The sequence below is a fragment of the Hordeum vulgare genome, chromosome 7H (assembly GCF_904849725.1).
Source record: "Hordeum vulgare subsp. vulgare chromosome 7H, MorexV3_pseudomolecules_assembly, whole genome shotgun sequence".
In the NCBI taxonomy this organism is placed as follows: Eukaryota; Viridiplantae; Streptophyta; class Magnoliopsida; order Poales; family Poaceae; genus Hordeum; species Hordeum vulgare.
In genome coordinates, this window is record NC_058524.1 from 3277052 (window position 1) to 3421230 (window position 144179).

A 144179-nucleotide genomic window follows, 5' to 3' on the forward strand; every position below is an offset into this window, starting at 1 on the left:
TCGAAGACCACGAGAGAATTGAGACGAGGAGCGCTAAGTTGAGGACTATACATGGTCACACATTTGTTATCCAAGTATTTAATTCAGTTTTTCAAACAGAATTTGGGTGCCCAAAGTGGGAAGATCTTTACAAGGCATATGGATTTCAGAAGGGAATGGAAATCACCTTCGATCTTCGTCATAAAGATAATATGCCAGACAACATCGACATTTGGGTAGTTGTCGATGATATGCTTCCTGTTTTACCTCCATGTGAGTTTCTCAACCATATTTTTCAAGTAATTTGCATTTATATTTATAAATAGTTGGTGTAGTCAATCTGTTTTCCTCTCGCAATTTACATGTCATGTGGTGTTCATCGTCTATTAAAACTTTGGCCACACGTTGCAGGTTCCTAGTTATTGGGCCATAGTTATAATTATATCATGTTACATGTTGTACAAACAACAACAACAACCCAAATTGTCCTTTGAATGATCGTAGCACATGTGGTCGTTTTGAATGGTTTATATAATGCCCACATCTTGTGGACAATTACAAATTTTCTAAGTATTTTTAAAACATTAAATTATTACAAAATTTGGGTGGTTGTCGATGATATGCTTCCTGTTTTACCTCCATGTGAAGTAATTTGCATTTATATTTAGAAATAGTTGGTGTTCATCTATATACTAAATTTGTTAAATTATAATATACAGCTTATTTCGTTGCTTCGACTGGATTATGAAAATTAATTGACACGACACACTACACGTATGGATCACATCTAACTTGGGAGGAGAAGGACCATCTTCTCCACTTTCTTGTTGCTGGTGTTCTGGCTTCTAGGGATACCTTCCCGTATCATTTTAGAATTGGACAAAATTATTCATTTTACATGCCACTAGTGCATAGGTTGTGTCCAGATGACATTCGTCGAAATGTCTTGGTAAGAGTTTCCTAATTAAGTACGCTCCACTATTACATAAATGGTGTTGATTACATTGCTAACTAGGTTATTATTATGTTCTTCAACAGCAACTGGCACATGATGTAGTGCCTCCGTTAATGGACCTAGAAAGTTAAATGAGAATTAGAAGCCCGCCGAGGGCTGAGTTCTATGCTCCATACTTTATTAACTTCAAATCAAGATAAAAAAGACTCCAAATTAAAGCATGGAGAGAAATAAAGAAGGTTCGCAAGCCACAAGCTGGAGACCGTTGGATCTCTGTGATTCATCGTGGAGCCATATGTGTTATTCTGTTTTATGACATTATATCTAAGAGCGAGGACTAGGTCTTATGAGAGACAAGTTATTCTAGTTTATATTATTACTTGACATGGTCGATTAATTAGGATGCATGATGCATATGGTGACTATATATATATTATGATGTTTCTCTGTTTTATTTTATGTGGATCATATGATAACTTGGTATATGATTAAGTTGATGATGAGTTGTTAGATGATCGATTAGAATACTATTGCCATTCGACGAAAATGATATGAAATGATATAGTGTAAAAAAATGCATATATGTGCATGTAACTCGTGTCTACATTTTATAAATATGTTCAACAAAGCACGACGGATGACCAAGCACGGAGATATATAAGAGAGGACACTTTTCTCTATTAGCTAGCTAATAACAACCTAAATTAACCCCTAAACCAGCCCCTTTAAAAAAACCTCAGCTCCAGCCAGGTGCTGACGCGTGGATGCCTTTTGATCCCGGTTGGTGTCATCAACCGGGACTAAAGGCTCCCTTGCCTGGCCTGGCCGCAGCGGCGATGTGGAGGCACATCTATCCCGGTTCGTGTAAGAACCGAGACTAAAGGCAAAGGACATTAGTAACGACCTTTCTGTCCCGGTTCCGAAACCGGGACAGAAGGTCCTTATGAACCGGGACAAAAGGCCATTTTTCTACTAGTGATAGCAGATAGGACAGGCCTAGAGTTTCAACCTGCAAACTATGAAACACATATATTTTCCGAATTTTGAAAGAAAAAAAATCAAAGGGGCTCAAGAAAATGCAAATGCAAACTCTTTTGGGCAGCAGAAGGATTTGAAAAATAAAATCAAAGGGAAATGTGTTTTGGAGATCCCTTAGTTGGGCCTGGCCTGGCGTCGGCCCGGTCCGGCGGGAAGCCACCAATACTCTCGCTCGCGCACCAGTTGGTGGCAGCCGTCGGCCCCCGTCGCCTCCTTCCCCTGAACCCTACTACTGCACCATGGCCGCCGCCCGCGCCGCCCTCCTCCGCCGCCACGGCCTCGCCGCCGCCGCCGCCAACCCCGTCCTCTTCTCCGCCCATGGCCTCCGCTACCGCAAGCTCGAGGTCATCCTCACCACGGTAAGCCACCCCCTCCCCTTCCCAAATCTCAACCCGCGACGCTCCGCTCGGTCCACCACTTCTGTAGGGACGCGCGCAAAGATGCATCCCACGATCTCGCTACCCTCTTGCGTTTCCGGTCAGTCCGAGTGGGATGCTTTCGACCCAGTGAGGCCGATAAATCTTCAGCATTTCTGAAACTTTTTTTAGCTACAGTAGTGTTCTTGATTCTGGCTGGGAGATAGTACGTTTCGTTTCAGCAATGTCCCTAGAGATTTTAGATTGCACGTGGAAGTGGAACTAACTAACTAACCTTTGCCTTCGTCGTCCGTCCACCGCTTTGTTCACCTCAGACGATCGACAAGCTGGGGAAGGCGGGGGAGACGGTGAAGGTGGCGCCGGGGCACTTCCGCAACTACCTCATGCCCAAGATGCTCGCCGTCCCCAACATCGACAAGTTCGCCATACTCATGCGCGAGCAGAGCAAGGTTCGATCCTTCCTTCTTCCCCGAAAGATATAAATGTGCTGCTGGCCGTGCTGTTTGGAATGCTCCGTCCGTCGCAGATCACAAGCATTGCTTACTAGCTTACTCTCGCTGGCTTCTGAAGCTCTGCTTTCCAGAGTTTCATATATCAGTTCCGCCTCTTTGTATTGTATGAATTGTACGAGTTCTCCAATAGTCGTTGCATTTTTGCTCTTTGGTACAACTCTGTACTACTAATGTTCAGTGAGGTAATTAGGATGAAGTATTGTGGTTCATTCTAGCTCATCACCACTGAAGTATGCTTCTTGTTATCTTGTAGAATTCAGTTATTGTAAGAATGCTTGCAGTGTAAACTGTTACTGTGCAGGCTTACAAGTCTCTATTTGTTTGGTCAGCTTTACAAGCATGAGGAGGAGGTGGTTGTCAAAGAAGTCTCAAAGGAGGAGGAGGATGCTCAGGTATGTCGTGCACTGATTAGTTCTTCCTTTTTCATGACTGCAGTGCAGATGAGTTCTTCCAGCCTGTTCCGTTTCTGAAACCCCGTATGCCATTTAACACAATTTCTGTCCAGATCTGTCTTTAGTTGGTTTGTACACAATTTCTGTCTAACTGACCTCTCTATTCATATTGTGAAACTGTATTTGCTATTTAACGCCATATCAGTCCAGAGCTGTCTTTGGTGGATTTGTTTTTTATTAATGCACTTCAAGCCCATTCGAAACTTCTGGTGTTGAAAACAGTGAATGTGTTGCCTTAGAAAAGTCTTCTTGTACCTCTTGGCTTCTAGATTTTTTGTTTAGAATTTAGTGCTTCGTATATTCATTTGTGACTGTAGCCAGCTACTCAACACTGTTCCAATACTGTTTTCCAGATACACAAGTATAGTAGCTGTCCTCTGAACTGTAGTGTCCATCTCATCCATTTCATACTGTACATAGAAAAGATCCCTTTGATGTTTACTTAAACCACATCTTTGTAACTGAATCCTGATATCAAGTTTACTATAGATCTTGTATGTGTTTTCCCTGTCATGCTTCATTTCGTTTTTAAATGTTACTCATTTACTTCTCAACTTAATCATTTGAACAGCAAGCGGAAGAGAAACTGAAGCAGTGTCAAGCAGCAGCAAAACGGCTCGATAATGCTCTATTGGTTAGTATGGTTCCAGCAAATTTGGGGGTCGTGGTGCAGCATACTTCTGTCCACATTCCAGATCGACAGTTTTGTCTAGCATTAGCAAGTGCTGATCAAAATATTTTTGTTTCACAAGGTGATGAGGCGGTTCATCTCCGAAGGCATCGAGTTGCGCAATCCTGTAACGAAGGATGAAATCATTTCAGAGGTTCCGTTCCATCTCTGTCATCCCCTATTTAGTATTCCCTCCGTCCCAAAATTCTTGTCTTAGGTTTGTCTAGAAATGAACGTATCAAAATACCAAAACGTGACTAGATACATTCATATCTAGACAAATCTAAGACAAGAATTTTAAGATGGAGGGAGTATTTATTTAAAAATATCAAACTGTAGGTAGTAACATCAAACTTTACCAACAGGTGGCAAGGCAACTCAATGTGAACATCCACCCAGACAATTTGCACGTGGTGTCACCACTATCATCCCTCGGAGAATTCGAGCTGCCCCTTCGCTTACCGAGAGATATACCACGTCCGGAAGGCAAGCTACAATGGACTCTCAAGGTCAAGATCAGGAGACCCTAAGTACTTTCAGTGGGTAACCTTGCTCCCCTTCCAAAGTGCTGAATGGTACCAAAAGACCATTGCATCCTTCAGATGAAGAGCATGCCGAAATAGATCTTCAAACCCAACCTTTTCCCTTTACAATTTGCTTGGGCCATTGTCTCTGATCCGGGTGATATGATCGGCCTTTTGTTCCTACAAACAAACGCTAAGAAATAGTGAATAATTTGCTTGGGGTAGGGAGCCTAGTATTTTTGTTGCTGTTTGACTTTATGATATTCTTGACTTGTTAGTGTGCCCAATCCTGGTGTGAAAGGGGAGATGGATGGATATAAAGAAAGAAAGGTTGTGTTTGCAAGGCATCCTTGAAAAGGAGAGGCAGGGAGCGAAAGCTTCCTCAGAAATGCTCATTTGGCGGCGTCATCATCATAGGGAAAAAATGGCCGTCACCATCGACGTTTTAATCGGCTTATATTGCTCTACGTGTCGTGTGACGGCCTCCTTTTGCTTTGATGTGGAAATGCTCTTTAATTCGCGCACGCATATTTTGTGCCTCCTCATCCTCCCCCATTTGACTGAGTGGTTATCAGTTGATCCATGGACCCCTGGCCATCATTGTCTTGGTCCTATTTTAAGATCTGAGCTTAATTACCTTGACACTGACTCGACAGTGGAGTCCCATTGGTGTCTGTGATCTCTGCTTAATCTTGTTTCCTTCCCATTTTTGCCAGCCATTACTTTAAAAAATTAGTGCAGTAATTACGTGTCGACAAGGGCTATCTTTGCATCCAAAGTAGTAATACAAAATGTTCAAAGAGAAGGGCACTGGTACAAAAAAAAAGAGTGAAAATCAGCACTTTGGCAGTCTGATGAACTTTCATGTGGAGCTGGGGTGCCCAGATCCTTCTTACTTTGCTTGAGCACTGCAAAATACCTTTCCTATGCAGCAAGAGAAAGCTGTAAAGCCCGTGATCTCACCTGCAAGGCATCAGGGTTGAGAAGCAACAGAGATGCCAATTAGTAATACTACTTCATTCATTGCTAAGGTGCTGTTCAAGCTTCTTATATGGATGAGATGGTGTGATTTGTGGTCCTATGAGATTTAGTTTGGGGGTCATAATCCCCAACCTCTTAACAAAATAATATCAAGTCCTGTCAGCTTACATCTATCTATCATCAGAAAAAAAAGTCAAACAAAAAGGGTGGTCCATGATGTGATCTCCTCTTTCTTTCTTTCCTCCAACTCCTGTCTGATTGATCTACTCTATGGATCAGTTGGGTTTGGAACAATGATTGATATATTTTTTTTCCAGAAATGTCACATTGCAAAAAAATAAAATAAAATGAAAAACATAAGCTTGAGGTCACCATTGCAAATAACAAAACATGTGCACCTCAGCTGCGTCATGTGATTAAGCTAACCTAATGCTGGTATGTGGAGCCAAATTAGGAGAAAAAAGAAAGTTCACCTAATGCATAGCCAGAGACATACAACCAAGTTCATAAAATAGGATGTGGAGGGGGCCAAAGTGAAATATAAGAAACTGAGTTGCACATGTGATGAGGGGCAAGCCCCATGTGACACCATATGATTCATCCAGGCCCTAAGCACACAATATACTCTACTGCTGCATCATAGGAAATAATTGGCACTGGTGCATTGGAGTGGACAAGAGATGACAGCCTGCTGAGCTATGAATCTATGATACATCCAAATTCAAGCTAGGTTAAAAATATCCCATCCAAGGCAGAACAAGAATGACATCTCAGGCCTCAGCTGTGCAGCCAATTGTGGTAGACCATTAGTGCTACTACTATTGTGAATGAGAGCTGAAAGTGAGTGATGAGGACAGCCAGCAAGACAAACCAAAGTGTCACAAGGAAGGATGACTTGGCTTGCAATGATCTTCAGCAAGGGCCCAAGAGAGAAAAACCCTCAACTTGATATAGAAATTGCTCAAAGGTTGAACTCGCGCTACATTTGAGCAGCAGCCGGATGCAAAAGGACGGCGCGTATTATCTTGATGCCGAAAGGTAATAGCGACGACTCCTGAACGGATTTCATACGGAGGCTGCTGGCTAGGACAGGCGAAATCAGCTTCGGACTCTGCTAAAATCCAGGATTTGCTTGAGAAACTAAAATTGTAACATTGGCTCATGATCCATAGGTAGCAACTGCAAATTGTGACGTAGCACCTACAACTCTGAAAGCAAAAGGTTTAGATGAATTGGGTGACAGAAACATCTCATGTCTCATTTGAAAAAAACAAGCATGTTAGTACTAACTATAAGCATGTACCTGTTTCCAGAATGTTCCTTAATTGGTTATCGAAACAGAGTTGCAAGATTAGCGCAACCCACATCGTCATCAAAGGCCGATGACGACGCCCCAACTGAAACTTTCCCTTGTTTAACAGTAGGTATGATGAGGAGGAGGATCATATATCATACATACATGTCACCCTAAAATTCAGTATTTGATTCAGTACAGTTGCATTTTTCCATGCCATCTCAACAACCCCACATAATTCAAATTTTGGCAATGTGTAGTAATTAAATTGCATTTTCCAAGCTGAGGAAAAACCCAGACGGTAATTCATGGAGGAAAAGGAAAACAAGTGTGGAGTATGCAAATCTTGATGTGTGAACTGAAAGGTACTGGTACAATGGACCTGACTTGTAAATAAAGGCACATCACATTCATATCCACAGTTCAGCTTTGATGTCCTACTCCAAAGAAAATAAAAATCTTACACAATTAGAGTTGTCACATCAATCATCATAAAACCTTAGTTGCAGGCTGATTGATACACACATACATGCACACTCTGGTTTAGTTAATTAGAATCAACCAGCAAAAATCAGTTGCATACATACATACATACTCTGCTACTACAAATCACAACAGGATTCAACTGATTTGCTACAAATTTGCTTGGAAAATCCCTGTTGATTTCCACTGGCAAAAGCTTAATAATTACAAAGAGCAGAGGAGAGGAACCAAAAGGACTTGAACTTGAATCAGTCTGGAAATATGACTGGCATAATACACAATGATCACACATGAGGATTACAGTATCAATCAACAATTAAAACGCAGGTTGGGGGGTTAACAGTTTTTCGGCATTTCGAATTTCCATTGTTCATGCCTCGAAGTTGCTAGTGAGTAGGAGTATATCACACAACAAGATTGGCTACTAGTACTTGAGAAAGGTTCAAGTTTTGGCAAGATGAACTACAACTGTACCGGGCTGCTCTGGCAAGGGGATGGATCAGCAGTTCAGCACCGCCATGCCGATACCGACACGAGCTCCGACCGCTGCCACCAGAGCGCCAGCGCCGACTGCTGCTTCTCGACGTGGAAGCCATGGTTGGCCGTGCGCCGGAGCAGGCACTCTGCCTGCGCCTCCGCGGCATTGCTGAGAGGCAGGGGCGTGAACCCGGTGGACGCGAACGTGGACCTCCATGGCGGCAGCTTGTCGCCGCCGGTGACCAGGCGCTCGGCCCTCGGCCGCAGGACGAACTGCTCCACCTTGGCCACCACGTCCAGCGACGCGCCGGGCGTGTCGAGCGACTCGACGAGCGCGGCGCAGGAGCGGAGGACGTTGAGCGCGTGGCTCCGGAGCGGCAGGTCGGCGCGGTCGCAGCCGTGGTCGACGCACACGACGATGGCGGGCCGGAGCTGCTTCACGACGCGGAGGGACGCTGGTGTCGGCCTGGAGGTCTCCGTGCCGACGGTGATGTGCACGGCGACGGCCTCGTCGGGCGCCGCGGACAGGCCAGGGGGCGGCGAGGGGCTGAAGGGGTCGAAGGCGACGGCGGCGAACTCGAAGGGGATGCCGAGCTCGGCGGCGAAGCGCGCCAGGCTCTCCTGCGTGAGGTGGAGCTCCAGGGGGTGCCTCGACCCCGGCGAGACCAATGCCGTGACCTTGAGGGTGGGCGGCGGCGTCGACGGCGCGGCGGTGCGGCGCCAGTGGTGCGCGAGCTCCTGCATGAGCGGCGGCCAGTGGCCCCCGAAGCCGACGTCGAAGTCGACGACGTGGACGCGGCGCGCGCCGGCGCCGAGCGCGTCGAGGAAGGCCTGCGTGGACGTGAACCCGGCGAACTGGACGGTGGGCGAGGCGTCCGCCAGCGCCTTGTGCGCGGCGAGCTTGAGCGCGACGTCGAGCGGCGAGAGGACGGAGCAGGGGCCGGCTGCGGGCGGGAGGAGGCGGTGCAGGAGCGCGTCCCGGAGGAGCGCGGCGGCGCGGAGCAGGGGAGGGTGGCCCGGCGGGGCGGGCGGCGAGGGGAGCCGGTGATTGAGCCGCGCCAATATCTCGCGCGCGCCAGCCGGGTCCCCGGCGTCGGCGCGGCGCGCCGCCTCGAGCAGCTCGTCCACCGTCGCCTGGGGCTCGAGATCTCCTCCTCCCCCTCCGGCGGCGCCCGGCGCGGAGGCCGGGACAGGGAAATGGACCTGCTGCTGCTGCTGCGGGAGGGAGAGCTGTGGAGGGAGCTGCGGGAGCGAGAAGGGCTCGTCCTCCTCGTCCTCCACCCCCCGGCGCTGTGCGGGTGCCGGCGGCGGGTGAAGAAGAAGAGGGGAGGGGTCGAAGGGGGCGGGGCCCTTGAAGCCGAAGGCGTCGCCGTCGCCGTCGGCGTAGCCGGCGTCCATGATCCAGCGCAGGAAGGAGGTGTCCTGGGTGGTGTGCGCGGCGGCGGCCATGTTGTCGCAGCCGCCGGAGGAGAGCAGCACGGCGTCCCAGTCCTCGGCGCTGATGGGCGGCGGCTCCGAGTGCGCGGACGAGGACGTGGGCGGGCTTGGGCTCCGGTTGTACAGCACCGACGTCGGCTCCGGCGACTTGACGATGCGCTTCGAGCTGGCCGCCGCGCCCGCGCCGCCGTCCAGGCCGCTGCGGGAGGAGGAGGACATGGTGGTGATCATAAGTGGAGAGGGGGGGAGCAGAGGAGGAGGAGGAGGAGGAGGTGTAGTATGTGCGTGCGGTGGTGTGGCGTTGCGTGTGCGCGTGTATGTGGTGGCTTTCCTTCTTCACCGCCATTTGTTTTTCTTTGCGTCTCTCTTTTATCTGGAGTATGTCCTCACCACCACCATGGATGGGTGGACGGAGCTCGGCTCTCGGCTGGAGATGGGGACCTCGGGCTAGTGTGACTGAGTGAAATCTGAAATGAATGGACCAATGAATGCCATCTTGGAAGGGGAATGTGAAGAAATAAATTATTGTTTTTCTTTCTTTCTTTTCTTCTTTCCTTTTCCTCCAATGGTGATTGTGCATGGTTGCAACACAACTTGCAACTCAACCCCAATAGCCTTTGCAATAAACCTTCAACTTGTATTAATCGGGCGGAACGAACCCTCAAATCAAAATCACGGTCGATTGTATCCTGAACGATGCAATTCCGGTCTAAATCGAATTCCGACATCGTGTCAACTGAGATCCGTATGGTAGGCCGGTCCATTTTAATTTTTTCATTAAAAAAATCGAAAAGGCGCACACTTTACTTCCGCTGGACCGGCCCAGTTAAGTTTTATTTTGTTAAAAAACAAAAAGTAGTGCACTGGGTCGCTCTGTTTTTCGTTTTTTATTAAATTCATTAATCTTTTTTGAAAATAATGTTTTTTTCAAATATTTCATGCAGTACGGCACACAATAAACTTTGTATAATATAAGAGAAAATAAATAGTAACAAGAAAAAATATACATTGCATTTGGAAAATGTTCACACATTTCAAAAAAGTGTTTGGGGCATTTTTTTTAAATGTATATGATGTATTAAAAAAATTAAATACATGTAAGGTGTGAAATTTGTTCAATTCGTCTTTTAAGGCGTGAAATTTTTTCAATTCATTTTTTCAAGGCGTGAATTTTTTCAATTCATTTTTTTTAAGACGTGAAATTTTTTCAATTCGTTTCTGTTCTTATTTCTTTTGTACTTTTTTTATTTAAGACCTGAAATTTTTTCAATTCGTTTTTAATTCGTGAACCTTTTTACTAAACTAGCGGACTTTTTCGAATACGTGAACTTTTTTCAAAAATTCAACCGTTACCTCTTTTTTCCTTTTGAAAATCTGGTACACGACATTCTTTTATTTCGGTTTCTATTTTTAAAATGAAAAACAAACATAAAAAAAGGAAAGACAGAAAAAAGAAAAAGAAGAAAACGGGAGCAAATCTACGCAACAGATGTGTTGTCATGGTGGTTGCTTGCGTTGGCCAACAAAACGAGGTTTCGGGTTCAAGTCATCCTGCATGCTTATTTTTTGCAGTTTTAAACAAGAAAAAATTACGTGTTTTAAAGAAGGAAAAAACAAAAGTGTGTCGGCCCAAATAGAAAGAGTACGAAATGGCATCAATCCCGGTCATCCTTTGACAATCCATGTTTGCCAAACGATGCCAGGGTTCAATTAGACCGACATTGCATAGTTCAGGGTGCAATTGACCAGGATTTCGACTTGAGGGTTCATTTCACCGGATCTCTATGAATTCAAGGTTTAAAATGGAGGGTGAATTCTCGCCCCCGCCCCCCTCTTCCTTGATAGGAGACCTGTCCACATGGGCCGGCACGACACGCCCAGCCATGCCGAGCCGACACTCGCATGGCGCTCCCTTGCCCAGGCATGACAAACGAGGTGGCTCTGGCACCTTTAGCCCATCAGACCGCTTGATTTTGGGTTGTTTTCGGGGCTGTCTGAAAAGATAGTTTAAGAAAAGGAAATCGATCGTGCCATGCCGACACTCATCCAACCTCACGACACATGCACGACCCTAGTCAGGCCACGTGTCAGCACCTCTCAATTATGAACGTGTCGAGATGGGCATGTGTACTATCAGGCCAGCACATCAGGACCAACCCATCTGGCCTCCTTTGCTTTAGAGTAGCCAAGTTCTCCTCTTGTCCGACGATCTCGTCGATCGGAATGGGAGTGTGTGTGGGAAGGGGGGAGGGGGATGTCGGTTCTTCCTTGTATATAGTTGGATGTGCCTCCATAGCGACTATCAATATGCGAATAGGAAAAAGGGTCCTGATGCAAAGCGAGCTACACCGGATCTGGATGCTAGTGATTCTTTTGGTCTCAGTAAGCTCGCAGGGTTTCTGGACCTAGAGCTTGGTTCACTTCCTCATCGTATCTTTCCTAGCCATCATGGTGGAGGAAGGATGGGACAGATTGATCGGCCGACGAACCAGTCGAGTTCATCCTTTGAAGGTTATCATTAGCAACCCCGTGTTCTGGAGTTACAACTACGACGTCTACTAAAATGCATTCTTCTCTTTTTTTGGCACGCACGCACGACACACATAGGCACACATACACACACACCCTATGAACCTGCATGCATGCCGGACTTGTATGAACGCCTTCGATAGACTACGCCGACAGGCATTAAGCTTGATAAAGTCATCATAAGCGCCTCACTATTGACAGGCACATCAGTTAATACCGAAAAAATAAAACCATTAAATCACCGTCTTCCTTTGAGAAGGGCTGGATTGCAACCTAGTTCTGTGATATGGGGTGTCGTTTGCGAAATGTTTTGGACGGGGTTGTAATTTCGCTTTCGCGGACGGCTTCCTTCTGTAGTTAGTGTTTTGCAAAGCTTATTATTTGACGTGACTGTGGGTTCTTCTTCAATGCCCTTCCCCGGTTCCAAAAGAGAAATATTGCAGCGGTCCGGCAATGTCACGTACAAATTGTGCAGTACACTACACTCATTGCTTGGCAGGTACGATAATGGTCACTTTCGTTGTATGTTTTGCCACGGGAGCACAAACCGCATGCTTGTTTGCAGGCACCACGCCAACGCCCTTTACGTTCGGTTTTTGCACACGTTTGTTTTGCGGTGTATATGTATTCTATGGCGTTGGTTTTTTAAAAAAGATAATAAAAAAAGAAAGCATATTTTGTCCTGTTCCTTTTTCTTTTGCGGCCAAAGACAAGGGGAAAAACTTTTTTTTTAGGGTGACAATGGGAAAATCTTAGTACTAGTACATGGGATCACAAGCTGGTCAATATATGTGGCCGGTCATCATGGGCCCACATGAAATGTGATTTTTTTTTGCGAATCACATGAAATATGATTTGACAACCAATCAAAAGTAAGAACAAACACAACTAGCTTTTATTTTATTTTATGTGGAGAAAAATAAAGGCCTTTTTTACTTGGTCGTTGTGCTTTGACGGTGTTGTCGGTTATTAGTTTTTGTTTTTGTTTTGCCACAATTAGATAGTGGTTCTTGGCTTTGAATGTTTTGAAGCAAATGAGCCATGAGGGTTCTCTGCCCGAAAACATTGCTCCAATGAGATCACATGAGGGAATGACGGTGTCCACAGGTCAGTGCCGGCATGAGGAGATGCACCCCCTCCCTTAGGGCATCTCCAATTATTTGTATGTAGTTTTGTTCATAAAATTATTCATGTCGACAACCAACAAGGAATCATAGAACTACTTCGATGATTGCATCTAAATTATCCAATAGGAGAAAAGGAATAAATGCAATTGCTTCCTATGTAACCTTGGAGCTTGTGCAAGAGTTGTTGGTTAATCTACATACAACTTTTCTCTCTCCTTATTTATTTATTGCCACATCATTATACATTTTAGGTGATAAAGTTTACCAACAACTATCTTACAATCATTGAAAATGCCCTTATGTACGCACAAACATCACGCAATGCGCCGTGAGACTAGTGCTCCATGCTAGCCAGCCGTCATCGAGGTGGCAAGATCCGAATCCTTGTAGGACGACACACCAAGGCCGAGGCCACTAGCACCGAAACTAAAACTAGGCTTGTCAACGATCGTATATGAATGTTGATTCATCCACTTGTGCCGACAACACCTGGAAGCTTGTCAACAATGTACAGGGATGCCGATTTATTCGTCTTCCTCGGACCACCACCCGCCACCCCTCATTACACCCAACCAAGGATACTTGTCTAACAGGTTCGATTCGGTAGAAAACAAAATGTGTTCGTACGAACAAGACATCCAAAATACTTTCTTCGTCTGAAATTACTTATCCTAAAAATAAATAAAAATAAATATATTTGAAATTAAAATACATCTAGATACATTAATTTTTATTTATGATAAGTAATTCGGGCCGAAGTGAGTATCACATATAAAAGGCTAGACCCTTCAAGTGAGGCGATTCACAAATCAACCTCACTGTCAAATCAACCTCCGGCCGGCGAGACAAGTATTAGCTACGGCCTCAGAATATCTTTTGTTTGGGATTTGCGCGTGCCCACTGTCAAATCAATCTCCATAAGCCAGCCATCCAACATTCTTAAATAAATATAATAACTTATGGTAATCACGCCTGTATAACATTGTTTACACATGACATGCAACATCATCATCTAAACAATGACAGCTATGTTACATCCCTGCACTGGTACTATTTTAGTTTTGTGTGACGACGATGATGCCAAAGTCTTGAGTTAATGGTTCTGTTTAGTCTACACTGCACACTCAATATAGAATGGTATGAGGTTTATTTTACGTAGCCCTCTTTCTATTTCACGTAGCCAATTATAATTGAGATTAGTTGGACATATACAAAACCTACACGAAGTTAAGGTGTTGTAAGACACCTCCACTAGTATCATTATCCCTCTCAATGCTTCACCTTGTACACATGTTAAGATTGTATCGAGACGCCCACCCACACGGCCCCACACAGACATGCACCACCGGTTACCCGCAACGCTTGAGCACCCGCACATCCACCGCAGCAAAGACACGCACCCACGCCGCCAGCACCCGTGCGCCTCACTGTCGCCGCGCCCCATGCCGAGCGCAACGCCCCCGCTAACCATCGTGTCCCGGAACACACGCCGCCAAATGAGGAGGAAGAATGGCCCCACCATCGCTGACACGGACCAGGCTTTGCCCGGCTGCGCCCTCCGACGATGGCGAGGGGAAAGGGAGGCGGGAGGTGGAGTAGGGCCGGCGGCGCCCTCCGACGATGGCGAGGGGAAAGGGAGGCGGGAGGTGGAGTAGGGCCGGCGGCGCCAAGGGCTTCGCATAGCCGCTCACAGGAGCGGTTGGGACACACTCCAATTAAATGAAGGAAGCCCATCAATACATGAACAACTTTAGTTGCTAAATCATTAAATGAAGTATGCTTAGCTACAACAAGTTAAGCACCGACGCATTGAGGGCTTTAGTTACTAACTCTATAATATGTTTAGCACCTTATCTTAGCGCCAATGCATTGGAAGTGGTCTTAAGAGAATAGAGCTCCATGTCTATGCTTGCGCCATTAGCATGGGATATCATGAACATATTGATTGAATGATTTATTAATGTACCTCCACCAATTGAGAGCTTCACCATAGTTTCCCATGCAACACAAGCCAAACGTTGATCCCACTAAAAGGAATATTCCTTGTGGGCACACGACCAATGAGGTGTTTTTTTTTACACAACCAATGAGGTGTTACCTAACTAGGTTCACTAGAAGTATCAAAATTAGTTTGTGGATCAATGCCCTAAATATGTCGGGCTGAACATAATTTGCAGATGATGGAGCGAAAATTTGTAATACCCCTGAATTTACAAACGTAAATTTTGAACTCATCTGAGAGATTTGATCAAAACTCAAGTTTTTTTTATCTATAAGTTGTATTGAAAATCCAAGACCATGGTTGTGTTTGACTCATCGAATCGATCGAAATAGGTTATAAATTTGTCCAAATCAGAGGTCGGATGCGTTTTTTGGATGAAACATTTATTTTGAGCTGTTGGATTATTTCGGGATCTATAATCCAGTTCGGACTGGATAAGTCTATTTTTTTGGGGAGTTCAGACTGGATAAGTGATGATATAAGAAAAAGGACTAATGGGCTAGGCTTAGCACACATCATGCACAAGAAGCTCGACGGCTGCTGCAACCATCCGAGGAGTTGTCAGGCCGGATCTGCGGCGAGGTCCAGCCGTCTCCCATAGCTCTACGTACTATTTTTTGTTTCATTGTACCCTACTAGTGAAGGTCAGCACCGCTCGAGGAGCAAACTCGTTTTGTTCTTCGGCCTTGGGGCAGTAGGATAGCAGTGCCCGGAAATGCCGAATGGAGGACGGGCTCCATGGAGCCCGTTTTAAAATCTCATTTTCCCACAGCCCAAAAAATCTGAAAACAATTGTATATATAGAAATACATGTATAACACGTAATATACTTCCATACATGGTGTATACATAAAAAACAAATACAAAAATGTAATGGGCCCTTATTTGTTGCTATTTGGCCGAAATTTTGTTATTTTTGTGCAGGTTGCAAAAAATATTTTTAACAAAATTTTACAGATCCAATGTAAATGTGTATAAGTTTTCACATATTTATTTTTGATTTTTTTTAAAACATAGAAATATCATTTTTGCATCTTTTGAAATAAAGTATTTCAAGTAGCCCGCACTCCAGAAAGTCGCACTCAGCAGTGCCCTGTTATTTCTACTGGGCAGCGCACATCAATTGCTAAGACTAGTTGTTACTCTGCTCACGGCTAGATGAGGCTACTGGTTTGATTTCCTTTCTCTGGTTGCTGACAGAAGTAGTTAGTTGCTAATCTAAGGCTAGTTTTATTCATGTACGTGAAGGCCACTTGTGTTTTGCTCACCCTTACATTACTTCTTACAGAGAAAGGGATATATAGCTGAAGCCATTCGTGGTTACTTTATGTTTTTTGTCCCTTAAGTTTTTTAAAAGTATAGACTTGATCCCTTAAGATTTTTTAATATTCATTTGGTCCTTCAAGTCTAAAATCAGATTTTAAGCACATTTACCGGGTTTGACCACATCGACTAGGTTTGACCGATGAACTGTAAATTAAAAAATAGCAAACAAATTGAGAAAAAACTGATATTTTATGGCAATCGAGATGCCTGGGTGCGCTAGGTCCTTGAAAAAATGTATGGTGTTTCGACATTTGAGGAGCTCGTGGTAAAAAAAATGACTCACAAAAAAAGTCAAAATTTAATTCTTTTTTTCCTGAGCTCCTCGGATGTTATTTCACCACAAAAATTTACACGCACCTAGCGCAGCCAAGCATGTTGGCTGTCACAAATGTGTTAAACGTGCTCAAACCCGGTCAACTTGTTCAAAATCTGGATTTGAACAAAACTTATCCTATTTTGAGACTTGAAGGACCAAATGTGTACCAAAAAATATTGAGGGACCAAAAACATATTTTCCTCAATAAATAAGCACGGAGAAATACTAATGTAGATTATGATAGACTATATATGGAAAATGATATAACTTGGATGATTGCTTGGTCCTCGGATGATCGACGGATAGCCTCAGTTTTATTCTAACAAGTGGTATCAGAGCCCAGGTGCCCGGAATAAATCTTGATGGACTCACGGGTGGTCGGTCTTGGTAGGTGGGCTGGAACGCTGGTGCTAGCGGGCCCATGGGTGACCGATGTGTGAGGGGAGATTGTTGGGTTTAATCCCACATCGGTTGTGGGAGGAGACACTACAAGGAATATGCTAGTACACGACGCTATATTTTCGTCGCTACATCGTCACGGTTTTTAGTTTACGACGATCTCACGACGAAAAACCAAGCGTCGAAAACGGAGCGTCACAAATGAACAGCAACGATGTTTTGACCAAAATCGTCGTAACCTTTACGACGATTCCTGGATCGTCGTAACCTTTATGACGATCCTAAATCGTCGTTGGCAATCCAACCCAGTCCTACGTGGTAGTCCTACGTGGCAATATTACGACGAAATCAAAACGTCATGGCTGAAATCAGCCCAACCCATTTCAATTGATCACATGGGCTCGTTTTATTTTTTTGGGCTTTTCTTATTGGGCTTCTTTTTGGGCATTGGCCTATTTTCAGCCACTTTAGTTTTTGTTTCGAATTTTTTTTATCATTCTAATTTGGGCTTCTTTTGGGCCTTGGCCTTTTCATACCCAAATATATTTGATCCATTTTTAGTTTTGGCCTTTTTTCATTTTTAAATTCAGCAACTTTTTTTTCTTTTATGTCCAAATAAATCTGAGCCCATACAGATTCGAAGCCCATAGACATAAATCTGAGCCCATGGAACTTTGAAGCCCATACACAGATTCTAAAACATCTCAGCCCACATCACAAAGTAAGCCCACATCACAAAGTATGAAGCACAACCAAAATCTGATATTATATAGCCCACATCACAAAGTATGTAGCACAACCAAAAATTTCAGCCCACACCAAAAATAGCATAGCACATACAGATCCTAAATCTGAGCCCATACAGATCCTAAATCTGTAGCACAAGAACTGCTACCAAAATCTAAGCACAACCAAAATAAATTTCAGCCCACACCATAGTTATCAACTCCACAAGAACTGCTATCAAAATCTAATTCTAAAACCAACTAGTTTCCTGTTTTGGCTCCAAGCAACACCATCAGCTGAGCATACTTCGCATCATTTTCTTCTGCATTCTTGAGCAACAGCTCATAGGACTTGTCGCGTTCAGCTTGTGCAGCTTCAGCTTCTGTTGCCTTCCTCTTCATAGCATCCATCTCTTCACGCATAACTTCACTTCTTTGACGCGACATCTTGAGCTGCTCTTGTAGATCCAGCACACGAGCATTGACAGTAGCATTTGACTTGCTGGACTTGTCAGTAGAGTTTGGCTGCAGACCAACATTCTTCAAAAATTTGCTTGATGGGCGATGCTTGGTCAGAACTTCCGCAACAACTCAAACAGAAGACTTTCGCTCTTCGCCTTCTTGTACAGAAGGAGTCATCTTCTCTTCCATCTCAGACTGAATGATAATGAATGCATTGAGAAACAGTTTAAATCCATGAGAAAGAAAGGAAAATAAGCGCCCAATAATGAGGAAAGCAGGCATAATGAAACCAGATTTCTGTTTCATGTTAATAAAACTAGTAGAGTTTGGTAGTACCATCTCCCAATAAGATAGGAATACATTTCTGGTTTCATGTTAATAGAACCAGGGAGAGGAAACTACTTATACAGAAATTACATACAGAAACTAATGAAACCAGAAACTACATAAAACCAGAAACTAATGAAATAATGAAACTACATACAGAAACTACATAGAGAAACTACTTATACAGAAATTAATGAAGAATAATGAAGAATACAGAAACTACTTATACAGAAACTACATACAGAAATTAATACAGAAACTACTTATAAAGAAACTACATACATAAACTACTATTTTACTGGTTGTTATTTTAGACTCAGCAAACTACATGTATAAGCATGTATCAGCACATAGCAGGATAATAATACAAAGGCAAACATGCATTTTACTGGTTGTTACAATAAAATGCTGGACACAAAAGGAGCTGATGCATATAAGGCGCGTTTGGTTCCTTGCGTCACACCTGGCTCGCATCCACGGTGCAATACTCTCAATGTTTGGCTGCCATCTACTTTTATTATTGTGGAATCAGATCTAGCACCAATCTATTCTTCCCCTATGGATTAGAGATGGCTGGGTAGTTTTGTATTACGCCAGGCTGGTCATTAGCATGGATATGTGCAGGCAATCCATGCCCAAAGACCGCACCCTACCGGCTGCTGTTTTGTTGGTTAGTAGGTAACAAGCAGCCATGGCCATGAACTAGAACACTTTGCTAGCTTCTGAAGATGCTCAGTAGGTAGACAAAATAGTTATGCAAATGGTGTAAATAGTATTAATAATCCGTGCATATATTTTTACCACCGGAGCATACTTGGACTGGGAATCCAGCCTCTGATGGTGTTATTGACATAGAAAATGATGTACTATGTTTGCCATTAGTGATGTAATAATAATATTCGAGACCACGGACAACGAATCAAGCAGTCACTCCGCGCGTCGTCGCCGTCGTCAGTAGCCGCCCCACGTCGTCTCCCCGCAAAGTCGCGAGCCGTCGCCGTCGTCAGTAGCCGCTCCGCGCGTCGTCGCCGTCGTCGGGCGTCGTCGAGAGCCGTTTGGGAAGTGGATAAGGGTTTGGCCGCGGGTAGAGAGGGAAATGGGGTTTGGCCGCGGGTTTGGCCGCGGTGATGGGGTCGGTCGGCCGGTTGCCGCGGCGGGGGAGGGGAGAGGGCGAGCGGTTGATACGGCAGTCTATGGGGGAGGGCTTGGAGGGAGGGCGAGGAGGCGGCCGGCGGCGGTGAGGTCCTCGTTGGCGGGGGAAACCCTAGGCTTTCGATTTGGGGGAGACGGGGGTGGGAGGGGGGAGAAGCAGACACCCGACCAAGATCCGATTTGGTGTTTTTTTCGGGTGCGGGGTTTGGCCGGGAGGGGTTTTGTCACGCCCAAGATGCGACCCTATCCTCAATTTGGCACGAAGGCCTCGTCAGGGATAGAAGCGCATCTCGTCGTGTTGCAAGAATGGATATCCTTACAAGTACATGTACTGAAAATAAGAGATATATAATAGAATTGGCTTACACTCGCCACAAGCTACATCAGAGTCACATCCGTACATTACATAAACATCAAGAGTAAGAGCAGGGTCCGACTACAGACGAAAACAAACGAGAAAAGAAGAACGACGTCCATCCTTGCTATCCCAGGCTGCCGGCCTGGAACCCATCCTAGATCGATGATGAAGAAGAAGAAGCAACACCAAATGAACAATCAACGCGCTCGCATCAAGTAACCTTTACCTGTACCTGCAACTGGTGTTGTAGTAATCTGTGAGCCACAGGGGACTCAGCAATCTCATTTCCAAAGGTATCAAGACTAGCAAAGCTTAATGGGTGAGGCATGGTTAAGTGGTGAGGTTGCAGCAGCGGCTAAGCATATATTTGGTGGCTAAACTTACGAGTACAAGAAATAAAGAGGGGAAGATCTACGCATAACGGACGTGAACTACTGTTGATCAAATGAATGATCCTGAACACCTACCTACGTTAGACATAACCCCACCGTGTCCTCGACCGGAGAAGGAACTCACGAAAGATACAATCACGGTTACGCACATAGTTGGCAAGTTTTAATTAAGTTAAGTTCAAGTTATCTAGAACCAGTGTTAAACAAAGTTTCCACGTTGCCACATAACCGCGGGCACGACTTTCTGAATGATTTAACCCTGCAGGGGTGCTCCAACTAGTCCATCACAAATTACCACAAGCCGCATAGAAATCCTCGATCACGACACTCGCGATCTCGTCGGATTCCTTAGTGGAAAACCTCAACTCTGAGATTACCCAAAGCATCACCGGAATCCCGATGCACAAGATATCTCGTCAAAGGTAAAACTAATCCAGCAAGGCCGCCCGGCGTGTCAACGATCCCGATAGGAGCCGCGTATCTCGTTCTCAGGACACGGCGGATAAGCGACGCGTACGAGTGCCAAACCTTGAGTTTCCTCGCGGTGGCCCCGCACAATGCTCTGTTTTGGACCAGCACCATCAGCACTGGCCCTCCCTGTATTATGTAGAATTACTCCTCGGGTAGCGCTAACTCCCTATGCATTTCAGTATTATCAAATTATTATGTTGGGCAAATAGTACCAATGTTGGGCCTTGTCAGACCAGCTTTAATCTAAAACGAATTATCAAGGGGGTCCCCATAACAACCCCGATCGTGTTAGGAGCGCTCAATTATGGAACATAACATCGATAGCCGAAACTAAGGGGGCAAAGGTGGAACAAAACACCAGGCTAGAAAGGCCGAGCCTTCCACCTTTTACCAAGTATATAGGTGCATTAAATTAAATAGCATTAATATGGTGATATAACAAGGAACCCATGTTTTCACATGGAAGCAATGCACCTGCAAATAGCAACGCTAACATAGGGTTAAGCAAGCAGTAAAATAGCCAATCAGTGGTTTGCTAGGTTGAACAGGTTGAAGGTTTACATGTCATTGTTGAGAGGCTGATATTTAACATGTGGTAGGCAACGAGACATAATCGATAGAAGCGGTAAAACTAGCATGGCAATGATAGTAATGGTATCTGGGGAAATGATCATCTTGCCTGAGATCCCGCTTGGAAGAAGAATGCCTCCGTGAAGCAGACGAACCGACGTAGTCGAACGGGTCCTCACATCCGACACGCTTGCGGAACTCTATCGAGACGGGGAAAACCAGAAACAAGCATCAACACACGAAATTCACCACACGATGCAACAACACAAATGATGCATGAGCAGCTGAAAACATGCAAGACATGGCATGACAATTCACGACAAACAAACACTACACATTAAGTGAAGTTCAATATGCAACGGGTTGCATATTGACGAAACTCCACGTTTAATTATTTAGTTCTATCCCGATTAGGTACACGATAATATTAAATGTGATTAAACATGTCAAGAGGTGAAGTGTAATTAAACTATCTATCTAGGCATTTTAAATGAGGTCGGAAATGACATATAGCATCTCCGAGACGACCTCGCATGTTAATTTACAATTCTGTCCAGATCTGAACTAATGCATTTAATTGGTTGTTAAGCAGCAAAACAAATAGGTTCACGTGATTCGACGTGTCGAGACAAGAAATTTACACATAGAGAACATCTCCAACGGAGCTAAGGGTCAAAAGTTACAAGCACCGCAAAATATGATGACATGAATGCAATATGAGTGCCACGGCGGTCACGAGCACTTCAAATCATACAACCAGCAAGATAAAATGAAACTACACGAGATTCTAAGCAAGTTTCATGTAGGACACGATCAAATCGGAGCTACGATTCAACATCTACGAGCAAAACGAGAAATCACTACAATCTGCCAAAATCAGCCACATAGCATAATCTACACCCCACAACTACGGGCTACACAACTCCGATATGCTCAAGCAAGGCATGGCACGAAAGAGGGCAAGAAGCACTACTACAAACAACTAACAACAACTAGCATGGCATCATGGATCACTAGGAGAAGAAGTCACAAAATGGCATCTCACACACTATTTCAGACTTAGTGAAAATTACACCTCGTGAAAGTGCAGTTTTCGATCTGAAGCAATATTGACAGCAGGAAAATCATAATCTACAGGACTCCAAATGGAATTAAAATTTACAGCATGCTAGAGGAACACAAGGGGTACAACTAACTCCATTGGGCTAACCTCAAAAGACCTACAGATCACAAGTTACAAGAAAGACAAGACAGCAACAAAATATAACAGATTCCAGACTTAGAAAATATTTCAGCACCTCCAAATCAGCACTATTTCTAGCAACTTGAGAGCAATCAAACCACACCTAAACATGCATTTCTATTGCAACTAAAAATACCGGAGGCTAGTCTAAACACCCAAGAACAACTCCCTAGTTGACAACTTAATCAAACGGAGCCCGGAATAAATCCTACGAATTAAACAAAAGGGCATCACGGCAAAATATCTCGCGAACTAACTTGCTCTAATGCTAAAACTAATTGCACAGAAAAACCCAATGGATTTTTCTACCCCGAAAACATATAAAATATGTGGGGTTGCGCAACAAAATAATGCCACACGAAAATGCGGGAAAAATAACCTATACACGGGAAAATAAACTACCGGCAATCCCTACACGTAAAAATACCAATGACCGCTCTGAAATGCATGGAAAACAGGTTCCTAAAACATGGGCATTTCTAATACGGCATTCGGGCTATACGGTCTTGCGCAAAAAATAATTACGGGCACTATTCTAATGGGACAGCACGTTACTCTAGGCAAACAGTGGGTCAAACCTCATCAAACATTTATGCAAGTTGCAAAAACGGATACTACGCGAAATTCTACACCAAAACCATATAAAATACGCCTCGATCCGATTTATGGTTTAAAAGATACGCGTGTTTTAACATCGTCGTATTTTCTGGAATTTAATTATATCACAAAAATAAGAAAAATTCTAACGGGCCGAATCTACACATGGGCCAGTGGGCAACACACTAAATATCGCTCGGGGCGAGGGATAGGTGCTGGAGCTCACCTTGGGGGGAGCCTCTTGGGCCGGTTGGGAGGCTCCAGCAAGATGGACCGGCGGGGGAGCAGTGGGCCGAGGCGGTAGGCCGAGCTGGCGCACGGGAGTAGCCACGCGCTGATGGGCCGGCTCAGGGACCTCCTGGCGAGGCCCAGCTGGGGGCCAAGCGACGCGCTCGGGAGGTCGTCGTCCTCCTCCTTCCAGAGAAGGAGCAGCGCCGGCGAGGTCCCTGGACCGGGCGGAGAGGCCGGGGAACGGAGGGAGAAGCCGGATCCACGTCGGGGATCGTCGGATCCGTCCCTTCCCGATGGCGGCCGGGGCACAAGGCGGCGCTGGGGCGCGCGGAACAAGGCGGCGACGTGCTCCTTCTCGGCTCCTGCGAGGTCAACAAGGGAGAGAGATAAGAGGGAGAGGAACCGCCGGGGAAGAGAGAGAGAGCATGCAGGGGCGCTGGCCTTCGGGAGCTGCTCGCCGGCGGCGACGCTCCGGCCAGATCCGGGCCCTGGCTGCGGTGGCTTCGACGGGGAGAGGCGAGGGGAGGCTCAGGAGGCTGCCTCGACGGGAGCAGGGAGGCTGCGGCGGTGGATGGGCTTTGGCGGGCCACGCGCGGGCTCGGGCGGGCCCGACGGCTGGTGGGAGGAGGTGCTGCGGGGAGAGAGAGAGCCTAGGGTTTGCACGCTTTTCGAGGCGAAGGAGGGGCTGTCTGAAAAATAAGCACGGGGGTCTATTTATAGGCAAAGGGGGAGCTAGGTTAACCGAAATCGCGTTCCGGATCCAACCGCGGGGTCGGATTCGAATGATTCCGCACGCGGGAACGGGTACGCGGCCGTGTAGAGGGGATAACCGGAGACGACAGGGAGAACGGGCGGCGCGGCAACGGATTTAAAACACCGACAGACGTCCGACGGTAGACCGAATACGGCGCCGCTACGGTCGACAGTTCGGGTACCAGACGGACTCCGATTGCGACGAAACTTGACAGGCGGCCTACCTATATTAAAATAACACCGCACGTCAAATCTCAACCCAATCATAAAAAGTTTTATGCACACTTTAAAAAACACAGGGTTACGACTATGCCGCAGGCGCGTGCGTGACCGGTCGGACTCGGAACGGACAACGACGCGAACCGGCAACTAACAACGGATGCAAGTTTTGAAAACTGGCGGCAACGGGGTGCCGATGCAATGCTGATGATGCGCATGATGCGATGATGATGCGACAAAAGAAAATAGACACACGACGAAAACGGAAAGAAAAAGGGGAATCTTCTGGAACGTCGGCATCAGGCTGTCACAGCTTTGGCGCGTGGAATGGGGTTTGGCGCGTGGGAAGAGAAATTTTCCCTTTTTTGACAAGAATTGGAGGGAATTTTTCCGTGTTATTTTTTAGATAGTTTTTATGTAAAATATTACAATCTTATATTGTGAAAAAAGGTTTATTGCTAGTTTGGTAATGTAGTATTTTCAAATCCATAGTAATTTAAAACCTTAGTAATTTAAATCCATAGTAATTTTAGACGTGGTATTTTTAAAATTGTGGTATTTATTCAAAGAAACCATTGTATTAAGAAATCTATAGTTTGCTATGAATGCCCAAGGTTACGAATGCTATGAATGATAGCCTGCTCGCTCCCTACTTAGAGAAAGATATCTCGGATGCCCTTTTTCAAATTGGACCGATGAAGTCCCCCCCGTGAAGGTGGTGCAACTGTTCTTTACAATGGGGTTGATGCCGGAAGGGGTTAATGACACCTCCATCGTGTTGATTCCCAAAGTCCAGCACCCCTCCTCCCTGAAGGATTTCCGACCTATCTCATTATGCAATGTTTGTGTGATCTGCTTGGGCCAGACACCAAACTCACTGGCATTTGGTCACTTACCAAGATCAAATATCATGGTGCCTGGCATCTGGCCATTTGCCACGTCAGCCGGTCACACGGGCCAGATGCTAGACGCCAGAGACCATGGCATTCAGCGTACGACTCATTGCCCGTAGGTGCTAATAAACGTCTCGATTCACGAGCAAGTTTCTCGCGGGGTTCGTTGCCTACTCGACACCACAGTTGAAGATTGATCTCTGATAATTCCATTATCGCCTTCGAGTGCATACATTATATTGAAACAGGGGCTGGAAGCAATGATTTTTGCATCTACAAGTTGTTGTTGTTGTTGTCGTCGTTGTTGTTGTTGTTGTTGTTGTTGTTGTTGTTGTTGTTGTTGTTGTTGTTGTTGTTGTTGTTGTTGTTGTTGTTGTTGTTGTTGTTGTTGTTGTCGTTTTTGTTGGTTGTCGTTGTCGTTGTCGTTGTCGTTGTCGTTGTCGTTGTCGTGGTCGTGGTCGTGGTCGTGGTCGTGGTCATGGTCGTGGTGGTTGTTGTTGTGGTTGTTGTTGTTGTGGTGGTGGTGGTGGTGGTTATTGTTGTGGTCGTGGTCGTTGTCGTGGTCATGGTCGTGGTCGTGTGGTTGTGGTTGTGGTCGTGGTCCTGGTCGTGGTCGTGGTTGTGGTTGTGGTTGTTGTTGTTGTTGTTGTTGTGGTTGTGGTTGTTGTGGTTTTTGTTGTTGTCGTTGTCGTTGTCATGGTCGTGGTTGTTGTTGTTGTTGTTGTTGTTGTTGTTGTTGTTGTGGTTGTGGTTGTGGTTGTGGTTGTGGTTGTGGTTGTCGTTGTCGTGGTCGTGGTCGTGGTTGTGGTGGTGGTGGTGGTCGTGGTCGTGGTTGTGGTTGTGGTTGTTGTTGTTATTATGGTTGTTGTTGTGGTGGTGGTTGTGGTTGTTGTGGTTGTTGTTGTTGTGGTTGTGGTGGTTGTTGTTGTTGTTGTTGTTGTTGTCGTTGTCGTTGTCGTTGTGGTTGTGATTGTTACCTGGATGACTAGGCCGTCGCAAGAGGCCGTGAGACGGAAGGACTCGTCAAGCCGGGCAATGGGTTGGATCTGGGCGTCCGCGACGGCCCGGTGATCGAAGGTGTGTATGTGATCGTATGCCCCCCTGGGGTATTTATGGCTGTTGACAATTCGAAGTGAGGGTTGGTGGGCGTTGTGGGCAAGGAGGAAGTCACGGGAGGTGGTGACGCGTCACCAGGCGCGGCAGACGGTGCGGCAGCGGAGGAGGGATTTCGGGGGCAGACGGATGAGGATCTCCCAGACGATGATCTCATGTGGAAGGCCACCGCCATGGTAGTGCAGATGCATCGCTCCTGTCCTTGCAGTCTTCGCCATGGTCACCGATTTGGGAGGAGATAAGTTGTGATGGTGTGGTCTACTCTTCACCGATTAAAAGACTCGTTTTTATCATTAGTGTTCATAATAGTGCTTCACGTTCTTGTTAGAGCATATTTCACACCAGAAATATAGGCCTGCTTGGTCATTTTTTGCATTGGCATGGCCGTTAAAATACGCAACGACGGCGAGCTTGGTCCCAGGATAGGTGTTATGAAAGAGTCTGAACAGGAGGATTGAGATGATAATTCTACGGTGAAACCAAAGAAGAGCATCATGCACATGGCCGCAATCCTGACGAACCAGGATAAGCTGAAGGAGGAGGACGAGGAGCCAGACTCCTCCCACACTTCTGGCACCGCGTCGTGGATATTTCCTACGGTGAAAATTAGGATAGTACGTAGTATGTATGATTGTCTTTTACATGTTTTGTATGGTTCTAGGGTTTAAATAATACGACTGAACGACGGACACCTCTGATAGTGTTGTACTGCAGCTTTATGATGCTTTTGAGCTGACCATAGAAGTCGATGTCAGCGCCTTCATGTTCTCCCTCGGTAAAAATTCCACTATTCTGTGACTTTCGATCTTTCTCGCGGTTAACAGTGTGGTACCGGACACCATCAACAATACACGCAGAATACAATCTCACTCTCTTATCCGGTTCACATGCCAAGGCAAAGAGATCATCACTAACATTGTTCTTCTCATGTAATTTTCCAATCTGCACAAATAAAACCAGGGTGAATAACACACATGGAAAATTATGTGTCAATTGATCAAATGCTAAATGTCTCACATGAGTCTTAAACCCTTGAGAAAATCCCTTCGCAAGCCATTTATCAACATTGATGATACCTTGCTGGTTCAGCTCTTCCTTGCACAAGCTGTAATGCCAACAAAATAACAAATTAAAGCATCAGGCCTAAATAATAAATTAAAGCATCAGGCCAACAAAATGATACAATTAAGTGCACAAGAGATGCCATACTCGATATAGGGTTGAACCTCAGGGCAACTTCTCATGACATACCAAACCATCTTGTCATAGTCATCACCAGCAGGCACGTAATCTGAAGCTCCAAGAAAGCTCACACCATGCTTGAAAACTGAGAGATCACCACCTTGCGAATCATCCCACTCTCTGTTTCTACCCGGTCGATTAAATCTCGTTTCCACATCGTCAAAGTACCTCGAGCAAAATTTCATGCACTCATCGACAATATATGCTTCGACAATGGATCCCTCCGGTCTAGCCGTTCGCACATACCGCTTCAGTGTAAGCAGCCTTCTTTCGATCGGGTACATCCAGCTGTATTGTACACGTCCTCTAAGCATTGCCTCTTCAGGTAAATGGATGGCCAAATGAACCATAACAGTGAAGAAAGATGGAGGGAAAATCTTCTCTAGCTTGCAAAGGATAATTGGGATTTCTTTTTCAAGTCTTTTCAGAACATCTAGCTTTAGTGTTTTGCAGCACAACTCTTTAAAGAAATTCCCTAGCTCAGCAACCGCTTCATATATTTCCTTATCCATCAAACCTCGGAGTCCTGCCGGTAAAATCCTTTGGAGCAGGATGTGACAATCATGTATTTTCAGGCCTTGAAGCTTGCATCCATCAGGAGAAACACATTTTGCTAGGTTCGCGGCGTACCCATCTGGAAATCTCACATTCATTATATATTCACAGAATGCAAGCTTTTCTTCTTTAGTCATGGTATACCATGCTTGTGGCATTTCGAATGACTCTCCGTCTTCAGAAGGTTGTAGGTGCAAATCTTCTCTTATGCCCATGTCTTCCAAATCTAGCCTGGAGTTAACCGTGTTCTTTGTCTTCCCTTCAATATTCAGAAATATCCCTAGCAGATTCTCACATATGTTTTTCTCGATGTGCATAACATCGAGATTATGCATGAGCTTCAGGTGTTTCCAGTACGGGAGGTCCCACAGAATAGACCTCCGGTCCCAACATTGACCCTGCTGACGCTTTCTTTTCTTTCCATGCTTTCCTGGTCTCACATCTTTGACCTTGTCAAGTTGTTGCTCAAGCTCTTCTTGAGTGAATTGTGTTGGCTTGTCGCGAGTTTCAGTCTCGCCGTTAAAATCCTTGTTTTTCCGCCAAGGATGGCTGCGACTAAGAAAACGGCGGTGCCCAGTAAAGCATATCTTGCTCCTTATTCTCTTTGAGCAAGGGTCCTTGTCACAACGAACGCATGCTTGATACCCCCTTGTGGTCCTCCCCGATAAAGTGTGCAGCGCCGGGTAATCATGAATGTTGGAATTATGCCCTAGAGGCAATAATAAATATAGTTATTATTATAATTCCTGTATCAAGATAATCGTTTATTATCCATGCTATAATTGTATTGAATGAAGACTCATTTACATGTGTGGATACATAGACAAAACACCGTCCCTAGCAAGCCTCTAGTTGGCTAGCCAGTTGATCAAAGATAGTCAGTGTCTTCTGATTATGAACAAGGTGTCGTTGCTTGATAACTGGATCACGTCATTAGGAGAATCACGTGATGGACTAGACCCAAACTAATAGACGTAGCATGTTGATCTGTCATTTTGTTGCTACTGTTTTCTGCGTGTCAAGTATTTATTCCTATGACCATGAGATCATATAACTCACTGACACCGGAGGAATGCTTTGTGTGTATCAAACGTCGCAACGTAACTGGGTGACTATAAAGATGCTCTATAGGTATCTCCGAAGGTGTTAGTTGAGTTAGTATGGATCAAGACTGGGATTTGTCACTCCGTGTGACGGAGAGGTATCTCGGGGCCCACTCGGTAATACAACATCACACACAAGCCTTGCAAGCAATGTGACTTAGTGTAAGTTGCGGGATCTTGTATTACGGAACGAGTAAAGAGACTTGCCAGTAAACGAGATTGAAATAGGTATACGGATATTGACGATCGAATCTCGGGCAAGTAACATACCGAAGGACAAAGGGAATGACATACGGGATTATATGAATCCTTGGCACTGAGGTTCAAACGATAAGATCTTCGTAGAATATGTAGGATCCAATATGGGCATCCAGGTCCCGCTATTGGATATTGACCGAGGAGTCTCTCGGGTCATGTCTACATAGTTCTCGAACCCGCAGGGTCTGCACACTTAAGGTTCGACGTTGTTTTATGCGTATTTGAGTTATATGGTTGGTTACCGAATGTTGTTCGGAGTCCCGGATGAGATCACGGACGTCACGAGGGTTTCCGGAATGGTCTGGAAACGAAGATTGATATATAGGATGACCTCATTTGATTACCGGAAGGTTTTCGGAGTTACCGGGAATGTACCGGGAATGACGAATGGGTTCCGGAAGTTCACCGGGGGGGGGGGCAACCCACCCCGGGGAAGCCCATAGGCCATGAGGGTGGTGCACCAGCCCTTAGTGGGCTGGTGGGACAGCCCAAAAGGGCCCTATGCGCCATACAAAAGAAAATCAAAGAGAAAGAAAAAAAGGGAGGTGGGAAGGAAGGGAAGGACTCCCACCCACCAAACCAAGTCCAACTAGGTTTGGGGGGGGGAGCCTTCCCCCCTTGGACTCGGCCGACCCCCTTGGGGCTCCTTGAGCCCCAAGGCAAGGTCCCCTCCCTCCCACCTATATATACGGAGGTATTGGGGCTGATTTGAGACGACTTTTCCACGGCAGCCCGACCACATACCTCCACCGTTTTTCCTCTAGATCGCGTTTCTGCGGAGCTCGGGCGGAGCCCTGCTGAGACAAGGTCATCACCAACCTCCGGAGCGCCATCACGCTGCCGGAGAACTCTTCTACCTCTCCGTCTCTCTTGCTGGATCAAGAAGGCCGAGATCATCGTCGAGCTGTACGTGTGCTGAACGCGGAGGTGCCGTCCGTTCGGTACTAGATCGTGGGACTGATCGCGGGATTGTTCGCGGGGCGGATCGAGGGACGTGAGGACGTTCCACTACATCAACCGCGTTCTCTAACGCTTCTGCTGTACGATCTACAAGGGTACGTAGATCACTCACCCCCTCTCGTAGATGGACATCACCATGATAGGTCTTCGTGCGCGTAGGAAAATTTTTGTTTCCCATGCGACGTTCCCCAACAATGAATGCACCATAAGATCGCAGCACGTAGATTGAACTTTTCGGGACTTCCGGCATCATATGTAAGTACACCCTTCCATAGCAGGAGCAGTTCATCTACGAGGGGCTCCATAAAGACATCAAAATCCTTGCCGGGAGAATTTGGACCCGGAATCAGCAACACCATCATGACGTTGGACTGATCCATACATGCCCATGGCGGAAGGTTGTATGGAATCACAAATATAGGCCACATACTATAGGATGTGCTCATTTTTCCAAATGGATTAAAACCATCACCAACAATGCCGAGTCTAAAGTTCCTTGGATCAACGGCAAATTCTTTATCTAATTTGTCCAACTCTTTCCATGCCTCCCCGTCAGCTGCATGGCTGAATTCACCCTCCACGGCTTTCCTATTTAGCTTGTGACATTGTACCTCCTCCGATTGTTTCTTCGAAATAAACATCCTCTGCAGCCTTGGAATCAAAGGAAAGTGCCTCAATACCTTCACCGGTATCCGCTTCTTCCCATCAGCATTTTTCCACCTAGAGGCATTACATTTTGGACACTCGTCGTAGTGGGCAAACTGCTTCCAAAACAAGACACAGTTATTCGGGCACGCATGGATTGAAACATAGCCAAGTCCCAATGTGCTGATTATACTCAATGCTTCATCATAAGATTTTGGAATTTCGCTATCTGGATATTGCAAGGTCATGATACGGAGAAATCCGTTGAATTGAACATTGGTCATCCGGTAGAATGACTTGGCGTGAAGTAACTTCACGGTGAAGGAAAATTTGGACAGTTTACCACCATCACTAGCTGGGCGCTTCGCCTCCTCTAACATCTCGGCAAAGATTGTCTTCTGTCGATCACCTTGCGGTTCTGAATTGTAGAAATCCTTTAACAACTCAGGAATTCTATCATCTTCATTTCCACCCTCCTCAAAACCAGCACCCGCTGGCGGATCATCTTGTACAAAATCATTGCCTTCATCAACATGGTGTGGGTCTGCATCAGGTTCAGGTTCAGCATGTAAAGGTTCTCCATGATAGACCCACCGATCATATTTGCTTGACATCCCATAAATCAACAGATGAGCCTCTACAGTTCCTAGAGGTTGTTGTGCACGGTTGAGACACATCCGACATGGGCAAAGAACATGAGCATCCTCGGCAGCACTTCTATGAACAAATTGCATAAATTCTTCGACTCCTTTTGTATGTTCAGCGGAAAGCCTTCTAACTCCTTTAATCCAGCTCCTGTCCATCTGCCAAAGACCAAGAAATGTTGCAACTTAGCATCAATCAAAGCTCAGAGACCAACAGTAGCTAGCAAAAAGCAAACCAAACCTAGATAAATCATCAGTGCATGCATTTCCCCTACACAGCCTATACCAATAATATTAAACATCCTGCATGCATGCATTTCCCCTACACAACCTAATAAAGTGATATATCATATACTCCAGCATCCTGCATGCATTTCCCCTACACAACCTATACCAATAATATTAAACATTCATCCATAAAATGATTAGAAGCAGATCCCCTATAATATACCAGCTCCCTCCAGCATGCATTTCCCCTATACCAATAATATTTTTGCATCATCCTGGGAAAAAGATGGATTTCCCCTATAATATACCAGCTCCCTCCAGCCTATACCAATAATATAGCAATAATATTTCCCCTATACCAATAATACTGGCAGAAGAAGCTAAATCAGCGAAAATAATATGGACCGGAGGGACTATGAATTTACTGGCAACAGAACCAACTTAAACCTGACTGCAAAAAACAGAGCGAAGCCCTGGAATAGCAAGAGCAGAAATGGGGCTAAATCTGCTGACATTTCACAATGCTTTCTTTCACTTGATTATATGATACAAGATGAAAGCAACTAAAGTACAAGCAACTACAAAGCCCTGATATAGAAGCTTCCTGGTGTACAAGTGATACTGAACCTACTGATTTGAACACAAGTGATACTGAACCTACTGATTTAACTTACACTAACTGTCGATGGTACGACTGCAACATGTATGTGCATCTATGAATTTACACAATGTCCGACATTCACATATTTAAAAATCCCCTGTAGGAGGAGGGAAGGATGTGGGATTTGAGGAAGCGGATGAAGAGCAAAACGAATGATGAAATCCATAAGGCAGGAATTGTTTTCTTGTTATCTTTCTCTTCTGAATAATTTTTTGATGCTTAGATTTGGTCCTTGTTCGTGCTTATACTTTTCAGTATGAGGGCTTCCAAGGATGAAGCTTCCAAGGACTACGAGGTGGATAAATTAAGTTGCTTTAGGTCCAAGGATTAAGTAGCCCATCACAACACGAATGATACATCAGAATTCCCGGGAGGTCATCAAGACTCACCTTTTGGAATTGTTCAATTGTCTGCATGCCGGCCAACCTGACCTATTCAAGCATAACTTTGGTGAGATCATTTTGTTTCTGAAAATTAAGAAAGCCGAGCGGATCTAGCAATATAGACCCATATGCCCCCTTAATATGAGCTTCAAGATTTTCATCAAAGTGGCCACTTAATAGGCTCAACACGGTTGCTGACCATGTCGTCCGATCATCTCAAACGACTTTCATGCAAGGTAGAGATATACTAGATGGAGTAGTAATCCTACATGAGACCGTTCACGAGATGCACGGGAAAAACATGACTGGAGTAGTTTTCAAATTTAAATTTGAAAAGGCCTATGGCAACGTCAACAAGTATTTCCTTAAAGAGGCCTTGATAATAAAAAGATTTTATGATAAAAGGCATCAGTGAATCCAAAATTTTATTACTGAAGGTAGTGTGGCTGTCAAATTCAATGATTACATAGGCCACTACTTTCACACAAAAAGAGGTCTACGTTAGGGTGATCCCATATCTCCAATGTTATTTAACATTGTTAATGAAGCAGGACGGTCTGATCGCAGGTGTAATGCCACATCTATTCTGCAGTACGCCAATGATATAATTCTTTTTATGGAACTTGACCTGATAAAGCTCGAAACTTGAAATTTTTGCTTTCGGCATTTGAGAAAATGTCGGGACTTAAAATTAATTTCCATAAAAGTGAATTGATCTGTTTTGGAGAAGCTAGTGAGGCAGCGACTGATTATGCTTGATCAATCCTGTTCTTACAAATATGGTTCTCTATATGCTTTTTTCAACTCACTAAAGGCGTCTTCCAAAGGTAGGATTATTTCTGATCCAAATTATTTTGGCAAGGTAACAGTGAAAAGAAAAAGTACAAGCTGCTCCAATGGAGTGTGGTTTGTAGGCCAAAAGACCAAGGTGGCCTTGCCATTCACGACCTGCAGATACATCATTGTAAGTATGTTCTTTAACTTTTTCAGTAGCTTTTAGAACCCTTGTCAGATACACCATTCTCTGTCTTCCATTGCAACAATTCCAGTATGGTACCCAGCTTCTTCTTGTCATCTTCGCAATTTGGGTACAACAATTTCTTGTGATTCTCTAACATGCGATGCAACTTCAACTTCTCCTTTTCACTTGCGCAGTTTCTCTTTGCATCAGCAATGGCCCGACCAAGATTATCAGCGGGCTCATCTGGTGCCTCTACTTCAGCTTCTTCCCCCCATTGTAGTACCATCGTATTCAGGGAACAAAGGATAACCGTCAACATCCTCTTCTTCTTCATTCTCTTCCATTTATTTCTACCTTCGCCACTGATGACACACCGATCATATGACCTTTTAGTGATTTTTTAGATTGCTTAGAAAGCAACACCTAACATCTAATTGATAGCATCACAAGCATTACTTATTTCCTTACCAATAGAGGTACCATGTAAGACACTATCTACAACTGCTGAGATATGATTGCATCCTGACGTTAGTCTCACTTATGTTCTCTTCTTTGAAATCCGAAGTTTGAGAACCTCATAACTCTAAGAGGTGATCTTTATCAAAACAAACAAACTAAAAAGGTTATAAATTGACTAAGTGTTGTATTATACTCCTTAGATATTTTTTTACTCTTTATGGTCCCCAAAGAGACCGATGTCGTATTTTGAAACACCACTGCGTAAAGGAGTGGATGGTGGTCAACTCTAGCATGGAAGAACACGGAGTATGAATGGCACAATGCAGTATAACATGCTTTTGGAATATCAGTGTAATGTTACTAGATGAAGCAGTGTAAAGCACTCAGACAACTATTGAGGCATTTTTTGTATCCTTTTCAGTGATATTGATTTAGGTTTTGCTCTGTTTCATAGTGTCTTGTTTTCTATTCTCACAATGTTAATTATATGTAAATCAGACAGTTTAAATTACATTGTATGTTGCTAGCATTTTAGATTTCTCAATTATTATTTGTTATTTCCTCAAGGCGGGCCTAAAGTTAACTGGGCAGGCTTCTCACACGTCCATGTTTTTACCAAGGTTATTGTGAGCATTATTCTGCCGTATGATGAAAATGAAGACATTGCGAACAATCATCTTACATTCATGTTCCGTGCCTATACTTTTGTGCAATTTCCTATCATTCAATTGGCAAAATTGACGGGCGCGACAACGCGTGCCATCAATGATATAGTAATCTAATATAAGTCTTAGGCTGGGGGCAGTCGCCCCCCTGCCCCAACATAGCTCTGCCACTGCTAGTGATGATCACCTCATGTCGTTGATCCGGGTAGCACGCCAGGTAGACGGCGCCGGCTAGGAGGGCTGCCGCGAGTGCAACATTGAGGATCACGAGGGGTGTATTCTTGAACTTCAAGTCGAAGCATACCTCGGGCAGCGACAGGTGCATGGTCCGTGGTGACGGCGTTGGCCGCGGCCGGATCAAATGATCTTGGCATGCATCAGCAACCAGCAGAAGGAGAAGTCGGATGACAAGGGGGCCTTAGCAGCCAATGCCATGGTGACCAGAGGCACGATAGAACAGAGGAGGTGGTGAATGTGAAGGCATTGGGGAGAGTAGCAGCCGACAGGTACTTACTCCATCATTTGCGGTTTATAGGGCTTAACTAAAAAATCTCGCCAACCAAGATGGATGATGGGTGATGGAATAATTTTGATAGTTTGTAAAAGTGCTTAGGCTGGTTATAGTGGGGAGTATCATATAGAGTATCATGCATATGATACTATTGTATGATACTACCTTCATAGTGCATAGTATCATAGATGACCTTATTTAATTATTGACATGCATGACACATAGTAGCATAGCATTTAACATGTTACGGTATCTACCTAGTATGTTACTCTAACCCTCTCTTTCTCTTCTTTAATTGTCCGCCACATCAGCATGTTTGCTAGTCCCAAGTACATGATACTACCTTAGTTACTCCCACTATGGTCAGCCTTAATTAGGCTGGTTGTAATGGGTGGTATCATATAGTAGTATCATGCATATGATACTAGTCCATGATACCATATCCGTAATGCATAGTATCATAGGATAGTTCTTTTATTGTCATGCAAGACACATAGTAGCACATCATTTAATATGATACAGTATCATGATATGATACTCAATCCTTTCTTTCTTTATTTAATTTCATGACAACTCATCAAAATTGTCTAGTTGACATGCATGATACTACCTATGATACTCCCATTACCGGCAGCCATACACTCGTTTTCCTTCAATAATTGTATTTATCAATGCATTAATTGCAAGACTTGCATGTATGACCAACAAATAATATAAAAAAAACATTTGCATACATTGGTGAATTTTATTTTAATTAATACAACAAAAGAATAAGTTGTTAATGTGTGAGACCAAGAGTAACTGAGAAAGAGATTGGCATACCTGCCTGAGAATTGCCAACAATCAGAGATTAAAGATTATGAGACGGCGGTGGCCGGCCGCCCGGCATCATCCTTGAAGATTAGGGATCGCCGCTGACAGTTGGCAAAGGAGATGCGACCAAGAGGCAACCTGACGATGGCGAAGAGACGAAGTTGCTCATATACATATACATGGGCCGTGTATTGGAGTTCAAACGTCAACATGTACAGATGTATATGGGCCTTGTGTGCTGGCGTTTTGTAAAGCTGTACACCACGATAGCCTTTTTATCTTTTAGAATTTACGTATGTTATGAACTGAGACTATGAATAATTGCACATTAGGTGCTGGACTGGTTTTAAATATTTTTTTTAACTAGGGTCAAACGACGTAGTTTTGCTAGACGTAGTTACCTTCAAATACTCAAAGGCATTAGGATCAATTGACCCAGCCACCATACTACAGCTTCGTTCATGCATTGTCCGGTCACAAAAAACAATCCAACCAGACCTCTTATACCCATCTTAAATGTCTGAACTAATCGGCATCCCTCATATCCATCGCAAATATGCAAACGATATGTGGGCTTGCGGACACGTCCGGATCCGTTTGGTCAGTCCGTCATGTAGGACGCGACCACATCATGAACCACCTTTTCTTTTTCTTTATTCTTTTTTTTCCACCAATCACGTGTAAGTAATCGGACATATGAGAAAAAATATGAAAAATACGACTGTCCACATAAAAAATAAAGACTTAAAACAAATACGTTCGATCATTAACCGACAAGTTCATGAACTTTAAGTGGCCGGATTTGCATGCTGCGGCTGTAAATGCTTCTAGTTAAAGATCAAATGAAGCCTCACATCACGTAGCAGCAAACATACTTCCAGAATCAATGCAGTAGTCTAAAGATTGCGTGGCCATGCCCTGCCACCCGTGAGCAGTGCATGGAGGGAGGCCAGCCACACCTAAGCAACTCTAGCACATCCTATATTCCTCTACTGTAAGGACATGTATAATAATTGATAAAATAGTTTTATCTTAAATTTTGTATATAATTTAGTTATAACAAAAAAAAGAGTCTATAATGGATCATTTCTTAGCCTTATCTTTTATAATTAATTATTTCTAAAAACATGATGAGACATATTGTGTTAAGAGATCACCTTTTGTCTTCTCTTAAATAAGAAAAGGTAAAACTTTTTTTTCGAGTTCTCTCTCTTTCAGCTCATCATTTATCCTATATAGCACTTCTAAGATAACATGATTGTACATGCCCAAACCCGGTTTATAGTTTGTGTAGGAGGGTCTAAACAGGATAAAAATTACAATGACAAAAAGGAACTTGTAAAAAAACTGAGTAATTTTAAAAAAGAAGTTTCACGCAAGAACTTTATACGCAAAAGCGGGCGGATTGTTCATACATAGGGACAGATCATTCGTACACAACATAGATATACTACATGAAAAGCTTGCTCGAGCTGGCCGGAGCTACCCTATCCTAGAAATAGCCAAAATCGTGCTCGTCGGAGCTCATATAGTGTGGTAGCTGACCTGCAGCTCGGTGGGTCCCAGCGACGGAGCTTAATCGGAGTCTACGTCGGAGGTGATGCTGACGAAGATCCGCTCCTGCTCAGCCTTTTCGCGGCGCCACGCCTCCTCCTTCTCGTCAAGAGTGATGATCTATGCGAGGCCCTGATCGAAGAGAACGGTGTAGATGCCCTCCTCCCTCTGATGCCACTGCCGCTCCTCTTTCTCCTCCCGTGCACTACACGCGAGCGTCACGAACAACTTGACCTATTAAGGAGGGAGGAAGTCCTCCGGCCCCATGATGGGACCGCTCCTTCGCTTCGGCCCCGCCTCGGCCTACGGACCCCTACCGCGCGGACCGGGGGGAGATCCTCTGGCTCCGTTTTCACCTTGGTGAGAGAGAAGCGCGAGCTGGACACCCTGGAGGAGCTTCCTGCGCCGGCGAAGAGACTCCGGCGCACGCGGTCGTACTCCTCCGTCTTACGGCGGAGGAGCGACGATGGCAACTTCAGCCCGCGGTACGTGTAGCGCAGGGCGTAATGCTTCCGCGTCGTGTCAGACGCGACGCGTGCGCTCGGGGTCGTCGTCGTCATGCCGGTCGGAGTTCCTCATCTCGTGGATCGGGGCGGGGCGGAGGATTTGAGATGCCGGCGACGATAAATATAGCGGAGCAGTGGGGAAAACATGCGGCGGAGGAATAGGGTTCCGACCTGTATCGTCCTTGCAGACCCGCAGATATACCACACGGTGAGGCGCGTAAGCGGGCCACCGTATAACTTTTACGGGCCGGGCCGAGTATACGCTTATACGGAGTCTGGTCTGAAAAAAAAAACAGCCTAAACCCATATACCAGCCGAAAATTTACGCTTCTGACGGTTTTACTGGGTCTGCCAGTGTTGCTGTCAACCTCTGCTCTGCGCGGGTAGCGGAAAAGGTGAATTTGATGTGCGGTTCAATGACCGGAATAGCTGGAAACAAGCTACCATTAGACTGGAACATGGTACTTTCTGGATCATAACGGCGGGAAGGTAGATTAGGACGTCTCCCAAGTCGTTCGGAAAGAAAGAAAGAAAGAAAATATCGGATCGGGAAGAAAGAAAAAACACATGATAGCATATATGCGTGTGGTTCTCCTGGAAGCTCTCCCGGCCGGCCCCTATAGCTACCATTAGCAATGCATGCATGCATGCATATAACGAGGGAAGGAATGCAGGAACGAGGAAAAGAAAAGGGAAAAGAAGAAGATATATCCATGGCGCTAGCTTCAAGGGAAAGGGGGGGTCGTGCTCGCCGTCGTCGTGAGCGGCCTCCTCATGATGATGATGTCGTGTCTTCCGGCGCCAGCGGGCGCGGACGAGTGCATGGACACATGCATTGGTGATTGCGTCGCCAAGGGGAAGGAGAAGAACATGACCCAGGAGCAATGCCAGTACGCATGCAATGTCGGCTGCCCCATTGGCGCCGCCCATAATGCAGTATCTAGTGCCCCCGTCAAGAATGGCGGGAATATCGTCCATGTCCTCGCGCATGTCCTCGCAGCAACGATGTGGGTCTAGCAGCTGCTTCCTTCGTCTCCCGCGAGCTCCATCATCATCGATGGCTATCCATCGACCTCCACGGCACCAATCTAGAGCTCCTCGATCGGCGTCAAAGACCATCAAAGCAAGCAAGGGTGGATATGTTATGAAGTGCATATGTACTGTACTATATATTGCATGCATGTATGTGCTTATATTAGGCGGGGCGGTGCATACTCATTTTATTTTTGGACTTCCACCGTGAGTAGTAATCACGCTTATGTGTAGACCTCAATTTATATAGAATATCATTTTAAAAATAATAACCAATGTGATGTAGATTTTGTAGTAATATAAAACATAGCCTATATTTTTTTACGGTAGATGACAATACTCCCTCCATCACGTTTTAGAAGGCGTGCATGAAATTTTTTTAGAACCTAGGTGATTATTGATTTCCTATGAGACGGGTTAAAAAATAGCATTCACACTACGCATGCATATAAAAATAGTAGCTAGGAGTACAACGGAGTATTAATTAGCTGCTAGGAGTAAATGCGATGCACCCTAGACCTTGTCTATTGTGAAAATGCACGTAAATTTAACCGTACCTTCTAAACTGTGATGGAGGTAGTATTACCTTTTGATATTTTGAGATTGTCACATCTAATATTAATATTTGGAAGACTACTTCGAAGATGGTTGACATGACAAGATGTAGATCTTACAATAGTGATGGATAATGTGCAAATGGTATAGTAGATGCCATCAGATCCTTGTGATTCACAATTAATTTTTGAGATAGCCATATTAAGTATGACACTTGTAATTGTCAAGATTTGCAACAACAAAATGTTTCTATTGCAAAAAATGTCTAAAATATTGCACACGTTCTGAAAAATGTGGGGGCCTGACACGTGTCATGCAATGGCCTTCTTTGAGAGCACGAGATGTTTCGAGGCCAACGGAGCAACCGGACCCGCACTTCCCTCACAAACCGGTCATGTTCTCTCTTCCACACAAACCGGACACGTTCTCTCTCGAAGTATAATAAATGACTCAAAATCTCGAAAACACAAAAGACTCGCGAGCACTGTGCCCATCAAGCTCCAGGACTTCAAAGCGCCGGTACCCATCAACACCTCCAAGTAGGAATGAGGAACGGTAGCCCCGACGCCCTCCAGGAAGGTGTCACCGCGGTTTTTCCCAGTCCCAACCTGCACCTCGGGCGCTGTGGAGCCTGCCACCAAGCCAACGTACACCATGCACCAACACGGTCTTGAAGATTCAAAGTCATAGTCCATCTTCTTAGCAGGAGTGTAATGAATATTGAAGCTTACTATATCTGGACTGCCCCACTATTTAAACATGTCATCTTGTTTGTCTCTCGACGAGGCGGGACTAAAGTTTGATGGGGCATTATCTATGCCGATAGCTACACTCGGCAAACGTTACATTTTCGATAGCCGCGTTCGGTAAAGGTATGCTTGAAAAACCTCGTTTGCCATCCATTCAGGGTGCTGTCCGCGGACGGAAACACATTTTTAGAACTTTTTTAATTCATTTTTTAATAAAACTTTTTTTAAAACACTTAATTTAAACTTTATTTAACAAGATACATTTAATTTTTTAAAGGAAATACTTAGTCAATTTCATTCAAACAAACTTTTAAAAATTAAAACGATTCATTTCATTTAACTTTTTAGGATATATTACATAACGATTGAATGAAATTGAAACTTAAAATTCTAAGTCCTAATCTAGTCGTCAACGACGCCGCCGAAGATCCTCCTCGTCGAAGCCAAACGCTTCGCCGCCGTCTTCGTCGCCGCTACTGCTGCTGCTGCTCAAGTTGACGATAGGCGCAATGGAGTTTGCGAGGGCAGCATTGTAGCCGGGGAAGTCGGGCGGGTCCTCAGGGTGACCGGCGATCGTCGGAATATTGATATAGTCCTAGATAAGCTGGGGTGGCACGACCATCTCCGACGCTTGGATGGCCGCCTGGAGCCCCGGCATGTCCTCCGTGCCGCCCTCCTACCCTGCAACCTACCGATACTCCGCCAAAAGGAGAGGCTTCGGCTCCGTCTCTGGTGGAGGCGCGCGACTCGATCCAGCGCTGCCCCCACCGCACAAGGGGCCACGATGCGGCGGTCACCGCTGCCAAGCAAGACCGACGCACGTCCGCTGGAGCCTCCATGGTCGAAGGCGCCGCAGGAGGGCCGCGCGGTAGCACGGCGGAAGGAGGCAAACCCGGCGTTGATGGGGGCTGGAATGGCGCCGGCGGCCGCCTGTGCGTGATGCGGGGCGATGACGACCTCCTCGAAGCTGCGGCCGTCCCACAACTGGTGCCGCCAGGCGCGGTTGTGCTTCACTAGCGGTCGCGGGCCGGAGAGTGCGTGGAGTCGCGCGTCCCGTTCAGCGGCGAGCATGTTCGGCCAGGCGAGGGTGTCGGGGGCGTACAAAGGGTCCGCAGCTCCTCCGGCGACAGCGGCGCCCGGTAGAGGCCGACGGCGCGGGCGAAAAGGTGGGTACCGGGCTCGGTCACCGGCACTCCGTCGAGGCTCAGGCGCTATCCCGACGGCATCCGCATGTCTGGCACCGTGGGGATGCCGAAGTGGGTGAGCTCCTCCGCCTCCTCGAGCATCAGGTTGGGGCGGGCCATCGCCGTAGATGAAAGGAGATGGGTGAGAGAGGGGCGAAAGAGGCGACGAGGACGAAGGAGAGAGGGGCGAGCGAGTGTGGGAGTTAGGCGCTGGGAGCGGGGCGTTTATATAGGGTGAGCGGGAGGAGGCAAACGACGGTGGTGGGTGAAGTATTGATGGCCGTCAGCGGCGCCCGAGGGCGGGCGGGCCGACGGCGAAGGCGGGCGGACCGATGGCGAAAGTCGGCGGATCGGGGCGAAGGCAGGTGGACCGAGGCGACGTGTGAATCGATGCAATGCGCAAAAGCACGCATCACCGCGGCAGTCGACGGGACGCTTCGGCAGTCAGCGCCGGAGTAATGGACACGACAGTCCGCCCTGAAGTAATGGCGGTTAATGGGGCGACCTTATCGGCCTTTTGCGCCGCTGTAACGCGGGTGGCTGTACGCGGCACGTATAGGCGGACCCACCTCGTGTAGGCACGTACGGCGCTAGGACGCGGTACGATGCGGACATTTTTATTCTATTCTATCCTTTTTTATGAAAGGGTATATGCTAATTTGATCTGTTTATGTGTCTATGGAGGTTGTACCAAAGCCGAAGCGATATGTAAGAGGTTGTACCAAAGCCGAAGCGATACGTAAATTATGAAACAAGTATACTTACACATTTTTTGTTTGAACCTAACACTTGATTGTAACGAGTCATCTTCTTTCTTTGCTTTGCCGAAATTTTGTTCTATATAACTAAGTAGTTTAGTATACTGTAAAAACATACCTTTGAATGCCCCGGATGAATTACTTATAGCCGTTTGTTAACATTTGAAGTAGGAGCTTCACTTCCTTTCATATCTTATACTCAGTATACAATACAGAGACTACATCCTAATTTTCTTGCATGTCTTTGTATTTCATATTATTTTTATATTTTTTATTCAGGTTATGCATGGCTACAGAACTATTCTTTTACCTTTTTTAAAGGAACATGACAATTCATGTGGATAGTGTAATTGGGTAGTTTTTGCATAATTTTTTCAACGATTGCTGCAGCCATACGGTTCATATACATGCGTAAATAACTACAGGCCGAATTTTGTGTACTATAATCTGCATCAGAGTATACTGTGCCCTTCAACCGCACACTAGTAGAAAACGGGCCTTTGGTCTGGACCATTTAGTCCCGGCCTGCCTCTGGGCCGGGACTAAAGGCCCGGCCACGTCGTCCCAATTCTCAATGCCTTCCTCGAGGCTTTAGTCCCGGTTCGTGTCCCAAACCGGGACTAAAGGGCTACGCGGCGGGCAGTGGTGGTGGCAACCGTTTGTATCCCCCTTTAGTCCCGGTTGGTGGCTCAACCCGGGACTAAAGGACTAACACGTGGCCTGCCGTGGTTGTGGCGACGGTTGGTATACCTCTTTAGTCCCGGTTGGTGGCTCAACCCGGGACTAAAAGCCTAACACGTGGCCTGCCGTAGTGGTGGCAACCGTTTGGTATACCTCTTTAGTCCCGGTTGGTGGCTCAACCCGGGATTAAAGGCCCAAACAGTTTGCATCCCGCGTCGTTTCGGGCGATGAAAAGCACGAACCGAAGCGTACAGTCACCATTTCTCTGTTCTTCTTCTCTCTCGCGTCGCCCTCTCTGTTCTTCTCCTCTCTTCTTCCCTTCTCTTCTTCCACCATGCCAACTAGCTTTCATTAGGTGGTCGCGCATGGCACGACGAAGCTCCGTGTCGTGTACACGAACCTGAGCAGGGAGGTACCGTTTTTCCTTCAACAGTTGAAGGAACGATGGTTTGACCACGCAGCGGATCATGAGAAGTTCTTCGGGCTTGATCTGGAGTACACGGCCGATCAACACGGTGTTGCCGTCATCCAAATATGCTTCGCAAGTCATGTCTTGATCTTCCAATGGGCGAGGTAAGTTTTGAGGCTTTCTTTGATCCAAGATAATGACATTGTATAAGTTTATTTGTTTCAATCATAGTTGGTTCCCTTCAAATAGTTGTAGTGAAACAATTTTGATTAGTTGAAGGGGAGCACAATCTAATTGGAATAGTGTTCCATAATCTGAAAAATCGTATTAGAATCAACTAGTGTTTAATATGTTCCATTGGAATCATAGTTGGTTCCCTTCAAATAGTTGTAGTGAAACAATTTTGATTACTTGAAGGGGAGCACAATCTAATTCGAATAGTTTTCCATAATCTGAAAAATCGTATTAGAATCAACTAGTGTTTAATATGTTCCATTGGAATCATAGTTGGTTCCCTTCAAATAGTTGTAGTGAAACAATTTTGATTAGTTGAAGGGGAACACAATCTGATTGGAATAGTGTTCCATAATCTGAAAAATCTGATTGGTTCAATATGTTCCATTGAAATCATAGTTGTAGTGATACAATTTTATGCGGTGTTCTTTGATCCAAGGTTATGAAAATTGAATATAGCTAGTGATCTCTCTAGGTTCCATTGGATAGCAATATGATATGCCATATTCACGAAAATTGCATATAGCTAGTGATCTCTCTAGGTTCCATTGGATAGCTATAGTGATCTCTCTAGGTTCCATTGCATATGTTCTATTTGAATCCTAAAGATAAGTTTCTCTTTAGTTGTAGTGAAACATGTTTCCTTATTGCAGCAGTATGTAACATTTGTTCCATTTTAATTTGTTTCTATTGCAGGAGTGACAAGCATTGTCCAGGACTCATGGAGTTCCTTCGCAGCGGCGTCACTTTTGCTTCCGTTGACATAAGGAACGACAAGCTGAAGATGAGGCACAGCTTCGGTATTGAGATACCAGCTGGTTGCCTCGTTGATCTCCAAACGATATTCAGGCTTCGACATGACAGGACTTCGATGGATCATATGGCAGTTGCCTTGATCGACGAGTCATATGGTGATATGAAGACCAGTTTCCCAAAGTATCAGCACAAACTTTGGGAGAAGGGCCCACTTGATGATATCAACATTGAGTATGCAGCAAAAGATGCATACGTTTCATACGAGTTGTACCGCAAGATTCGAGTCGTCAACTATGGCCAGCGTCACCTCGAGGAACGTGGACATTCTGATTTAGATGATTCAGACGAGTAGTGTTCTGAACGTCGAACACTTGTATATATATCTATGGTAGCTATTATTATGTACTGTTTGGGCTAGTATCATGTACTTCTTGGACCAATTTATATATGTCTAGTTTCTGTTTGTGCCATTATAGTTTCCAAATTTGAATGGTTTAGCCCTTTCTAACTTCATTTGCTACTTTTGAATAGTTTAGCCCTTTCTAACTTCATGGTATCATGCATTTTGACCACATATATATACAAAAAGTCTTCAGTTCAAATAAGTTCAAAAAATGAAATCCCTTTTGTAACAGATCTGTTTTTGATTAAAACAATCATTTAAAAATGAAAGACCATTAGTCCCACGTGGCGTGCAGCGGAACCACGTGGCGTGCCGCGGAACCACTTTTGTTGTGGGGGTCACTTCTCCTTCTTCTCCTTGTGCTAGATATTGGTTATGCACTAGGGGAAGTAGGAGTAGCGACCATCATCGACGGTTGAAAAATCAGGTGAGCTAGTGTCCACCATATATGAGAGAAGAAGAAATCCCTTTGTGATGTGCCTTTGAATGGTGCATTTTGAACACACAAAAAGTATGGAGTTCAAATCAGTTAAAAAAAATGAAATCCCTTTGTAAGAGATGAGTTCTCGTTCGAAACCCTGCTAATTCGAGAGAGATTGTCAGTTTTGTACACGAACTGCATCCAGTTTTTGTCGTAGCCCTCTCAACTTTTTAACACATGCTATGTGGGTGAAATGATGATAGCATGCCAACTTCCAACATTTTCAGAGTTCATTTGTAGTGCTTTTCAATTTCAGGGTCAACTAGCTCAAAAAAAAAAAGTAAATGCACGAAATATATCAAATGAAGTCAGAAATTGTTAAAATTTTGTGATGTGCCTTTGAATGGTGCACTTTGAACACACAAAAAGTATGGAGTTCAAATAAGTTCAAAAAAATGAAATCCCTTTGTAAGAGATGAGTTCTCGTTCGAAACCCTCCTACTTCGAGAAAGATTGTCAGTTTTGTACACGAACTGCATCCAGTTTTTGTCGTAGCCCTCTCAACTTTTTAACACATGCTATGTGGGTGAAATGATGATAGCATGCCAACTTTCAACATTTTCACAGTTCATTTGTAGTGCTTTTCAATTTCAGGGTCAACTAGCTCAAAAAAAATAAGTAAATGCACGAAATATACCAAATGAAGTCAGAAATTGTTGAAATTTTGTGATGTGCCTTTGAATGGTGCATTTTGAACACACGAAAATTATGGAGTTCAAATAAGTTCAAAAAAATGAAATCCCTTTGTAAGAGATGAGTTCTCGTTCGAAACCGTGCTACTTCGAGAGAGATTGTCAGTTTTGTACACGAACTGCATCCAGTTTTTCTCGTAGCCCTCTCAACTTTTTAACACATGCTATGTGGGTGAAATGATGATAGCATGCCAACTTTCAACATTTTCAGAGTTCATTTGTAGTGCTTTTCAATTTCAGGGTCAACTAGCTCAAAAAAAATAAGTAAATGCACGAAATATACCAGATGGAGTCAGAAATTGTTGAAATTTTGTGATTATCCTTTGAATGGTGCATTTTGAACACACAAAAAGTATGGAGTTGAAGTAAGTTCAAAAAAAATGAAATCCCTTTGTAAGAAATGAGTTCTCGTTCGAAACCGTGCTACTTCGAGAGAGATTGTCAGTTTTGTACACGAACTGCATCCAGTTTTTGTCGTAGCCCTCTCAACTTTTTAACACATGCTATGTGGGTGAAATGATGATAGCATGCCAACTTTCAACATTTTCAGAGTTCATTTGTAGTGCTTTTCAATTTCAGGGTCAACTAGCTCAAAAAAAATAAGTAAATGCACGAAATATACCAAATGAAGTCAGAAATTGTTGAAATTTTGTGATGTGCCTTTTAATGGTGCATTTTGAACACACGAAAAGTATGGAGTTCAAATAAGTTCAAAAAAAATGAAATCCCTTTGTAAGAGATGAGTTCTCGTTCGAAACCCTGCTACTTCGAGAGAGATTGTCAGTTTTGTACACGAACTGCATCCAGTTTTTGTCGTAGCCCTATCAAATTTTTAACACATGCTATGTGTGTGAAATGATGATAGCATGCCAACTTTCAACATTTTCAGAGTTCATTTATAGTGCTTTTCAATTTCAGGGTCAACTAGCTCAAAAAAATAAGTAAATGCATGAAATATACCAAATGAAGTCAGAAATTGTTGAAATTTTGTGATGTGCCTTTGAATGGTCCATTTTGAACACAAAAAAAGTATGGAGTTCAAATAAGTTCAAAAAAAATGAAATCCCTTTGTAAGAGATGAGTTCTCGTTCGAAACCGTGCTACTTCGAGAGAGATTGTTAGTTTTGTACACGAACTGCATCCAGTTTTTGTCATAGCCCTCTCAACTTTTTAACACATGCTATGTGGGTGAAATGATGATAGCATGCCAACTTTCAACATTTTCAGAGTTCATTTGTAGTGCTTTTCAATTTCAGGGTCACCTAGCTCAAAAAAATTAAGTAAATGCACGAAATATACCAAATGAAGTCAGAAATTGTTGAAATTTTGTGATGTGCCTTTGAATGGTGCACTTTGAACACACAAAAAGTAAGGAGTTCAAATAAGTTCAAAAAAAAATGAAATCCCTTTGTAAGAGATGAGTTCTCGTTCGAAACCCTGCTACTTCGAGAGAGATTGTCAGTTTTGTACACGAACTGCATCCAGTTTTTGTCGTAGCCCTCTCAGCTTTTTAACACATGCTATGTGGGTGAAATGATGATAGCATGCCAACTTTCAACATTTTCAGAGTTCATTTGTAGTGCTTTCCAATTTCAGGGTCAACTAGCTCAAAAAAAAATAAGTAAATGCACGAAATATACCAAATGGAGTCAGAAATTGTTTAAATTTTCTGATGTGCCTTTGAATGGTGCATTTTGAACACACAAAAAGTATGGCGTTCAAATAAGTTGAAAAAAAATGAAATCCCTTTGTAAGAGATGAGCTCTCGTTCGAAACCGTGCTACTTCGAGAGAGATTGTCAGTTTTATACACGAACTGCATCCAGTTTTTGTCGTAGCCCTCGAAATATTTGAACACATGCTATGTGGGTGAAATGATGATAGCACGCCAACTTTCAACATTTTCAGAGTTCATTTGTAGTGCTTTTCAATTTCAGGGTCAACTAGCTCAAAAACAAATAAGTAAATGCACGAAATATACCAAATGAAGTCAGAAATTGTTGAAATTTTGTGATGTGCCTTTGAATGGTGCATTTTGAACACACAAAAAGTATGGAGTTCAAATAAGTTCAAAAAAAATGAAATCCCTTTGTAAGAGATGAGTTCTCGTTCGAAACCGTGCTACTTCGAGAGAGATTGTCAGTTTTGTACACGAACTGCATCCAGTTTTTGTCGTAGCCATCTCAACTTTTTAACACATGCTATGTGGGTGAAATTATGATAGCATGCCAACTTTCAACATTTTCAGAGTTCATTTGTAGTGCTTTTCAATTTCAGGGTCAACTAGCTCAAAAAAAATAAGTAAATGCACGAAATATACCAAATGGAGTCAGAAATTGTTGAAATTTTGTGATGTGCCTTTGAATGGTGCATTTTGAACACACAAAAAGTATGGAGTTCAAATAAGTTCAAAAAAAAAATGAAATCCCTTTGTAAGAGATGAGTTCTCGTTCGAAACCGTGCTACTTCGAGAGAGATTGTCAGTTTTGTACACGAACTGCATCCAGTTTTTGTCGTAGCCCTCTCAACTTTTTAACACATGCTATGTGGGTGAAATGATTATAGCATGCCAACTTTCAACATTTTCAGAGTTCATTTGTAGTGCTTTTCAATTTCAGGGTCAACTAGCTCAAAAACAAATAAGTAAATGCATGAAATATACCAGATGGAGTCAGAAATTGTTGAAATTTTCTGATGTGCCTTTGAGTGGTGCATTTTGAACACACGAAAAGTATGGCGTTCAAATAAGTTCAAAAAAATGAAATCCCTTTGTAAGAGATGAGTTCTCGTTCGAAACCCTCCTACTTCGAGAGAGATTGTCAGTTTTGTACACGAACTGCATCCAGTTTTTGTCGTAGCCCTCTAAATTTTTTTAACACATGCTATGTGGGTGAAATGATGATAGCACGCCAACTTTCAACATTTTCAGAGTTCATTTGTAGTGCTTTTCAATTTCAGGGTCAACTAGCTCAAAAACAAATAAGTAAATGCACGAAATATAACAAATGAAGTCAGAAATTGTTGAAATTTTGTGATGTGCCTTTGAATGGTGCATTTTGAACACACAAAAAGTATGGAGTTCAAATAAGTTCAAAAAAATGAAATCCCTTTGTAAGAGATGAGTTCTCGTTCGAAACCCTCCTACTTCGAGAGAGATTGTCAGTTTTGTACACGAACTGCATCCAGTTTTTGTCGTAGCCCTCTCAACTTTTTAACACATGCTATGTGGGTGAAATGATGATAGCACGCCAACTTTCAACATTTTCAGAGTTCATTTGTAGTGCTTTTCAATTTCAGGGTCACCTAGCTAAAAAAAAATAAGTAAATGCACGAAATATACCAAATGGAGTCAGAAATTGTTGAAATTTTGTGATGTGCCTTTGAATGGTGCATTTTGAACACACGAAAAGTATGGAGTTCAAATAAGTTCAAAAAAATAAAATCCCTTTGTAAGAGATGAGTTCTCGTTCGAAACCCTCCTACTTCGAGAGAGATTGTCAGTTTTGTACACGAACTGCATCCAGTTTTTGTCATAGCCCTCTAAAAATTTTAACACATGCTATGTGGGTGAAATGATGATAGCACGCCAACTTTCAACATTTTCAGAGTTCATTTGTAGTGCTTTTCAATTTCAGGGTCACCTAGCTCAAAAACAAATAAGTAAATGCACGAAATATACCAAATGGAGTCAGAAATTGTTGAAATTTTGTGATGTGCCTTTTAATGGTGCATTTTGAACACACGAAAAGTATGGAGTTCAAATAAGTTCAAAAAAAATGAAATCCCTTTGTAAGAGATGAGTTCTCGTTCGAAACCCTGCTACTTCGAGAGAGATTGTCAGTTTTGTACACGAACTGCATCCAGTTTTTGTCGTAGCCCTATCAAATTTTTAACACATGCTATGTGTGTGAAATGATGATAGCATGCCAACTTTCAACATTTTCAGAGTTCATTTATAGTGCTTTTCAATTTCAGGGTCAACTAGCTCAAAAAAATAAGTAAATGCATGAAATATACCAAATGAAGTCAGAAATTGTTGAAATTTTGTGATGTGCCTTTGAATGGTCCATTTTGAACACAAAAAAAGTATGGAGTTCAAATAAGTTCAAAAAAAATGAAATCCCTTTGTAAGAGATGAGTTCTCGTTCGAAACCGTGCTACTTCGAGAGAGATTGTTAGTTTTGTACACGAACTGCATCCAGTTTTTGTCATAGCCCTCTCAACTTTTTAACACATGCTATGTGGGTGAAATGATGATAGCATGCCAACTTTCAACATTTTCAGAGTTCATTTGTAGTGCTTTTCAATTTCAGGGTCACCTAGCTCAAAAAAATTGAGTAAATGCACGAAATATACCAAATGAAGTCAGAAATTGTTGAAATTTTGTGATGTGCCTTTGAATGGTGCATTTTGAACACACGAAAAGTATGGAGTTCAAATAAGTTCAAAAAAAATGAAATCCCTTTGTAAGAGATGAGTTCTCGTTCGAAACCGTGCTACTTCGAGAGAGATTGTCAGTTTTGTACACGAACTGCATCCAGTTTTTGTCGTAGCCATCTCAACTTTTTAACACATGCTATGTGGGTGAAATGATGATAGCACGCCAACTTTCAACATTTTCAGAGTTCATTTGTAGTGCTTTTCAATTTCAGGGTCAACTAGCTCAAAAACAAATAAGTAAATGCATGAAATATACCAGATGGAGTCAGAAATTGTTGAAATTTTGTGATGTGCCTTTGAATGGTGCATTTTGAACACACAAAAAGTATGGAGTTCAAATAAGTTCAAAAAAAATGAAATCCCTTTGTAAGAGATGAGTTCTCGTTCGAAACCGTGCTACTTCGAGAGAGATTGTCAGTTTTGTACACGAACTGCATCCAGTTTTTGTCGTAGCCATCTCAACTTTTTAACACATGCTATGTGGGTGAAATGATGATAGCATGCCAACTTTCAACATTTTCAGAGTTCATTTGTAGTGCTTTTCAATTTCAGGGTCAACTAGCTCAAAAAAAATAAGTAAATGCACGAAATATACCAAATGAAGTCAAAAATTGTTGAAATTTTGTGATGTGCCTTTGAATGGTGCATTTTGAACACACAAAAAGTATGGAGTTCAAATAAGTTCAAAAAAATTGAAATCCCTTTGTAAGAGATGAGTTCTCGTTCGAAACCGTGCTACTTCGAGAGAGATTGTCAGTTTTGTACACGAACTACATCTAGTTTTTGTCGTAGCCCTCTCAGCTTTTTAACACATGCTATGTGGGTGAAATGATGATAGCATGCCAACTTTCAACATTTTCAGAGTTCATTTGTAGTGCTTTTCAATTTCAGGGTCAACTAGCTCAAAAAAAAATAAGTAAATGCACGAAATATACCAAATGGAGTCAGAAATTGTTTAAATTTTCTGATGTGACTTTGAATGGTGCATTTTGAACACACAAAAAGTATGGCGTTCAAATAAGTTCAAAAAAATGAAATCCCTTTGTAAGAGATGAGTTCTCGTTCGAAACCCTCCTACTTCGAGAGAGATTGTCAGTTTTGTACACGAACTGCATCCAGTTTTTGTCGTAGCCCTCTAAAATTTTTAACACATGCTATGTGGGTGAAATGATGATAGCACGCCAACTTTCAACATTTTCAGAGTTCATTTGTAGTGCTTTTCAATTTCAGGGTCAACTAGCTCAAAAACAAATAAGTAAATGCACGAAATATACCAAATGAAGTCAGAAATTGTTGAAATTTTGTGATGTGCCTTTGAATGGTGCATTTTGAACACACAAAAAGTATGGAGTTCAAATAAGTTCAAAAAAATGAAATCCCTTTGTAAGAGATGAGTTCTCGTTCGAAACCGTGCTACTTCGAGAGAGATTGTCAGTTTTGTACACGAACTGCATCCAGTTTTTGTCGTAGCCATCTCAACTTTTTAACACATGCTATGTGGGTGAAATGATGATAGCATGCCAACTTTCAACATTTTCAGAGTTCATTTGTAGTGCTTTTCAATTTCAGGGTCAACTAGCTCAAAAAAAATAAGTAAATGCACGAAATATACCAAATGAAGTCAGAAATTGTTGAAATTTTGTGATGTGCCTTTTAATGGTGCATTTTGAACACACAAAAAGTATGGAGTTCAAATAAGTTCAAAAAAAAATGAAATCCCTTTGTAAGAGATGAGTTCTCGTTCGAAACTGTGCTACTTCGAGAGAGATTGTCAGTTTTGTACACGAACTGCATCCAGTTTTTGTCGTAGCCATCTCAACTTTTTAACACATGCTATGTGGGTGAAATGATGATAGCATGCCAACTTTCAACATTTTCAGAGTTCATTTGTAGTGCTTTTCAATTTCAGGGTCAACTAGCTCAAAAAAAATAAGTAAATGCACGAAATATACCAAATGAAGTCAGAAATTGTTGAAATTTTGTGATGTGCCTTTTAATGGTGCATTTTGAACACACGAAAAGTATGGAGTTCAAATAAGTTCAAAAAAAATGAAATCCCTTTGTAAGAGATGAGTTCTCGTTCGAAACCCTGCTACTTCGAGAGAGATTGTCAGTTTTGTACACGAACTGCATCCAGTTTTTGTCGTAGCCCTCTCAAATTTTTAACAAATGCTATGTGGGTGAAATGATGATATCATGCCAACTTTCAACATTTTCAGAGTTCATTTATAGTGCTTTTCAATTTCAGGGTCAACTAGCTCAAAAACAAATAAGTAAATGCACGAAATATAACAAATGAAGTCAGAAATTGTTGAAATTTTGTGATGTGCCTTTGAATGGTCCATTTTGAACACAAAAAAAGTATGGAGTTCAAATAAGTTCAAAAAAAAATTGAAATCCCTTTGTAAGAGATGAGTTCTCGTTCGAAACCGTGCTACTTCGAGAGAGATTGTCAGTTTTGTACACGAACTGCATCCAGTTTTTGTCGTAGCCCTCTCAACTTTTTAACACATGCTATGTGGGTGAAATGATGATAGCATGCCAACTTTCAACATTTTCAGAGTTCATTTGTAGTGCTTTTCAATTTGAGGGTCACCTAGCTCAAAAAAAAATAAGTAAATGCACGAAATATACCAAATGAAGTCAGAAATTGTTGAAATTTTGTGATGTGCCTTTGAATGGTGCATTTTGAACACACAAAAAGTATGGAGTTCAAATAAGTTCAAAAAAAATGAAATCCCTTTGTAAGAGATGAGTTCTCGTTCGAAACCGTGCTACTTCGAGAGAGATTGTCAGTTTTGTACACGAACTGCATCCAGTTTTTGTTGTAGCCCTCTCAGCTTTTTAACACATGTTATGTGGGTGAAATGATGATAGCATGCCAACTTTCAACATTTTCAGAGTTCATTTGTAGTGCTTTTCAATTTCAGGGTCAACTAGCTCAAAAAAAATAAGTAAATGCACGAAATATACCAAATGGAGTCAGAAATTGTTTAAATTTTCTGATGTGCCTTTGAATGGTGCATTTTGAACACACAAAAAGTATGGCGTTCAAATAAGTTCAAAAAAATGAAATCCCTTTGTAAGAGATGAGTTCTCGTTCGAAACCCTCCTACTTCGAGAGAGATTGTCAGTTTTGTACACGAACTGCATCCAGTTTTTGTCGTAGCCCTCTAAAATTTTTAACACATGCTATGTGGGTGAAATGATGATAGCACGCCAACTTTCCACATTTCTAGAGTTCATTTGTAGTGCTTTTCAATTTCAGGGTCAACTAGCTCAAAAACAAATAAGTAAATGCACGAAATATACCAAATGAAGTCAGAAATTGTTGAAATTTTGTGATGTGCCTTTGAATGGTGCATTTTGAACACACAAAAAGTATGGAGTTCAAATAAGCTCAAAAAAATGAAATCCCTTTGTAAGAGATGAGTTCTCGTTCGAAACCGTGCTACTTCGAGAGAGATTGTCAGTTTTGTACACGAACTGCATCCAGTTTTTGTCGTAGCCCTCTAAATTTTTTAACACATGCTATGTGGGTGAAATGATGATAGCACGCCAACTTTCAACATTTTCAGAGTTCATTTGTAGTGCTTTTCAATTTCAGGGTCAACTAGCTCAAAAACAAATAAGTAAATGCACGAAATATAACAAATGAAGTCAGAAATTGTTGAAATTTTGTGATGTGCCTTTGAATGGTGCATTTTGAACACACAAAAAGTATGGAGTTCAAATAAGTTCAAAAAAAATGAAATCCCTTTGTAAGAGATGAGTTCTCGTTCGAAACCCTGCTACTTCGAGAGAGATTGTCAGTTTTGTACACGAACTGCATCCAGTTTTTGTCGTAGCCATCTCAACTTTTTAACACATGCTATGTGGGTGAAATGATGATAGCATGCCAACTTTCAACATTTTCAGAGTTCATTTGTAGTGCTTTTCAATTTCAGGGTCAACTAGCTCAAAAACAAATAAGTAAATGCACGAAATATACCAAATGAAGTCAGAAATTGTTGAAATTTTGTGATGTGCCTTTGAATGGTGCATTTTGAACACACGAAAAGTATGGAGTTCAAATAAGTTCAAAAAAAATGAAATCCCTTTGTAAGAGATGAGTTCTCGTTCGAAACCGTGCTACTTCGAGAGAGATTGTCAGTTTTGTACACGAACTGCATCCAGTTTCTGTCGTAGCCCTCTCAAATTTTTAACACATGCTATGTGGGTGAAATGATGATATCATGCCAACTTTCAACATTTTCAGAGTTCATTTGTAGTGCTTTTCAATTTCAGGGTCAACTAGCTCAAAAAAAATAAGTAAATGCACGAAATATACCACATGGAGTCAGAAATTGTTGAAATTTTGTGATTATCCTTTGAATGGTGCATTTTGAACACACAAAAAGTATGGAGTTGAAATAAGTTCAAAAAAAATGAAATCCCTTTGTAAGAGATGAGTTCTCGTTCGAAACCGTGCTACTTCGAGAGAGATTGTCAGTTTTGTACACGAACTGCATCCAGTTTTTGTCGTAGCCCTCTCAACTTTTTAACACATGCTATGTGGGTGAAATGATGATAGCATGCCAACTTTCAACATTTTCAGAGTTCATTTGTAGTGCTTTTCAATTTCAGGGTCAACTAGCTCAAAAAAAATAAGTAAATGCACGAAATATACCAAATGAAGTCAGAAATTGTTGAAATTTTGTGATGTGCCTTTTAATGGTGCATTTTGAACACACGAAAAGTATGGAGTTCAAATAAGTTCAAAAAAAATGAAATCCCTTTGTAAGAGATGAGTTCTCGTTCGAAACCCTGCTACTTCGAGAGAGATTGTCAGTTTTGTACACGAACTGCATCCAGTTTTTGTCGTAGCCCTCTCAAATTTTTAACACATGCTATGTGTCTGAAATGATGATAGCATGCCAACTTTCAACATTTTCAGAGTTCATTTATAGTGCTTTTCAATTTCAGGGTCAACTAGCTCAAAAAAATAAGTAAATGCATGAAATATACCAAATGAAGTCAGAAATTGTTGAAATTTTGTGATGTGCCTTTGAATGGTCCATTTTGAACACAAAAAAAGTATGGAGTTCAAATAAGTTCAAAAAAAATGAAATCCCTTTGTAAGAGATGAGTTCTCGTTCGAAACCGTGCTACTTCGAGAGAGATTGTTAGTTTTGTACACGAACTGCATCCAGTTTTTGTCATAGCCCTCTCAACTTTTTAACACATGCTATGTGGGTGAAATGATGATAGCATGCCAACTTTCAACATTTTCAGAGTTCATTTGTAGTGCTTTTCAATTTCAGGGTCACCTAGCTCAAAAAAATTAAGTAAATGCACGAAATATACCAAATGAAGTCAGAAATTGTTGAAATTTTGTGATGTGCCTTTGAATGGTGCACTTTAAACACACAAAAAGTAAGGAGTTCAAATAAGTTCAAAAAAAATGAAATCCCTTTGTAAGAGATGAGTTCTCGTTCGAAACCCTGCTACTTCGAGAGAGATTGTCAGTTTTGTACACGAACTGCATCCAGTTTTTGTCGTAGCCCTCTCAGCTTTTTAACACATGCTATGTGGGTGAAATGATGATAGCATTCCAACTTTCAACATTTTCAGAGTTCATTTGTAGTGCTTTTCAATTTCAGGGTCAACTAGCTCAAAAAAAATAAGTAAATGCACGAAATATACCAAATGAAGTCAGAAATTGTTGAAATTTTGTGAGGTGCCTTTTAATGGTGCATTTTGAACACACGAAAAGTATGGAGTTCAAATAAGTTCAAAAAAAATGAAATCCCTTTGTAAGAGATGAGTTCTCGTTCGAAACCGTGCTACTTCGAGAGAGATTGTCAGTTTTGTACACGAACTGCATCCAGTTTTTGTCGTAGCCCTCTCAAATTTTTAACACATGCTATGTGGGTGAAATGATGATATCATGCCAACTTTCAACATTTTCAGAGTTCATTTATAGTGCTTTTCAATTTCAGGGTCAACTAGCTCAAAAACAAATAAGTAAATGCACGAAATATACCAAATGAAGTCAGAAATTGTTAAATTTTGTGATGTGCCTTTGAATGGTCCATTTTGAACACAAAAAAAGTATGGAGTTCAAATAAGTTCAAAAAAAATGAAATCCCTTTGTAAGAGATGAATTCTCGTTCGAAACCGTGCTACTTCGAGAGAGATTGTCAGTTTTGTACACGAACTGCATCCAGTTTTTGTCGTAGCCCTCTCAACTTTTTAACACATGCTATGTGGGTGAAATGATGATAGCATGCCAACTTTCAACATTTTCAGAGTTCATTTGTAGTGCTTTTCAATTTCAGGGTCACCTAGCTCAAAAAAAATAAGTAAATGCACGAAATATACCAAATGAAGTCAGAAATTGTTGAAATTTTGTGATGTGCCTTTGAATGGTGCATTTTGAACACACAAAAATTATGGAGTTCAAATAAGTTCAAAAAAAAATGAAATCCCTTTGTAAGAGATGAGTTCTCGTTCGAAACCGTGCTACTTCGAGAGAGATTGTCAGTTTTGTACACGAACTGCATCCAGTTTTTGTCGTAGCCCTCTCAACTTCTTACCACATGCTATGTGGGTGAAATGATGATAGCATGCCAACTTTCAACATTTTCAGAGTTCATTTGTAGTGCTTTTCAATTTCAGGGTCAACTAGCTCAAAAAAATTAAGTAAATGCACGAAATATACCAAATGGAGTCAGAAATTGTTTAAATTTTCTGATGTGCCTTTGAATGGTGCATTTTGAGCACACAAAAAGTATGGCATTCAAATAAGTTCAAAAAAATGAAATCCCTTTGTAAGAGATGAGTTCTCGTTCGAAACCGTGCTACTTCGAGAGAGATTGTCAGTTTTGTACACGAACTGCATCCAGTTTTTGTCGTAGCCCTCTCAACTTTTTAACACATGCTATGTGGGTGAAATGATGATAGCACGCCAACTTTCAACATTTTCGGAGTTCATTTGTAGTGCTTTTCAATTTCAGGGTCAACTAGCTCAAAAATAAATAAGTAAATGCACGAAATATACCAAATGAAGTCAGAAATTGTTGAAATTTTGTGATGTGCCTTTGAATGGTGCATTTTGAACACACAAAAAGTATGGAGTTCAAATAAGCTCAAAAAAAATGAAATCCCTTTGTAAGAGATGAGTTCTCGTTCGAAACCGTGCTACTTCGAGAGAGATTGTCAGTTTTGTACACGAACTGCATCCAGTTTTTGTCGTAGCCATCTCAACTTTTTAACACATGCTATGTGGGTGAAATGATGATAGCATGCCAACTTTCAACATTTTCAGAGTTCATTTGTACTGCTTTTCAATTTCAGGGTCAACTAGCTCAAAAAAATAAGTAAATGCACGAAATATACCAAATGAAGTAAGAAATTGTTGAAATTTTGTGATGTGCCTTTGAATGGTGCATTTTGAACACACAAAAAGTATGGAGTTCAAATAAGTTCAAAAAAAATGAAATCCCTTTGTAAGAGATGAGTTCTCGTTCGAAACCGTGCTACTTCGAGAGAGATTGTCAGTTTTGTACACGAACTGCATCCAGTTTTTGTCGTAGCCCTCTCAGCTTTTTAACACATGCTATGTGGGTGAAATGATGATAGCATGCCAACTTTCAACATTTTCAGAGTTCATTTGTAGTGCTTTTCAATTTCAGGGTCAACTAGCTCAAAAAAAAAAAGTAAATGCACGAAATATACCAAATGAAGTCAGAAATTGTTGAAATTTTGTGATGTGCCTTTTAATGGTGCATTTTGAACACACGAAAAGTATGGAGTTCAAATAAGTTCAAAAAAAATGAAATCCCTTTGTAAGAGATGAGTTCTCGTTCGAAACCCTGCTACTTCGAGAGAGATTGTCAGTTTTGTACACGAACTGCATCCAGTTTTTGTCGTAGCCCTCTCAAATTTTTAACACATGCTATGTGGGTGAAATGATGATATCATGCCAACTTTCAACATTTTCAGAGTTCATTTATAGTGCTTTTCAATTTCAGGGTCAACTAGTTCAAAAACAAATAAGTAAATGCACGAAATATACCAAATGAAGTCAGAAATTGTTGAAATTTTGTGATGTGCCTTTGAATGGTCCATTTTGAACACAAAAAAAGTATGGAGTTCAAATAAGTTCAAAAAAAATGAAATCCCTTTGTAAGAGATGAGTTCTCGTTCGAAACCGTGCTACTTCGAGAGAGATTGTCAGTTTTGTGAACGAACTGCATCCAGTTTTTGTCGTAGCCCTCTCAACTTTTTAACACATGCTATGTGGGTGAAATGATGATAGCATGCCAACTTACAACATTTTCAGAATTCATTTGTAGTGCTTTTCAATTTCAGGGTCACCTAGCTCAAAAAAAAAAGTAAATGCACGAAATATACCAAATGAAGTCAGAAATTGTTGAAATTTTGTGATGTGCCTTTGAATGGTCCATTTTGAACACACAAAAAGTATGGAGTTCAAATAAGTTCAAAAAAAATGAAATCCCTTTGTAAGAGATGAGTTCTCGTTCGAAACCGTGCTACTTCGAGAGAGATTGTCAGTGTTGTACACGAACTGCATCCAGTTTTTGTCGTAGCCCTCTCAACTTTTTAACACATGCTATGTGGGTGAAATGATGATAGCATCCCAACTTTCAACATTTTCAGAGTTCATTTGTAGTGCTTTTCAATTTCAGGGTCAACTAGCTCAAAAAAAATAAGTAAATGCACGAAATATACCAAATGGAGTCAGAAATTGTTTAAATTTTCTGATGTGCCTTTGAATGGTGCATTTTGAACACACAAAAAGTATGGCGTTCAAATAAGTTCATAAAAATGAAATCGCTTTGTAAGAGATGAGTTCTCGTTCGAAACCCTCCTACTTCGAGAGAGATTGTCAGTTTTGTACACGAACTGCATCCAGTTTTTATCGTAGCCCTCTAAATTTTTTAACACATGCTATGTGGGTGAAATGATGATAGCACACCAACTTTCAACATTTTCAGAGTTCATTTGTAGTGCTTTTCAATTTCAGTGTCAACTAGCTCAAAAACAAATAAGTAAATGCACGAAATATATACCAAATGAAGTCAGAAATTGTTGAAATTTTGTGATGTGCCTTTGAATGGTGCATTTTGAACACACAAAAAGTATGGAGTTCAAATAAGTTCAAAAAAAATGAAATCCCTTTGTAAGAGATGAGTTCTCGTTCGAAACCGTGCTACTTCGAGAGAGATTGTAAGTTTTGTACACGAACTGCATCCAGTTTTTGTCGTAGCCATCTCAACTTTTTAACACATGCTATGTGGGTGAAATGATGATAGCATGCCAACTTTCAACATTTTCAGAGTTCATTTGTAGTGCTTTTCAATTTCAGGATCAACTAGCTCAAAAAAAATAAGTAAATGCACGAAATATACCAAATGAAGTCAGAAATTGTTGAAATTTTGTGATGTGCCTTTGAATGGTGCATTTTGAACACACAAAAAGTATGGAGTTCAAATAAGTTCAAAAAAAAATGAAATCCCTTTGTAAGAGATGAGTTCTCGTTCGAAACCGTGCTACTTCGAGAGAGATTGTCAGTTTTGTACACGAACTGCATCCAGTTTTTGTCGTAGCCCTCTCAACTTTTTAACACATGCTATGTGGGTGAAATGATGATAGCATGCCAACTTTCAACATTTTCAGAGTTCATTTGTAGTGCTTTTCAATTTCAGGGTCAACTAGCTCAAAAAAAATAAGTAAATGCACGAAATATACCAAATGGAGTCAGAAATTGTTTAAATTTTCTGATGTGCCTTTGAATGGTGCATTTTGAACACACGAAAAGTATGGAGTTCAAATAAGTTCAAAAAAATGAAATCCCTTTGTAAGAGATGAGTTCTCGTTCGAAACCCTGCTACTTCGAGAGAGATTGTCAGTTTTGTACACGAACTGCATCCATTTTTTGTCGTAGCCCTCTCAACTTTTTAACACAAGATATGTGGGTGAAATAATGATAGCATGCCAACTTTCAACATTTTCAGAGTTCATTTGTAGTGCTTTTCAATTTGAGGGTCAACTAGCTCAAAAAAAAAGTAAATGCACGAAATATACCAAATGAAGTCAGAAATTGTTGAAATTTTGTGATGTGCCTTTGAATGGTGCATTTTGAACACACAAAAAGTATGGAGTTCAAATAAGTTCAAAAAAAATGAAATCCCTTTGTAAGAGATGAGTTCTCGTTCGAAACCCTGCTACTTCGAGAGAGATTGTTAGTTTTGTACACGAACTGCGTCCATTTTTAGTCGTAGCCCTCTCAACTTTTTAACACATGCTATGTGGGTGAAATGGTGATAGCATGCCAACTTTCAACATTTTCAGAGTTCATTTGTAGTGCTTTTCAATTTCAGGGTCACCTAGCTCAAAAAAAATTAGTAAATGCACGAAATATACCAAATGAAGTCAGAAATTGTTGAAATTTTGTGATGTGCCTTTGAATGGTGCACTTTGAACACACAAAAAGTCAGGAGTTCAAATAAGTTCAAAAAAAATTAAGTAAATGCACGAAATATACCAAATGGAGTCAGAAATTGTTGAAATTTTGTGATGTGCCTTTGAATGGTGCATTTTGAACACACAAAAAGTATGGAGTTCAAATAAGTTTAAAAAAATTGAAAACCCTTTGTAAGAGATGAGTTCTCGTTCGAAACCCTCCTACTTCGAGAGAGATTGTCAGTTTTGTACACGAACTGCATCCAGTTTTTGTTGTAGCCCTCTCAACTTTTTAACACATGCTATGTGGGTGAAATGATGATAGCATGCCAACTTTCAACATTTTCAGAGTTCATTTGTAGTGCTTTTCAATTTCAGGGTCAACTAGCTCAAAAAAAATAAGTAAATGCACGAAATATACCAAATGGAGTCAGAAATTGTTGAAATTTTGTGATGTGCCTTTGAATGGTGCATTTCGAACACACAAAAAGTATGGAGATCAAATAAGTTCAAAAAAAATGAAATCCCTTTGTAAGAGATGAGTTCTCGTTCGAAACCGTGCTACTTCGAGAGAGATTGTCAGTTTTATACACGAACTGCATCCAGTTTTTGTCGTAGCCCTCTCAACCTTTTAACACATGCTATGTGGGTGAAATGATGATAGCATGCCAACTTTCAACATTTTCAGAGTTCATTTGTAGTGTTTTTCAATTTCAGGGTCAACTAGCTCAAAAACAAATAAGTAAATGCACGAAATGTACCAAATGAAGTCAGAAATTGTTGAAATTTTGTGATGTGCCTTTGAATGGTGCATTTTGAACACACAAAAAGTATGGAGTTCAAATAAGTTCAAAAAAAATGAAATCCCTTTGTAAGAGATGAGTTCTCGTTCGAAACCCTGCTACTTCGAGAGAGATTGTTAGTTTTGTACACGAACTGCGTCCATTTTTAGTCGTAGCCCTCTCAACTTTTTAACACATGCTATGTGGGTGAAATGATGATAGCATGCCAACTTTCAACATTTTCAGAGTTCATTTGTAGTGCTTTTCAATTTCAGGGTCAACTAGCTCAAAAAAAAAAGTAAATGCATGAAATATACCAAATGGAGTCATAAATTGTTGAAATTTTGTGATGTGCCTTTGAATGGTGCATTTTGAACACACAAAAAGTATGGAGTTCAAATAAGTTTAAAAAAAATGAAATCCCTTTGTAAGAGATGAGTTCTCGTTCGAAACCCTCCTACTTCGAGAGAGATTGTCAGTTTTGTACACGAACTGCATCCAGTTTTTGTCGTAGCCCTCTCAACTTTTTAACACATGCTATGTCGGTGAAATGATGATAGCATGCCAACTTTCAACATTTTCAGAGTTCATTTGTAGTGCTTTTCAATTTCAGGGTTAACTAGCCCAAAAAAAATAAGTAAATGCACGAAATATACCAAATGGAGTCAGAAATTGTTGAAATTTTGCGATGTGCCTTTGAATGGTGCATTTTGAACACACAAAAAGTATGGAGTTCAAATAAGTTCAAAAAAATGAAATCCCTTTGTAAGAGATGAGTTCTCGTTCGAAACCGTGCTACTTCGAGGGAGATTGTCAGTTTTGTACACGAACTGCATCCAGTTTTTGTCGTAGCCCTCTCAACTTTTTAACACATGGTATGTGGGTGAAATTATGATAGCATGCCAACTTTCAACATTTTCAGAGTTCATTTGTAGTGCTTTAAAATTATAGGGTCAACTAGCTCAAAAAAAAAGTAAATGCACGAAATATACCAAATGAAGTCAAAAATTGTTGAAATTTTGTGATGTGCCTTTGAATGGTGCATTTTGAACACACAAAAAGTATGGAGTTCAAATAAGTTCAAAAAAATGAAATCCCTTTGTAAGAGATGAGTTCTCGTTCGAAACCCTACTACTTCGAGAGAGATTGTCAGTTTTGTACACGAACTGCATCCATTTTTTGTCGTAGCCCTCTCAACTTTTTTGCACATGCTATGTGGGTGAAATGATGATAGCATGCCAACTTTCAACATTTTCAGAGTTCATTTGTAGTGCTTTTCAATTTCAGGGTCAACTAGCTCACAAAAAATAAGTAAATGTACGAAATACACCAAATGGAGTCGGAAATTGTTGAAATTCTGTGATGTGCCTTTGAATGGTGCATTTTGAACACACAAAAAGTATGGAGTTCAAATAAGTTCAAAAAAAATGAAATCCCTTTGTAAGAGATGAGTTCTCGTTCGAAACCCTCCTACTTCGACAAAGATCGTGAGTTTTGTACACGAACTGCATCCAGTTTTTGTCATAGCCCTCTCAACTTTTTAACACATGCTATGTGGGTGAAATTATGATAGCGTGCCAACTTTCAACATTTTCAGAGTTCATTTGTAGTGCTTTTCAATTTCAGGGTCAACTAACTCAAAAAAATAAGTAAATGCACGAAATATACCAAATGAAGTCAGAAATTGTTGAAATTTTGTGATGTGCCTTTGAATGGTGCATTTTGAACACACAAAAAGTATGGAGTTCAAATAAGTTCAAAGAAAATGAAATCCCTTTGTAAGAGATGAGTTCTCGTTCGAAACCCTGCTACTTCGAGAGAGATTGTCAGTTTTGTACACGAACTGCATCCATTTTTTGTCGTAGCCCTCTCAACTTTTTAACACAAGATATGTGGGTGAAATGATGATAGCATGCCAACTTTCAACATTTTCAGAGTTCATTTGTAGTGCTTTTCAATTTCAGGGTCAACTAGCTCAAAAAAAAAAAGTAAATGCACGAAATATACCAAATGGAGTCAGAAATTGTTGAAATTTTGTGATGTGCCTTTGAATGGTGCATTTTGAACACACAAAAAGTATGGAGTTCAAATAAGTTCAAAAAAAATGAAATCCCTTTGTAAGAGATGAGTTCTCGTTCGAAACCCTACTACTTCGAGAGAGATTGTCAGTTTTGTACACGAACTGCATCCAGTTTTCGTCGTAGCCCGCTCAACTTTTTAACACATGCTATGTGGGTGCAATTATGATAGCATGCCAACTTTCAACATTTTCAGAGTTCATTTGTAGTGCTTTTCAATTTCAGGGTCAACTAGCTCAAAAAAATAAGTAAATGCACGAAATATACCAAATGAAGTCAGAAATTGTTGAAATTTTGTGATGTGCCTTTGAATGGTGCATTTTGAACACACAAAAAGTATGGAGTTCAAATAAATTCAAAAAAATGAAATCCCTTTGTAAGAGATGAGTTCTCGTTCGAAACCCTCCTACTTCGAGAGAGATTGTCAGTTTTGTACACGAACTGCATCCATTTTTTGTCGTAGCCCTCTTTACTTTTTAACACATGCTATGTTGGTGAAATGATGATAGCATGCCAACTTTCAACATTTTCAGAGTTCATTTGTAGTGCTTTTCAATTTCAGGGTCAACTAGCTCAAAAAAAAAAAGTAAATGCACGAAATATACCAAATGGAGTCAGAAATTGTTGAAATTTTGTGATGTGCCTTTGAATGGTATATTTCGAACACACAAAAACTATGGAGTTCAAATAAGTTCAAAAAAAATGAAATCCCTTTGTAAGAGATGAGTTCTCATTCGAAACCCTGCTACTTCGAGAGAGATTGTCAGTTTTGTACACGAACTGCATCCAGTTTTTGTCGTAGCCCTCTCAACTTTTTAACACATGCTATGTGTGTGAAATGATGATAGCATGCCAACTTTCAACATTTTCAGAGTTCATTTGTAGTGCTTCTCAATTTCAGGGTCAACTAGCTAAAAAAAAAGTAAATGCACGAAATATACCAAATGAAGTCAGAAATTGTTGAAATTTTGTTATGTGCCTTTGAATGGTGCATTTTGAACACACAAAAAGTATGGAGTTCAAATAAGTTTTAAAAAATGAAATCCCTTTGTAAGAGATGAGTTCTCGTTCGAAACCCTTCTACTTCGAGAGAGATTGTCAGTTTTGTACATGAACTGCATCCAGTTTTTGTCGTAGCACTCTCAACTTTTTAACACATGCTATGTGGGTGAAATGATGATAGCATTCCAACTTTCAACATTTTCAGAGTTCATTTGTAGTGCTTTTCAATTTCAGGGTCAACTAGCTTAAAAAAAAGTAAATGCACGAAATATACCAAATGAAGTCAAAAATTGTTGAAATTTTACGATGTGCCTTTTAATGGTGCATTTTGAACACACAAAAAGTATGGAGTTCAAATAAGTTCAAAAAAATGAAATCCCTTTGTAAGAGATGAGTTCTCGTTCGAAACCCTACTACTTCGAGAGAGATTGTCAGTTTTGTACACGAACTGCATCTAGTTTTTGTCGTAGCCCTCTCAACTTTTTAAAACATGCTATGTGGGTGAAATTAAGATACCATGCCAACTTTCAACATTTTCAAAGTTCATTTGTAGTGCTTTTCAATTTCAGGGTCAACTAGCTCAAAAAAAAGTAAATGCACGAAATATACCAAATGAAGTCAGAAATTGTTGAAATTTTGTGATGTGCCTTTGAATGGTGCATTTTGAACACACAAAAAGTATGGAGTACAAATAAGTTTTAAAAAATGAAATCCCTTTGTAAGAGATGAGTTCTCGTTCGAAACCCTCCTACTTCGAGAGAGATTGTCAGTTTTGTACACGAACTGCATCCAGTTTTTGTCGTAGCCCTCTCAACTTTTTAACACATGTTATGTGGGTGAAATTATGATAGCATGCCAACTTTCAACATTTTCAGAGTTCATTTGTAGTGCTCTTCAATTTCAGGGTCAACTAGCTCAAAAAAAATAAGTAAATGCACGAAATATACCAAATGAAGTCAAAAATTGTTGAAATTTTGTGATGTGCCTTTTAATGGTGCATTTTGAACACACAAAAAGTATGGAGTTCAAATAAGTTCAAAAAAATGAAATCCCTTTGTAAGAGATGAGTTCTCGTTCGAAACCCTACTACTTCGAGAGAGATTGTCAGTTTTGTACACGAACTGCATCCAGTTTTTGTCGTAGCCCTCTCATCTTTTTAAAACATGCTATGTGGGTGTAATTATGATACCATGCCAACTTTCAACATTTTCAGAGTTCATTTGTAGTGATTTTCAATTTCAGGGTCAAGTAGCTCAAAAAGAAATAAGTAAATGCACGAAATATACCAAATGAAGTCAGAAATTGTTGAAATTTTGTGATGTTCCTTTGAATGGTGCATTTTGAACACACAAAAATTATGGAGTTCAAATAAGTTCAAAGAAAATGAAATCCCTTTGTAAGAGATGAGTCCTCGTTCGAAACACTGCTACTTCGAGAGAGATTGTCAGTTTTGTACACGAACTGCATCCATTTTTTGTCGTAGCCCTCTCAACTTTTTAACACAAGATATGTGGGTGAAACGATGATAGCATGCCAACTTTCAACATTTTCAGAGTTCATTTGTAGTGCTCTTCAATTTCAGGGTAAACTAGCTCAAAAAAAATAAGTAAATGCACGAAATATACCAAATGGAGTCAGAAATTGTTGAAATTTTGTGATGTGCCTTTGAATGGTGCATTTTGAACACACAAAAAGTATGGAGTTCAAATAAGTTCAAAAAAAATGAAATCCCTTTGTAAGAGATGAGTTCTCGTTCGAAACCGTGCTACTTCGAGAGAGATTGTCAGTTTTATACACGAACTGCATCCAGTTTTCGTCGTAGCCCTCTCAGCTTTTTAACACATGCTATGTGGGTGAAATTATGATAGCATGCCAACTTTCAACATTTTCAGAGTTCATTTGTAGTGCTTTTCAATTTCAGGGTCAACTAGCTCAAAAAAAAAGTAAATGCACGAAATATACCAAATGAAGTCAGAAATTGTTGACATTTTGTGATGTGCCTTTGAATGGTGCATTTTGAACACACAAAAAGCATGGAGTTCAAATAAGTTCAAAGAAAATGAAATCCCTTTGTAAGAGATGAGTTCTCGTTCGAAACCCTGCTACTTCGAGAGAGATTGTCAGTTTTGTACACGAACTTCATCCATTTTTTGTCGTAGCCCTCTCAAATTTTTAACACAAGATATGTGGGTGAAATGATGATAGCATGCCAACTTTCAACATTTTCAGAGTTCATTTGTAGTGCTTTTTAATTTCAGGGTCAACTAGCTCAAAAAAAATAAGTAAATGCACGAAATATACCAAATGGAATCAGAAATTGTTGAAATTTTGTGATGTGCCTTTGAATGGTGCATTTTGAACACACAAAAAGTATGGAGTTCAAATAAGTTCAAAAAAATGAAATCCCTTTGTAAGAGATGAGTTCTCGTTCGAAACCCTACTACTTCGAGAGAGATTGTCAGTTTTGTACACGAACTGCATCCAGTTTTCGTCGTAGCCCTCTCAACTTTTTAACACATGCTATGTGGGTGAAATTATGATAGCATGCCAACTTTCAACATTTTCAGAGTTCATTTGTAGTGCTTTTCAATTTCAGGGTCAACTAGCTCAAAAAAATAAGTAAATGCACGAAATATACCAAATGAAGTCAGAAATTGTTGAAATTTTGTGATGTGCCTTTGAATGGTGCATTTTGAACACACAAAAAGTATGGAGTTCAAATAAATTCAAAAAAATGAAATCCCTTTGTAAGAGATGAGTTCTCGTTCGAAACCCTCCTACTTCGAGAGAGATTGTCAGTTTTGTACACGAACTGCATCCATTTTTTGTCGTAGCCCTCTTTACTTTTTAACACATGCTATGTGGGTGAAATGATGATAGCATGCCAACTTTCAACATTTTCAGAGTTCATTTGTAGTGCTTTTCAATTTCAGGGTCAACTAGCTCAAAAAAAATAAGTAAATGCACGAAATATACCAAATGGAGTCAGAAATTGTTGAAATTTTGTGATGTGCCTTTGAATGGTATATTTCGAACACACAAAAACTATGGAGTTCAAATAAGTTCAAAAAAAATGAAATCCCTTTGTAAGAGATGAGTTCTCATTCGAAACCCTGCTACTTCGAGAGAGATTGTCAGTTTTGTACACGAACTGCATCCAGTTTTTGTCGTAGCCCTCTCAACTTTTTAACACATGCTATGTGTGTGAAATGATGATAGCATGCCAACTTTCAACATTTTCAGAGTTCATTTGTAGTGCTTCTCAATTTCAGGGTCAACTAGCTAAAAAAAAAGTAAATGCACGAAATATACCAAATGAAGTCAGAAATTGTTGAAATTTTGTTATGTGCCTTTGAATGGTGCATTTTGAACACACAAAAAGTATGGAGTTCAAATAAGTTCAAAAAAAATGAAATCCCTTTGTAAGAGATGAGTTCTCGTTCGAAACCGTGCTACTTCGAGAGAGATTGTCAGTTTTGTACACGAACTGCATCCAGTTTTTGTCGTAGCCCTCTCAACTTTTTAACACATGCTATGTGGGTGAAATTATGATAGCATGCCAACTTTCAAGATTTACAGAGTTCATTTGTAGTGCTTTTCAATTTCAGGGTCAACTAGCTCAAAAAAATAAGTAAATGCACGAAATATACCAAATGGAGTCAGAAATTGTTGAAATTTTGTGATGTGCCTTTGAATGGTGCATTTTGAACACACAAAAAGTATGGGGTTCAAATAAGTTCAAAAAAAATGAAATCCCTTTGTAAGAGATGAGTTCTCGTTCGAAACCGTGCTACTTCGAGGGAGATTGTCAGTTTTGTACACGAACTGCATCCAGTTTTTGTCGTAGCCCTCTCAACTTTTTAACACATGCTATGTGGGTGAAATGATGATAGCATGCCAACTTTCAACATTTTCAGAGTTCATTTGTAGTGCTTTAAAATTTCAGGGTCAACTAGCTCAAAAAAAAGTAAATGCACGAAATAACCAAATGAAGTCAAAAATTGTTGAAATTTTGTGATGTGCCTTTGAATGGTGCATTTTGAACACACAAAAAGTATGGAGTTCAAATAAGTTCAAAAAAATGAAATCCCTTTGTAAGAGATGAGTTCTCGTTCGAAACCCTACTACTTCGAGAGAGATTGTCAGTTTTGTACACGAACTGCATCCATTTTTTGTCGTAGCCCTCTCAACTTTTTAACACCTGCTATGTGGGTGAAATGATGATAGCATGCCAACTTTCAACATTTTCAGAGTTCATTTGTAGTGCTTTTCAATTTCAGGGTCAACTAGCTCAAAAAAAATAAGTAAATGCACGAAATATACCAAATGGAGTCAGAAATTGTTGAAATTTTGTGATGTGCCTTTGAATGGTGCATTTTGAACACACAAAAAGTATGGAGTTCAAATAAGTTCAAAAAAATGAAATCCCTTTGTAAGAGATGAGTTCTCGTTCAAAACCCTCCTACTTCGACAAAGATTGTGAGTTTTGTACACAAACTGCATCCAGTTTTTGTCATAGCCCTCTCAACTTTTTAACACATGCTATGTGGGTGAAATTATGATAGCATGCCAACTTTCAACATTTTCAGAGTTCATTTGTAGTGCTTTTCAATTTCAGGGTCAACTAGCTCAAAAAAAATAAGTAAATGCACGAAATATACCAAATGAAGTCAGAAATTGTTGAAATTTTGTGATGTGCCTTTGAATGGTGCATTTTGAACACACAAAAAGTATGGAGTTCAAATAAGTTCAAAGAAAATGAAATCCCTTTGTAAGAGATGAGTTCTCGTTCGAAACCCTGCTACTTCGAGAGAGATTGTCAGTTTTGTACACGAACTGCATCCATTTTTTGTCGTAGCCCTCTCAACTTTTTAACACAAGATATGTGGGTGAAATAATGATAGCATGCCAACTTTCAACATTTTCAGAGTTCATTTGTAGTGCTTTTCAATTTGAGGGTCAACTAGCTCAAAAAAAAAGTAAATGCACGAAATATACCAAATGAAGTCAGAAATTGTTGAAATTTTGTGATGTGCCTTTGAATGGTGCATTTTGAACACACAAAAAGTATGGAGTTCAAATAAGTTCAAAAAAAATGAAATCCCTTTGTAAGAGATGAGTTCTCGTTCGAAACCCTGCTACTTCGAGAGAGATTGTTAGTTTTGTACACGAACTGCGTCCATTTTTAGTCGTAGCCCTCTCAACTTTTTAACACATGCTATGTGGGTGAAATGGTGATAGCATGCCAACTTTCAACATTTTCAGAGTTCATTTGTAGTGCTTTTCAATTTCAGGGTCACCTAGCTCAAAAAAAATTAGTAAATGCACGAAATATACCAAATGAAGTCAGAAATTGTTGAAATTTTGTGATGTGCCTTTGAATGGTGCACTTTGAACACACAAAAAGTCAGCAGTTCAAATAAGTTCAAAAAAAATTAAGTAAATGCACGAAATATACCAAATGGAGTCAGAAATTGTTGAAATTTTGTGATGTGCCTTTGAATGGTGCATTTTGAACACACAAAAAGTATGGAGTTCAAATAAGTTTAAAAAAATTGAAAACCCTTTGTAAGAGATGAGTTCTCGTTCGAAACCCTCCTACTTCGAGAGAGATTGTCAGTTTTGTACACGAACTGCATCCAGTTTTTGTTGTAGCCCTCTCAAATTTTTAACACATGCTATGTGGGTGAAATGATGATAGCATGCCAACTTTCAACATTTTCAGAGTTCATTTGTAGTGCTTTTCAATTTCAGGGTCAACTAGCTCAAAAAAAATAAGTAAATGCACGAAATATACCAAATGGAGTCAGAAATTGTTGAAATTTTGTGATGTGCCTTTGAATGGTGCATTTCGAACACACAAAAAGTATGGAGATCAAATAAGTTCAAAAAAAATGAAATCCCTTTGTAAGAGATGAGTTCTCGTTCGAAACCGTGCTACTTCGAGAGAGATTGTCAGTTTTATACACGAACTGCATCCAGTTTTTGTCGTAGCCCTCTCAACCTTTTAACACATGCTATGTGGGTGAAATGATGATAGCATGCCAACTTTCAACATTTTCAGAGTTCATTTGTAGTGTTTTTCAATTTCAGGGTCAACTAGCTCAAAAACAAATAAGTAAATGCACGAAATGTACCAAATGAAGTCAGAAATTGTTGAAATTTTGTGATGTGCCTTTGAATGGTGCATTTTGAACACACAAAAAGTATGGAGTTCAAATAAGTTCAAAGAAAATGAAATCCCTTTGTAAGAGATGAGTTCTCGTTCGAAACCCTGCTACTTCGAGAGAGATTGTCAGTTTTGTACACGAACTGCATCCATTTTTTGTCGTAGCCCTCTCAACTTTTTAACACAAGATATGTGGGTGAAATGATGATAGCATGCCAACTTTCAACATTTTCAGAGTTCATTTGTAGTGCTTTTCAATTTCAGGGTCAACTAGCTCAAAAAAAAAAAGTAAATGCATGAAATATACCAAATGGAGTCATAAATTGTTGAAATTTTGTGATGTGCCTTTGAATGGTGCATTTTGAACACACAAAAAGTATGGAGTTCAAATAAGTTTAAAAAAAATGAAATCCCTTTGTAAGAGATGAGTTCTCGTTCGAAACCCTCCTACTTCGAGAGAGATTGTCAGTTTTGTACACGAACTGCATCCAGTTTTTGTCGTAGCCCTCTCAACTTTTTAACACATGCTATGTCGGTGAAATGATGATAGCATGCCAACTTTCAACATTTTCAGAGTTCATTTGTAGTGCTTTTCAATTTCAGGGTTAACTAGCCCAAAAAAAATAAGTAAATGCACGAAATATACCAAATGGAGTCAGAAATTGTTGAAATTTTGCGATGTGCCTTTGAATGGTGCATTTTGAACACACAAAAAGTATGGAGTTCAAATAAGTTCAAAAAAATGAAATCCCTTTGTAAGAGATGAGTTCTCGTTCGAAACCGTGCTACTTCGAGGGAGATTGTCAGTTTTGTACACGAACTGCATCCAGTTTTTGTCGTAGCCCTCTCAACTTTTTAACACATGCTATGTGGGTGAAATTATGATAGCATGCCAACTTTCAACATTTTCAGAGTTCATTTGTAGTGCTTTAAAATTATAGGGTCAACTAGCTCAAAAAAAAAGTAAATGCACGAAATATACCAAATGAAGTCAAAAATTGTTGAAATTTTGTGATGTGCCTTTGAATGGTGCATTTTGAACACACAAAAAGTATGGAGTTCAAATAAGTTCAAAAAAATGAAATCCCTTTGTAAGAGATGAGTTCTCGTTCGAAACCCTACTACTTCGAGAGAGATTGTCAGTTTTGTACACGAACTGCATCCATTTTTTGTCGTAGCCCTCTCAACTTTTTTGCACATGCTATGTGGGTGAAATGATGATAGCATGCCAACTTTCAACATTTTCAGAGTTCATTTGTAGTGCTTTTCAATTTCAGGGTCAACTAGCTCACAAAAAATAAGTAAATGTACGAAATACACCAAATGGAGTCAGAAATTGTTGAAATTCTGTGATGTGCCTTTGAATGGTGCATTTTGAACACACAAAAAGTATGGAGTTCAAATAAGTTCAAAAAAAATGAAATCCCTTTGTAAGAGATGAGTTCTCGTTCGAAACCCTCCTACTTCGACAAAGATCGTGAGTTTTGTACACGAACTGCATCCAGTTTTTGTCATAGCCCTCTCAACTTTTTAACACATGCTATGTGGGTGAAATTATGATAGCGTGCCAACTTTCAACATTTTCAGAGTTCATTTGTAGTGCTTTTCAATTTCAGGGTCAACTAACTCAAAAAAATAAGTAAATGCACGAAATATACCAAATGAAGTCAGAAATTGTTGAAATTTTGTGATGTGCCTTTGAATGGTGCATTTTGAACACACAAAAAGTATGGAGTTCAAATAAGTTCAAAGAAAATGAAATCCCTTTGTAAGAGATGAGTTCTCGTTCGAAACCCTCCTACTTCGAGAAAGATTGTCAGTTTTGTACACGAACTGCATCCAGTTTTTGTCGTAGCCCTCTCAACTTTTTAACACATGCTATGTGGGTGAAATGATGATAGCATGCCAACTTTCAACATTTTCAGAGTTCATTTGTAGTGCTTTTCAATTTCAGGGTCAACTAGCTCAAAAAAAAAAGTAAATGCACGAAATATACCAAATGGAGTCAGAAATTGTTGAAATTTTGTGATGTGCCTTTGAATGGTGCATTTTGAACACACAAAAAGTATGGAGTTCAAATAAGTTCAAAGAAAATGAAATCCCTTTGTAAGAGATGAGTTCTCGTTCGAAACCCTCCTACTTCGAGAAAGATTGTCAGTTTTGTACACGAACTGCATCCAGTTTTTGTCGTAGCCCTCTCAACTTTTTAACACATGCTATGTGGGTGAAATGATGATAGCATGCCAACTTTCAACATTTTCAGAGTTCATTTGTAGTGCTTTTCAATTTCAGGGTCAACTAGCTCAAAAAAAAAAGTAAATGCACGAAATATACCAAATGGAGTCAGAAATTGTTGAAATTTTGTGATGTGCCTTTGAATGGTGCATTTTGAACACACAAAAAGTATGGAGTTCAAATAAGTTCAAAAAAAATGAAATCCCTTTGTAAGAGATGAGTTCTCGTTCGAAACCCTACTACTTCGAGAGAGATTGTCAGTTTTGTACACGAACTGCATCCATTTTTTGTCGTAGCCCTCTCAACTTTTTAACACAAGATATGTGGGTGAAATGATGATAGCATGCCAACTTTCAACATTTTCAGAGTTCATTTGTAGTGCTTTTCAATTTCAGGGTCAACTAGCTCAAAAAAAAAAGTAAATGCACGAAATATACCAAATGGAGTCAGAAATTGTTGAAATTTTGTGATGTGCCTTTGAATGGTGCATTTTGAACACACAAAAAGTATGGAGTTCAAATAAGTTCAAAAAAAATGAAATCCCTTTGTAAGAGATGAGTTCTCGTTCGAAACCCTACTACTTCGAGAGAGATTGTCAGTTTTGTACACGAACTGCATCCAGTTTTCGTCGTAGCCCGCTCAACTTTTTAACACATGCTATGTGGGTGCAATTATGATAGCATGCCAACTTTCAACATTTTCAGAGTTCATTTGTAGTGCTTTTCAATTTCAGGGTCAACTAGCTCAAAAAAATAAGTACATGCACGAAATATACCAAATGAAGTCAGAAATTGTTGAAATTTTGTGATGTGCCTTTGAATGGTGCATTTTGAACACACAAAAAGTATGGAGTTCAAATAAATTCAAAAAAATGAAATCCCTTTGTAAGAGATGAGTTCTCGTTCGAAACCCTCCTACTTCGAGAGAGATTGTCAGTTTTGTACACGAACTGCATCCATTTTTTGTCGTAGCCCTCTTTACTTTTTAACACATGCTATGTTGGTGAAATGATGATAGCATGCCAACTTTCAACATTTTCAGAGTTCATTTGTAGTGCTTTTCAATTTCAGGGTCAACTAGCTCAAAAAAAAAAGTAAATGCACGAAATATACCAAATGGAGTCAGAAATTGTTGAAATTTTGTGATGTGCCTTTGAATGGTATATTTCGAACACACAAAAACTATGGAGTTCAAATAAGTTCAAAAAAAATGAAATCCCTTTGTAAGAGATGAGTTCTCATTCGAAACCCTGCTACTTCGAGAGAGATTGTCAGTTTTGTACACGAACTGCATCCAGTTTTTGTCGTAGCCCTCTCAACTTTTTAACACATGCTATGTGTGTGAAATGATGATAGCATGCCAACTTTCAACATTTTCAGAGTTCATTTGTAGTGCTTCTCAATTTCAGGGTCAACTAGCTAAAAAAAAGTAAATGCACGAAATATACCAAATGAAGTCAGAAATTGTTGAAATTTTGTTATGTGCCTTTGAATGGTGCATTTTGAACACACAAAAAGTATGGAGTTCAAATAAGTTTTAAAAAATGAAATCCCTTTGTAAGAGATGAGTTCTCGTTCGAAACCCTTCTACTTCGAGAGAGATTGTCAGTTTTGTACATGAACTGCATCCAGTTTTTGTCGTAGCACTCTCAACTTTTTAACACATGCTATGTGGGTGAAATGATGATAGTATTCCAACTTTCAACATTTTCAGAGTTCATTTGTAGTGCTTTTCAATTTCAGGGTCAACTAGCTTAAAAAAAAGTAAATGCACGAAATATACCAAATGAAGTCAAAAATTGTTGAAATTTTACGATGTGCCTTTTAATGGTGCATTTTGAACACACAAAAAGTATGGAGTTCAAATAAGTTCAAAAAAATGAAATCCCTTTGTAAGAGATGAGTTCTCGTTCGAAACCCTACTACTTCGAGAGAGATTGTCAGTTTTGTACACGAACTGCATCTAGTTTTTGTCGTAGCCCTCTCAACTTTTTAAAACATGCTATGTGGGTGAAATTAAGATACCATGCCAACTTTCAACATTTTCAAAGTTCATTTGTAGTGCTTTTCAATTTCAGGGTCAACTAGCTCAAAAAAAAGTAAATGCACGAAATATACCAAATGAAGTCAGAAATTGTTGAAATTTTGTGATGTGCCTTTGAATGGTGCATTTTGAACACACAAAAAGTATGGAGTACAAATAAGTTTTAAAAAATGAAATCCCTTTGTAAGAGATGAGTTCTCGTTCGAAACCCTCCTACTTCGAGAGAGATTGTCAGTTTTGTACACGAACTGCATCCAGTTTTTGTCGTAGCCCTCTCAACTTTTTAACACATGTTATGTGGGTGAAATTATGATAGCATGCCAACTTTCAACATTTTCAGAGTTCATTTGTAGTGCTCTTCAATTTCAGGGTCAACTAGCTCAAAAAAAATAAGTAAATGCACGAAATATACCAAATGAAGTCAAAAATTGTTGAAATTTTGTGATGTGCCTTTTAATGGTGCATTTTGAACACACAAAAAGTATGGAGTTCAAATAAGTTCAAAAAAATGAAATCCCTTTGTAAGAGATGAGTTCTCGTTCGAAACCCTACTACTTCGAGAGAGATTGTCAGTTTTGTACACGAACTGCATCCAGTTTTTGTCGTAGCCCTCTCATCTTTTTAAAACATGCTATGTGGGTGTAATTATGATACCATGCCAACTTTCAACATTTTCAGAGTTCATTTGTAGTGATTTTCAATTTCAGGGTCAAGTAGCTCAAAAAGAAATAAGTAAATGCACGAAATATACCAAATGAAGTCAGAAATTGTTGAAATTTTGTGATGTTCCTTTGAATGGTGCATTTTGAACACACAAAAATTATGGAGTTCAAATAAGTTCAAAGAAAATGAAATCCCTTTGTAAGAGATGAGTCCTCGTTCGAAACACTGCTACTTCGAGAGAGATTGTCAGTTTTGTACACGAACTGCATCCATTTTTTGTCGTAGCCCTCTCAACTTTTTAACACAAGATATGTGGGTGAAACGATGATAGCATGCCAACTTTCAACATTTTCAGAGTTCATTTGTAGTGCTCTTCAATTTCAGGGTAAACTAGCTCAAAAAAAATAAGTAAATGCACGAAATATACCAAATGGAGTCAGAAATTGTTGAAATTTTGTGATGTGCCTTTGAATGGTGCATTTTGAACACACAAAAAGTATGGAGTTCAAATAAGTTCAAAAAAAATGAAATCCCTTTGTAAGAGATGAGTTCTCGTTCGAAACCGTGCTACTTCGAGAGAGATTGTCAGTTTTATACACGAACTGCATCCAGTTTTCGTCGTAGCCCTCTCAGCTTTTTAACACATGCTATGTGGGTGAAATTATGATAGCATGCCAACTTTCAACATTTTCAGAGTTCATTTGTAGTGCTTTTCAATTTCAGGGTCAACTAGCTCAAAAAAAAAGTAAATGCACGAAATATACCAAATGAAGTCAGAAATTGTTGACATTTTGTGATGTGCCTTTGAATGGTGCATTTTGAACACACAAAAAGCATGGAGTTCAAATAAGTTCAAAGAAAATGAAATCCCTTTGTAAGAGATGAGTTCTCGTTCGAAACCCTGCTACTTCGAGAGAGATTGTCAGTTTTGTACACGAACTTCATCCATTTTTTGTCGTAGCCCTCTCAAATTTTTAACACAAGATATGTGGGTGAAATGATGATAGCATGCCAACTTTCAACATTTTCAGAGTTCATTTGTAGTGCTTTTTAATTTCAGGGTCAACTAGCTCAAAAAAAATAAGTAAATGCACGAAATATACCAAATGGAATCAGAAATTGTTGAAATTTTGTGATGTGCCTTTGAATGGTGCATTTTGAACACACAAAAAGTATGGAGTTCAAATAAGTTCAAAAAAATGAAATCCCTTTGTAAGAGATGAGTTCTCGTTCGAAACCCTACTACTTCGAGAGAGATTGTCAGTTTTGTACACGAACTGCATCCAGTTTTCGTCGTAGCCCTCTCAACTTTTTAACACATGCTATGTGGGTGAAATTATGATAGCATGCCAACTTTCAACATTTTCAGAGTTCATTTGTAGTGCTTTTCAATTTCAGGGTCAACTAGCTCAAAAAAATAAGTAAATGCACGAAATATACCAAATGAAGTCAGAAATTGTTGAAATTTTGTGATGTGCCTTTGAATGGTGCATTTTGAACACACAAAAAGTATGGAGTTCAAATAAATTCAAAAAAATGAAATCCCTTTGTAAGAGATGAGTTCTCGTTCGAAACCCTCCTACTTCGAGAGAGATTGTCAGTTTTGTACACGAACTGCATCCATTTTTTGTCGTAGCCCTCTTTACTTTTTAACACATGCTATGTGGGTGAAATGATGATAGCATGCCAACTTTCAACATTTTCAGAGTTCATTTGTAGTGCTTTTCAATTTCAGGGTCAACTAGCTCAAAAAAAATAAGTAAATGCACGAAATATACCAAATGGAGTCAGAAATTGTTGAAATTTTGTGATGTGCCTTTGAATGGTATATTTCGAACACACAAAAAGTATGGAGTTCAAATAAGTTCAAAAAAATGAAATCCCTTTGTAAGAGATGAGTTCTCGTTCGAAACCCTGCTACTTCGAGAGAGATTGTCAGTTTTATACACGAACTGCATCCAGTTTTTGTCGTAGCCCTCTCAACTTTTTAACACATGCTATGTGGGTGAAATGATGATAGCATGCCAACTTTGAACATTTTCAGAGTTCATTTGTAGTGCTTTTCAATTTCAGGGTCAACTAGGTCAAAAAAAAAGTAAATGCACGAAATATACCAAATGAAGTTAGAAATTGTTGAAATTTTGTGATGTGCCTTTGAATGGTGCATTTTGAACACACAAAAAGTATGGAGTTCAAATAAGTTTTAAAAAATGAAATCCCTTTGTAAGAGATGAGTTCTCGTTCGAAACCCTTCTACTTCGAGAGAGATTGTTAGTTTTGTACATGAACTGCATCCAGTTTTTGTCGTAGCACTCTCAACTTTTTAACACATGCTATGTGGGTGAAATTATGATAGCGTTCCAACTTTCAACATTTTCAGAGTTCATTTGTAGTGCTTTTCAATTTCAGGGTCAACTAACTCAAAAAAAAAGTAAATGCACGAAATATACCAAATGAAGTCAAAAATTGTTGAAATTTTGTGATGTGCCTTTTAATGGTGCATTTTGAATACACAAAAAGTATGGAGTTCAAATAAGTTCAAAAAAATGAAATCCCTTTGTAAGAGATGAGTTCTTGTTCGAAACCCTACTACTTCGAGAGAGATTGTCAGTTTTGTACACGAACTGCATCCAGTTTTTGTCATAGCCCTCTCAACTTTTTAAAACATGCTATGTGGGTGAAATTATGATACCATGCCAACTTTCAACATTTTCAGAGTTCATTTGTAGTGCTTTTCAATTTCAGGGTCAACTAGCTCAAAAAAAAATTAAATGCACGAAATATACCAAATGAAGTCAGAAATTGTTGAAATTTTGTGATGTGCCTTTGAATGGTGCATTTTGAACACACAAAAAGTATGGAGTTCAAAAAATTTTAAAAAATGAAATCCCTTTGTAAGAGATGAGTTCTCGTTCGAAACCCTCCTACTCCGAGAGAGATTGTCAGTTTTCTACACGAACTGCATCCAGTTTTTGTCGTAGCCCTCTCAACTTTTAACACATGCTATGTGGGTGAAATGATGATAGCATGCCAACTTTCAACATTTTCACAGTTCATTTGTAGTGCTCTTCAATTTCAGGGTCAACTAGCTCAAAAAAAATAAGTAAATGCACGAAATATACCAAATGAAGTCAAAAATTGTTGAAATTTTGTGATGTGCCTTTTAATGGTGCATTTTGAACACACAAAAAGTATGGAGTTCAAATAAGTTCAAAAAAATGAAATCCCTTTGTAAGAGATGAGTTCTCGTTCGAAACCCTACTACTTCGACAGAGATTGTCAGTTTTGTACACGAACTGCATCCAGTTTTTGTCGTAGCCCTCTCATCTTTTTAAAACATGCTATGTGGGTGTAATTATGATACCATGCCAACTTTCAACATTTTCAGAGTTCATTTGTAGTGATTTTCAATTTCAGGGTCAACTAGCTCAAAAACAAATAAGTAAATGCACGAAATATACCAAATGAACTCAGAAATTGTTGAAATTTTGTGATGTGCCTTTGAATGGTGCATTTTGAACACACAAAAAGTATGGAGTTCAAATAAGTTCAAAGAAAATGAAATCCCTTTGTAAGAGATGAGTTCTCGTTCGAAACCCTCCTACTTCGAGAGAGATTGTCAGTTTTGTACACGAACTGCATCCATTTTTTGTCGTAGCCCTCTCAACTTTTTAACACAAGATATGTGGGTGAAATGATGATAGCATGCCAACTTTCAACATTTTCAGAGTTCATTTGTAGTGCTTTTCAATTTCAGGGTCAACTAGCTCAAAAAAAATAAGTAAATGCACGAAATATACCAAATGAAGTCAGAAATTGTTGAGATTTTGTGATGTGCCTTTGAATGGTGCATTTTGAACACACAAAAAGTATGGAGTTCAAATAAGTTCAAACAAAATCAAATCCCTTTGTAAGAGATGAGTTCTCGTTCGAAACCGTGCTACTTCGAGAGAGATTGTCAGTTTTGTACACGAACTGCATCCAGTTTTCGTCGTAGCCCTCTCAACTTTTTAACACATGCTATGTGGGTGAAATTATGATAGCATGCCAACTTTCAACATTTTCAGAGTTCATTTGTAGTGCTTTTCAATTTCAGGGTCAACTAGCTCAAAAAAATAAGTAAATGCACGAAATATACCAAATGGAGTCAAAGTTGTTGAAATTTTGTGATGTGCCTTTGAATGGTATATTTCGAACACAAAAAGTATGGAGTTCAAATAATTTCAAAAAAATGAAATCCCTTTGTAAGAGATGAGTTCTCGTACGAAACCCTGCTACTTCGAGAGAGATTGTCAGTTTTGTACACGAACTGCATCCAGTTTTTGTCGTAGCCCTTTCAACTTCTTACCACATGCTATGTGGGTGAAATGATGATAGCATGCCAACTTTCAACATTTTCAGAGTTCATTTGTAGTGCTTTTTAATTTTAGGGTCAACTAGCTCAAAAAAAAAGTAAATGCACGAAATATACCAAATGAAGTCAGAAATTGTTGAAATTTTGTGATGTGCCTTTGAATGGTGCATTTTGAACACACAAAAAGTATGGAGTTCAAATAAGTTCAAAGAAAATGAAATCCCTTTGTAAGAGATGAGTTCTCGTTCGAAACCCTGCTACTTCGAGAGAGATTGTCAGTTTTGTACACGAACTTCATCCATTTTTTGTCGTAGCCCTCTCAAATTTTTAAAACAAGATATGTGGGTGAAACGATGATAGCATGCCAACTTTCAACATTTTCAGAGTTCATTTGTAGTGCTTTTTAATTTCAGGGTCAACTAGCTCAAAAAAAATAAATAAATGCACGAAATATACCAAATGGAATCAGAAATTGTTGAAATTTTGTGATGTGCCTTTGAATGGTGCATTTTGAACACACAAAAAGTCTGGAGTTCAAATAAGTTCAAAAAAATAAAATCCCTTTGTAAGAGATGAGTTCTCGTTCGAAACCCTACTACTTCGAGAGAGATTGTCAGTTTTGTACACGAACTGCATCCAGTTTTCGTCGTAGCCCTCTCAACTTTTTAACACAAGATATGTGGGTGAAATGATGATAGCATGCCAACTTTCAACATTTTCAGAGTTCATTTGTAGTGCTTTTCAATTTCAGGGTCAACTAGCTCAAAAAAAAGTAAATGCACGAAATATACCAAATGAAGTCAGAAATTGTTGAAATTTTGTGATGTGCCTTTGAATGGTGCATTTTGAACACACAAAAAGTATGGAGTTCAAATAAGTTTTAAAAAATGAAATCCCTTTGTAAGAGATGAGTTCTCGTTCGAAACCCTCCTACTTCGAGAGAGATTGTCAGTTTTGTACACGAACTGCATCCAGTTTTTGTCGTAGCCCTCTCAACTTTTTAACACATGCTATGTGGGTGAAATGATGATAGCATGCCAACTTTCAACATTTTCAGAGTTCATTTGTAGTGCTCTTCAATTTCAGGGTCAACTAGCTCAAAAAAAAAAGTAAATGCACGAAATATACCAAATGAAGTCAAAAATTGTTGAAATTTTGTGATGTGCCTTTTAATGGTGCATTTTGAACACACAAAAAGTATGGAGTTCAAATAAGTTCAAAAAATTGAAATCCCTTTGTAAGAGATGAGTTCTCGTTCGAAACCCTACTACTTCGAGAGAGATTGTCAGTTTTGTACACGAACTGCATCCAGTTTTTGTCGTAGCCCTCTCATCTTTTTAAAACATGCTATGTGGGTGTAATTATGATACCATGCCAACTTTCAACATTTTCAGAGTTCATTTGTAGTGCTTTTCAATTTCAGGGTCAACTAGCTCAAAAAAAAAAGTAAATGCACGAAATATACCAAATGGAGTCAGAAATTGTTGAAATTTTGTGATGTGCCTTTGAATGGTGCATTTTGAACACACAAAAAGTATGGAGTTCAAATAAGTTCAAAAAAATGAAATCCCTTTGTAAGAGATGAGTTCTCGTTCGAAACCGTGCTACTTCGAGAGAGATTGTCAGTTTTGTACACGAACTGCATCCAGTTTTCGTCGTAGCCCTCTCAACTTTTTAACACATGCTATGTGGGTGAAATTATGATAGCATGCCAACTTTCAACATTTTCAGAGTTCATTTGTAGTGCTTTTCAATTTCAGGGTCAACTAGCTCAAAAAAAATAAGTAAATGCACGAAATATACCAAATGGAGTCAAAATTGTTGAATTTTTTTGATGTGCCTTTGAATGGTATATTTCGAACACACAAAAAGTATGGAGTTCAAATAATTTCAAAAAAAATGAAATCCCTTTGTAAGAGATGAGTTCTCGTACGAAACCGTGCTACTTCGAGAGAGATTGTCAGTTTTGTACACAAACTGCATCCAGTTTTTGTCGTAGCCCTCTCAACTTCTTACCACATGCTATGTGGGTGAAATGATGATAGCATGCCAACTTTCAACATTTTCAGAGTTCATTTGTAGTGCTTTTCAATTTCAGGGTCAACTAGCTCAAAAAAAAGTAAATGCACGAAATATACCAAATGAAGTCAGAAATTGTTGAAATTTTGTGATGTGCCTTTGAATGGTGCATTTTGAACACACAAAAAGTATGGAGTTCAAATAAGTTCAAAGAAAATGAAATCCCTTTGTAAGAGATGAGTTCTCGTTCGAACCCTGCTACTTCGAGAGAGATTGTCAGTTTTGTACACGAACTTCATCCATTTTTTGTCGTAGCCCTCTCAAATTTTTAACACAAGATATGTGGGTGAAATGATGATAGCATGCCAACTTTCAACATTTTCAGAGTTCATTTGTAGTGCTTTTTAATTTCAGGGTCAACTAGCTCAAAAAAAATAAGTAAATGCACGAAATATACCAAATGGAATCAGAAATTGTTTAAATTTTGTGATGTGCCTTTGAATTGTGCATTTTGAGCACACAAAAAGTATGGAGTTCAAATAAGTTCAAAAAAATGAAATCCCTTTGTAAGAGATGAGTTCTCGTTCGAAACCCTACTACTTCGAGAGAGATTGTCAGTTTTGTACACGAACTGCATCCAGTTTTCGTCGTAGCCCTCTCAACTTTTTAACACATGCTATGTGGGTGAAATGATGATAGCATGCCAACTTTCAACATTTTCAGAGTTCATTTGTAGTGCTTTTCAATTTCAGGGTCAACTAGCTCAAAAAATAAGTAAATGCACGAAATATACCAAATGAAGTCAGAAATTGTTGAAATTTTGTGATGTGCCTTTGAATGGTGCATTTTGAACACACAAAAAGTATGGAGTTCAAATAAATTCAAAAAAATGAAATCCCTTTGTAAGAGATGAGTTCTCGTTCGAAACCCTCCTACTTCGAGAGAGATTGTCAGTTTTGTACACGAACTGCATCCGTTTTTTGTCGTAGCCCTCTTTACTTTTTAACACATGCTATGTGGGTGAAATGATGATAGCATGCCAACTTTCAACATTTTCAGAGTTCATTTGTAGTGCTTTTCAATTTCAGGGTCAACTAGCTCAAAAAAAATAAGTAAATGCACGAAATATACCAAATGGAGTCAGAAATTGTTGAAATTTTGTGATGTGCCTTTGAATGGTACATTTCGAACACACAAAAAGTATGGAGTTCAAATAAGTTCAAAAAAATGAAATCCCTTTGTAAGAGATGAGTTCTCGTTCGAAACCCTTCTACTTCGAGAGAGATTGTCAGTTTTGTACACGAACTGCATCCAGTTTTTGTCGTAGCCCTCTCAACTTTTAACACATGCTATGTGGGTGAAATGATGATAGCATGCCAACTTTGAACATTTTCAGAGTTCATTTGTAGTGCTTTTCAATTTCAGGGTCAACTAGCTCAAAAAAAAGTAAATGCACGAAATATACCAAATGAAGTCAGAAATTGTTGAAATTTTGTGATGTGCCTTTGAATGGTGCATTTTGAACACACAAAAAGTATGGAGTTCAAATAAGTTTTAAAAAATGAAATCCCTTTGTAAGAGATGAGTTCTCGTTCGAAACCCTTCTACTTCGAGAGAGATTGTTAGTTTTGTACATGAACTGCATCCAGTTTTTGTCGTAGCACTCTCAACTTTTTAACACATGCTATGTGGGTGAAATTATGATAGCATTCCAACTTTCAACATTTTCAGAGTTCATTTGTAGTGCTTTTCAATTTCAGGGTCAACTAACTCAAAAAAAAAGTAAATGCACGAAATATACCAAATGAAGTCAAAAATTGTTGAAATTTTGTGATGTGCCTTTTAATGGTGCATTTTGAATACACAAAAACTATGGAGTTCAAATAAGTTCAAAAAAATGAAATCCCTTTGTAAGAGATGAGTTCTTGTTCGAAACCCTACTACTTCGAGAGAGATTGTCAGTTTTGTACACGAACTGCATCCAGTTTTTGTCATAGCCCTCTCAACTTTTTAAAACATGCTATGTGTGTGAAATTATGATACCATGCCAACTTTCAACATTTTCAGAGTTCATTTGTAGTGCTTTTCAATTTCAGGGTCAACTAGCTCAAAAAAAATAAGTAAATGCACGAAATATACCAAATGGAGTCAGAAATTGTTGAAATTTTGTGATGTGCCTTTGAATGGTGCATTTTGAACACACAAAAAGTATGGAGTTGAAAGAAGTTCAAAAAAATGAAATCCCTTTGTAACAGATGAGTTCTCGTTAGAAACCGTGCTACTTCGAGAGAGATTGTCAGTATTGTACACGAACTGCATCCAGTTTTTGTCGTAGCCCTCTCAACCTTTTAACACATGCTATGTGGGTGAAATGATGATAGCATGCCAACTTTCAACATTTTCAGAGTTCATTTGTAGTGCTTTTCAATTTCAGGGTCAACTAGCTCAAAAACAAATAAGTAAATGCACGAAATATACCAAATGAAGTCAGAAATTGTTGAAATTTTGTGATGTGCCTTTGAATGGTGCATTTTGAACACACAAAAAGTATGGAGTTCAAATAAGTTCAAAAAATATGAAATCCCATTGTAAGAGATGAGTTCTCGTTCGAAACCCTGCTACTTCGAGAGAGATTGTTAGTTTTGTACACGAACTGCGTCCATTTTTAGTCGTAGCCCTCTCAACTTTTTAACACATGCTATGTGGGTGAAATGATGATAGCATGCCAACTTTCAACATTTTCAGAGTTCATTTGTAGTGCTTTTCAATTTCAGGGTCAACTAGCTCAAAAAAAAAAGTAAATGCACGAAATATACCAAATGGAGTCAGAAATTGTTGAAATTTTGTGATGTGCCTTTGAATGGTATATTTCGAACACACAAAAAGTATGGAGTTCAAATAAGTTAAAAAAATGAAATCCCTTTGTAAGAGATGAGTTCTCGTTCGAAACCCTGCTACTTCGAGAGAGATTGTTAGTTTTGTACATGAACTGCATCCAGTTTTTGTCGTAGCACTCTCAACTTTTTAACACATGCTATGTGGGTGAAATTATGATAGCATTCCAACTTTCAACATTTTCAGAGTTCATTTGTATTGCTTTTCAATTTCAGGGTCAACTAACTAAAAAAAAAAGTAAATGCACGAAATATACCAAATGAAGTCAAAAATTGTTGAAATTTTGTGATGTGCCTTTTAATGGTGCATTTTGAATACACAAAAAGTATGGAGTTCAAATAAGTTCAAAAAAATGAAATCCCTTTGTAAGAGATGAGTTCTTGTTCGAAACCCTACTACTCCGAGAGAGATTGTCAGTTTTGTACACGAACTGCATCCAGTTTTTGTCATAGCCCTCTCAACTTTTTAAAACATGCTATGTGGGTGAAATTATGATACCATGCCAACTTTCAACATTTTCAGAGTTCATTTGTAGTGCTTTTCAATTTCAGGGTCAACTAGCTCAAAAAAAATTAAATGCACGAAATATACCAAATGAAGTCAGAAATTGTTGAAATTTTGTGATGTGCCTTCGAATGGTGCATTTTGAACACACAAAAAGTATGGAGTTCAAAAAATTTTAAAAAATGAAATCCCTTTGTAAGAGATGAGTTCTCGTTCGAAACCCTCCTACTTCGAGAGAGATTGTCAGTTTTGTACACGAACTGCATCCAGTTTTTGTCGTAGCCCTCTCAACTTTTTAACACATGCTATGTGGGTGAAATGATGATAGCATGCCAACTTTCAACATTTTCAGAGTTCATTTGTAGTGCTCTTCAATTTCAGGGTCAAGTAGCTCAAAAAAAAAGTAAATGCACGAAATATACCAAATGAAGTCAAAAATTGTTGAAATTTTGTGATGTGCCTTTTAATGGTGCATTTTGAACACACAAAAAGTATGGAGTTCAAATAAGTTCAAAAAAATGAAATCCCTTTGTAAGAGATGAGTTCTCGTTCGAAACCCTACTACTTCGAGAGAGATTGTCAGTTTTGTACACGAACTTCATCCAGTTTTTGTCGTAGCCCTCTCATCTTTTTAAAACATTCTATGTGGGTGTAATTATGATAGCATGCCAACTTTCAACATTTTCAGAGTTCATTTGTAGTGCTTTTCAATTTCAGGGTCAACTAGCTCAAAAACAAATAAGTAAATGCATGAAATATACCAAATGAAGTCAGAAATTGTTGAAATTTTGTGTTGTGCCTTTGAATGGTGCATTTTGAACACACAAAAAGTATGGAGTTCAAATAAGTTAAAAAAAATGAAATCCCTTTGTAAGAGATGAGTTCTCGTTCGAAACCGTGCTACTTCGAGAGAGATTGTCAGTTTTGTACACGAACTGCATCCAGTTTTCGTCGTAGCCCTCTCAACTTTCTAACACATGCTATGTGGGTGAAATTATGATAGCATGCCAACTTTCAACATTTTCAGAGTTCATTTGTAGTGCTTTTCAATTTCAGGGTCAACTAGCTCAAAAAAATAAGTAAATGCACGAAATATACCAAATGAAGTCAGAAATTGTTGAAATTTTGTGATGTGCCTTTGTATGGTGCATTTTGAACACACAAAAAGTATGGAGTTCAAATAAATTCAAAAAAATGAAATCCCTCTGTAAGAGATGAGTTCTCGTTCGAAACCCTCCTACTTCGAGAGAGATTGTCAGTTTTGTACACGAACCGCGTCCATTTTTTGTCGTAGCCCTCTTTGCTTTTTAACACATGCTATGTGGGTGAAATGATGATAGCATGCCAACTTTCAACATTTTCAGAAATCATTTGTAGTGCTTTTCAATTTCAGGGTCAACTAGCTCAAAAAAAATAAGTAAATGCACGAAATATACCAAATGGAGTCAGAAATTGTTGAAATTTTGTGATGTGCCTTTGAATGGTATATTTCAAACACACAAAAAGTATGGAGTTCAAATAAGTTCAAAAAAATGAAATCCCTTTGTAAGAGATGAGTTCTCGTTCGAAACCCTGCTACTTCGAGAGAGATTGTCAGTTTTGTACACGAACTGCATCCAGTTTTTGTCGTAGCCCTCTCAACTTTTTAACAAATGCTATGTGGGTGAAATGATGATAGCATGCCAACTTTCAACATTTTCAGAGTTCATTTGTAGTGCTTTTCAATTTCAGGGTCAACTAGCTCAAAAAAAAAGTAAATGCACGAAATATACCAAATGAAGTCCGAAATTGTTGAAATTTCGTGATGTGCCTTTGAATGGTGCATTTTGAACACACAAAAAGTATGGAGTTCAAATAAGTTTAAAAAAATGAAATCCCTTTGTAAGAGATGATTTCTCGTTCGAAACCCTTCTACTTCGAGAGAGATTGTCAGTTTTGTACATGAACTGCATCCAATTTTTGTCGTAGCCCTTTCAACTTTTTAACACATGCTATGTGGGTGAAATGATGATAGCATTCCAACTTTCAACATTTTCAGAGTTCATTTGTAGAGCTTTTCAATTTGAGGGTCAACTAGCTCAAAAAAAAGTAAATGCACGAAATATACCAAATGAAGTCAGAAATTGTTCAAATTTTGTGATGTGCCTTTGAATGGTGCATTTTGAACACACAAAAAGTATGGAGTTCAAATAAGTTCAAAAAAATGAAATCCCTTTGTAAGAGATGAGTTCTCGTTCGAAACCCTACTACTTCGAGAGAGATTGTCAGTTTTGTACACGAACTGCATCCAGTTTTTGTTGTAGCCCTCTCAACTTTTTAAAACATGCTATGTGGGTGCAATTATGATACCATGCCAACTTTCAACATTTTCAGAGTTAATTTGTAGTGCTTTTCAATTTCAGGGTCAACTAGCTCAAAAACAAATAAGTAAATGCACGAAATATACCAAATGAAGTCAGAAATTGTTGAAATTTTATGATGTGCCTTTGAATGGTGCATTTTGAACATACAAAAAGTATGGAGTTCAAATAAGTTCAAAAAAAATGAAATCCCTTTGTAAGAGATGAGTTCTCGTTCGAAACCCTGCTACTTCGAGAGAGATTGTTAGTTTTGTACACGAACTGCGTCCATTTTTAGTCGTAGCCCTCTCAACTTTTTAACACATGCTATGTGGGTGAAATGATGATAGCATGCCAAATTTCAACATTTTCAGAGTTCATTTGTAGTGCTTTTCAATTTCAGGGTCACCTAGCTCAAAAAAAAACAAGTAAATGCACGAAATATACCAAATGAAGTGAGAAATTGTTGAAATTTTGTGATGTGCCTTTGAATGGTGCACTTTGAACACACAAAAAGTAAGGAGTTCAAATAAGTTTTAAAAAATGAAATCCCTTTGTAAGAGATGAGTTCTCGTTCGAAACCCTGCTACTTCGAGAGAGATTGTCAGTTTTCTACACGAACTGCATCCAGTTTTGGTCGTAGCCCTCTCAGCTTTTTAACACATGCTATGTGGGTGAAATGATGATAGCATGCCAACTTTCAACATTTTCAGAGTTCATTTGTAGTGCTTTTCAATTTCAGGGTCAACTAGCTCAAAAAAAAAAGTAAATGCACGAAATATACCAAATGAAGTCAAAAATTGTTGAAACTTTGTGATGTGCCTTTTAATGGTGCATTTTGAATACACAATAAGTATGGAGTTCAAATAAGTTCAAAAAAATGAAATCCCTTTGTAAGAGATGAATTCTCGTTCGAAACCCTACTACTTCGAGAGAGATTGTCAGTTTTGTACACGAACTGCATCCAGTTTTTGTCGTAGCCCTCTCAACTTTTTAAAACATGCTATGTGGGTGAAATTATGATACCATGCCAACTTTCAACATTTTCAGAGTTCATTTGTAGTGCTTTTCAATTTCAGGGTCAACTAGCTCAAAAACAAATAAGTAAATGCACGAAATATACCAAATGAAGTCAGAAATTGTTGAAATTTTGTGATGTGCCTTTGAATGGTGCATTTTGAACACACAAAAAGTATGGAGTTCAAATAAGTTCAAAAAAATGAAATCCCTTTGTAAGAGATGAGTTCTCGTTCGAAACCCTGCTACTTCGAGAGAGATTGTCAGTTTTGTACACGAACTGCATCCAGTTTTCGTCGTAGCCCTCTCAACTTTTTAACACATGCTATGTGGGTGAAATTATGATAGCATGCCAACTTTGAACATTTTGAGAGTTCATTTGTAGTGCTTTTCAATTACAGGGTCAACTAGCTCAAAAAAATAAGTAAATGCACGAAATATACCAAATGAAGTCAGAAATTGTTGAAATTTTGTGATGTGCCTTTGAATGGTGCATTTTGAACACACAAAAAGTATGGAGTTCAAATAAGTTCAAAAAAAAAATGAAATCCCTTTGTAAGAGATGAGTTCTCGTTCGAAACCCTGCTACTTCGAGAGAGATTGTTAGTTTTGTACACGAACTGCGTCCATTTTTAGTCGTATCCCTCTCAACTTTTTAACACATGCTATGTGGGTGAAATGATGATAGCATGCCAACTTTCAACATTTTCAGAGTTCATTTGTAGTGCTTTTCAATTTCAGGGTCAACTAGCTCAAAAAAAAATAAGTAAATGCACGAAATATACCAAATGAAGTCAGAAATTGTTGAAATTTTGTGATGTGCCTTTGAATGGTGCATTTTGAACACACAAAAAGTATGGAGTTCAAATAAGTTCAAAAAAAAATGAAATCCCTTTGTAAGAGATGAGTTCTCGTTCGAAACCCTGCTACTTCGAGAGAGATTGTTAGTTTTGTACACGAACTGCGTCCATTTTTAGTCGTAGCCCTCTCAACTTTTTAACACATGCTATGTGGGTGAAATGATGATAGCATGCCAACTTTCAACATTTTCAGAGTTCATTTGTAGTGCTTTTCAATTACAGGGTCAACTAGCTCAAAAAAATAAGTAAATGCACGAAATATACCAAATGAAGTCAGAAATTGTTGAAATTTTGTGATGTGCCTTTGAATGGTGCATTTTGAACACACAAAAAGTATGGAGTTCAAATAAGTTCAAAAAAAAATGAAATCCCTTTGTAAGAGATGAGTTCTCGTTCGAAACCCTGCTACTTCGAGAGAGATTGTTAGTTTTGTACACGAACTGCGTCCATTTTTAGTCGTAGCCCTCTCAACTTTTTAACACATGCTATGTGGGTGAAATGATGATAGCATGCCAACTTTCAACATTTTCAGAGTTCATTTGTAGTGCTTTTCAATTTCAGGGTCAACTAGCTCAAAAAAAAATAAGTAAATGCACGAAATATACCAAATGGAGTCAGAAATTGTTGAAATTTTGTGATGTGCCTTTGAATGGTGCATTTTGAACACACAAAAAGTATGGAGTTCAAATAAGTTTAAAAAAAATGAAATCCCTTTGTAAGAGATGAGTTCTCGTTCGAAACTCTCCTACTTCGAGAGAGATTGTTAGTTTTGTACACGAACTGCATCCAGTTTTTGTCGTAGCCCTCTCAACTTTTTAAAACATGCTATGTGGGTGAAATGATGATAGCACGCCAACTTTCAACATTTTCAGAATTCATTTGTAGTGCTTTTCAATTTCAGGGTCAACTAGCTCAAAAAAAAAAAGTAAATGCACGAAATATACCAAATGGAGTCAGAAATTGTTGAAATTTTGTGATGTGCCTTTGAATGGTGCATTTTGAACACACAAAAAGTATGGAGTTCAAAGAAGTTCAAAAAAATGAAATCCCTTTGTAAGAGATGATTTCTCGTTAGAAACCGTGCTACTTCGAGAGAGATTGTCAGTATTGTACACGAACTGCATCTAGTTTTCGTCGTAGCCCTCTCAACCTTTTAACACATGCTATGTGGGTGAAATGATGATAGCATGCCAACTTTCAACATTTTCAGAGTTCATTTGTAGTGCTTTTCAATTTCAGGGTCAACTAGCTCAAAAACAAATAAGTAAATGCACGAAATATACCAAATGAAGTCAGAAATTGTTGAAATTTTGTGATGTGCCTTTGAATGGTGCATTTTGAACACACAAAAAGTATGGAGTTCAAATAAGTTCAAAAAATATGAAATCCCATTGTAAGAGATGAGTTCTCGTTCGAAACCCTGTTACTTCGAGAGAGATTGTTAGTTTTGTACACGAACTGCGTCCATTTTTAGTCGTAGCCCTCTCAACTTTTTAACACATGCTATGTGGGTGAAATGATGATAGCATGCCAACTTTCAACATTTTCAGAGTTCATTTGTAGTGCTTTTCAATTTCAGGGTCAACTACCTCAAAAAAAAAAAGTAAATGCACGAAATATACCAAATGGAGTCAGAAATTGTTGAAATTTTGTGATGTGCCTTTGAATGGTATATTTCGAACACACAAAAAGTATGGAGTTCAAATAAGTTAAAAAAATGAAATCCCTTTGTAAGAGATGAGTTCTCCTTCGAAACCCTGCTACTTCGAGAGAGATTGTCAGTTTTGTACACGAACTGCATCCAGTTTTTGTCGTAGCCCTCTCAACTTTTTAACACATGCTATGTGGGTGAAATGATGATAGCATGCCAACTTTCAACATTTTCAGAGTTCATTTGTAGTGCTTTTCAATTTCAGGGTCAACTAGCTCAAAAAAAATAAGTAAATGCAGGAAATATACCAAATGGAGTCAGAAATTGTTGAAATTTTGTGATGTGCCTTTGAATGGTGCATTTTGAACACACAAAAAGTATGGAGTTCAAATAAGTTCAAAAAAATGAAATCCCTTTGTAAGAGATGAGTTCTCGTTCGAAACCCTACTACTTCGAGAGAGATTGTCAGTTTTGTACACGAACTGTATCCAGTTTTTCTCGTAACCCTCTCAACTTTTTAACACATGCTATGTGGGTTAAATGATGATAGCATTCCAACTTTCAACATTTTCAGAGTTCATTTGTAGTGCTTTTCAATTTCAGGGTCAACTAGCTCAAAAGAAAAGTAAATGCACGAAATATACCAAATGAAGTCAAAAATTGTTGAAACTTTGTGATGTGCCTTTTAATGGTGCATTTTGAATACACAATAAGTATGGAGTTCAAATAAGTTCAAAAAAATGAAATCCCTTTGTAAGAGATGAGTTCTCGTTCGAAACCCTACTACTTCGAGAGAGATTGTCAGTTTTGTACACTAACTGCATCCAGTTTTTGTCGTAGCCCTCTCAACTTCTTACCACATGCTATGTGGGTGAAATGATGATAGCATGCCAACTTTCAACATTTTCAGAGTTCATTTGTAGTGCTTTTCAATTTCAGGGTCAACTAGCTCAAAAAAAAGTAAATGCACGAAATATACCAAATGAAGTCAGAAATTGTTGAAATTTTGTGATGTGCCTTTGAATGGTGCATTTTGAACACACAAAAATTATGGAGTTCAAATAAGTTTCAAAAAATGAAATCCCTTTGTAAGAGATGAGTTCTCGTTCGAAATCCTCCTACTTCGAGAGAGATTGTCAGTTTTGTACACGAACTGCATCCAGTTTTTGTCGTAGCCCTCTCAACTTTTTAACACATGCTATGTGGGTGAAATGATGATAGCATGCCAACTTTCAACATTTTCAGAGTTCATTTGTAGTGCTTTTCAATTTCAGGGTCAACTAGCTCAAAAAAAATAAGTAAATGCACGAAATATACCAAATGAAGTCAAAAATTGTTGAAATTTTGTGATGTGCCTTTTAATCGTGCATTTTGAACACACAAAAAGTATGGAGTTCAAATAAGTTCAAAAAAATGAAATCTCTTTGTAAGAGATGAGTTCTCGTTCGAAACCCTACTACTTCGAGAGAGATTGTCAGTTTTGTACACGAACTGCATCCAGTTTTTGTCGTAGCCCTCTCATCTTTTTAAAACATGCTATGTGGGTGAAATTATGATACCATGCCAACTTTCAACATTTTCAGAGTTCATTTGTAGTGCTTTTCAATTTCAGGGTCAACTAGCTCAAAAACAAATAAGTAAATGCACGAAATATACCAAATGAAGTCAGAAATTTTTGAAATTTTGTGATGTGCCTTTGAATGGTGCATTTTGAACACACAAAAAGTATGGAGTTCAAATAAGTTAAAAAAAATGAAATCCCTTTATAAGAGATGAGTTCTCGTTCGAAACCGTGCTACTTCGAGAGAGATTGTCAGTTTTGTACACGAACTGCATCCAGTTTTCGTCGTAGCCCTCTCAACTTTTTAACACATGCTATGTGGGTGAAATTATGATAGCATGCCAACTTTCAACATTTTCAGAGTTCATTTGTAGTGCTTTTCAATTTCAGGGTCAACTAGCTCAAAAACAAATAAGTAAATGCACGAAATATACCAAATGAAGTCAGAAATTGTTGAAATTTTGTGATGTGCCTTTCAATGGTGCATTTTGAACACACAAAAAGTATGGAGTTCAAATAAATTCAAAAAAATGAAATCCCTTTGTAAGAGATGAGTTCTCGTTCGAAACCCTCCTACTTCGAGAGAGATTGTCAGTTTTGTACACGAACTGCATCCATTTTTTGTCGTAGCCCTCTTTACTTTTTAAACACATGATATGTGGGTGAAATGATGATAGCATGCCAACTTTCAACATTTTCAGAGTTCATTTGTAGTGCTTTTCAATTTCAGGGTCAACTAGCTCAAAAAAAAAAAAGTAAATGCACGAAATATACCAAATGGAGTCAGAAATTGTTGAAATTTTGTGATGTGCCTTTGAATGGTATATTTCGAACACACAAAAAGTATGGAGTTCAAATAAGTTCAAAAAAAATGAAATCCCTTTGTAAGAGATGAGTTCTCGTTCGAAACCCTCCTACTTCGAGAGAGATTGTCAGTTTTGTACACGAACTGCATCCAGTTTTTGTCGTAGCCCTCTCAACTTTTTAAAACATGCTATGTGGGTGAAATGGTGATAGCATGCCAACTTTCAACATTTTCAGAGTACATTTGTAGTGCTTTTCAATTTGACGGTCAACTAGCTCAAAAAAAAGTAAATGCACGAAATATACCAAATGAAGTCAGAAATTGTTGAAATTTTGTGATGTGCCTTTGAATGGTGCATTTTGAAAACACAAAAAGCATGGAGTTCAAATAAGTTTTAAAAAATGAAATCCCTTTGTAAGAGATGAGTTCCCGTTCGAAACCCTTCTACTTCGAGAGAGATTGTCACTTTTGTACGCGAACTGCATCCAGTTTTTGTCGTAGCCCTCTCAACTTTTTAACACATGCTATGTGGGTGAAATGATGATAGCATTCCAACTTTCAACATTTTCAGAGTTCATTTGTAGTGCTTTTCAATTTCAGGGTCAACTAGCTCAAAAAAAAAGTAAATGCACGAAATATACCAAATGAAGTCAAAAATTGTTGAAATTTTGTGATGTGCCTTTTAATGGTGCATTTTGAATACACAAAAAGTATGGAGTTCAAATAAGTTCAGAAAAATGAAATCCCTTTGTAAGAGATGAGTTCTCGTTCGAAACCCTACTACTTCGAGAGAGATTGTCAGTTTTGTACACTAACTGCATCCAGTTTTTGTCGTAGCCCTCTCAACTTTTTAAAACGTGCTATGTGGGTGAAATTATGATAGCATGCCAACTTTCAACATTTTCAGAGTTCATTTGTAGTGCTTTTCAATTTCAGGGTCAACTAGCTCAAAAACAAATAAGTACATGCACGAAATATACCAAATGAAGTCAGAAATTGTTGAAATTTTGTGATGTGCCTTTGAATGGTGCATTTTGAACACACAAAAAGTATGGAGTTCAAATAAGTTCAAAAAAAATGAAATCCCTTTGTAAGAGATGAGTTCTCGTTCGAAACCCTGCTACTTCGAGAGAGATTGTTAGTTTTGTACACGAACTGCGTCCATTTTTAGTCGTAGCCCTCTCAACTTTTTAACACATGCTATGTGGGTGAAATGATGATAGCATGCCAACTTTCAACATTTTCAGAGTTCATTTGTAGTGCTTTTCAATTTCAGGGTCAACTAGCTCAAAAAAAAAAAAGTAAATGCACGAAATATACCAAATGGAGTCAGAAATTGTTGAAATTTTGTGATGTGCCTTTGAATGGTATATTTCGAACACACAAAAAGTATGGAGTTCAAATAAGTTCAAAAAAAATGAAATCCCTTTGTAAGAGATGAGTTCTCGTTCGAAACCCTCCTACTTCGAGAGAGATTGTCAGTTTTGTACACGAACTGCATCCAGTTTTTGTCGTAGCCCTCTCAACTTTTTAAAACATGCTATGTGGGTGAAATGGTGATAGCATGCCAACTTTCAACATTTTCAGAGTACATTTGTAGTGCTTTTCAATTTGACGGTCAACTAGCTCAAAAAAAAGTAAATGCACGAAATATACCAAATGAAGTCAGAAATTGTTGAAATTTTGTGATGTGCCTTTGAATGGTGCATTTTGAAAACACAAAAAGCATGGAGTTCAAATAAGTTTTAAAAAATGAAATCCCTTTGTAAGAGATGAGTTCCCGTTCGAAACCCTTCTACTTCGAGAGAGATTGTCACTTTTGTACGCGAACTGCATCCAGTTTTTGTCGTAGCCCTCTCAACTTTTTAACACATGCTATGTGGGTGAAATGATGATAGCATTCCAACTTTCAACATTTTCAGAGTTCATTTGTAGTGCTTTTCAATTTCAGGGTCAACTAGCTCAAAAAAAAAGTAAATGCACGAAATATACCAAATGAAGTCAAAAATTGTTGAAATTTTGTGATGTGCCTTTTAATGGTGCATTTTGAATACACAAAAAGTATGGAGTTCAAATAAGTTCAGAAAAATGAAATCCCTTTGTAAGAGATGAGTTCTCGTTCGAAACCCTACTACTTCGAGAGAGATTGTCAGTTTTGTACACTAACTGCATCCAGTTTTTGTCGTAGCCCTCTCAACTTTTTAAAACGTGCTATGTGGGTGAAATTATGATACCATGCCAACTTTCAACATTTTCAGAGTTCATTTGTAGTGCTTTTCAATTTCAGGGTCAACTAGCTCAAAAACAAATAAGTACATGCACGAAATATACCAAATGAAGTCAGAAATTGTTGAAATTTTGTGATGTGCCTTTGAATGGTGCATTTTGAACACACAAAAAGTATGGAGTTCAAATAAGTTCAAAAAAAATGAAATCCCTTTGTAAGAGATGAGTTCTCGTTCGAAACCCTGCTACTTCGAGAGAGATTGTTAGTTTTGTACACGAACTGCGTCCATTTTTAGTCGTAGCCCTCTCAACTTTTTAACACATGCTATGTGGGTGAAATGATGATAGCATGCCAACTTTCAACATTTTCAGAGTTCATTTGTAGTGCTTTTCAATTTCAGGGTCAACTAGCTCAAAAAAAATAAGTAAATGCACGAAATATACCAAATGGGGTCAGAAATTTTTGAAATTTTGTGATGTGCCTTTGAATGGTGCATTTTGAACACACAAAAAGTATGGAGTTCAAATAAGTTCAAAAAAAATGAAATCCCTTTGTAAGAGATGAGTTCTCGTTCGAAACCCTCCTACTTCGAGAGAGATTGTCAGTTTTGTACACGAACTGCATCCAGTTTTTGTCGTAGCCCTCTCAACTTTTTAAAACATGCTATGTGGGTGAAATGGTGATAGCATGCCAACTTTCAACATTTTCAGAGTACATTTGTAGTGCTTTTCAATTTGACGGTCAACTAGCTCAAAAAAAAGTAAATGCACGAAATATACCAAATGAAGTCAGAAATTGTTGAAATTTTGTGATGTGCCTTTGAATGGTGCATTTTGAAAACACAAAAAGCATGGAGTTCAAATAAGTTTTAAAAAATGAAATCCCTTTGTAAGAGATGAGTTCCCGTTCGAAACCCTTCTACTTCGAGAGAGATTGTCAGTTTTGTACGCGAACTGCATCCAGTTTTTGTCGTAGCCCTCTCAACTTTTTAACACATGCTATGTGGGTGAAATGATGATAGCATTCCAACTTTCAACATTTTCAGAGTTCATTTGTAGTGCTTTTCAATTTCAGGGTCAACTAGCTCAAAAAAAAAGTAAATGCACGAAATATACCAAATGAAGTCAAAAATTGTTGAAATTTTGTGATGTGCCTTTTAATGGTGCATTTTGAATACACAAAAAGTATGGAGTTCAAATAAGTTCAGAAAAATGAAATCCCTTTGTAAGAGATTAGTTCTCGTTCGAAACCCTACTACTTCGAGAGAGATTGTCAGTTTTGTACACTAACTGCATCCAGTTTTTGTCGTAGCCCTCTCAACTTTTTAAAACGTGCTATGTGGGTGAAATTATTATACCATGCCAACTTTCAACATTTTCAGAGTTCATTTGTAGTGCTTTTCAATTTCAGGGTCAACTAGCTCAAAAACAAATAAGTAAATGCACGAAATATACCAAATGAAGTCAGAAATTGTTGAAATTTTGTGATGTGCCTTTGAATGGTGCATTTTGAACACACAAAAAGTATGGAGTTCAAATAAGTTCAAAAAAAATGAAATCCCTTTGTAAGAGATGAGTTCTCGTTCGAAACCCTGCTACTTCGAGAGAGATTGTTAGTTTTGTACACGAACTGCGTCCATTTTTAGTCGTAGCCCTCTCAACTTTTTAACACATGCTATGTGGGTGAAATGATGATAGCATGCCAACTTTCAACATTTTCAGAGTTCATTTGTAGTGCTTTTCAATTTCAGGGTCAACTAGCTCAAAAAAAATAAGTAAATGCACGAAATATACCAAATGGGGTCAGAAATTTTTGAAATTTTGTGATGTGCCTTTGAATGGTGCATTTTGAACACACAAAAAGTATGGAGTTCAAATAAGTTTAAAAAAAATGAAATCCCTTTGTAAGAGATGAGTTCTCGTTCGAAACCCTCCTACTTCGAGAGAGATTGTGAGTTTTGTACACGAACTGCATCCAGTTTTTGTCGTAGCCCTCTCAACTTTTTAACACATGCTATGTGGGTGAAATGATGATAGCATGGCAACTTTCAACATTTTCAGAGTTCATTTGTAGTGCTTTTCAATTTCAGGGTCAACTAGCTCAAAAAAATAAGTAAATGCACGAAATATACCAAATGAAGTCAGAAATTGTTGAAATTTTGTGATGTGCCTTTGAATGGTGCATTTTGAACACACAAAAAGTATGGAGTTCAAATAAGTTCAAAAAAAATGAAATCCCTTTGTAAGAGATGAGTTCTCGTTCGAAACCCTCCTACTTCGAGAGAGATTGTCAGTTTTGTACACGAACTGCATCCATTTTTTGTCGTAGCCCTCTTTACTTTTTAAACACATGCTATGTGGGTGAAATGATGATAGCATGCCAACTTTCAACATTTTCAGAGTTCATTTGTAGTGCTTTTCAATTTCAGGGTCAACTAGCTCAAAAAAAATAAGTAAATGCACGAAATATACCAAATGGAGTCAGAAATTGTTGAAATTTTGTGATGTGCCTTTGAATGGTATATTTCGAACACACAAAAAGTATGGAGTTCAAAAAAGTTCAAAAAAAATGAAATCCCTTTGTAAGAGATGAGTTCTCGTTCGAAACCCTCCTACTTCGAGAGAGATTGTTAGTTTTGTACACGAACTGCATCCAGTTTTTGTCGTAGCCCTCTCAACTTTTTAACACATGCTATGTGGGTGAAATGGTGATAGCATGCCAACTTTCAACATTTTCAGAGTACATTTGTAGTGCTTTTCAATTTGAGGGTCAACTAGCTCAAAAAAAAAGTAAATGCACGAAATATACCAAATGAAGTCAGAAATTGTTGAAATTTTGTGATGTGCCTTTGAATGGTGCATTTTGAAAACACAAAAAGTATGGAGTTCAAATAAGTTTTAAAAAATGAAATCCCTTTGTAAGAGATGAGTTCTCGTTCGAAACCCTTCTACTTCGAGAGAGATTGTCAATTTTGTACGCGAACTGCATCCAGTTTTTGTCGTAGCCATCTCAACTTTTTAACACATGCTATCTGGGTGAAATGATGATAGCATGCCAACTTTCAACATTTTCAGAGTTCATTTGTAGTGCTTTTCAATTTCAGGGTCAACTAGCTCAAAAACAAATAAGTAAATGCACGAAATATACCAAATGAAGTCAGAAATTGTTGAAATTTTGTGATGTGCCTTTGAATGGTGCATTTTGAACACACAAAAAGTATGGAGTTCAAATAAGTTCAAAAAAAATGAAATCCCTTTGTAAGAGATGAGTTCTTGTTCGAAACCCTGCTACTTCGAGAGAGATTGTCAGTTTTGTACACGAACTGCATCCAGTTTTCGTCGTAGCCCTCTCAACTTTTTAACACATTCTATGTGGGTGAAATTATGATAGCATGCCAACTTTCAACATTTTCAGAGTTCATTTGTAGTGCTTTTCAATTTCAGGGTCAACTAGCTCAAAAAAATAAGTAAATGCACGAAATATACCAAATGAAGTCAGAAATTGTTGAAATTTTGCGATGTGCCTTTGAATGGTGCATTTTGAACACACAAAAAGTATGGAGTTCAAATAAGTTCAAAAAAATGAAATCCCTTTGTAAGAGATGAGTTCTCGTTCGAAACCCTACTACTTCGAGAGAGATTGTTAGTTTTGTACACGAACTGCGTCCATTTTTAGTCGTAGCCCTCTCAACTTTTTAACACATGCTATGTGGGTGAAATGATGATAGCATGCCAACTTTCAACATTTTCAGAGTTCATTTGTAGTGCTTTTCAATTTCAGGGTCAACTAGCTCAAAAAAAATAAGTAAATGCACGAAATATACCAAATGGGGTCAGAAATTGTTGAAATTTTGTGATGTGCCTTTGAATGGTGCATTTTTAACACACAAAAAGTATGGAGTTCAAATAAGTTTTAAAAAAATGAAATCCCTTTGTAAGAGATGAGTTCTCGTTCGAAACCCTACTACTTCGAGAGAGATTGTCAGTTTTGTACACTAACTGCATCCAGTTTTTGTCGTAGCCCTCTCAACTTCTTACCACATGCTATGTGGGTGAAATGATGATAGCATGCCAACTTTCAACATTTTCAGAGTTCATTTGTAGTGCTTTTCAATTTCAGGGTCAACTAGCTCAAAAAAAAAGTAAATGCACGAAATATACCAAATGAAGTCAGAAATTGTTGAAATTTTGTGATGTGCCTTTGAATGGTGCATTTTGAACACACAAAAATTATGGAGTTCAAATAAGTTTCAAAAAATGAAATCCCTTTGTAAGAGATGAGTTCTCGTTCGAAACCCTCCTATTTCGAGAGAGATTGTCAGTTTTGTACACGAACTGCATCCAGTTTTTGTCGTAGCCCTCTCAACTTTTTAACACATGCTATGTGGGTGAAATGATGATAGCATGCCAACTTTCAACATTTTCAGAGTTCATTTGTAGTGCTTTTCAATTTCAGGGTCAACTAGCTCAAAAAAAATAAGTAAATGCACGAAATATACCAAATGAAGTCAAAAATTGTTGAAATTTTGTGATGTGCCTTTTAATCGTGCATTTTGAACACACAAAAAGTATGGAGTTCAAATAAGTTCAAAAAAATGAAATCTCTTTGTAAGAGATGAGTTCTCGTTTGAAACCCTACTACTTCGAGAGAGATTGTCAGTTTTGTACACGAACTGCATCCAGTTTTTGTCGTAGCCCTCTCATCTTTTTAAAACATGCTATGTGGGTGAAATTATGATACCATGCCAACTTTCAACATTTTCAGAGTTCATTTGTAGTGCTTTTCAATTTCAGGGTCAACTAGCTCAAAAACAAATAAGTAAATGCACGAAATATACCAAATGAAGTCAGAAATTTTTGAAATTTTGTGATGTGCCTTTGAATGGTGCATTTTGAACACACAAAAAGTATGGAGTTCAAATAAGTTAAAAAAAAAGAAATCCCTTTATAAGAGATGAGTTCTCGTTCGAAACCGTGCTACTTCGAGAGAGATTGTCAGTTTTGTACACGAACTGCATCCAGTTTTCGTCGTAGCCCTCTCAACTTTTTAACACATGCTATGTGGGTGAAATTATGATAGCATGCCAACTTTCAACATTTTCAGAGTTCATTTGTAGTGCTTTTCAATTTCAGGGTCAACTAGCTCAAAAAAATAAGTAAATGCACGAAATATACCAAATGAAGTTAGAAATTGTTGAAATTTTGTGATGTGCCTTTCAATGGTGCATTTTGAACACACAAAAAGTATGGAGTTCAAATAAATTCAAAAAAATGAAATCCCTTTGTAAGAGATGAGTTCTCGTTCGAAACCCTCCTACTTCGAGAGAGATTGTCAGTTTTGTACACGAACTGCATCCATTTTTTGTCGTAGCCCTCTTTACTTTTTAAACACATGATATGTGGGTGAAATGATGATAGCATGCCAACTTTCAACATTTTCAGAGTTCATTTGTAGTGCTTTTCAATTTCAGGGTCAACTAGCTCAAAAAAAAAAAAGTAAATGCACGAAATATACCAAATGGAGTCAGAAATTGTTGAAATTTTGTGATGTGCCTTTGAATGGTATATTTCGAACACACAAAAAGTATGGAGTTCAAATAAGTTCAAAAAAAATGAAATCCCTTTGTAAGAGATGAGTTCTCGTTCGAAACCCTCCTACTTCGAGAGAGATTGTCAGTTTTGTACACGAACTGCATCCAGTTTTTGTCGTAGCCCTCTCAACTTTTTAAAACATGCTATGTGGGTGAAATGGTGATAGCATGCCAACTTTCAACATTTTCAGAGTACATTTGTAGTGCTTTTCAATTTGACGGTCAACTAGCTCAAAAAAAAGTAAATGCACGAAATATACCAAATGAAGTCAGAAATTGTTGAAATTTTGTGATGTGCCTTTGAATGGTGCATTTTGAAAACACAAAAAGCATGGAGTTCAAATAAGTTTTAAAAAATGAAATCCCTTTGTAAGAGATGAGTTCCCGTTCGAAACCCTTCTACTTCGAGAGAGATTGTCAGTTTTGTACGCGAACTGCATCCAGTTTTTGTCGTAGCCCTCTCAACTTTTTAACACATGCTATGTGGGTGAAATGATGATAGCATTCCAACTTTCAACATTTTCAGAGTTCATTTGTAGTGCTTTTCAATTTCAGGGTCAACTAGCTCAAAAAAAAAGTAAATGCACGAAATATACCAAATGAAGTCAAAAATTATTGAAATTTTGTGATGTGCCTTTTAATGGTGCATTTTGAATACACAAAAAGTATGGAGTTCAAATAAGTTCAGAAAAATGAAATCCCTTTGTAAGAGATGAGTTCTCGTTCGAAACCCTACTACTTCGAGAGAGATTGTCAGTTTTGTACACTAACTGCATCCAGTTTTTGTCGTAGCCCTCTCAACTTTTTAAAACGTGCTATGTGGGTGAAATTATGATACCATGCCAACTTTCAACATTTTCAGAGTTCATTTGTAGTGCTTTTCAATTTCAGGGTCAACTAGCTCAAAAACAAATAAGTAAATGCACGAAATATACCAAATGAAGTCAGAAATTGTTGAAATTTTGTGATGTGCCTTTGAATGGTGCATTTTGAACACACAAAAAGTATGGAGTTCAAATAAGTTCAAAAAAAATGAAATCCCTTTGTAAGAGATGAGTTCTCGTTCGAAACCCTGCTACTTCGAGAGAGATTGTTAGTTTTGTACACGAACTGCGTCCATTTTTAGTCGTAGCCCTCTCAACTTTTTAACACATGCTATGTGGGTGAAATGATGATAGCATGCCAACTTTCAACATTTTCAGAGTTCATTTGTAGTGCTTTTCAATTTCAGGGTCAACTAGCTCAAAAAAAATAAGTAATTGCACGAAATATACCAAATGGGGTCAGAAATTTTTGAAATTTTGTGATGTGCCTTTGAATGGTGCATTTTGAACACACAAAAAGTATGGAGTTCAAATAAGTTTAAAAAAAATGAAATCCCTTTGTAAGAGATGAGTTCTCGTTCGAAACCCTCCTACTTCGAGAGAGATTGTGAGTTTTGTACACGAACTGCATCCAGTTTTTGTCGTAGCCCTCTCAACTTTTTAACACATGCTATGTGGGTGAAATGATGATAGCATGGCAACTTCCAACATTTTCAGAGTTCATTTGTAGTGCTTTTCAATTTCAGGGTCAACTAGCTCAAAAAAATAAGTAAATGCACGAAATATACCAAATGAAGTCAGAAATTGTTGAAATTTTGTGATGTGCCTTTGAATGGTGCATTTTGAACACACAAAAAGTATGGAGTTCAAATAAGTTCAAAAAAATGAAATCCCTTTGTAAGAGATGAGTTCTCGTTCGAAACCCTCCTACTTCGAGAGAGATTGTCAGTTTTGTACACGAACTGCATCCATTTTTTGTCGTAGCCGTCTTTACTTTTTAAACACATGCTATGTGGGTGAAATGATGATAGCATGCCAACTTTCAACATTTTCAGAGTTCATTTGTAGTGCTTTTCAATTTCAGGGTCAACTAGCTCAAAAAAAATAAGTAAATGCACGAAATATACCAAATGGAGTCAGAAATTGTTGAAATTTTGTGATGTGCCTTTGAATGGTATATTTCGAACACACAAAAAGTATGGAGTTCAAAAAAGTTCAAAAAAAATGAAATCCCTTTGTAAGAGATGAGTTCTCGTTCGAAACCCTCCTACTTCGAGAGAGATTGTTAGTTTTGTACACGAACTGCATCCAGTTTTTGTCGTAGCCCTCTCAACTTTTTAACACATGCTATGTGGGTGAAATGGTGATAGCATGCCAACTTTCAACATTTTCAGAGTACATTTGTAGTGCTTTTCAATTTGAGGGTCAACTAGCTCAAAAAAAAAGTAAATGCACGAAATATACCAAATGAAGTCAGAAATTGTTGAAATTTTGTGATGTGCCTTTGAATGGTGCATTTTGAAAACACAAAAAGTATGGAGTTCAAATAAGTTTTAAAAAATGAAATCCCTTTGTAAGAGATGAGTTCTCGTTCGAAACCCTTCTACTTCGAGAGAGATTGTCAGTTTTGTACGCGAACTGCATCCAGTTTTTGTCGTAGCCATCTCAACTTTTTAACACATGCTATCTGGGTGAAATGATGATAGCATGCCAACTTTCAACATTTTCAGAGTTCATTTGTAGTGCTTTTCAATTTCAGGGTCAACTAGCTCAAAAACAAATAAGTAAATGCACGAAATATACCAAATGAAGTCAGAAATTGTTGAAATTTTGTGATGTGCCTTTGAATGGTGCATTTTGAACACACAAAAAGTATGGAGTTCAAATAAGTTCAAAAAAAATGAAATCCCTTTGTAAGAGATGAGTTCTTGTTCGAAACCCTGCTACTTCGAGAGAGATTGTCAGTTTTGTACACGAACTGCATCCAGTTTTCGTCGTAGCCCTCTCAACTTTTTAACACATGCTATGTGGGTGAAATTATGATAGCATGCCAACTTTCAACATTTTCAGAGTTCATTTGTAGTGCTTTTCAATTTCAGGGTCAACTAGCTCAAAAAAATAAGTAAATGCACGAAATATACCAAATGAAGTCAGAAATTGTTGAAATTTTGCGATGTGCCTTTGAATGGTGCATTTCGAACACACAAAAAGTATGGAGTTCAAATAAGTTCAAAAAAATGAAATCCCTTTGTAAGAGATGAGTTCTCGTTCGAAACCCTACTACTTCGAGAGAGATTGTTAGTTTTGTACACGAACTGCGTCCATTTTTAGTCGTAGCCCTCTCAACTTTTTAACACATGCTATGTGGGTGAAATGATGATAGCATGCTAACTTTCAACATTTTCAGAGTTCATTTGTAGTGCTTTTCAATTTCAGGGTCAACTAGCTCAAAAAAAATAAGTAAATGCACGAAATATACCAAATGGGGTCAGAAATTGTTGAAATTTTGTGATGTGCCTTTGAATGGTGCATTTTTAACACACAAAAAGTATGGAGTTCAAATAAGTTTTAAAAAAATGAAATCCCTTTGTAAGAGATGAGTTCTCGTTCGAAACCCTCCTACTTCGAGAGAGATTGTCAGTTTTGTACACGAACTGCATCCAGTTTTTGTCGTGGCCCTCTCAACTTTTTAACACATGCTATGTGGGTGAAATGATGATAGCATGCCAACTTTCAACATTTTCAGAGTTCATTTGTAGTGCTTTTCAATTTCAGGGTCAACTAGCTCAAAAAAAATAAGTAAATGCACGAAATATACGAAATGGAGTCAGAAATTGTTGAAATTTTGTGATGTGCCTTTGAATGGTGAACTTTGAACACACAAAAAGTATGGAGTTCAAATAAGTTCAAAAAAAATGAAATCCCTTTGTAAGAGATGAGTTCTCGTTCGAAACCGTGCTACTTCGAGAGAGATTGTCAGTTTTGTACATGAACTGCATCCAGTTTTTGTCTTAGCCCTCTCAACTTTTTAACACATGCTATGTGGGTGAAATGATGATAGCATGCCAACTTTCAACATTTTCAGAGTTCATTTGTAGTGCTTTTCAATTTCAGGGATCAACTAGCTCAAAAACAAATAAGTAAGTGCACGAAATATACCAAATGAAGTCAGAAATTGTTGAAATTTTGTGATGTGCCTTTGAATGGTGCATTTTGAACACACAAAAAGTATGGAGTTCAAATAAGTTCAAAAAAAATGAAATCCCTTTGTAAGAGATGAGTTCTCGTTCGAAACCCTGCTACTTCGAGAGAGATTGTTAGTTTTGTACACGAACTGCGTCCATTTTTAGTCGTAGCGCTCTCAACTTTTTAACACATGCTATGTGGGTGAAATGATAATAGCATGCCAACTTTCAACATTTTCAGAGTTCATTTGTAGTGCTTTTCAATTGCAGGGTCAACTAGCTCAAAAAAAAAAGTAAATGCACGAAATATACCAAATGGAGTCAGAAATTGTGGAAATTTTGTGATGTGCCTTTGAATGGTGCATTTTGAACACACAAAAAGTATGGAGTTCAAATAAGTTTAAAAAAAATGAAATCCCTTTGTAAGAGATGAGTTCTCGTTCGAAACCCTCCTACTTCGAGAGAGATTGTGAGTTTTGTACACGAACTGCATCCAGTTTTTGTCGTAGCCCTCTCAACTTTTTAACACATGCTATGTGGGTGAAATGATGATAGCATGCCAACTTTCAACATTTTCAGAGTTCATTTGTAGTGCTTTTCAATTTCAGGGTCAACTAGCTCAAAAAAAATAAGTAAATGCAGGAAATATACCAAATGGAGTCAGAAATTGTTGAAATTTTGTGATGTGCCTTTGAATGGTGCATTTTGAACACACAAAAAGTATGGAGTTCAAATAAGTTCAAAAAAAATGAAATCCCTTTGTAAGAGATGAGTTCTCGTTCGAAACCGTGCTACTTCGAGAGAGATTGTCAGTTTTGTACACGAACTGCATCCAGTTTTTGTCGTAGCCCTCTCAACTTTTTAACACATGCTATGTGGGTGAAGTGATGATAGCATGCCAACTTTCAACATTTTCAGAGTTCATTTGTAGTGCTTTTCAATTTCAGGGTCAACTAGCTCAAAAACAAATAAGTAAGTGCACGAAATATACCAAATGAAGTCAGAAATTGTTGAAATTTTGTGATGTGCCTTTGAATGGTGCATTTTGAACACACAAAAAGTATGGAGTTCAAATAAGTTCAAAAAAAATGAAATCCCTTTGTAAGAGATGAGTTCTCGTTCGAAACCCTGCTACTTCGAGGGAGATTGTTAGTTTTGTACACGAACTGCGTCCATTTTTAGTCGTAGCCCTCTCAACTTTTTAACACATGCTATGTGGGTGAAATGATGATAGCATGCCAACTTTGAACATTTTCAGAGTTCATTTGTAGTGCTTTTCAATTGCAGGGTCAATTAGCTCAAAAAAAAAAGTAAATGCACGAAATATACCAAATGGGGTCAGAAATTGTTGAAATTTTGTGATGTGCCTTTGAATGGTGCATTTTGAACACACAAAAAGTATGGAGTTCAAATAAGTTTAAAAAAAATGAAATCCCTTTGTAAGAGATGAGTTCTCGTTCGAAACCCTCCTACTTCGAGAGAGATTGTGAGTTTTGTACACGAACTGCATCCAGTTTTTGTCGTAGCCCTCTCAACTTTTCAACACATGCTATGTGGGTGAAATGATGATAGCATGCCAACTTTCAACATTTTCAGAGTTCATTTGTAGTGCTTTTCAATTTCAGGGTCAACTAGCTCAAAAAAAATAAGTAAATGCACGAAATATACCAAATGGAGTCAGAAATTGTTGAAATTTTGTGATGTGCCTTTGAATGGTGCATTTTGAACACACAAAAAGTATGGAGTTCAAATAAGTTCAAAAAAAAATGAAATCCCTTTGTAAGAGATGAGTTCTCGTTCGAAACCGTGCTACTTCGAGAGAGATTGTCAGTTTTGTACACGAACTGCATCCAGTTTTTGTCGTAGCCCTCTCAACTTTTTAACACATGCTATGTGGGTGAAATGATGATAGCATGCCAACTTTCAACATTTTCAGAGTTCATTTGTAGTGCTTTTCAATTTCAGGGTCAACTAGCTCAAAAAAATAAGTAAATGCACGAAATATACCAAATGGAGTCAAAATTGTTGAAATTTTGTGATGTGCCTTTGAATGGTATATTTCGAACACACAAAAAGTATGGAGTTCAAATAATTTCAAAAAAAATGAAATCCCTTTGTAAGAGATGAGTTCTCGTTCGAAACCCTGTTACTTCGAGAGAGATTGTCAGTTTTGTACACGAACTGCATCCAGTTTTTGTCGTAGCCCTCTCAACTTCTTACCACATGCTATGTGGGTGAAATGATGATAGCATGCCAACTTTCAACATTTTCAGAGTTCATTTGTAGTGCTTTTCAATTTCAGGGTCAACTAGCTCAAAAAAAAAGTAAATGCACGAAATATACCAAATGAAGTCAGAAATTGTTGAAATTTTGTGATGTGCCTTTGAATGGTGCATTTTGAACACACAAAAAGTATGGAGTTCAAATAAGTTCAAAAAAATGAAATCCCTTTGTAAGAGATGAGTTCTCGTTCGAAACCCTGCTACTTCGAGAGAGATTGTTAGTTTTGTACACGAACTGCGTCCATTTTTAGTCGTAGCCCTCTCAACTTTTTAACACATGCTATGTGGGTGAAATGATGATAGCATGCCAACTTTCAACATTTTCAGAGTTCATTTGTAGTGCTTTTCAATTTCAGGGTCAACTAGCTCAAAAAAAATAAGTAAATGCACGAAATATACCAAATGGGGTCAGAAATTGTTGAAATTTTGTGATGTGCCTTTGAATGGTGCATTTTGAACACACAAAAAGTATGGAGTTCAAATAAGTTTAAAAAAAATGAAATCCCTTTGTAAGAGATGAGTTCTCGTTCGAAACCCTCCTACTTCGAGAGAGATTGTGAGTTTTGTACACGAACTGCATCCAGTTTTTGTCGTAGCCCTCTCAACTTTTTAACACATGCTATGTGGGTGAAATGATGATAGCATGGCAACTTTCAACATTTTCAGAGTTCATTTGTAGTGCTTTTCAATTTCAGGGTCAACTAGCTCAAAAAAATAAGTAAATGCACGAAATATACCAAATGAAGTCAGAAATTGTTGAAATTTTGTGATGTGCCTTTGAATGGTGCATTTTGAACACACAAAAAGTATGGAGTTCAAATAAATTCAAAAAAATGAAATCCCTTTGTAAGAGATGAGTTCTCATTCGAAACCCTCCTACTTCGAGAGAGATTGTCAGTTTTGTACACGAACTGCATCCATTTTTTGTCGTAGCCCTCTTTACTTTTTAAACACATGCTATGTGGGTGAAATGATGATAGCATGCCAACTTTCAACATTTTCAGAGTTCATTTGTAGTGCTTTTCAATTTCAGGGTCAACTAGCTCAAAAAAAATAAGTAAATGCGCGAAATATACCAAATGGAGTCAGAAATTGTTGAAATTTTGTGATGTGCCTTTGAATGGTATATTTCGAACACACAAAAAGTATGGAGTTCAAATAAGTTCAAAAAAAAATGAAATCCCTTTGTAAGAGATGAGTTCTCGTTCGAAACCCTCCTACTTCGAGAGAGATTGTCAGTTTTGTACACGAACTGCATCCAATTTTTGTCGTAGCCCTCTCAACTTTTTAACACATGCTATGTGGGTGAAATGGTGATAGCATGCCAACTTTCAACATTTTCAGAGTACATTTGTAGTGCTTTTCAATTTGAGGGTCAACTAGCTCAAAAAAAAAGTAAATGCACGAAATATACCAAATGAAGTCAGAAATTGTTGAAATTTTGTGATGTGCCTTTGAATGGTGCATTTTGAAAACACAAAAAGTATGGAGTTCAAATAAGTTTTAAAAAATGAAATCCCTTTGTAAGAGATGAGTTCTCGTTCGAAACCCTTCTACTTCGAGAGAGATTGTCAGTTTTGTACGCGAACTGCATCCAGTTTTTGTCGTAGCCATCTCAACTTTTTAACACATGCTACGTGGGTGAAATGATGATAGCATGCCAACTTTCAACATTTTCAGAGTTCATTTGTAGTGCTTTTCAATTTCAGGGTCAACTAGCTCAAAAACAAATAAGTAAATGCACGAAATATACCAAATGAAGTCAGAAATTGTTGAAATTTTGTGATGTGCCTTTGAATGGTGCATTTTGAACACACAAAAAGTATGGAGTTCAAATAAGTTCAAAAAAAATGAAATCCCTTTGTAAGAGATGAGTTCTTGTTCGAAACCCTGCTACTTCGAGAGAGATTGTCAGTTTTGTACACGAACTGCATCCAGTTTTCGTCGTAGCCCTCTCAACTTTTTAACACATGCTATGTGGGTGAAATTATGATAGCATGCCAACTTTCAACATTTTCAGAGTTCATTTGTAGTGCTTTTCAATTTCAGGGTCAACTAGCTCAAAAAAATAAGTAAATGCACGAAATATACCAAATGAAGTCAGAAATTGTTGAAATTTTGCGATGTGCCTTTGAATGGTGCATTTCGAACACACAAAAAGTATGGAGTTCAAATAAGTTCAAAAAAATGAAATCCCTTTGTAAGAGATGAGTTCTCGTTCGAAACCCTACTACTTCGAGAGAGATTGTTAGTTTTGTACACGAACTGCGTCCATTTTTAGTCGTAGCCCTCTCAACTTTTTAACACATGCTATGTGGGTGAAATGATGATAGCATGCCAACTTTCAACATTTTCAGAGTTCATTTGTAGTGCTTTTCAATTTCAGGGTCAACTAGCTCAAAAAAAATAAGTAAATGCACGAAATATACCAAATGGGGTCAGAAATTGTTGAAATTTTGTGATGTGCCTTTGAATGGTGCATTTTTAACACACAAAAAGTATGGAGTTCAAATAAGTTTTAAAAAAATGAAATCCCTTTGTAAGAGATGAGTTCTCGTTCGAAACCCTCCTACTTCGAGAGAGATTGTCAGTTTTGTACACGAACTGCATCCAGTTTTTGTCGTGGCCCTCTCAACTTTTTAACACATGCTATGTGGGTGAAATGATGATAGCATGCCAACTTTCAACATTTTCAGAGTTCATTTGTAGTGCTTTTCAATTTCAGGGTCAACTAGCTCAAAAAAAATAAGTAAATGCACGAAATATACGAAATGGAGTCAGAAATTGTTGAAATTTTGTGATGTGCCTTTGAATGGTGAACTTTGAACACACAAAAAGTATGGAGTTCAAATAAGTTCAAAAAAAATGAAATCCCTTTGTAAGAGATGAGTTCTCGTTCGAAACCGTGCTACTTCGAGAGAGATTGTCAGTTTTGTACATGAACTGCATCCAGTTTTTGTCTTAGCCCTCTCAACTTTTTAACACATGCTATGTGGGTGAAATGATGATAGCATGCCAACTTTCAACATTTTCAGAGTTCATTTGTAGTGCTTTTCAATTTCAGGGATCAACTAGCTCAAAAACAAATAAGTAAGTGCACGAAATATACCAAATGAAGTCAGAAATTGTTGAAATTTTGTGATGTGCCTTTGAATGGTGCATTTTGAACACACAAAAAGTATGGAGTTCAAATAAGTTCAAAAAAAATGAAATCCCTTTGTAAGAGATGAGTTCTCGTTCGAAACCCTGCTACTTCGAGAGAGATTGTTAGTTTTGTACACGAACTGCGTCCATTTTTAGTCGTAGCGCTCTCAACTTTTTAACACATGCTATGTGGGTGAAATGATAATAGCATGCCAACTTTCAACATTTTCAGAGTTCATTTGTAGTGCTTTTCAATTGCAGGGTCAACTAGCTCAAAAAAAAAAGTAAATGCACGAAATATACCAAATGGAGTCAGAAATTGTGGAAATTTTGTGATGTGCCTTTGAATGGTGCATTTTGAACACACAAAAAGTATGGAGTTCAAATAAGTTTAAAAAAAATGAAATCCCTTTGTAAGAGATGAGTTCTCGTTCGAAACCCTCCTACTTCGAGAGAGATTGTGAGTTTTGTACACGAACTGCATCCAGTTTTTGTCGTAGCCCTCTCAACTTTTTAACACATGCTATGTGGGTGAAATGATGATAGCATGCCAACTTTCAACATTTTCAGAGTTCATTTGTAGTGCTTTTCAATTTCAGGGTCAACTAGCTCAAAAAAAATAAGTAAATGCAGGAAATATACCAAATGGAGTCAGAAATTGTTGAAATTTTGTGATGTGCCTTTGAATGGTGCATTTTGAACACACAAAAAGTATGGAGTTCAAATAAGTTCAAAAAAAATGAAATCCCTTTGTAAGAGATGAGTTCTCGTTCGAAACCGTGCTACTTCGAGAGAGATTGTCAGTTTTGTACACGAACTGCATCCAGTTTTTGTCGTAGCCCTCTCAACTTTTTAACACATGCTATGTGGGTGAAGTGATGATAGCATGCCAACTTTCAACATTTTCAGAGTTCATTTGTAGTGCTTTTCAATTTCAGGGTCAACTAGCTCAAAAACAAATAAGTAAGTGCACGAAATATACCAAATGAAGTCAGAAATTGTTGAAATTTTGTGATGTGCCTTTGAATGGTGCATTTTGAACACACAAAAAGTATGGAGTTCAAATAAGTTCAAAAAAAATGAAATCCCTTTGTAAGAGATGAGTTCTCGTTCGAAACCCTGCTACTTCGAGGGAGATTGTTAGTTTTGTACACGAACTGCGTCCATTTTTAGTCGTAGCCCTCTCAACTTTTTAACACATGCTATGTGGGTGAAATGATGATAGCATGCCAACTTTGAACATTTTCAGAGTTCATTTGTAGTGCTTTTCAATTGCAGGGTCAACTAGCTCAAAAAAAAAAGTAAATGCACGAAATATACCAAATGGGGTCAGAAATTGTTGAAATTTTGTGATGTGCCTTTGAATGGTGCATTTTGAACACACAAAAAGTATGGAGTTCAAATAAGTTTAAAAAAAATGAAATCCCTTTGTAAGAGATGAGTTCTCGTTCGAAACCCTCCTACTTCGAGAGAGATTGTGAGTTTTGTACACGAACTGCATCCAGTTTTTGTCGTAGCCCTCTCAACTTTTCAACACATGCTATGTGGGTGAAATGATGATAGCATGCCAACTTTCAACATTTTCAGAGTTCATTTGTAGTGCTTTTCAATTTCAGGGTCAACTAGCTCAAAAAAAATAAGTAAATGCACGAAATATACCAAATGGAGTCAGAAATTGTTGAAATTTTGTGATGTGCCTTTGAATGGTGCATTTTGAACACACAAAAAGTATGGAGTTCAAATAAGTTCAAAAAAATATGAAATCCCTTTGTAAGAGATGAGTTCTCGTTCGAAACCGTGCTACTTCGAGAGAGATTGTCAGTTTTGTACACGAACTGCATCCAGTTTTTGTCGTAGCCCTCTCAACTTTTTAACACATGCTATGTGGGTGAAATGATGATAGCATGCCAACTTTCAACATTTTCAGAGTTCATTTGTAGTGCTTTTCAATTTCAGGGTCAACTAGCTCAAAAAAATAAGTAAATGCACGAAATATACCAAATGGAGTCAAAATTGTTGAAATTTTGTGATGTGCCTTTGAATGGTATATTTCGAACACACAAAAAGTATGGAGTTCAAATAATTTCAAAAAAAATGAAATCCCTTTGTAAGAGATGAGTTCTCGTTCGAAACCCTGTTACTTCGAGAGAGATTGTCAGTTTTGTACACGAACTGCATCCAGTTTTTGTCGTAGCCCTCTCAACTTCTTACCACATGCTATGTGGGTGAAATGATGATAGCATGCCAACTTTCAACATTTTCAGAGTTCATTTGTAGTGCTTTTCAATTTCACAGTCAACTAGCTCAAAAAAAAAGTAAATGCACGAAATATACCAAATGAAGTCAGAAATTGTTGAAATTTTGTGATGTGCCTTTGAATGGTGCATTTTGAACACACAAAAAGTATGGAGTTCAAATAAGTTCAAAAAAAATGAAATCCCTTTGTAAGAGATGAGTTCTCGTTCGAAACCCTGCTACTTCGAGAGAGATTGTAAGTTTTGTACACGAACTGCGTCCATTTTTAGTCGTAGCCCTCTCAACTTTTTAACACATGCTATGTGGGTGAAATGATGATAGCATGCCAACTTTCAACATTTTCAGAGTTCATTTGTAGTGCTTTTCAATTTCAGGGTCAACTAGCTCAAAAAAAATAAGTAAATGCACGAAATATACCAAATGGGGTCAGAAATTTTTGAAATTTTGTGATGTGCCTTTGAATGGTGCATTTTGAACACACAAAAAGTATGGAGTTCAAATAAGTTTAAAAAAAATGAAATCCCTTTGTAAGAGATGAGTTCTCGTTCGAAACCCTCCTACTTCGAGAGAGATTGTGAGTTTTGTACACGAACTGCATCCAGTTTTTGTCGTAGCCCTCTCAACTTTTTAACACATGCTATGTGGGTGAAATGATGATAGCATGGCAACTTTCAACATTTTCAGAGTTCATTTGTAGTGCTTTTCAATTTCAGGGTCAACTAGCTCAAAAAAATAAGTAAATGCACGAAATATACCAAATGAAGTCAGAAATTGTTGAAATTTTGTGATGTGCCTTTGAATGGTGCATTTTGAACACACAAAAAGTATGGAGTTCAAATAAATTCAAAAAAATGAAATCCCTTTGTAAGAGATGAGTTCTCGTTCGAAACCCTCCTACTTCGAGAGAGATTGTCAGTTTTGTACACGAACTGCATCCATTTTTTGTCGTAGCCCTCTTTACTTTTTAAACACATGCTATGTGGGTGAAATGATGATAGCATGCCAACTTTCAACATTTTCAGAGTTCATTTGTAGTGCTTTTCAATTTCAGGGTCAACTAGCTCAAAAAAAATAAGTAAATGCACGAAATATACCAAATGGAGTCAGAAATTGTTGAAATTTTGTGATGTGCCTTTGAATGGTATATTTCGAACACACAAAAAGTATGGAGTTCAAATAAGTTCAAAAAAAAATGAAATCCCTTTGTAAGAGATGAGTTCTCGTTCGAAACCCTCCTACTTCGAGAGAGATTGTCAGTTTTGTACACGAACTGCATCCAATTTTTGTCGTAGCCCTCTCAACTTTTTAACACATGCTATGTGGGTGAAATGGTGATAGCATGCCAACTTTCAACATTTTCAGAGTACATTTGTAGTGCTTTTCAATTTGAGGGTCAACTAGCTCAAAAAAAAAGTAAATGCACGAAATATACCAAATGAAGTCAGAAATTGTTGAAATTTTGTGATGTGCCTTTGAATGGTGCATTTTGAAAACACAAAAAGTATGGAGTTCAAATAAGTTTTAAAAAATGAAATCCCTTTGTAAGAGATGAGTTCTCGTTCGAAACCCTTCTACTTCGAGAGAGATTGTCAGTTTTGTACGCGAACTGCATCCAGTTTTTGTCGTAGCCATCTCAACTTTTTAACACATGCTACGTGGGTGAAATGATGATAGCATGCCAACTTTCAACATTTTCAGAGTTCATTTGTAGTGCTTTTCAATTTCAGGGTCAACTAGCTCAAAAACAAATAAGTAAATGCACGAAATATACCAAATGAAGTCAGAAATTGTTGAAATTTTGTGATGTGCCTTTGAATGGTGCATTTTGAACACACAAAAAGTATGGAGTTCAAATAAGTTCAAAAAAAATGAAATCCCTTTGTAAGAGATGAGTTCTTGTTCGAAACCCTGCTACTTCGAGAGAGATTGTCAGTTTTGTACACGAACTGCATCCAGTTTTCGTCGTAGCCCTCTCAACTTTTTAACACATGCTATGTGGGTGAAATTATGATAGCATGCCAACTTTCAACATTTTCAGAGTTCATTTGTAGTGCTTTTCAATTTCAGGGTCAACTAGCTCAAAAAAATAAGTAAATGCACGAAATATACCAAATGAAGTCAGAAATTGTTGAAATTTTGCGATGTGCCTTTGAATGGTGCATTTTGAACACACAAAAAGTATGGAGTTCAAATAAGTTCAAAAAAAATGAAATCCCTTTGTAAGAGATGAGTTCTCGTTCGAAACCCTACTACTTCGAGAGAGATTGTTAGTTTTGTACACGAACTGCGTCCATTTTTAGTCGTAGCCCTCTCAACTTTTTAACACATGCTATGTGGGTGAAATGATGATAGCATGCCAACTTTCAACATTTTCAGAGTTCATTTGTAGTGCTTTTCAATTTCAGGGTCAACTAGCTCAAAAAAAATAAGTAAATGCACGAAATATACCAAATGGGGTCAGAAATTGTTGAAATTTTGTGATGTGCCTTTGAATGGTGCATTTTTAACACACAAAAAGTATGGAGTTCAAATAAGTTTTAAAAAAATGAAATCCCTTTGTAAGAGATGAGTTCTCGTTCGAAACCCTCCTACTTCGAGAGAGATTGTCAGTTTTGTACACGAACTGCATCCAGTTTTTGTCGTGGCCCTCTCAACTTTTTAACACATGCTATGTGGGTGAAATGATGATAGCATGCCAACTTTCAACATTTTCAGAGTTCATTTGTAGTGCTTTTCAATTTCAGGGTCAACTAGCTCAAAAAAAATAAGTAAATGCACGAAATATACGAAATGGAGTCAGAAATTGTTGAAATTTTGTGATGTGCCTTTGAATGGTGAATTTTGAACACACAAAAAGTATGGAGTTCAAATAAGTTCAAAAAAAAATGAAATCCCTTTGTAAGAGATGAGTTCTCGTTCCAAACCGTGCTACTTCGAGAGAGATTGTCAGTTTTGTACACGAACTGCATCCAGTTTTTGTCGTAGCCCTCTCAACTTTTTAACACATGCTATGTGGGTGAAATGATGATAGCATGCCAACTTTCAACATTTTCAGAGTTCATTTGTAGTGCTTTTCAATTTCAGGGATCAACTAGCTCAAAAACAAATAAGTAAGTGCACGAAATATACCAAATGAAGTCAGAAATTGTTGAAATTTTGTGATGTGCCTTTGAATGGTGCATTTTGAACACACAAAAAGTATGGAGTTCAAATAAGTTCAAAAAAAATGAAATCCCTTTGTAAGAGATGAGTTCTCGTTCGAAACCCTGCTACTTCGAGAGAGATTGTTAGTTTTGTACACGAACTGCGTCCATTTTTAGTCGTAGCGCTCTCAACTTTTTAACACATGCTATGTGGGTGAAATGATAATAGCATGCCAACTTTCAACATTTTCAGAGTTCATTTGTAGTGCTTTTCAATTGCAGGGTCAACTAGCTCAAAAAAAAAAGTAAATGCACGAAATATACCAAATGGAGTCAGAAATTGTGGAAATTTTGTGATGTGCCTTTGAATGGTGCATTTTGAACACACAAAAAGTATGGAGTTCAAATAAGTTTTAAAAAAATGAAATCCCTTTGTAAGAGATGAGTTCTCGTTCGAAACCCTCCTACTTCGAGAGAGATTGTGTGTTTTGTACACGAACTGCATCCAGTTTTTGTCGTAGCCCTCTCAACTTTTTAACACATGCTATGTGGGTGAAATGATGATAGCATGCCAACTTTCAACATTTTCAGAGTTCATTTGTAGTGCTTTTCAATTTCAGGGTCAACTAGCTCAAAAAAATAAGTAAATGCAGGAAATATACCAAATGGAGTCAGAAATTGTTGAAATTTTGTGATGTGCCTTTGAATGGTGCATTTTGAACACACAAAAAGTATGGAGTTCAAATAAGTTCAAAAAAAATGAAATCCCTTTGTAAGAGATGAGTTCTCGTTCGAAACCCTGCTACTTCGAGGGAGATTGTTAGTTTTGTACACGAACTGCGTCCATTTTTAGTCGTAGCCCTCTCAACTTTTTAACACATGCTATGTGGGTGAAGTGATGATAGCATGCCAACTTTCAACATTTTCAGAGTTCATTTGTAGTGCTTTTCAATTTCAGGGTCAAGTAGCTCAAAAACAAATAAGTAAGTGCACGAAATATACCAAATGAAGTCAGAAATTGTTGAAATTTTGTGATGTGCCTTTGAATGGTGCATTTTGAACACACAAAAAGTATGGAGTTCAAATAAGTTCAAAAAAAATGAAATCCCTTTGTAAGAGATGAGTTCTCGTTCGAAACCCTGCTACTTCGAGGGAGATTGTTAGTTTTGTACACGAACTGCGTCCATTTTTAGTCGTAGCCCTCTCAACTTTTTAACACATGCTATGTGGGTGAAATGATGATAGCATGCCAACTTTGAACATATTCAGAGTTCATTTGTAGTGCTTTTCAATTGCAGGGTCAACTAGCTCAAAAAAAAAAGTAAATGCACGAAATATACCAAATGGGGTCAGAAATTGTTGAAATTTTGTGATGTGCCTTTGAATGGTGCATTTTGAACACACAAAAAGTATGGAGTTCAAATAAGTTTAAAAAAAATGAAATCCCTTTGTAAGAGATGACTTCTCGTTCGAAACCCTCCTACTTCGAGAGAGATTGTGAGTTTTGTACACGAACTGCATCCAGTTTTTGTCGTAGCCCTCTCAACTTTTCAACACATGCTATGTGGGTGAAATGATGATAGCATGCCAACTTTCAACATTTTCAGAGTTCATTTGTAGTGCTTTTCAATTTCAGGGTCAACTAGCTCAAAAAAAATAAGTAAATGCACGAAATATACCAAATGGAGTCAGAAATTGTTGAAATTTTGTGATGTGCCTTTGAATGGTGCATTTTGAACACACAAAAAGTATGGAGTTCAAATAAGTTCAAAAAAAATGAAATCCCTTTGTAAGAGATGAGTTCTCGTTCGAAACCGTGCTACTTCGAAAGAGATTGTCAGTTTTGTACACGAACTGCATCCAGTTTTGGTCGTAGCCCTCTCAACTTTTTAACACATGCTATGTGGGTGAAATGATGATAGCATGCCAACTTTCAACATTTTCAGAGTTCATTTGTAGTGCTTTTCAATTTCAGGGTCAACTAGCTCAAAAAAAATAAGTAAATGCACGAAATATACCAAATGGAGTCAAAATTGTTGAAATTTTGTGATGTGCCTTTGAATGGTATATTTCGAACACACAAAAAGTATGGAGTTCAAATAATTTCAAAAAAAATGAAATCCCTTTGTAAGAGATGAGTTCTCGTTCGAAACCCTGCTACTTCGAGAGAGATTGTCAGTTTTGTACACGAACTGCATCCAGTTTTTGTCGTAGCCCTCTCAACTTCTTACCACATGCTATGTGGGTGAAATGATGATAGCATGCCAACTTTCAACATTTTCAGAGTTCATTTGTAGTGCTTTTCAATTTCAGGGTCAACTAGCTCAAAAAAAAAGTAAATGCACGAAATATACCAAATGAAGTCAGAAATTGTTGAAATTTTGTGATGTGCCTTTGAATGGTGCATTTTGAACACACAAAAAGTATGGAGTTCAAATAAGTTCAAAGAAAATGAAATCCCTTTGTAAGAGATGAGTTCTCGTTCGAAACCCTGCTACTTCGAGAGAGATTGTCAGTTTTGTACACGAACTGCATCCATTTTTTGTCGTAGCCCTCTCAATTTTTTAACACAAGATATGTGGGTGAAATGATGATAGCATGCCAACTTTCAACATTTTCAGAGTTCATTTGTAGTGCTTTTTAATTTCATTGTCAACTAGCTCAAAAAAAAAGTAAATGCACGAAATATACCAAATGGAATCAGAAATTGTTGAAATTTTGTGATGTGCCTTTGAATTGTGCATTTCGAACACACAAAAAGTATGGAGTTCAAATAAGTTCAAAAAAAATGAAATCCCTTTGTAAGAGATGAGTTCTCGTTCGAAACCCTCCTACTTCGAGAGAGATTGTCAGTTTTGTACACGAACTGCATCCAGTTTTTGTCGTGGCCCTCTCAACTTTTTAACACATGCTATGTGGGTGAAATGATGATAGCATGCCAACTTTCAACATTTTCAGAGTTCATTTGTAGTGCTTTTCAATTTCAGGGTCAACTAGCTCAAAAAAAATAAGTAAATGCACGAAATATACCAAATGGAGTCAAAATTGTTGAAATTTTGTGATGTGCCTTTGAATGGTATATTTCGAACACACAAAAAGTATGGAGTTCAAATAATTTCAAAAAAAATGAAATCCCTTTGTAAGAGATGAGTTCTCGTTCGAAACCCTGCTACTTCGAGAGAGATTGTCAGTTTTGTACACGAACTGCATCCAGTTTTTGTCGTAGCCCTCTCAACTTCTTACCACATGCTATGTGGGTGAAATGATGATAGCATGCCAACTTTCAACATTTTCAGAGTTCATTTGTAGTGCTTTTCAATTTCAGGGTCAACTAGCTCAAAAAAAAAGTAAATGCACGAAATATACCAAATGAAGTCAGAAATTGTTGAAATTTTGTGATGTGCCTTTGAATGGTGCATTTTGAACACACAAAAAGTATGGAGTTCAAATAAGTTCAAAGAAAATGAAATCCCTTTGTAAGAGATGAGTTCTCGTTCGAAACCCTGCTACTTCGAGAGAGATTGTCAGTTTTGTACACGAACTGCATCCATTTTTTGTCGTAGCCCTCTCTATTTTTTAACACAAGATATGTGGGTGAAATGATGATAGCATGCCAACTTTCAACATTTTCAGAGTTCATTTGTAGTGCTTTTTAATTTCATTGTCAACTAGCTCAAAAAAAAAGTAAATGCACGAAATATACCAAATGGAATCAGAAATTGTTGAAATTTTGTGATGTGCCTTTGAATTGTGCATTTCGAACACACAAAAAGTATGGAGTTCAAATAAGTTCAAAAAAAATGAAATCCCTTTGTAAGAGATGAGTTCTCGTTCGAAACCCTCCTACTTCGAGAGAGATTGTCAGTTTTGTACACGAACTGCATCCAGTTTTTGTCGTGGCCCTCTCAACTTTTTAACACATGCTATGTGGGTGAAATGATGATAGCATGCCAACTTTCAACATTTTCAGAGTTCATTTGTAGTGCTTTTCAATTTCAGGGTCAACTAGCTCAAAAAAAATAAGTAAATGCACGAAATATACCAAATGGAGTCAGAAATTGTTGAAATTTTGTGATGTGCCTTTGAATGGTGCATTTTGAACACACAAAAAGTATGGAGTTCAAATAAGTTCAAAAAAAAATGAAATCCCTTTGTAAGAGATGAGTTCTCGTTCGAAACCGTGCTACTTCGAGAGAGATTGTCAGTTTTGTACACGAACTGCATCCAGTTTTTGTCGTAGCCCTCTCAACTTTTTAACACATGCTATGTGGGTGAAGTGATGATAGCATGCCAACTTTCAACATTTTCAGAGTTCATTTGTAGTGCTTTTCAATTTCAGGGTCAACTAGCTCAAAAACAAATAAGTAAGTGCACGAAATATACCAAATGAAGTCAGAAATTGTTGAAATTTTGTGATGTGCCTTTGAATGGTGCATTTTGAACACACAAAAAGTATGGAGTTCAAATAAGTTTAAAAAAAATGAAATCCCTTTGTAAGAGATGAGTTCTCGTTCGAAACCCTCCTACTTCGAGAGAGATTGTGAGTTTTGTACACGAACTGCATCCAGTTTTTGTCGTAGCCCTCTCAACTTTTCAACACATGCTATGTGGGTGAAATGATGATAGCATGCCAACTTTCAACATTTTCAGAGTTCATTTGTAGTGCTTTTCAATTTCAGGGTCAACTAGCTCAAAAAAAATAAGTAAATGCACGAAATATACCAAATGGAGTCAGAAATTGTTGAAATTTTGTGATGTGCCTTTGAATGGTGCATTTTGAACACACAAAAAGTATGGAGTTCAAATAAGTTCAAAAAAAATGAAATCCCTTTGTAAGAGATGAGTTCTCGTTCGAAACCGTGCTACTTCGAAAGAGATTGTCAGTTTTGTACACGAACTGCATCCAGTTTTTGTCGTGGCCCTCTCAACTTTTTAACACATGCTATGTGGGTGAAATGATGATAGCATGCCAACTTTCAACATTTTCAGAGTTCATTTGTAGTGCTTTTCAATTTCAGGGTCAACTAGCTCAAAAAAAAATAAGTAAATGCACGAAATATACCAAATGGAGTCAAAATTGTTGAAATTTTGTGATGTGCCTTTGAATGGTATATTTCGAACACACAAAAAGTATGGAGTTCAAATAATTTCAAAAAAAATGAAATCCCTTTGTAAGAGATGAGTTCTCGTTCGAAACCCTGCTACTTCGAGAGAGATTGTCAGTTTTGTACACGAACTGCATCCAGTTTTTGTCGTAGCCCTCTCAACTTCTTACCACATGCTATGTGGGTGAAATGATGATAGCATGCCAACTTTCAACATTTTCAGAGTTCATTTGTAGTGCTTTTCAATTTCAGGGTCAACTAGCTCAAAAAAAAAGTAAATGCACGAAATATACCAAATGAAGTCAGAAATTGTTGAAATTTTGTGATGTGCCTTTGAATGGTGCATTTTGAACACACAAAAAGTATGGAGTTCAAATAAGTTCAAAGAAAATGAAATCCCTTTGTAAGAGATGAGTTCTCGTTCGAAACCCTTGTACTTCGAGAGACATTGTCAGTTTTGTACACGAACTGCATCCATTTTTTGTCGTAGCCCTCTCAATTTTTTAACACAAGATATGTGGGTGAAATGATGATAGCATGCCAACTTTCAACATTTTCAGAGTTCATTTGTAGTGCTTTTTAATTTCATTGTCAACTAGCTCAAAAAAAAAGTAAATGCACGAAATATACCAAATGGAATCAGAAATTGTTGAAATTTTGTGATGTGCCTTTGAATTGTGCATTTCGAACACACAAAAAGTATGGAGTTCAAATAAGTTCAAAAAAAATGAAATCCCTTTGTAAGAGATGAGTTCTCGTTCGAAACCCTCCTACTTCGAGAGAGATTGTCAGTTTTGTACACGAACTGCATCCAGTTTTTGTCGTGGCCCTCTCAACTTTTTAACACATGCTATGTGGGTGAAATGATGATAGCATGCCAACTTTCAACATTTTCAGAGTTCATTTGTAGTGCTTTTCAATTTCAGGGTCAACTAGCTCAAAAAAAATAAGTAAATGCACGAAATATACGAAATGGAGTCAGAAATTGTTGAAATTTTGTGATGTGCCTTTGAATGGTGAATTTTTAACACACAAAAAGTATGGAGTTCAAATAAGTTCAAAAAAAAAATGAAATCCCTTTGTAAGAGATGAGTTCTCGTTCGAAACCGTGCTACTTCGAGAGAGATTGTCAGTTTTGTACACGAACTGCATACAGTTTTTGTCGTAGCCCTCTCAACTTTTTAACACATGCTATGTGGGTGAAATGATGATAGCATGCCAACTTTCAACATTTTCAGAGTTCATTTGTAGTGCTTTTCAATTTCAGGGATCAACTAGCTCAAAAACAAATAAGTAAGTGCCCGAAATATACCAAATGAAGTCAGAAATTGTTGAAATTTTGTGATGTGCCTTTGAATGGTATATTTCGAACACACAAAAAGTATGGAGTTCAAATAAGTTAAAAAAAAATGAAATCCCTTTGTAAGAGATGAGTTCTCGTTCGAAACCCTGCTACTTCGAGAGAGATTGTCAGTTTTGTACACGAACTGCATCCAGTTTTTGTCGTAGCCCTCTCAACTTTTTAACACATGCTATGTGGGTGAAATGATGATAGCATGCCAACTTTCAACATTTTCAGAGTTCATTTGTAGTGCTTTTCAATTTCAGGGTCAACTAGCTCAAAAAAAAAGTAAATGCACGAAATATACCAAATGAAGTCAGAAATTGTTGAACTTTTGTGATGTGCCTTTGAATGGTGCATTTTGAACACACAAAAAGTATGGAGTTCAAATAAGTTCAAAAAAATGAAATCCCTTTGTAAGAGATGAGTTCTCGTTCGAAACCGTGCTACTTCGAGAGAGATTGTCAGTTTTGTACACGAACTGCATCCAGTTTTCGTCGTAGCCCTCTCAACTTTTTAACACATGCTATGTGGGTGAAATTATGATAGCATGCCAACTTTCAACATTTTCAGAGTTCATTTGTAGTGCTTTTCAATTTCAGGGTCAACTAGCTCAAAAAAATAAGTAAATGCACGAAATATACCAAATGAAGTCAGAAATTGTTGAAATTTTGTGATGTGCCTTTGAATGGTGCATTTTGAACACACAAAAAGTATGGAGTTCAAATAAGTTCATAAAAAAATGAAATCCCTTTGTAAGAGATGAGTTCTCGTTCGAAACCGTGCTACTTCGAGAGAGATTGTCAGTTTTGTACACGAACTGCATCCATTTTTTGTCGTAGACCTCTTTACTTTTTAACACATTCTATGTGGGTGAAATGATGATAGCATGCCAACTTTCAACATTTTCAGAAATCATTTGTAGTGCTTTTCAATTTCAGGTTCAACTAGCTCAAAAAAAATAAGTAAATGCACGAAATATACCAAATGGAGTCAGAAATTGTTGAAATTTTGTGATGTGCCTTTGAATGGTATATTTCGAACACACAAAAAGTATGAAGTTCAAATAAGTTCAAAAAAAATGAAATCCCTTTGTAAGAGATGAGTTCTCGTTCCAAACCCTGCTACTTCGAGAGAGATTGTCAGTTTTGTACACGAACTGCATCCAGTTTTTGTCGTAGCCCTCTCAACTTGTTCACACATGCTATCTGGGTGAAATGATGATAGCATGCCAACTTTCAACATTTTCAGAGTTCATTTGTAGTGCTTTTCAATTTCAGGGTCAACTAGCTCAAAAAAAAAAGTAAATGCACGAAATATACCAAATGAAGTCAGAAATTGTTGAACTTTTGTGATGTGCCTTTGAATGGTGCATTTTGAACACAAAAAAAGTATGGAGTTCAAATAAGTTCAAAAAAAAATGAAATCCCTTCGTAAGAGATGAGTTCTCGTTCGAAACCGTGCTACTTCGAGAGAGATTGTCAGTTTTGTACACGAACTGCATCCAGTTTTCGTCGTAGCCCTCTCAACTTTTTAACACATGCTATGTGGGTGAAATTATGATAGCATGCCAACTTTCAACATTTTCAGAGTTCATTTGTAGTGCTTTTCAATTTCAGGGTCAACTAGCTCAAAAAAATAAGTAAATGCACGAAATATACCAAATGAAGTCAGAAATTGTTGAAATTTTGTGATGTGCCTTTGAATGATGCATTTTGAACACACAAAAAGTATGGAGTTCAAATAAGTTCATAAAAAAAAGAAATCCCTTTGTAAGAGATGAGTTCTCGTTCGAAACCGTGCTACTTCGAGAGAGATTGTCAGTTTTGTACACGAACTGCATCCATTTTTTGTCGTAGCCCTCTTTACTTTTTAACACATTCTATGTGGGTGAAATGATGATAGCATGCCAACTTTCAACATTTTCAGAAATCATTTGTAGTGCTTTTCAATTTCAGGGTCAACTAGCTCAAAAAAAATAAGTAAATGCACGAAATATACCAAATGAAGTCAGAAATTGTTGAAATTTTGTGATGTGCCTTTGAATGGTGCATTTTGAACACACAAAAAGTATGGAGTTCAAATAAGTTCAAAGAAAATGAAATCCCTTTGTAAGAGATGAGTTCTCGTTCGAAACCGTGCTACTTCGAGAGAGATTGTCAGTTTTGTACACGAACTGCATCCATTTTTTGTCGTAGCCCTCTCAATTTTTTAACACAAGATATGTGGGTGAAATGATGATAGCATGGCAACTTTCAACATTTTCAGAGTTCATTTGTAGTGCTTTTTAATTTCATTGTCAACTAGCTCAAAAAAAAAGTAAATGCACGAAATATACCAAATGGAATCAGAAATTGTTGAAATTTTGTGATGTGCCTTTGAATTGTGCATTTCGAACACACAAAAAGTATGGAGTTCAAATAAGTTCAAAAAAAATGAAATCCCTTTGTAAGAGATGAGTTCTCGTTCGAAACCGTGCTACTTCGAGAGAGATTGTCAGTTTTGTACACGAACTGCATCCAGTTTTTGTCGTAGCCCTCTCAACTTTTTAACACATGCTATGTGGGTGAAATGATGATAGCATGCCAACTTTGAACATATTCAGAGTTCATTTGTAGTGCTTTTCAATTGCAGGGTCAACTAGCTCAAAAAAAAAAGTAAATGCACGAAATATACCAAATGGGGTCAGAAATTGTTGAAATTTTGTGATGTGCCTTTGAATGGTGCATTTCAAACACACAAAAAGTATGGAGTTCAAATAAGTTCAAAAAAAATGAAATCCCTTTGTAAGAGATGAGTTCTCGTTCGAAACCCTGCTACTTCGAGAGAGATTGTCAGTTTTGTACACGAACTGCATCCAGTTTTTGTCGTAGCCCTCTCAACTTTTTAACACATGCTATGTGGGTGAAATGATGATAGCATGCCAACTTTCAACATTTTCAGAGTTCATTTGTAGTGCTTTTCAATTTCAGGGTCAACTAGCTCAAAAAAAAAAGTAAATGCACGAAATATACCAAATGAAGTCAGAAATTGTTGAAATTTTGTGATGTGCCTTTGAATGGTGCATTTTGAACACACAAAAAGTATGGAGTTCAAATAAGTTCAAAGAAAATGAAATCCCTTTGTAAGAGATGAGTTCTCGTTCGAAACCCTTGTACTTCGAGAGACATTGTCAGTTTTGTACACGAACTGCATCCATTTTTTGTCGTAGCCCTCTCAATTTTTTAACACAAGATATGTGGGTGAAATGATGATAGCATGCCAACTTTCAACATTTTCAGAGTTCATTTGTAGTGCTTTTTAATTTCATTGTCAACTAGCTCAAAAAAAAAGTAAATGCACGAAATATACCAAATGGAATCAGAAATTGTTGAAATTTTGTGATGTGCCTTTGAATTGTGCATTTCGAACACACAAAAAGTATGGAGTTCAAATAAGTTCAAAAAAAATGAAATCCCTTTGTAAGAGATGAGTTCTCGTTCGAAACCCTCCTACTTCGAGAGAGATTGTCAGTTTTGTACACGAACTGCATCCAGTTTTTGTCGTGGCCCTCTCAACTTTTTAACACATGCTATGTGGGTGAAATGATGATAGCATGCCAACTTTCAACATTTTCAGAGTTCATTTGTAGTGCTTTTCAATTTCAGGGTCAACTAGCTCAAAAAAAATAAGTAAATGCACGAAATATACGAAATGGAGTCAGAAATTGTTGAAATTTTGTGATGTGCCTTTGAATGGTGAATTTTTAACACACAAAAAGTATGGAGTTCAAATAAGTTCAAAAAAAAAATGAAATCCCTTTGTAAGAGATGAGTTCTCGTTCGAAACCGTGCTACTTCGAGAGAGATTGTCAGTTTTGTACACGAACTGCATACAGTTTTTGTCGTAGCCCTCTCAACTTTTTAACACATGCTATGTGGGTGAAATGATGATAGCATGCCAACTTTCAACATTTTCAGAGTTCATTTGTAGTGCTTTTCAATTTCAGGGATCAACTAGCTCAAAAACAAATAAGTAAGTGCCCGAAATATACCAAATGAAGTCAGAAATTGTTGAAATTTTGTGATGTGCCTTTGAATGGTATATTTCGAACACACAAAAAGTATGGAGTTCAAATAAGTTAAAAAAAAATGAAATCCCTTTGTAAGAGATGAGTTCTCGTTCGAAACCCTGCTACTTCGAGAGAGATTGTCAGTTTTGTACACGAACTGCATCCAGTTTTTGTCGTAGCCCTCTCAACTTTTTAACACATGCTATGTGGGTGAAATGATGATAGCATGCCAACTTTCAACATTTTCAGAGTTCATTTGTAGTGCTTTTCAATTTCAGGGTCAACTAGCTCAAAAAAAAAGTAAATGCACGAAATATACCAAATGAAGTCAGAAATTGTTGAACTTTTGTGATGTGCCTTTGAATGGTGCATTTTGAACACACAAAAAGTATGGAGTTCAAATAAGTTCAAAAAAATGAAATCCCTTTGTAAGAGATGAGTTCTCGTTCGAAACCGTGCTACTTCGAGAGAGATTGTCAGTTTTGTACACGAACTGCATCCAGTTTTCGTCGTAGCCCTCTCAACTTTTTAACACATGCTATGTGGGTGAAATTATGATAGCATGCCAACTTTCAACATTTTCAGAGTTCATTTGTAGTGCTTTTCAATTTCAGGGTCAACTAGCTCAAAAAAATAAGTAAATGCACGAAATATACCAAATGAAGTCAGAAATTGTTGAAATTTTGTGATGTGCCTTTGAATGGTGCATTTTGAACACACAAAAAGTATGGAGTTCAAATAAGTTCATAAAAAAATGAAATCCCTTTGTAAGAGATGAGTTCTCGTTCGAAACCGTGCTACTTCGAGAGAGATTGTCAGTTTTGTACACGAACTGCATCCATTTTTTGTCGTAGACCTCTTTACTTTTTAACACATTCTATGTGGGTGAAATGATGATAGCATGCCAACTTTCAACATTTTCAGAAATCATTTGTAGTGCTTTTCAATTTCAGGTTCAACTAGCTCAAAAAAAATAAGTAAATGCACGAAATATACCAAATGGAGTCAGAAATTGTTGAAATTTTGTGATGTGCCTTTGAATGGTATATTTCGAACACACAAAAAGTATGAAGTTCAAATAAGTTCAAAAAAAATGAAATCCCTTTGTAAGAGATGAGTTCTCGTTCCAAACCCTGCTACTTCGAGAGAGATTGTCAGTTTTGTACACGAACTGCATCCAGTTTTTGTCGTAGCCCTCTCAACTTGTTCACACATGCTATCTGGGTGAAATGATGATAGCATGCCAACTTTCAACATTTTCAGAGTTCATTTGTAGTGCTTTTCAATTTCAGGGTCAACTAGCTCAAAAAAAAAAGTAAATGCACGAAATATACCAAATGAAGTCAGAAATTGTTGAACTTTTGTGATGTGCCTTTGAATGGTGCATTTTGAACACAAAAAAAGTATGGAGTTCAAATAAGTTCAAAAAAAAATGAAATCCCTTCGTAAGAGATGAGTTCTCGTTCGAAACCGTGCTACTTCGAGAGAGATTGTCAGTTTTGTACACGAACTGCATCCAGTTTTCGTCGTAGCCCTCTCAACTTTTTAACACATGCTATGTGGGTGAAATTATGATAGCATGCCAACTTTCAACATTTTCAGAGTTCATTTGTAGTGCTTTTCAATTTCAGGGTCAACTAGCTCAAAAAAATAAGTAAATGCACGAAATATACCAAATGAAGTCAGAAATTGTTGAAATTTTGTGATGTGCCTTTGAATGATGCATTTTGAACACACAAAAAGTATGGAGTTCAAATAAGTTCATAAAAAAAAGAAATCCCTTTGTAAGAGATGAGTTCTCGTTCGAAACCGTGCTACTTCGAGAGAGATTGTCAGTTTTGTACACGAACTGCATCCATTTTTTGTCGTAGCCCTCTTTACTTTTTAACACATTCTATGTGGGTGAAATGATGATAGCATGCCAACTTTCAACATTTTCAGAAATCATTTGTAGTGCTTTTCAATTTCAGGGTCAACTAGCTCAAAAAAAATAAGTAAATGCACGAAATATACCAAATGAAGTCAGAAATTGTTGAAATTTTGTGATGTGCCTTTGAATGGTGCATTTTGAACACACAAAAAGTATGGAGTTCAAATAAGTTCAAAGAAAATGAAATCCCTTTGTAAGAGATGAGTTCTCGTTCGAAACCGTGCTACTTCGAGAGAGATTGTCAGTTTTGTACACGAACTGCATCCATTTTTTGTCGTAGCCCTCTCAATTTTTTAACACAAGATATGTGGGTGAAATGATGATAGCATGGCAACTTTCAACATTTTCAGAGTTCATTTGTAGTGCTTTTTAATTTCATTGTCAACTAGCTCAAAAAAAAAGTAAATGCACGAAATATACCAAATGGAATCAGAAATTGTTGAAATTTTGTGATGTGCCTTTGAATTGTGCATTTCGAACACACAAAAAGTATGGAGTTCAAATAAGTTCAAAAAAAATGAAATCCCTTTGTAAGAGATGAGTTCTCGTTCGAAACCGTGCTACTTCGAGAGAGATTGTCAGTTTTGTACACGAACTGCATCCAGTTTTTGTCGTAGCCCTCTCAACTTTTTAACACATGCTATGTGGGTGAAATGATGATAGCATGCCAACTTTGAACATATTCAGAGTTCATTTGTAGTGCTTTTCAATTGCAGGGTCAACTAGCTCAAAAAAAAAAGTAAATGCACGAAATATACCAAATGGGGTCAGAAATTGTTGAAATTTTGTGATGTGCCTTTGAATGGTGCATTTCAAACACACAAAAAGTATGGAGTTCAAATAAGTTCAAAAAAAATGAAATCCCTTTGTAAGAGATGAGTTCTCGTTCGAAACCCTGCTACTTCGAGAGAGATTGTCAGTTTTGTACACGAACTGCATCCAGTTTTTGTCGTAGCCCTCTCAACTTTTTAACACATGCTATGTGGGTGAAATGATGATAGCATGCCAACTTTCAACATTTTCAGAGTTCATTTGTAGTGCTTTTCAATTTCAGGGTCAACTAGCTCAAAAAAAAAAGTAAATGCACGAAATATACCAAATGAAGTCAGAAATTGTTGAACTTTTGTGATGTGCCTTTGAATGGTGCATTTTGAACACACAAAAAGTATGGAGTTCAAATAAGTTCAAAAAAAATGAAATCCCTTTGTAAGAGATGAGTTCTCGTTCGAAACCGTGCTACTTCGAGAGAGATTGTCAGTTTTGTACACGAACTGCATCCAGTTTTCGTCGTAGCCCTCTCAACTTTTGAACACATGCTATGTGGGTGAAATTATGATAGCATGCCAACTTTCAACATTTTCAGAGTTCATTTGTAGTGCTTTTCAATTTCAGGGTCAACTAGCTCAAAAAAATAAGTAAATGCACGAAATATACCAAATGAAGTCAGAAATTGTTGAAATTTTGTGATGTGCCTTTGAATGGTGCATTTTGAACACACAAAAAGTATGGAGTTCAAATAAGTTCATAAAAAAATGAAATCCCTTTGTAAGAGATGAGTTCTCGTTCGAAACCGTGCTACTTCGAGAGAGATTGTCAGTTTTGTACACGAACTGCATCCATTTTTTGTCGTAGCCCTCTTTACTTTTTAACACATTCTATGTGGGTGAAATGATGATAGCATGCCAACTTTCAACATTTTCAGAAATCATTTGTAGTGCTTTTCAATTTCAGGGTCAACTAGCTCAAAAAAAATAAGTAAATGCACGAAATATACCAAATGGAGTCAGAAATTGTTGAAATTTTGTGATGTGCCTTTGAATGGTATATTTCAAACACACAAAAAGTATGGAGTTCAAATAAGTTCAAAAAAAATGAAATCCCTTTGTAAGAGATGAGTTCTCGTTCGAAACCCTGCTACTTCGAGAGAGATTGTCAGTTTTGTACACGAACTGCATCCAGTTTTTGTCGTAGCCCTCTCAACTTTTTAACACATGCTATGTGGGTGAAATGATGATAGCATGCCAACTTTCAACATTTTCAGAGTTCATTTGTAGTGCTTTTCAATTTCAGGGTCAACTAGCTCAAAAAAAAAAGTAAATGCACGAAATATACCAAATGAAGTCAGAAATTGTTGAAATTTTGTGATGTGCCTTTGAATGGTGCAGTTTGAACACACAAAAAGTATGGAGTTCAAATAAGTTCAAAAAAAATGAAATCCCTTCGTAAGAGATTAGTTCTCGTTCGAAACCCTTGTACTTCGAGAGACATTGTCAGTTTTGTACACGAACTGCATCCAGTTTTTGTCGTAGCCCTCTCAACTTTTTAACACATGCTATGTGGGTGAAATGATGATAGCATTCAAACTTTCAACATTTTCAGAGTTCATTTGTAGTGCTTTTCAATTTCAGGGTCAACTAGCTCAAAAAAAAAAGTAAATGCACGAAATATACCAAATGGAATCAGAAATTGTTGAAATTTTGTGATGTGCCTTTGAATTGTGCATTTCGAACACACAAAAAGTATGGAGTTCAAATAAGTTCAAAAAAAATGAAATCCCTTTGTAAGAGATGAGTTCTCGTTCGAAACCCTCCTACTTCGAGAGAGATTGTCAGTTTTGTACACGAACTGCATCCAGTTTTTGTCGTGGCCCTCTCAACTTTTTAACACATGCTATGTGGGTGAAATGATGATAGCATGCCAACTTTCAACATTTTCAGAGTTCATTTGTAGTGCTTTTCAATTTCAGGGTCAACTAGCTCAAAAAAAATAAGTAAATGCACGAAATATACGAAATGGAGTCAGAAATTGTTGAAATTTTGTGATGTGCCTTTGAATGGTGAATTTTGAACACACAAAAAGTATGGAGTTCAAATAAGTTCAAAAAAAAAATGAAATCCCTTTGTAAGAGATGAGTTCTCGTTCGAAACCGTGCTACTTCGAGAGAGATTGTCAGTTTTGTACACGAACTGCATACAGTTTTTGTCGTAGCCCTCTCAACTTTTTAACACATGCTATGTGGGTGAAATGATGATAGCATGCCAACTTTCAACATTTTCAGAGTTCATTTGTAGTGCTTTTCAATTTCAGGGTCAACTAGCTCAAAAACAAATAAGTAAATGCACGAAATATACCAAATGAAGTTAGAAATTGTTGAAATTTTGTGATGTGCCTTTGAATGGTGCATTTTGAACACACAAAAAGTATGGAGTTCAAATAAGTTCAAAAAAAAATGAAATCCCTTTGTAAGAGATGAGTTCTCGTTCGAAACCCTGCTACTTCGAGAGAGATTGTTAGTTTTGTACACGAACTGCGTCCATTTTTAGTCGTAGCCCTCTCAACTTTTTAACACATGCTATGTGGGTGAAATGATGATAGCATGCCAACTTTCAACATTTTTAGAGTTCATTTGTAGTGCTTTTCAATTTCAGGGTCAACTAGCTCAAAAAAAAATAAGTAAATGCACGAAATGTACCAAATGGAGTCAGAAATTGTTGAAATTTTGTGATGTGCCTTTGAATGGTGCATTTTGAACACAAAAAAAGTATGGAGTTCAAATAAGTTTAAAAAAAATGAAATCCCTTTGTAAGAGATGAGTTCTCGTTCGAAACCCTCCTACTTCGGGAGAGATTGTCAGTTTTGTACACGAACTGCATCCAGTTTTGGTCGTAGACCTCTCAACTTTTTAACACATGCTATGTGGGTGAAATGATGATAGCATGCCAACTTTCAACATTTTCAGAGTTCATTTGTAGTGCTTTTCAATTTCAGGGTCAACTAGCTCAAAAAAAATAAGTAAATGCACGAAATATACCAAATGGAGTCAGAAATTGTTGAAATTTTGTGATGTTCCTTTGAATAGTGCATTTTGAACACACAAAAAGTATGGAGTTCAAATAATTTCAAAAAAAATGAAATCCCTTTGTAAGAGATGAGTTCTCGTTCGAAACCGTGCTACTTCGAGAGAGATTGTCAGTTTTGTACACGAACTGCATCCAGTTTTTGTCGTAGCCCTCTCAACTTTTTAACACATGCTATGTGGGTGAAATGATGATAGCATGCCAACTTTCAACATTTTCAGAGTTCATTTGTAGTGCTTTTCAATTTCAGGGTCAACTAGCTCAAAAAAAAGTAAATGCACGAAATATACCAAATGAAGTCAGAAATTGTTGAAATTTTGTGATGTGCCTTTGAATGGTGCATTTTGAACACACAAAAAGTATGGAGTTCAAATAAGTTCAAAAAAATGAAATCCCTTTGTAAGAGATGAGTTCTCGTTCGAAACCCTACTACTTCGAGAGAGATTGTCAGTTTTGTACACGAACTGCATCCATTTTTTGTCGTAGCCCTCTCAACTTTTTAACACATGCTATGTGGGTGAAATGATGATAGCATGCCAACTTTCAACATTTTTAGAGTTCATTTGTAGTGCTTTTCAATTTCAGGGTCAACTAGCTCAAAAAAAATAAGTACATGCAAGAAATATACCAAATCGAGTCAGAAATTGTTGAAATTTTGTGATGTGACTTTGAATGGTGCATTTTGAACACACAAAAAGTATGGAGTTCAAATAAGTTCAAAAAAAATGAAATCCCTTTGTAAGAGATGAGTTCTCGTTCGAAACCGTGCTATTTCGAGAGAGATTGTCAGTTTTGTACACGAACTGCATCCAGTTTTTGTCGTAGCCCTCTCAACTTTTTAACACATGCTATGTGGGTGAAATGATGATAGCATGCCAACTTTCAACATTTTCAGAGTTCATTTGTACTGCTTTTCAATTTCAGGGTCAACTAGCTAAAAAAAAGTAAATGCACGAAATATACCAAATGAAGTCAGAAATTGTTGAAATTTTGGGATGTGCCTTTGAATGGTGCATTTTGAACACACAAAAAGTATGGAGTTCAAATAAGTTCAAAAAAATGAAATCCCTTTGTAAGAGATGAGTTCTCGTTCGAAACCCTACTACTTCAAGAGAGATTGTCAGTTTTGTACACGAACTGCATCCATTTTTTGTCGTAGCCCTCTCAACTTTTTAACACATGCTATGTGGGTGAAATGATGATAGCATGCCAACTTTCAACATTTTCAGAGTTCATTTGTAGTGCTTTTCAATTTCAGGGTCAACTAGCTCAAAAAAAAAAAAGTAAATGCACGAAATATACCAAATGGAGTTAGAAATTGTTGAAATTTTATGATGTGCCTTTGCATGGTGCATTTTGAACACACAAAAAGTATGGATTTCATATAAGTTCAAAAAAAATGAAATCCCTTTGTAAGAGATGAGTTCTCGTTCGAAACCGTGCTACTTCGACAAAGATTGTCAGTTTTGTACACGAACTGCATCCAGTTTTTGTTGTAGCCCTCTCAACTTTTTAACACATGCTATGTGGGTGAAATGATGATAGCATGCCAACTTTCAACATTTTCAGAGTTCATTTGTAGTGCTTTTCAATTTCAGGGTCAACTAGCTCAAAAAAATAAGTAAATGCACGAAATATACCAAATGAAGTCAGAAATTGTTGAAATTTTGTGATGTGCCTTTGAATGGTGCATTTTGAACACATAAAAAGTATGGAGTTCAAATAAGTTCAAAGAAAATGAAATCCCTTTGTAAGAGATGAGTTCTCGTTCGAAACCCTCCTACTTCGAGAGAGATTGTCAGTTTTGTACACGAACTGCATCCATTTTTTGTCGTCGCCCTCTCAACTTTTTAACACAAGCTATGTGGGTGAAATGATGATATCATGCCAAATTTCAACATTTTCAGAGTTCATTTGTAGTGCTTTTCAATTTCAGGGTCAACTAGCTCAAAAAATAAGTAAATGCACGAAATATACCAAATGAAGTCAGAAATTGTTGAAATTTTGTGATGTGCCTTTGAATGGTGCATTTTGAACACACAAAAAGTATGAAGTTCAAATAAATTCAAAAAAATGAAATCCCTTTGTAAGAGATGAGTTCTCGTTCGAAACCCTCCTACTTCGAGAGAGATTGTCAGTTTTGTACACGAACTGCATCCATTTTTTGTCGTAGCCCTCTTTACTTTTTAACACATGCTATGTGGGTGAAATGATGATAGCATGCCAACTTTCAACATTTTCAGAGTTCATTTGTAGTGCTTTTCAATTTCAGGGTCAACTAGCTCAAAAAAAATAAGTAAATGCACGAAATATACCAAATGGAGTTAGAAATTGTTGAAATTTTGTGATGTGCCTTTTAATGGTATATTTCGAACACACCAAAAGTATGGAGTTCAAATTAGTTCAAAAAAATGAAATCCCTTTGTAAGAGATGAGTTCTCGTTCGAAACCCTACTACTTCGAGAGAGATTGTCAGTTTTGTACACGAATTGCATCCAGTTTTTGTCGTAGCCCTCTCAACTTTTTAACACATGCTACGTGGGTGAAATGATGATAGCATGCCAACTTTCAACATTTTCAGAGTTCATTCGTAGTGCTTTTTAATTTCAGGGTCAACTAGCTCAAAAAAAAAGTAAATGCACGAAATATACCAAATGAAGTCAGAAATTGTTGAAATTTTGTGATGTGCCTTTGAATAGTGCATTTTGAACACACAAAAAGTATGGAGTTCAAATAAGTTTTAAAAAATGAAATCCCTTTGTAAGAGATGAGTTCTCGTTCGAAACCCTCCTACTTCGGGAGAGATTGTCAGTTTTGTACACGAACTGCATCCAGTTTTTGTCGTAGACCTCTCAACTTTTTAACACATGCTATGTGGGTGAAATGATGATGGCATGCCAACTTTCAACATTTTCAGAGTTCATTTGTAGTACTTTTCAATTTCAGGGTCAACTAGCTCAAAAAAAATAAGTAAATGCACGAAATATACCAAATGAAGTCAAAAATTGTTTAAATTTTGTGATGTGCCTTTTAATGGTGCATTTTGAACACACAAAAAGTATGGAGTTCAAATATGTTCAAAAAAATGAAATCCCTTTGTAAGAGATGAGTTCTCGTTCGAAACCCTACTACTTCGAGAGAGATTGTCAGTTTTGTACACGAACTGCATCCATTTTTTGTCGTAGCCCTCTCAACTTTTTAACACATGCTATGTGGGTGAAATGATGATAGCATGCCAACTTTCAACATTTTCAGAGTTCATTTGTAGTGCTTTTCAATTTCAGGGTCAACTAGCTCAAAAACAAATAAGTAAATGCACGAAATATACCAAATGAAGTCAGAAATTGTTGAAATTTTGTGATGTGCCTTTGAATGGTGCATTTTGAACACACAAAAAGTATGGAGTTCAAATAAGTTCAAAAAAAATGAAATCCCTTTGTAAGAGATGAGTTCTCGTTCGAAACCGTGCTACTTCGAGAGAGATTGTAAGTTTTGTACACGAACTGCATCCAGTTTTCGTCGTAGCCCTCTCAACTTTTTAACACATGCTATGTGGGTGAAATTATGATAGCATGCCAACTTTCAACATTTTCAGAGTTCATTTTTAGTGCTTTTCAATTTCAGGGTCAAATAGCTCAAAAATATAAGTAAATGCACGAAATATACCAAATGAAGTCAGAAATTGTTGAAATTTTGTGATGTGCCTTTGAATGGTGCATTTTGAACACACAAAAAGTATGGAGTTCAAATAAATTCAAAAAAATGAAATCCCTTTGTAAGAGATGAGTTCTCGTTCGAAACCCTCCTACTTCGAGAGAGATTGTCAGTTTTGTACACGAACTGCATCCATTTTTTGTCGTAGCCCTCTTTACTTTTTAGCACATGCTATGTGGGTGAAATGATGATAGCATGCCAACTTTCAACATTTTCAGAGTTCATTTGTAGTGCTTTTCAATTTCAGGGTCAACTAGCTCAAAAACAAATAAGTAAATGCACGAAATATACCAAATGAAGTCAGAAATTGTTGAAATTTTGTGATGTGCCTTTGAATGGTGCATTTTGAACACACAAAAATTATGGAGTTCAAATAAGTTTTAAAAAATGAAATCCCTTTGTAAGAGATGAGTTCCCGTTCGAAACCCTTCTACTTCGAGTGAGATTGTCAAATTTGTACACGAACTGCATCCAGTTTTTGTCGTAGCCCTCTCAACTTTTTAACACATGCTATGTGGGTGAAATGATGATAGCATGCAAACTTTCAACATTTTCAGAGTTCATTTGTAGTGCTTTTCAATTTCAGGGTCAACTAGCTCAAAAAAAAAGTAAATGCACGAAATATACCAAATGAAGTCAAAAATTGTTGAAATTTTGTGATGTGCCTTTTAATGGTGCATTTTGAATACACAAAAAGTATGGAGTTCAAATAAGTTTAAAAAAAATGAAATACCTTTGTAAGAGATGAGTTCTCGTTCGAAACCCTCTTACTTCGAGAGAGATTGTCAGTTTTGTACACGAACTGCATCCAGTTTTTGTCGTAGCCCTCTCAACTTTTTAACACATGCTATGTGGGTGAAATGATGATAGCATGCCAACTTTCAACATTTTCAGAGTTCATTTGTAGTGCTTTTCAATTTCAGGGTCAACTAGCTCAAAAAAAATAAGTAAATGCACGAAATATACCAAATGGAGTCAGAAATTGTTGAAATTTTGTGATGTGCCTTTGAATGGTGCATTTTGAACACACAAAAAGTATGGAGTTCAAATAAGTTCAAAAAAAAATGAAATCCCTTTGTAAGAGATGAGTTCTCGTTCGAAACCGTGTTACTTCGAGAGAGATTGTCAATTTTGTGCACGAACTGCATCCAGTTTTTGTCGTAGCCCTCTCAACTTTTTAACACATGCTATGTGGGTGAAATGATGATAGAATGCCAACTTTCAACATTTTCAGAGTTCATTTGTAGTGCTTTTCAATTTCAGGGTCAACTAGCTCAAAAAAAGTAAATGCACGAAATATACCAAATGAAGTCAGAAATTGTTGAAATTTTGTGATGTGCCTTTGAATGGTGCATTTTGAACACACAAAAAGTATGGAGTTCAAATAAGTTCAAAAAAATGAAATCCCTTTGTAAGAGATGAGTTCTCGTTCGAAACCCTACTACTTCGAGAGAGATTGTCAGTTTTGTGCACGAACTGCATCCAGTTTTTGTAGTAGCCCTCTCAACTTTTTAACACATGCTATGTGGGTGAAATGATGATAGCATGCCAACTTTCAACATTTTCAGAGTTCATTTGTAGTGCTTTTCAATTTCAGGGTCAACTAGCTCAAAAAAAAAGTAAATGCACGAAATATACCAAATGAAGTCAGAAATTGTTGAAATTTTGTGATGTGCCTTTGAATGGTGCATTTTGAACACACAAAAAGTATGGAGTTCAAATAAGTTTTAAAAAATGAAATCCCTTTGTAAGAGATGAGTTCTCGTTCGAAACCCTCCTACTTCGAGAGAGATTGTCAGTTTTGTACACGAACTGCATCCAGTTTTTGTCGTAGCCCTCTCAACTTTTTAACACATGCTATGTGGGTGAAATGATGATAGCATGCCAACTTTCAACATTTTCAGAGTTCATTTGTAGTGCTTTTCAATTTCAGGGTCAACTAGCTCAAAAAAAAATAAGTAAATGCACTAAATATACCAAATGAAGTCAAAAATTGTTGAAATTTTGTGATGTGCCTTTTAATGGTGCATTTTGAACACACAAAAAGTATGGAGTTCAAATAAGTTCAAAACAATGAAATCCCTTTGTAAGAGATGAGTTCTCGTTCGAAACCCTACTACTTCGAGAGAGATTGTCAGTTTTGTACACGAACTGCATCCAGTTTTTGTCGTAGCCCTCTCAACTTTTTAAAACATGCTTTGTGGGTGAAATTATGATACCATGCCAGCTTTCAACATTTTCAGAGTTCATTTGTAGTGCTTTTCAATTTCAGGGTCAACTAGCTCAAAAACAAATAAGTAAATGCACGAAATATACCAAATGAAGTCAGAAATTGTTGAAATTTTGTGATGTGCCTTTGAATGGTGCATTTTGAACACACAAAAAGTATGGAGTTTAAATAAGTCCAAAAAAAATGAAATCCCTTTGTAAGAGATGAGTTCTCGTTCGAAACCGTGCTACTTCGAGAGAGATTGTCAGTTTTGTACACGAACTGCATCCAGTTTTCGTCGTAGCCCTCTCAACTTTTTAACTCATGCTATGTGGGTGAAATTATGATAGCATACAACTTTCAACATTTTCAGAGTTCATTGGTAGTGCTTTTCAATTTCAGGGTCAACTAGCTCAAAAAAATAAGTAAATGCATGAAATATACCAAATGAAGTCAGAAATTGTTGAAATTTTGTGATGTGCCTTTGAATGGTGCATTTTGAACACACAAAAAGTATGGAGTTCAAATAAATTCAAAAAATGAAATCCCTTTGTAAGAGATGAGTTCTCGTTCGAAACCCTCCTACTTCGAGAGAGATTGTCAGTTTTGTACACGAACTGCATCCATTTTTTGTCGTAGCCCTCTTTACTTTTTAACACATGCTATGTGGGTGAAATGATGATAGCATGCCAACTTTCAACATTTTCAGAGTTCATTTGTAGTGCTTTTCAATTTCAGGGTTAACTAGCTCAAAAAAAAATAAGTAAATGCACGAAATATACCAAATGGAGTCAGAAATTGTTGAAATTTTGTGATGTGCCTTTGAATGGTATATTTCAAACGCGCAAAAAGTATGGAGTTCAAATAAGTTCAAAAAAAATGAAATCCCTTTGTAAGAGATGAGTTCTCGTTCGAAACCCTGCTACTTCGAGAGAGATTGTCAGTTTTGTACACGAACTGCATCCAGTTTTTGTCGTAGCCCTCTCAACTTTTTAGCACATGCTATGTGGGTGAAATGATGATAGCATGCCAACTTTCAACATTTTCAGAGTTCATTTGTAGTGCTTTTCAATTTCAGGGTCAACTAGCTCAAAAATAATAAGTAAATGCACGAAATATACCAAATGAAGTCAAAAATTGTTAAAATTTTGTGATGTGCCTTTTAATGGTGCATTTTGAACACACAAAAAGTATGGAGTTCAAATAAGTTCAAAAAAATGAAATCCCTTTGTAAGAGATGAGTTCTCGTTCGAAACCCTACTACTTCGAGAGAGATTGTCAGTTTTGTACACGAACTGCATCTAGTTTTTGTCGTAGCCCTCTCAACTTTTTAAAACATGCTATGTGGGTGAAATTATGATACCATGCCAACTTTCAACATTTTCAGAGTTCATTTGTAGTGCTTTTCAATTTCAGGGTCAACTAGCTCAAAAACAAATAAGTAAATGCACGAAATATACCAAATGAAGTCAGAAATTGTTGAAATTTTGTGATGTTTCTTTGAATGGTGCATTTTGAACACACAAAAAGTATGGAGTTCAAATAAGTCCCAAAAAAATGAAATCCCTTTGTAAGAGATGAGTTCTCGTTCGAAACCGTGCTACTTCGAGAGAGATTGTCAGTTTTGTACACGAACTGCATCCAGTTTTCGTCGTAGCCCTCTCAACTTTTTAACTCATGCTATGTGGGTGAAATTATGATAGCATACAACTTTCAACATTTTCAGAGTTCATTGGTAGTGCTTTTCAATTTCAGGGTCAACTAGCTCAAAAAAATAAGTAAATGCACGAATTATACCAAATGAAGTCAGAAATTGTTGAAATTTTGTGATGTGCCTTTCAATTGTGCATTTTGAACACACAAAAAGTATGGAGTTCAAATAAATTCAAAAAAAAGAAATCCCTTTGTAAGAGATGAGTTCTCGTTCGAAACCCTCCTACTTCGAGAGAGATTGTCAGTTTTGTACACTAACTGCATCCATTTTTTGTCGTAGCCCTCTTTACTTTTTAACACATGCTATGTGGGTGAAATGATGATAGCATGCCAACTTTCAACATTTTCAGAGTTCATTTGTATTGCTTTTCAATTTCAGGGTCAACTAGCTCAAAAAAAATAAGTAAATGCACGAAATATACCAAATGGGGTCAGAAATTGTTGAAATTTTGTGATGTGCCTTTGAATGGTATATTTCGAACACACAAAAAGTATGGAGTTCAAATAAGTTAAAAAAAATGAAGTCCCTTTGTAAGAGATGAGTTCTCGTTCGAAACCCTGCTACTTCGAGAGAGATTGTCAGTTTTGTACACGAACTGCATCCAGTTTTTGTCGTAGCCCTCTCAACTTTTTAACACATGCTATGTGGGTGAAATGATGATAGCATGCCAACTTTCAACATTTTCAGAGTTCATTTGTAGTGCTTTTCAATTTCAGGGTCAACTAGCTCAAAAAAAAGTAAATGCACGAAATATACCAAATGAAGTCAGAAATTGTTGAAATTTTGTGATGTGCCTTTGAATGGTGCATTTTGAACACACAAAAAATATGGAGTTCAAATAAGTTTTAAAAAATGAAATCCCTTTGTAAGAGATGAGTTCTCGTTCGAAACCTTTCTACTTCGAGAGAGATTGTCAGTTTTGTACACGAACTGCATCCAGTTTTTGTCGTAGCCCTCTCAACTTTTTAACACATGCTATGTGGGTGAAATAATGATAGCATTCCAACTTTCAACATTTTCAGAGTTCATTTGTAGTGCTTTTCAATTTCAGGGTCAACCAGCTCAAAAACAAATAAGTAAATGCACGAAATATACCAAATGAAGTCAGAAATTGTTGAAATTTTGTGATGTTCCTTTTAATGGTGCATTTTGAATACACAAAAAGTATGGAGTTCAAATAAGTTCAAAAAAATGAAATCCCTTTGTAAGAGATGAGTTCTCGTTCGAAACCCTACTACTTCGAGAGAGATTGTCAGTTTTGTACACGAACTGCATCCAGTTTTTGTCATAGCCCTCTCAACTTTTTAAAACATTCTATGTGGGTGAAATTATGATACCATGCCAACTTTCAACATTTTCAGAGTTCATTTGTAGTGCTTTTCAATTTCAGGGTCAACTAGCTCAAAAACAAATAAGTAAATGCACGAAATATACCAAATGAAGTCAGAAATTGTTGAAATTTTGTGATGTGCCTTTGAATGGTGCATTTTGAACACACAAAAAGTATGGAGTTCAAATAAGTTCAAAAAATATGAAATCCCTTTGTAAGAGATGAGTTCTCGTTCGAAACCGTGCTACTTCGAGAGAGATTGTCAGTTTTGTACACGAACTGCATCCAGTTTTTGTCGTAGCCCTCTCAACTTTTTAACACATGCTATGTGGGTGAAATGATGATAGCATGCCAACTTTCAACATTTTCAGAGTTCATTTGTAGTGCTTTTCAATTTTAGGGTCAACTAGCTCAAAAAAAAAGTAAATGCACGAAATATACCAAATGAAGTCAAAATAACAAAACAGATAATAGTTTGGATAGTCAAAATTAATAATTATGAAAATAAAAAATAGTTTTGCATTATTTATTCAATTTCAAACACTTTTCATTATCATAGTTTTGTCAAATTCTCAAATATGCAAAAAGAATTTTTAATAAACATAGTCTTTAATTGAAAATAACAAAATAGATAATAGTTCGGATAGTCAAAATTATTAATTATGAAAATAAAAAATAGTTTTGCATTATTTATTCAATTTGAAACACTTTTCATTATCATAGTTTTGTCAAATTCTCAAATATGCAAAAAGAATTTTTAATAAACGTAGTTTTTAATTGAAAATAACAAAATAGATAATAGTTTGGATAGTCAAAATTATTAAATATGAAAATTAGAAAATAGTTTTGAATTATTTATTCAATTTCAAACACTTTCCATTATCATAGTTTTGTCAAATTCTCAAATATGCAAAAAGAATTTTTGATAAACATAGTTTTTAATTGAAAGTAACAAAATAAGTTAATAGTTTGGATAGTCAAAATAGTTAATTTTGAAAATAGAAAATAGTTTTGAATTATTTATTCAATTTCAAACACTTTTCATTATCATAGTTTTGTCAAATTCTCAAATATGCAAAAAGAATTTTTAGTAAACATTGTTTTTAATTGAAAATAAAAAAATAAGTTAATAGTTTGGATAGTCAAAAAAATTAATTTTGAAAATAGAAAAAAATTGAAACTATATGAGAAATCATGGACAATTTCGAATTCATATTGAATTTTCTCCACAATTTCGAATATAGTTTCAACTTTCAGTAAGTTTAGGCCCGTAAGCCTGCTTTAGAGAGGAGCTCGACGGACAAGCTGCGACGGGTCTTATAAACAAGTGTTTGTCCCCCTCGCTTGGCGAGGTGGGACTAAACTTATCGTGCAGCCGAGGAGGGGCTTTAGTCCCGGGTGGAGCCACGCCCCGGGACTAAAGACCCCCTTTAGTCCCGGCTGGAGCCACGCCCCGGGACTAAAGACCCCCTGCTTCCCGCCTCCTGGTCTGCTCGAAAAGAGGCCTTTAGTCCCGGGTCGTGGCACCAACCGGGACTAAAGGGGGTCTTTAGTCCCGGCCCGAGCCACGCACCGGGACTATAGATCCACCTATATAAGCGGGACTTCAAAAATTTCCAACCCAATTCGTCCATTTCTCTTCTTCTTCCTCTCGTTCTCCTGCCCGGCGCGTCACAGCGACGAACTAACCGACGCCGTCAGGCTGCCCGCCGTCCTGCTCGCTGCCGCCTGCCGTCCTCCTTGCCGTCGGCCGTCCTCCTCGCCGCCGCGCCGTCCTGCTCGCCGCCTCGCCGTCCTCCTCGCCGTCGCGCCGTCCTCCTAGCCGTCGCGCCGTCCTCCTAGCCGTCGCGCCGTGCACCTCGCCGTCGCGTCGTCCTCCTCGCCGCGCACCGTCGACACCTCCGGCCGGTAAGCCCCCCGCCCC

General features: G+C 38.4%; 2 protein-coding genes across 2 annotated transcripts; one reads left to right on the forward strand and one right to left on the reverse strand.

The window, feature by feature from the left end:
• The first annotated feature begins 2170 nt into the window (after window positions 1-2170).
• LOC123410338 (50S ribosomal protein L9) lies at window positions 2171-4850 on the forward strand. The gene is made up of 6 exons (XM_045103270.1): window positions 2171-2331; window positions 2664-2798; window positions 3191-3253; window positions 3885-3947; window positions 4066-4137; window positions 4349-4850. The coding sequence occupies exons 1-6, from the start codon at window positions 2212-2214 to the stop codon at window positions 4511-4513; spliced, it is 618 nt and encodes a 205-aa protein (XP_044959205.1). The 5' UTR covers window positions 2171-2211; the 3' UTR covers window positions 4514-4850.
• Window positions 4851-7324: 2474 nt separating this feature from the next.
• LOC123412246 (scarecrow-like protein 22) lies at window positions 7325-9414 on the reverse strand. The gene has a single exon (XM_045105192.1). The coding sequence runs from the start codon at window positions 9408-9410 to the stop codon at window positions 7773-7775; it is 1638 nt and encodes a 545-aa protein (XP_044961127.1). The 5' UTR covers window positions 9411-9414; the 3' UTR covers window positions 7325-7772.
• Window positions 9415-144179: the final 134765 nt, after the last annotated feature.

Bases quoted from the DNA above. Each gene is read 5' to 3' on its own strand.
- LOC123412246 (XM_045105192.1), bottom strand. From the start codon at position 9,410: ATGATCACCACCATGTCCTCCTCCTCCCGCAGCGGCCTGGACGGCGGC.
- LOC123410338 (XM_045103270.1), top strand. From the start codon at position 2,212: ATGGCCGCCGCCCGCGCCGCCCTCCTCCGCCGCCACGGCCTCGCCGCC. The intron at 3,254-3,884 runs GTATGTCGTGCA...TCATTTGAACAG, and splicing joins AGGAGGAGGAGGATGCTCAG to CAAGCGGAAGAGAAACTGAA. The intron at 3,948-4,065 runs GTTAGTATGGTT...TTGTTTCACAAG, and splicing joins GGCTCGATAATGCTCTATTG to GTGATGAGGCGGTTCATCTC.